Source organism: Mytilus galloprovincialis, chromosome 7 (assembly GCF_965363235.1).
Source record: "Mytilus galloprovincialis chromosome 7, xbMytGall1.hap1.1, whole genome shotgun sequence".
NCBI classification, from domain to species: domain Eukaryota; kingdom Metazoa; phylum Mollusca; class Bivalvia; order Mytilida; family Mytilidae; genus Mytilus; species Mytilus galloprovincialis.
Window position 1 is genome coordinate 17,834,143 of NC_134844.1, and position 136,406 is coordinate 17,970,548.

The 136,406-nt window shown below is 31.4% G+C and overlaps 3 protein-coding genes across 11 annotated transcripts in view; 2 read left to right on the forward strand and 1 right to left on the reverse strand.

Annotated features, from left to right (window-relative positions):
* LOC143084432 (uncharacterized) overlaps nt 1-2,299 on the forward strand; it is a 4,829-nt gene extending 2,530 nt beyond the window's left edge. Inside the window, exons 3-4 of the mRNA XM_076260799.1 lie at nt 1-64; nt 1,136-2,299. The exon at nt 1-64 is cut by the window's left edge and continues 143 nt beyond it. Coding sequence (XP_076116914.1) covers nt 1-64; nt 1,136-1,497 — 426 coding nt within the window. The 3' untranslated portion in view covers nt 1,498-2,299. The remainder of the gene's footprint in view (nt 65-1,135) is intronic.
* A 6,161-nt stretch (nt 2,300-8,460) lies between these two features.
* On the forward strand, nt 8,461-32,363 carry LOC143082444 (N-acetylated-alpha-linked acidic dipeptidase 2-like). Its single transcript, XM_076258098.1, has 18 exons — nt 8,461-8,703; nt 10,613-10,766; nt 11,143-11,250; nt 11,870-11,992; nt 12,554-12,737; nt 13,359-13,455; nt 14,586-14,672; nt 15,143-15,228; nt 17,687-17,806; nt 18,592-18,674; nt 19,500-19,563; nt 21,812-21,879; nt 22,305-22,369; nt 23,539-23,626; nt 26,015-26,264; nt 28,606-28,693; nt 29,525-29,617; nt 31,886-32,363. The coding sequence occupies exons 1-18, from the start codon at nt 8,486-8,488 to the stop codon at nt 32,064-32,066; spliced, it is 2,157 nt and encodes a 718-aa protein (XP_076114213.1). The 5' UTR covers nt 8,461-8,485; the 3' UTR covers nt 32,067-32,363.
* An 8,330-nt stretch (nt 32,364-40,693) lies between these two features.
* Nucleotides 40,694-118,916, reverse strand: LOC143082445 (myotubularin-related protein 13-like). 9 transcript variants are annotated; one of them, XM_076258099.1, is made up of 44 exons: nt 118,782-118,916; nt 102,902-102,987; nt 99,457-99,717; nt 98,863-98,965; nt 98,119-98,235; nt 97,630-97,762; nt 97,162-97,270; nt 96,500-96,613; nt 94,841-94,921; nt 86,830-86,943; nt 85,952-86,080; nt 85,480-85,578; nt 82,155-82,309; nt 81,682-81,847; nt 80,752-80,901; nt 80,048-80,116; nt 79,531-79,707; nt 78,572-78,685; nt 77,549-77,739; nt 76,329-76,495; nt 75,736-75,809; nt 75,189-75,384; nt 74,538-74,671; nt 73,411-73,583; nt 72,333-72,529; nt 71,890-72,085; nt 70,944-71,024; nt 69,989-70,098; nt 69,109-69,339; nt 66,681-66,704; nt 63,865-63,984; nt 60,062-60,106; nt 57,793-57,959; nt 55,792-55,965; nt 55,214-55,318; nt 54,579-54,764; nt 54,116-54,296; nt 53,494-53,618; nt 52,945-53,169; nt 52,129-52,426; nt 51,204-51,365; nt 49,286-49,446; nt 46,069-46,200; nt 40,694-45,442 (listed from the first exon to the last, which is right to left on the reverse strand). In XM_076258099.1, the coding sequence occupies exons 1-44, from the start codon at nt 118,834-118,836 to the stop codon at nt 45,353-45,355; spliced, it is 6,177 nt and encodes a 2,058-aa protein (XP_076114214.1). In that variant the 5' UTR covers nt 118,837-118,916; the 3' UTR covers nt 40,694-45,352. The 9 variants fall into 9 exon arrangements, with proteins under 9 accessions (XP_076114214.1, XP_076114215.1, XP_076114218.1 ...); XM_076258100.1 differs by lacking the exon at nt 66,681-66,704; XM_076258103.1 differs by lacking the exon at nt 63,865-63,984.
* Nucleotides 118,917-136,406: the final 17,490 nt, after the last annotated feature.

The window sequence follows — 136,406 nt, forward strand, 5'->3', positions numbered from 1 at the left end:
ACACATATTGCAGTCTACAGTTCGGATCCGACAATTATATCAACAGAATTACTCAGCAGTCAATGTATGCATGCCTCAGTATAAGTATAATATATATTTTTGAATAAGCAATTGAAATGACTTCACCTTTTCCCCCGTTTACTGCTTGTAAATGTAGATTTAAAAGAAATATTTTGTTGAAGGTCGTACTGTGACCTATAGTTGTTAATTTCTGTGTCATTTGTGTCTCCTGTGGAGAGTTGTATCTTGGCAATCATATTACATCTTCTTTCTTTATATATGTAATGCATTTGAAATAAATGAAACAATATTTACGTTTCAAACTAAACATTTACACTCAAATTGATTGTAGGTACACTTACTTTTTTTACCATCTTATAGTTATTATTGTTAGACCTTTTTTGTCACGCGAAAGGTAGATATGTTGAGTGTGAACTGAACCGACATAGACGCATATGTTTGATAGGACATACCTCGTATTGTCAAATTGTTTAGTTAAAATTCTGATGAAATATAAAAAAAAATGACAATCCGCAACTAGAGGTGCTTAAAAGTAGACTGATTTTTGTTATAATTTAGTTTAGGTATGTGAAGTTATGTCATATCAAATTGACACTTTGAACTTCATTTGATGTAAACAAAAACAAAAATAATAATAATAGTTATGCCAAAATCCGAGTTCTGTATTTTGCTTAAATAGATTGCACATTTTTATTCGTGTATATATTTGCCTGATATTGATCAATGGATTGGGTTTTGTTTTAAACTGTTTTTGGGGTCACACAGTGAAAGTTGGAAATGTAAATTAATAAACCATAATAATGGGAAAAAAATCATACTTTTGCCTACCATACATTTTTCGTAACTCAAGTTATCAGGTAGGAAATGTTACATTGATGTTATTTTAAAACCCTTCAAAGTATATGAATCAGCCTTACATTTTCCTAGCATTGCCTATTGATACAATAAATAAAAAATTATAAAGACATTTTCCATACGTTGTTTTGGCAGGTTTCGTTCACTTATAAAACATAATGATCAAAATCAATGGAGGTGCAATCTAACCATATTTGTTTGCTCCACTAGTAGAAGAAACTATTTTGACAGGAAATTTCAAAACATATTTATATTTCAGCTGCCACATCAAGCAGTGGAGTAATGACGACATCCAATGTTGTGAGTGGGACATCTTCGTCTACATGTTACTGTCCATGTTCTGCTACAGTTGCAAGTAGTTCTATTACAACAGAAGAATTAAAAGCAAAAATAGATAAAATACAGACAGAGCTAACAGTTGACAAAAAAGAGACGTCGTCGTATAAAAGAAGATTAACGAGCGCCCCCGATAACCGTGTTTCAGCTCAAAGCATTGGATATGTTGGTGTAGTGATATTGACGATTGTGATAGGACTACTTATTGTAATTGACATTCCTACGCTTGTTAAGGACACAAGAAACTTTTTTAAAAGGTGTTGTTCTTTGTGCAAAGGCAAATGATAAACTATTCATTTGGAAACAAATATTTTTTTTTCTACGACCAGTTTTGGCCAGAAAAATGTAAATACACCTTATTATGACCAACAAATGTTCAAAATTTGGGAGGGTGTCGTTTCTATCCTCTGTCAGGTTAAACCAAGAAGTGAAAATTGGTATTTGCTACTTCTGCACTAAACAGGCTGCATTAAAAAAACTGGTCGACTCGTAGTCAGATCACTGTTTACGGAAAGAGTGATATATCTTCCTGTGAACTGTGACCTTCACAACTAACATGTTAAACATTTGGTTCAGAATGTCGGTCTAATACATAACAGGGTTTATATTCATATACGGTTAATATGGTGTGTTATGATTGGTGTATAATATTTGCCATCGTCATCATCGTCAATGGTTAGGATTTGAGTCAATACGAGCACCGTTAATTGGTAGTTACGTAGTATTTTAGAATTATTCAAAATAAACTCAAAACATTCATAAAGTATTCGAAATAAAAAGGCGACTTCAGAAAGATCAAAATCAAATAGGACATTTCTATCTTCATTCTCTATTTAAATGTATGTACCGTTTATATAAAAAAAACAGATGCAATTTTATCTTTCATTACATTTACGCATGGCATCTAGAAATTATAAGATCATAAGATTATGTATATCCTGAACAGTTCATCCGTGATATATACACCATGTGACTTATTGTTATACCCTGTATTTAAAAAATGTATATGACATGTTATGCTTATGTAACAAATATTCATCACAAGTTTCTCTCTAATTTCATGTCAAATAAACATCAAAATGCTCTATATTTTATTGATACTTTATTGATATTTTTTTCATATCGTCATATCAAGTTAAGCTTATATGAGTGTCCTGTGTCTATAAAACAAATTATGTAACATTTTTGGGATATGATCATTTTTGTAGTAGACTAAACCATACGTTGAAATAGCCTACAGAGAAGTTGTGCGAAGAAAAATATGTGACCTTAACTGGACACATAGTTTCAATTCCAAAGTAAGAAGCGTAGTTGCTCTCTCTTGTGCTTGTATTTATAGTATGTTACTTGGTTTAATCCATCATGTTCTACTTTAGACAATGGCTGTACCAAGTCAGAAATATGACAGTTGTTGTCCATTCGTTTGATGTGTTTGAGCTTTTGGTTTTGCCGTTTGGAATTTTCCTCGTATATTAGTATTTTTATGATTTTACTTTTTTTTTTGTATCACAAGTAACACATCGCATTACATAAAGAGCTTTTTTTGTCAGTTTCGCTCTTTTATTGGTCGAAACTGCAGCAAAAATACCTGTCCTCTTAGCTAAATATATATCTATCAAAGAAGTTAAATTATCAGAAAGTTCAGTAGAAAAAAAATAATGTGAGTGATTGGTCGATTATAAAAGACCCTAAAGCGAATAATTTGAAACAATTCTATTAGAAAAACTAACGACCGAATTTATAACAAATTAAAATTAAATTAAAATTAAAATTTACGAAAAGAAAATATTACAGACATGAGCCAACGACAAACACTGATAACTTGGGAAAGGCTCATGAAGAATGTGGCGGGTTTAAACATGTTTGTGATCGTTCAACCTAACCTATTACAATGGTGTAATAGTACAACATAAGAAAAACTAGAAACACCAGTTAAAAAAGGCTTAACTCTTCAGATTAATACAAATATTAATACATCTGACAAAAACAAAGAGTTGACGTGGACGGGTACTGAAACATCCACACAAACAAAAAACACAAATTACACATCTGAGAGTACTCGCAGTTACAGACAACTGGTTCTAAACCGATAACAACATAACATAAATCAGAAATCTAAGACTAAAATACAATCAGTACACGTCAAACATCCAATAGAGTTAGTTTCAAGACGGCATTAACAGTCGGAGAAAAACATTAAATCTCGTATTATATGTGTAAGAAGATGAGTATAAGTGCCAATGAGAAAACTCTCCATCCAAGTCACAATTTATAAAACTAATTCATTATAGGTCAAAGAACGGTCTTCAACACGGAGTTTTGGCTTACACCGAACAGCAAGCTATGAAGGGCCCCAAAAATGACAAGTGTAAAACCATTCAAACGGGAAAACCAATGGTTTACTTTTATAAATTGTGTTATATATGGAGAGTTGTGTCATTTGCACTCATGCCACATCATTTCATATCTATTCAACCCCTAGAGTTTATGTTACTCGTTTTTGTTTTTTTAGACTTTTACAATTGATTATGTCTTAGTTTGTTTGCAATGATGGTAGTCTCTGTCCGAAGTCATGAGCCTGTAATTCAGTGCTTGGTAGTTGTTCGTTGTTGTATATCATATTTATTTTTCGCTTATTGTTTTCTATATACATCAATCAAGCCGATAGTTTTTTCGTAAGATTTGTTTCACATTTGTCGATTTTGTAGCTTGCGATGCGCTATGAGGTTTACTTGTATGCATAGTTGACGACCGAACGATGACCTGTAGTTGGTATTTGATAGTTGTCTCATTGGCAATCATACCACATCTTCTTAAATGTACATACTCTTGTATACTTTTTCCTTTCTACAAATTGCACCACTCCAATATTTACTTACTTTATCATTTGATAACATATATAACGGTTGTGGATGAATACTGCTTTTATTGTGTAAACACCATCGATGCTTTTGGGTTGGTTTTATGATATCATTAAACATTCTTAACAATTCGGATCAACGTGCATATGTTGTTATGTAACAAGTTAAACCGTATGTTCCCATGGTTATATTTCTTATTTGGATTTTCGCTTCATTTAATCTTCAACTTGAAGTTATATACCCGGGAGATTACGGAAGTCAGAAGTTTTGACATTGATAAAACAGAAACACAGAAACAAATCAGATAAAGAAATTGTTCATTAACTTTTTATGCCCCATTTATGGGCATTATGTTTCCTGGTCTGTGCGTTCGTTCGTTCGTCTGTCCCGCTTCAGGTTAAAGTTTTTGGTAGAGGTAGTTTTTGATGAAGTTGAAGTCCAATAAACTTGAAACTTAGTAAACATATTCCGTATGATATGACCTTTCTAATTTTAATGCCTAATTAGAGATTTTATCCCATTTTCACGGTCCACTGAACATAGAAAATGATAGTGCGGATGGGGCATCCGTGTACTTGGGACACATTCTTGTTTTAAACATACTTACGGACGTGTTTTATGAACAATTGCGTTAAGGTAAAATAATGTAAATATAATGAAAATAATTTAAAGGATAAAAGGAAAAGTATAGATAAACAGCTTTGTATAGGTATAAAAAGGTCGGCACTTCTACGGAATAAATATATAAATCAATAGAAACTATTTCGATTTCATGGGGATAGCGTTGATGCATAATAGCCCCTTTTAACAGCGTATGATTTGATTTAACACATTTTAATCAGTAATCAGCGATTGGAAACAATAAATGTACACATTAATGTCTTAATTTACATAAAAGTGTTATCATTTATCAGCAAAATATTCAGATTTTGGCAATTAAACAAGAAAAAGACAAGATGTTACAGAGGTTCATATTGTCATACAAAAGCTGTGATAAGGTATCAATTTGATGACAGAAAAATAGACACAATTAAGATTTCATTTCGAATCCATTACTATAAACCATCTTCTTTAAGTGATACTGAAACAGGAAGGATTGAGATAATGACACTTTTATTCTTTTATCAAAACTAATTGCTCATTTTAGAACAAGATAATTTATAAAATAAATATTCATTACTTCTATATATAAAAAAAATAGAAAGATGTGATATAATTGCCAATTGCCAATGAGAGAACTCACCACAAGAGACCAAAAATGACACAGAAATTAACAATTATAGGTCACTGTACGGCTATTAATAATGAGCAACGCCCATACCGCATAGTCAGCTATAAAAATGACAAATGTAAAACAACTCAACAGAGAAAACTAACGGCGTAATTTATGTAGAAAAAAATTAACGAAAAACAAATATTTAACATTAACAAACGACAGCCACTGAATTACAGGCTCCTGACTTGGGACAGGCACATGAAAGGGTGAAAAGTAGAAAAAAGCTTACCTCATCAGATGGATACTATTAGAAATATATCTAACAAAAACACAGAGTAGACGTGGTTGGGTACTTATACATCCCAACAACTGAAAGACACATAACAGATTTAAATTTACTTGCAGTCACTGACAGCTAGTTCTAAACTAGTAACAACTCATTAAAAAATATCCTGCATCTTAGACAAAATTATCAATCAGTTTTGCTCATTTTTAGTAATCTGTATCTTTTCATGAAATCTATCATAGCTATATAGCCACTTCAAAAATCAAATATGAACGGTAAAACTAGATACACCAATAAAACATCATAGCCAAAATTGGTAGTCGACTCCCAGTTGAAGTTCTTGCTCTTTAATGACCATTTTTACCAATATTTAAACAGTCTACAAAAAATGATCAACAAGATAAGATATTCTAATATTTATACTACCGATATTTAAGTTGACTCTATGTTGCAGTAATTACCCTTATAATTATGATAATGTGTGGATTTGGCTAAAGAAGGTAGAAAGAAACTGTACACAGAAAAAATATCAACCATAAAAGATAACAAAAAAAAGTTCGGTTTTTTATCAGTTTTATTCTAATCAACATGGTTCAGTATGCGCATAGACCTATGTGAGCGATACAGACTCTTTGGAGTCATAGTTTGTAATCTGTTCGAAAAGAAAGCAAGTGGTGAATCAGATTTTGCATGACGCACAGAAAAAAATCTTCCTGCAATGTGATTCTTCGCCTTCTTTCATTTTGAATTATTTAGTTTTATTATTCATTCTGATCTTTTCATTAAACAATTCCCAGCTGTTATCCTTATTATTAATTTAAGAGAAATCAATACATCTCCAATGTGGGTCCGAAAGACCACTAGAGTTACATGATGTTAAAAGTAATTTGAAACATAGTGTCTTAAAGAAATTCATATCCATATCAAATCGAAAATATATTCCCTGATCCCGTAAGGATCAATCCCCAAATCCCGAGCTTAAAAACACCCGATCCCGACGCCCCGAAAAAGGTCCTGCCTCCCTCTAATCTCTACCTTACTTTCATTTTTGCCAAATCACTATTTTCCCTTTCAACAAAATTTTTTTTGCCCCATTTATGAGCATTATAATTTCTAGTCTGTGCATCCGTGCGTTCGGTCGTCCGTCCGTCTGTCACGCTTCAGGTTAAAGTTTTTGGTCGAGGTAGTTTTAGATGAAGTTGAGCATGTTTTGCATACTTTAATATACATGCAAGTGGTATGATCCCTTAAATAGTAAACATTTAAAGAAAACAGTAGACGGAATCGGGGACTTTCTATACTACCATATAGAAAGTCCCCGACAGAATACAGAGAGTCTCTATATGTTAAAGTAGTATAATCGTAGTTTACATGTAGATAAACGCGAAAAATAATTGTCCTCTCTAAGGAGATAGATTAGTTGTGCTTCTTGCAATTCAAACACCATTATATGTATGAAACGCGAAAAATAATTGTCCTCTCTAAGGAGGTAGAATAGTTGTGATTTTTGCGATCTAAACACCATGATATGGAGAACGCTCTAAATGGCTTATTTATTTTTCATTTTTGTTATCTATCATACGATTGGTTGTACTTGTGTCACATGTTTTACTTATTTTAATATATATGCAACTGGTATGACCCCTTAAATAGTAAACATTTCAAAGAAAACAGTAGTCAGAATACAGAGAGTATCTATATATTAAAGTAGTATAATCGTGGTTTACATTTAGATAAAAGCGAAAAATAATTGTCCTCTATAAGGAGGTATAATAGTTGTGTTTCTTGCGATCTAAACACCATTATATGGAGAACGCTCTGATTGGCTTATTTATTTTTCATTTGTGTTAACTATCATACGATTGGTTGTATTTGTGCATGTTTCAAACCGGAAATCATATCTATGACTAAAAGTCAGTCTTATGACGGAATCATATCCGGACTCCTTTTTGTCGTTTTTCTCCCAAAATAACTCAATCTGAATAATCATAAGAATGGATGACAAATGCGACAATTTGTGTTACCTATAGGACACAGAGGCATGATGATTGATTTATTGTGGAAGGAAGAGAAGCGACACACAAAATGAGGTTTTCTCGTTTAATAGTATAGATAGCTCTGTACGTCACTAATGGTGTCACTTTCTACATTAACATTATTATATGTGCATTTTCAGAATTATGAATAATAAAGGTAATTTGGTAAACTTTATTGTACATCTATTTTATCCGCCTAAAAATCATTTACAAACTTAGTAATATAAAGTCTCGTAATTTAATTGTAAGCAAAAAAAAAAACTCCTCAGTTAAATACAATGTAACGTTTTTTGTCATTTTTCTGTTAATACTTTAAGGTCGTTTATTTGTTACCGCTATTGACACAGTTGAAAGTCAGTTTGCATACTCAAATTAGTATCTAGAAAGCTCTCGATATGCAACAGTTTAAATACAAGAAAAAAAAATTTAACTAAGATTCATGTATATATAAAACTTGTTGAAAATACATTTTCGTTTTCAGTGGATCATTTTTATCCTATATAATTGTAATTCATATAGGACTCAGATATTATGTGCTTATAAATGTGTTACATATTGTATCATTTGACAATTGAAAATAAGAAAACAAAATCATGGCGTTCCAAACTTTTATCCTTAATTTATGTAGACAATCGTCTTTTGAGCCATACATGAATGAAATTAGTGCTCCTTTTATAATATGTAGCCACATTAATGTCATTTCGTATTTTTTATGATACAAAACTAGAAGCAAAGCAATTCATTTACACACATTCCCTTGCCGGGCCTCATACTTATAGCATGCACACTGTTATAATATGTAATTAACAAACTGTTGATTATATACAACACTTTGAGTGGTGAAGTTTATTTGTAAACGCACGTGAAAGTAAAGATGACTTCCAGAGAATATAAGAAAGTTATATGGACAGCCTTGTTAATCTTGTTAGCGTTTATAATTGGCGTTTTGATAGGGTATTTTTCCCGAACAATTGTGTTTCAGCCGGATTCTAGGACAAAATTACTAGACAAACTCAATCGAGACGGGGACAATAGTATGACACAAAAGTTATTTGATACCATAGATACAGGACAGATAGACAGTAATTTAAGGTATGTTGTTTTAGTTTGTCAGAGCTATACAAGTAACACCTATTCTTTGATTTTAATAGAAGGACACGTTTACGAGACAAACACACACAAAAAACAACAAAACAAAACAAAACAAAAACAAACTAAAAAAAAACCAAAAAAACGTAAAAAAACATACTATTTTAACATCGACAACATTAACGGTACCAATATGCATATATACATATATAAGTCTGAAATTGCACCCAACAAATTTAAAATTATATTTTTCTGGTAGCAAATTTGTGTCCGTCCCTCAGCGGGATTTGAACTCACACCTTTGATACACTACAGCACCAATCGCTTAGCCTCATGTCCAGCGCTCTATACCGCTATATTAAAATATAAAATCAATAGTCGTATTGTTACCTAGTCGCGGAAGGCGCATCTAGAGATAGGCATAAGGCATGTGTTTTAAGCGTGTGTAGATGTTATATTATTATTTAAATTTGTACACAATGTATTCTTTATTATATCACTTCTCCGAACTCTTAAATTAAAGTGCTCTAAATACTTGTATCAAATAGTGTTGAATAAATTTAACACAGACTCCCAAAGATCTGCAAAAAGGACAGCCTTGGTTTAGTGGTTAGCGCATCGGACTACTAACACAAAGGTTTTTGGTTCTATCCTTGTTCTGGTTAGAAAATTTCAGGGACCGAATGTTCGGCTCTCCTTTGACACCATTTGCGAGTATGGTCTTGAGAAACGATGATAGTCCCCAAGAAGGGGACGATAAATAGCTAACCCGTCTTGAGAGAGAGCCATATCTCTTGCACGTAAAAGACACCCTTGTAGATTTCGAAAACGAGCAGACCTCAAAATGGAAAGGGATTAATATAAGTTGCAATAATTTGTTATCCAATCCACTATAAATAAATATGTTTTAACTAAAACTCAAGATCTATCATTATCAGCAAACAAAGTCAAAACACTCAGGCGCGCGGATCTGATCATTTTAAAAGGGGGAGGGATGTCTTAACCCCAGAAAACCATAAAATGTTCAAATAATAAAATATAAAGAAAAATTAGGGGGTCCCGAGTTATAAAAACCTATGACACAGTTCTTGATTTATAACATATGGAATAAAGTAGTTTGACTTTTAGCACTGATGTCACAACCTTTATATCTCGATCAGTGGGGCAAAACAATATGTCAAGAAAAGCATCGAACTATATTAAATCGGTTTAGCAGATGGAAATAAACAAAGGCACAACTAAAACAATAAAAATAATTCTCTACAAAAGTAAACATAATGTATACAGAGCAAATAGATGTAGTTCATCTGTTCTTTTGTGTCAAAAATGATTATTCGTTAAAAATGTCGACTAGTTTACACAATATTTTATTTTTTTTAAAAATTGCAAAAATGGCAAATATGCAACAGAAAAAAATAACTGCAAAACAAGTCAAAACAAGCATCCGGGTGCGGGAATTTTCGCTACATTGAAGACCTGTTGGTGACCTTCTGCTGTTGTTTTTTTCTATGGTCGGGTTGTTGTCTCTTTGACACATTCCCCATTTCCATTCTCAATTTTATAATATAAATATGTCTATCTATATTAGCCAGAACAGTATTATCTACAAAGTAGAATGACACCTATAAATATGTCTTTCATTTAGCCACAAGTGTATTTTCTATATAGTAGAATGAAATCACTAGTGTCTGCACGCTGAAGACCAAAACATCTAAAAGCCAAATACATAAAAACTTTCAAAATCACTTAAACTGAGAAGGAAAATAAAATTGTAAACAACGGATCGTCTAGAAACGGTTGGTATATGGCAAACAAAGTCACATGTTACAAATATTTGCATCTGCAATAATATAGTGTTTATTGATCCACATTCTACCAGACAAATGAATTTACATTTGCGTTATTGTTTCAGAATACTAACAGGAAAACCCCGGTTAGCTGGGACAGAGAACAATAGAGAGAGTGGTGATTTTGTTCATCGACAGTTTCTGCAGTATGGCTTGCAGTCTGAAATTATAGAATATAATGTTACTTTATCATACCCTGACAAAACTGCTGATAATTATGTAAGTGGAAATTAAGTTCTTCAAATACTTTCTCTTAGTATTTCCTTTGTTAAATGGTAGAAACATATATAGTTTTTGATTTGATCATATTCAACTTGCTATTTTCGTCGAAAACTAGACAATTAATGTCTCCGCTTACTCAATGTAGTATTTCTATAAAGTCGTATATTTTAGTTCCCCCAGAAATATTTGGTGTACAAGAATATTTAAAACGTGGAGATAACAAAACGCACAGATAAATTTCAAAAACTGTTCGGCACAAGACACAAGAAATATAAAACAGTAAAGGTAGCAGCCAATTACGTTATATAAAACATCAAAGGAAACTTCGCGTAAATTAAGTAACTTTTTTTTTTTTTTTACTTTTTCATTTTAGGTTTCTGTGATGGAGGAAGACGGTACAGAAACATTTAAAACAGTTGCTATTGTTGAAGGAGATGAAGTACAACCATTCAATGCATTCTCACCATCTGGAAATGTTATGGTAATCACAAACATTTGTTATTTGAACTTATTGCATTAGACAGCAAACACGTTAACTTTATTATAGTGAACAGCCTAAATAAGAGAACAAAACGAAAATGAAAAACAGAAACCGTTCCGAAAAACTGTTATAAGCTGTTTTTAGTTCAGGCACCGTTAATTCTGGTTAAATCAATCATTTATGTGTAAAGTAGTTTAATATGGTCTTCAATATTGGAAACAATAGTGCAATGTGCTGTATGTGACAATTTGTTTAGAAGTGTTTTCCAAAACTTAAGAGCATATACTGGTACGAAGACAGCCGTATTGAAACAAGAAAGATTATATTGAGAATGGAAAGATTTAATATGTATCAATGAGATAACAAGCCGAACAAAGAGTAGAAAGCAGCCGAAGGACGCAAATGGATGTGAAAAAAAAACGCTAATATAATACTTCGCTTTTTCGAAAATATTTACACTGACAAAAAGCCTAAACAAAAAATTACGAAAGCACTTTTACAAATAATTATTAATATTAGTAGAAAGTAAAAAAAAAATAGTCATTGATATCCACATACAATTTTTTTTATTAATTTAAGATGCAATCATTCCTATTAGTGTATTTGAATGTTGTTTCAGGGAGATTTAGTTTTTGTAAACTATGCTCGGGATTCAGATTTTCACAAACTTAAAGATATGAACATCAATGTTTCCGGTACTATTGTAATAGCAAAATATGGAAAAGGTTTCCGAGGTAATAAGGTAAATACATAATAAAAATCTTGTTATTCTACTCTACGATTTCTGCTTGTGGTTCCTAGGATAAACAATTCCCTAATGAAATCTTATTAGATTGATACCAGGTTATTTGAATTGTAAAAAGTACTTTACTTAATACAGACGTGGTAAAGCCAATTTCAAAACTTGTACAGATTTCACTGCTTTGTATACTCAGTTGTAAACTGCATGCACACAAGCTTGTGTTTGCTATTTAACATGTGTTCGAATCTCAATCAATCTTTGTTGCACGTATTGCTGGAAGTACTTACCATATTCACTCTCTTGCCTTACTCTATTTAGCGTTCGTGGTATCTGGATGGTTTTGCTCTTGTTTGAAAGATATTTACAGACTGCTGTAAACAAAAATCTTCATATCGTGACTGGTTATTAAGCACGAGACATTTCAATGTTAATCTTATATTCAATATCTAGCACGATTCCAGGGAGATGTAAGATTAATGTCTAAGAGGAACCAATCGACGGAAAAATGGAAGCAATGTCAAGGTTAACATACGCTCGTTTACAATAGCCTTTTTCTAACAGGTTGAGAATGCATATGGAGCAGGAGCTGTAGGTATAATACTATACTCAGATCCTGGTGATTATGCCCCTTCTGGTACAAATTCAACATATCCAGATACAGTGTTCCTACCAACAGACGGAGCACAGAGAGGAAACATTGTCCTTAATAAAGGGGACCAGAGTACACCTGGATATCCAGCTAATGGTGAGTAGGTTGGTGTGGATTTTATTCGTAAAAAGAAACAAAATTTACAAAAGCGAACGTTTTAATTTTATTCATGGAGCAAACAGATTTGATCCATTCAACACATTAAGTCGATCAATGGTGTTTCAATAATATTTCTATAAATTATGTTATTCCTTAGAAGAAATTATATGTAAACAATAGAACTAATACATAACTAAAATGTTACTACACAGTAGATATTTCAATTGATACATAATTCTTATGTTGTTCTGAGTTATTATTGCGTTTTCACTATCAACTTATCAATTTCAGCTTAGATTTGAAACGTTGACAGCAGCACCTCATTGCATCAACATTACATGTCTACCGTCGACTAATCAATTTCTGCCTAGATTTGAAATATTGACAACAGTGTCTCCTTTAATCAGCTTTAAATGTCTAACATGAAAGTTGTGAATATTGAGACCTATCAGATCAGAAATATAATGTCAATCTAAATTTATAAATAAGTCTACATTCTTGCCGTTATTGATCAGATCGAGAGAAAAAAATGAAAAATCTTTATAAAACTAATTTGGAATTTTAATTAAGTCATGTAAGTTGAGTTTGTCATTTGTAATTACTGTTTTTAATTTACAGAATATTCTTACAGATTAAGAGAACATGAACTAAATTCTCGTCTACCAAAGATTCCGTGTTTACCAATCAGTTATAGTAATGCGTATAGCCTGCTGAGGTATAAGTGTTTACTATTTAATGGCGTTAATGACAAAATTATGTGCTATATTTAATCTTTGCCAAAATATTAGGTGTAAATGACTTCACTGATTTGTCGTCTTTTATCACATTTAGTTTTTGGAATGTTGATTTTATTCTCTGTTGTCATTGATTTCTTTAGCATCAGTCATATAATTAAGATGTCTGTATATCAATTTCTAATGGCACTATTGTTATGCTATCAGTTTGATATTTCTTAACCCGGTTACTTTTCTTCTCGAATGCACTAAGCAAAATACTAATACAATGGTGCTGGAAAATGATAAAAAGTAATATAATTGTCATTGCTACTCGAATCATGGCCCTCAAATATTTTCTGTACGCGTAACATATTCAAAACAATATCAAACCTTTGTTAAGGAAGTTTACCCCACTATTTTTTTAATTTTTGTCAGATTTTCGGAATCCTCTGGTTTTATCCATGTATTGACATACAAAAATTTTGCCCACTAACCCCTACTTTTTTTCATATTTTTAATACATATAGTTCAAAAAGCAATATTTCAAAATCTTATAAAATCCATGTTATTTTTTTCATAGTTTTTTTTTAAACAAAAAAGGTGCCAATGTGAAATGTAAGAAAAATCTAGAGAGAATTATTTCCCGCCAAATTTTCGATGGCTTATATCTCAAAAACAAGCACACGGACCCTCCATTTTTTCTGCTTTTTGGGTTTCTTTATTTATATACTATCAATTTATAACACTCTTTTAAAAAGCTTGTTATTTTTAAACAGAGTAGCAAACCTCCTTACTCGCTCATATCGCATGCATTTTCTTCTGGTATGATACTAAGGATGGGTAGCCGATTTTGAAGTTGAATGAACTTGTATATATTACTACTTTCCACACACATTTTGACAGGAGTTTTTTCATAGAAAAACTTCTTTTTGATTTAAAAGGTGATGACTTGAAAAGTGAAAGCGCTTTCTGCAATTGTCAAATCCCTATTCCCAGTTTCGTATGCTTTGAGTAACAACTGTAGATATACCTGAGATTTCAATGCGCACAATATAATGTAAGGGTCAGTAAAACATTAAAAATGTATATAATTTCCTCTATATGTAATAATTTCAATGCTATGTTATAGTCTGATGACTGGTGAGCAAGTAGCAGACGAATGGAAAGGTGGCCTTAATATCACATACAGAATTGGTCCAGGGTTAACTTATAAAAGGTAAGCTATCTAATTTGATAACACTTTTCCAGTTACACTGTTTATAATGAATGTAATTTTGACCGATTTGTATATCTCATGAATCCATTTAGAAAATACAACTCATAAAACAAAAGCTGGTTGAATCTCAATAAAACAAAAAAAGGGGATATTCTTTGCGTTCATCAGACAATAATTGTCTTTCATACCACCAACACAATTCATATAAAAAAATATCATTATTTCTTGTTTTTAGAACAATATGTGTTTTCAAAATTAGTTGTTTAATGTAAATGTATAAAGTATATTTATTATGAATTTTTAAGTCATTCAGAGGGTATCAGGGCGATTTATATTGTACTAAATGAGTTTATCCTCTTAGTTTTCGATGCTTTATTTGTGAATGGTACTCATTTTAAAGGGACAGTCAAAATCCTGTTTGATTTTGTAATATATTCACGTTTTTTAAATTTGTATTTTTATTGTTCAAGGAAAATAAATCTTAGAGTTAGTAACAAACTTGAAAACAGACGTATATATAATGTTATTGGGAAGATTAAAGGTGAACTAGAACCGGGTAAGTACATTTAATACATCTTAATATTGTCGAAGTATATGCATGTAAGCTAATAATTTCATTAAACAAAAGCAATAGGCGATATGTCAATCATAATGAATATTAGAACCATAAGTATTTAAAACTAGTTTTGAAGTCTGAAATTAAAAATAAATTAACCACACATCCATATCATAAATGTATTATCCCCAAGGATACTGACAGATTTAAATGCCTATCATTGTATGTGATGAAATGTCTATCAATATACGGGATGAAGCCAATTTTTCGGGACATGTGTTTGACAATTCAAATACATATTGAAGGTCTAAGCTACAGTAGTCTTATAAAAAAAAATAACAATAATAAATCAAACAGACCATCGTTTTGCTTCTCGTTTATATTCGAAAGGAAATAAAAAGCGAAACAACAAAAGTACCGAACCCAAAGGAAAACACAAAACACAAAGTCCTGGTAGAAATGCTAATGCTTTTCTACCTCAGGAATAGTTTAACTTAGCTGTATAGCCAAAACTTCAAGAATTTGGTCCTCAATGCTCTTCAACTTCGTACTTTATTTAGCCTTTTAAACTTTATTGGATTCGAGCGTCACTGGTGAGTCTTTTGTAGACGAAATGCGCGTCTGACGTAAATATAAAAATAATAAATCCTGGTATCTATGATGAGTTTATTACAATGTTATTGGGAAGATTAAAGGTGAACTAGAACCGGGAAAGTTAAAAGTTGAAATCATCTCTTCGTAAATTTTACGGACGCCATCATGAGTTGGTTGACCATTATGGAATAACCGTTTCACAAATGATATCGGATATGTTCCTTACGTCGTAACTACAGTCCCATTCCCTTTCATAAATGTGACCTACCGAATTAGACTATTTACCGGATTTGTTATTTCATAAGGTAGCACTCCACAGTTAGGTGTGTAGTTTCGCATTTTGGCCCTGTGGATTTTTCAAATATAAGAGCTAGTGTGCAATAAAATTCATTTTTGGATAGCTGCGTATTAAAATAGCCTTCGTATTGGGTTTATTTGAACAATTGTTTACATTAATCTTCCTAATGATCAAATAAAAAATGGATGTTTTTTTGCCTCATTTTTTCGTAAAATCTAATCACAAAGTTCGTGCGACAAAAAGTTGGAATAAAACATTACAATAATTGCCGGACCAATGTATGGTATGGACATACAAATACGGACTGTCATACAGAAAACAGCCTATATCTAATTACATACATTGCATAATCTTGCCCCCCCCCCCCCCCCCCCCCCCCCCGTTTTGCAATATTATGTGGTAAATGAATGCAGAATGTTGCCATGGATACACACAAAAGGAATTATTTTTCACCCTTTTAACTTTTGAAAATCAAATCTATGGAAGACACTGATTACATACATATGCACATGTACAACACAAACAGTTAGGTTAATGCGTTGGAAAGCCAGGAATAGAGATGATAAAACATTTTGTGGCTCATTTTTAATTTTATTTTCTAACTGTGGAGTGCTACCTAAGCAACATGACGGGTGCCACATGTGAAGCAGAATCTGCTTACCCTTCCGGAGCACATGAGATCACCCCTTGTTTTTGGTGGGGTTCGTGTTGTTTATTCTTTAGTTTTCTATGTTGTGTTATGTTGTTATGTGTACTATTGTTTGTCTGTTTGTCTTTTTCATTTTTAGCCATGGCGTTGTCAGTTTATTGACGATTTGTGAGTTTGACTGTCCCTCTGGTCTCTCGTTTATTTTCAAATGACTAGCGTTTCGTTAACACTCATTAATGCAGCTCGAATTAAAACAATTGAAAAGTTAAATCGAATACATAGTTACAGAAAACGTGAGATGTGCGAAATACTGTTGATTAAAACCCTAAGTGTTGATGGAGATACTAATATTTATCAAAAGTACCAGGATTATAATTTAGTACGCCAGACGCGCGTTTCGTCTACATAAGACTCATCAGTGACGCTTATATCAAAATAGTTATAAAGCCAAACAAGTTCAAATTTGAAGAGCATTGAGGATCCAAAATTCTAAAAAGTTGTGCCAAATACGGCTAAGGTAATCTATTCCTGGGACAAGAAAATCCTTAGTTTTTTCAAAAAATTCAAAGTTTTGTTAACAGGAAATTTATAAAAATGACCACATAATTGATATTCCTGTCAATACCGAAGTGCTGACTAGTAGGCTGGTGATACCCTCGGGGACGAAGCGTCCACCAGCAGTGGCATCGACCCAGTGGTATAAATATTTATCAAAAGTACCAGGATTATAATTTAGTACGCTAGATAATATTTTATATACAGTATACACTAAATCCTTTTTTCAACTACGTAGTAGAAAAATGGAATAGTCAACAAATTGACCTTTGATCACCTCTGTCGTTAAAGAAAGTTGTTTATTATTTTAGTGTCATTTTATAAACTAAGATAGTAGTATTGTTGTTGTGCTTTACTTACAGATAGATATGTGATGGTCGGTAACCACCGAGATGCCTGGGTTTACGGTTCAATAGATCCTATATCGGGTACCATAGTTATGATGGAAACAGCCAGGGTTCTTGGACGGTTATTGAAAGAAGGTCATTTCTTATAATATTTTTTTTTTTAAATTTTAATATACATTGCCTACTAGGTATACTCAAATGGACTGCTACTTTTTGAACTTGGAACCCTCAATTCCCTCTTTAAACTCCTCTTTATCGATTTTCCTCAGATTTTCTAACCCGAATAATCCAGTCGTTATATATATTTCGATCACTACGATCGAGAAAAATAGTGGATAGAGGGCGCTGAATAACTCGAGTTACAGATTTTCGAAAGACATTTATCTCGTAAAGACACCATGTTATATCTCATTCTTTTAATGTGAAGATGTGACATATTAACTTCTTACAATAGGTAGCTAGCATTATAAATTTGATTGAAATAATATCTGACGATTAACGAAAGCATTAGCGTATGATGTCAACAAAATTTTACTGGATCAATTTATTTATTTGTTCCGGCACGTTACAACAAATTGGTTTCGTCTCTTCTTTTGATTTACAACACAATACAACAGTGAGAAAGTGAAGTTAACGAATCAATAAATATTACTTCATATCGACATAGGTTGCTGCTTATGATGAATAAGCATAGTTATGAAAAGGTATATAATGAAAAAGCATAATATGCACAAAAGTTCTTCACAAATTAAAATCTCTAAATATCGTAAACAGTATATATAATTGCTTTCCTTGTGTATTCGCAGTTTCTGGGTACATTTGCTATAATTTCTCATTTACGATAATATGCTGTATACAGTCTGCAATACTACCATATTTATTAGTGATTGACAGTTAATTGGTATTGTATTTATTGATAGGATGGAGACCACGACGGTCGGTGTTGTTTTGTAGTTGGGATGCCGAAGAATTTGGATTAGTAGGATCTTTTGAATGGATGGAGGTTCTTATAACCTTATAATATATTCATATAACCTTATAACCTTATAATATATTCATATAACCTTATAACCTTATAATATATTCATATTATATTTCCAACTCTGCATGCACTGCGCTTAATAATTAGATGCACTAAATAATGGAAAGAAGAAATACCAATGGAGTAATCGAAATCATCAAAAGTCAAGGATACAAAATGAACAAAGGAAAAACGACGAAAAGACAAACAACAGCCCAAAACATACACCGTGGTAGAATTCATAAGTTCTGAAGCTCTAGAGCTAACCTGTTTCTGTTCCACTAGTAGCATCGTATTGTTCTTATACATTGTATATCAAGATAAGTTTGTTACATCGATATACAAAGAGTTCTAAGTATCTGTTAAACTATCCATTTGTTCTAATTGTAAAAAATGTGGTATGATTGCAAATATGAAACTATCTAGAAGAGAACAAATGACGAAGATATAACCAACTAAAGGTCAACATACGGTTTAGATGATTTCCAGCAAAGTATTCAACATTCGATTTTTATTTTTTTTATTTTCCCATGTATTGTAATGTTAAACTTATATTTTTAGTTTTATTTACGATAATGTATCCATGAAGACTATGATCATTACTGCAACCATTACTGGTAACCCTGAATAAATTCCAAAACACTTACCAAAATATTTTCATTAAAAGTGTACAACGTTGGAAGCTGTCGCTGAATGTTCTTTGGTTGTTCTCCTCTGTATTTTATGACAGCGCAAAAAATATAAATGATTGCATAGTTGATTACATTGCAACATAATTAAACATTTAAAATTGGGACTATTTTACAGGATAACAGCAAGTGGTTGACACCCCAAGCTGTAGCCTATATAAATGTAGATAGCGCGGTGTCAGGTAATAATATATACTATATATCGTAGCCTATATAAATGTAGATAGCACGGTATCAGGTAATAATATATACTCTATATCGTAGCCTTTATAAATGTAGATAGCGCGGTATCAGGTAATACTATATACTATATATCGTAGCCTATTTAAATGTAGATAGCGCGGTATCAGGTAATAATATATACTCTATATCGTAGCCTATATAAATGTAGATAGTGCGGTATCAGGTAATAATATATAATATACATCGTAGCCTATATAAATGTAGATAGCGCGGTATCAGGTAATAATATTATACTCTATGTCGTAGCCTATATAAATGTAGATAGCGTGGTATCAGGTAATATTTTATACTACATATCGTAGCCTATATAAATGTAGATAGCGCGGTATCAGGTAATAATATCAGATTATTACATGGCATTTTTCATATTGCATGTATTATCAGCCCTAGGTTCAATATCAGCCCAAGAGCCGCATGGCTCGAGGGCTGATATTGACCGAGGGCTGATAATACATGCGATATGAAAAATGACATGTTATGATCTTTTTATCATATGCTTCATAATGGAGAAAAATAACAGATTCATATATTGATCCTTTTACGTGGTTCTAAATACAAAAAGAAGTTCAAAGATTGAAAAGTTCACGGACGTCGGACCCAAATTTAGTACATTCGATATCAAATCTTTCTACTATATGCCTCAACAGAGGAGAAATCAATTTTAATATGGACGACTCGACAAACCAAAAAAAAAACAAAACACAAAACAATATACATAATGAAAACTGTTTGGAAAAGTCAACCTTTTCAAAGTAACTTTCTAAATTATGTTTGAAACTTATAAAGAATGCATTTATTTAATAATTTGTTTGTTTGTTTTTTTATTTTTATTTTTTTTTTTTTTGTTATTATTTTACACAATATACTTTCAGTATCTAAATAATTGTTTTGTACACTATTTCGTAATGTTTTTCACTGAAAACGTAGCATTGAGGTGTATTTTCCGGAATTTGCCGAGTATCACTGGAATGCCATGTGATAACGTTACGGAAAGGCATGTGATAACAATCGAAGCATGTGATAAACTTTTCATATCAGCCCGCTAAGCACCAATTCGAAAAATATGGAATTTATGTCAATTTAATGCTATTATCATACGGTAAAATTTATATGTTATTTAGTCTAAGTATATGATAATATATACTCTATATCATATATAAATGTAGATAGCGCGGTATCAGGTAATATCATATACTATATATGGTAGTGCTCTTCGTCCATAACTTGTATTAGGCAGTTTTACATGTTCATATCTTACAATCTTGTTGTCTTGCACAGAGTCCTATTTTTCAGGCTATTACTTTTTAACAATCACATGATATATACCTTTAAGAATCGGTCTATTTCATTATACCAGTCATTCTAGGAACAAATTTTAATAGGGTTTCAGGTTCGATGAATTCATTTTATGAAGACGGAGTAAATATCCCGTAGTTTCAACTCTCTGGAACTTTTGGAATATACTGTGTTGTTCGCACATATTATAGTGCAAACATGCATTATGCAAAACAAATGTTCAGGCACAAATACACATAAAGTATAACGTTCTTATTAATTGTAATAGTTCTGTCTCTAGTCAGCATATTGTCCTATTTATCATTATATCAGAATTGAATACAGTTGTATTCAAACATTTGCAATTTTAAATTGCATTTTAGATAATGGGACTAGTTCTCAGTTATTTTTTTCCATCAGGTATTTTGTAGATGATCTTTTCGCCGTTTGTCTTTTTCCAGTGGTATTGTTGTTTTTTCGTCGACATCTGATTTTTTATTGCCTTTTGGGTTTGACTTTTTTTGTTTCAATATCCAAATTATATGGTATTATCGGTAAATGTGTGTATTGTTTCTGTATATGAGATTAAGGCTGTTGATGTAATTTATTTGTCAGACTTATCTATAATGTGTTGATACGCAAAATAAAATACGTTTCGTTCCATACTACCTAAGACCACACTGAATAGTGTATGGAATTTTGCTAATCATATAAGGACCGCCGGATATTGCCGATCGTCAACCATGGTATTGACACAAGTTGTCTTTCAACCATTTTAAAGTTGCGTAAAGTATGATATTGCATTACAACATATTGCATATTAAAAATATTAAACACTATATATCGATATATCAAAAATTTGCGTACTGAAAAACTCGAACGTAATTTTAATGTCATATTTTCAACGTGTAGGGAATGACACAATTCATTTGAAAACAGTTCCACTGCTTCAAAAGGTGTTTGAGGATGCAGCAAATAAGGTAAATTTTCAAACATTTATCTAAAATCATTTTTATCTAACCTAAAAGTGATTCAAAGGGAATCAAAATAAGGCTATCTGATATTTTATTGCAAATGCACAAAAGTTATTCCTTTTTCACATTTTCACATGTATTTTAAACTATCAAATGTGTGAGCAGCCAGCAAAAAATATGTTGAGACTAATCTTAATGCAAGTTTTGATGAATGTTTATTGTTTCTAGTGATATTTTTTTCAAAATGAATCTTCCTGTATGTATGTACATGAACAGCAATAATACACAAAATGTTACAAAAACTAACCCATTTAGCTTGATGTCCTATAGTTGAAACCATGAAACAAGCGACAAAGAGTACAGTTATGTTTAATAGAGTCAAAATATTGCATACATAACTGAAGTTTATTGGTAGCACTATTCATTCGCAGGTACCCGACCCTTATGGAAAATACAATAATGCATATGAAGCTTGGAGAAATCACCCTAGGTTCAGGTTTGTACATTCACATATATTTGTCCAATACATTTGTTTTTACGTTTTATATCATGTTTTATTAATATCTGATGTATCCCAATACTAACAAATATTAAACACCATTTTCAACAAACCCAAAAAGTAAAAGAAAAAATAGAAGAAGACACATCTTTGGTCATACACAAATTTTAGGGCAGAGGAAAAGTTATTACACCTGTAACAGCACAAATAACTATCGATACTTCTTAGTAACTTGTTCATTTTTCGTAAGGTTCGATAAAAAACTTAGATATTGCTGTCTGTCGGCTCTTCATTTATTAACGAGATATAAATATATCAAAACTCAAATTAATAGAAAGAACTGGAACGCAAAAAGCAAAAACAAATAAAAATGACGAAAGAAAAAAATACCCCTAAAAATATTATCATATTTCAAGTTGAAGATTACGCAACTGAAAAAACTTCTATAATGAACGATGGTGAAGTCTGACAGGTAACCATTTCCTGATTGATAACTTGAAGTGACTTCTTTCTTTGACGGTCTTTGATACGTTGTCAATAACATTATGTGTTGGCATTTTGACACAGGCATTTGTGCATAAATTATGACAAGATTCAGTGAGATTGAGTATGTTTTCAATTGTGATATATGTAAATCAAGTAGAAATACCTTATTATGTTAAAGGCTTAATAAAAATATGTAGACATACATTAAATTTCCATGGTCCATTTGTCATTGCCACAATCTGGTCTATATTTCAATGCTTACAAAATCATTAATGGCAACTAAAAACAGCGTTTATTAGTCATGCGCAACACGTCGACTTTACCTTGTTTACGTGGTTTGCTTTTAATCTGGAGTACCAGTCTTTTTCCTTGTTTTCATATACCTTATGTTAGCTATGTGTAGTGCGAGTAATGTATTGTAAATTGCTGTTTGTCTTTCAGAAATTGTTTCGGTTACTATTGTCTATTGTGTTGTTTGCTCTTTTCCAACTTTTGTATTGTATACCTTTCTCTACCGCATTCCATTTTATTTTTATTTTTTGGATAACAATACCAAAAATTTCCAAACCATTAACTATCTCAAAACAAAGTTACGGAAGTGTACAGTCATGTTTTTCTTAAATTTGACTTAAGAGTTTTGTTGTTTGTTTATTTTTTTTTTATTTTTTTGTTATTTAAAGAGTGTACAAAATGGGTGGTGGAAGTGATCACGTTCCTTTCCTCGCAGGACTTGGGATACCATCTATGTACCCAAAGTATTCGTATTTGGTATGTATCTTATACGTTCTCTTATCAATTTTATTATATACCCAGTCATAACATAGTTAAAGACATTCAAGCTCAAATTAAGCTATTCGCAGATGACACTTCATTATATTATGGTTGACAATCCAACAGAAACAGCTACAATTTTAAATGACGATCTAGATAAGATTTATAATTGGTAAAAAAAAATGGCTTGTGAATTTTAATGCCCAAAAAACTAAAGGTATGATAATTTCAAAAAAAATAAATAGACCCTTTCATCCTCCATTAAATATTAATACCCAAGAGCTACAAACAGTAAGTAAACACAAACATATAGGTGTCTTTTTTTCTAACAACGGATCCTGGAACGACAATATTGAATATATGGTTTCTAAATCTTACAAAAGAATAAATATAATGAGAAAAATAAAAAAAATTTCTTGATAGATTTTCACTGGAAAAAGTTTACATATCATTTGTTCGCCCAATTATTGAATATGCCGATGTCGTTTGGGACTCCCAAAATTATAATTTGATTGCTAAACTTGAAAATATTCAGCTTGACGCAGCGCGTATCATCACGGGGGGGGGGGTACTAAACTTACCAGTATAAACAATTAATATGTTGAAACTCGATGGGAAAAATTATCTGAAAGACGACGCAATCATAGACTAATTCATTATCACAAAATTTTAAAAAATAAAACTCCATATTTGCCTGATTCAGTAGGAAGTAGGCATGATCATAATACAAGAAAGAAATAATATTACACAAGTCAACACACGGACCCGTTTATATTCTGAATATTTCATCCCTGCAACCACCAAACTATGGAACACTCTTAACTTAAACATAAGAAAATGTGAATCTCTATCATTATTAAAAAAACAAATTAGTAACCAAAATAGTAAGGTCCCAACGTATTATTATATAGGACATCGTTTTGGTCAAATTCTTCATGTGCGCTTAAGAATGGATTCAAGTTCATTGAATTCTGACCTTTTCGTTCGTAATTTAGTAGACTCTCCAAATCATCGTTGTGGTGATGTAGAAACAAATACTCACTTCCTGTTATCTTGTCCTATATACACTAATTTAAGACATGAACTATTAGATTCTATTTCAGTTCTTCCTGTCCAAATAAACACAAAAACTTTGCTTTTTGGATCAACGGTACTCTCAGATGAGCAAAATAGTATTTTATTTAGTTTGGTGCAAAATATATTATTAAAAGCAAACGTTTTAACCCTTGATGTTAATGCTTCATCACTCAATAGAAACCCAAGCATTTCACACTGTATACATTACAATAATTCATGTTTATTTATTATTATTTTTATTTTATTTTTCTCTTCTTTTTTTCACCTTTTTCATATTCATATATTTATTACAGAGCATGCCAGTATTAATATTTATGTATTGTTCAATAAGTGTATTGTAAAGGAGACCGATTTGTAAAGGCAAATTGCTTGTTTTTGAATCCTTAATATTATTTCAACGTATATTATCGTTTAATGTTGATTTATCTGAATACATATTGTTTAAACTAACATAGTTTGAAAAAAATTATAACACAAATACCGTATTCAAGGTAAACCTAAAAAAGGGAGTCCATAGACCTGACACAATCAAACGTTATCAACCAACGGAAGTAGTATTCATTATGATATTTTCTGAGTATTTTATTCTCTTGAATTTTATTGGCTTAAAGATGACATTTTTATCGTATCGTCAAATTAAAAGAGGGACGAAAGATACCAAAGGGACAGTCAAACTCATAAATCTAAAACAAACTGACAACGCCATGAATAAAAATGAAAATGACAAACAAACAACAGCACACACGACACAACATAGAAAACTAAAGAATAAACAACACGAACCCCACCAAAAAACTAGGGGTGATCTCAGGTGCTCCGGAAGGGTAAGCAGATCCTGCTCCACATGCGGCACCCGTCGTGTTGCTTATGTGATAACAAATCCGGTAAATAGTCTAATTCGTGTTTCAACATGCCAATATCTTTCCTCGACTTATAAACGGTTTCGTATTTGTCATAATCAATAAGATGGTGCCAAAAAGCGGAACAAATCCTTCTTACATCCCGAAACACTCAAATTTTCCATGGGATTTAGTATGGGTTCGATCATTTTTTTAATCGACGAAGTACTGTTTTGTGACAATTGGTCATCCGTTTTCTACTATCTTTTTTTACATAGCGTTTCTGTTTTATATTGATGCCGACTTTAACTGCCTTTTCATTATCCTCCTTTTTTAACGTGACTGATGAAATATTGAATAACCGATTCCCATCTTACGGGCATTGACAATTTAATTTTCGTCTATACTATCCGTTTTATATTTTTCCTTTTTGATCTTTATCCTCCTTCAGACATGTAATATGTTTCAGAAAGATATATGGGGTTCTACATCAACACCACTTTATCATACCCGTTATGAGAACTATCATGCATTTAAAATGATCGATCCAGAACTGAAGTTTTCAAAAACGATGACGTCAATTATATCTGAGAGTATTAGGAACATAGCAGATTCCCGAATCATTCCCTTTGACATTGATAGATATACTGAATATATTTCCAACGGAGTGGAAGAGTTATTGAACCATTATGGACAAGTAATTGGACCAAAGATGGAAGGTATTAGAGATATTAGTTAACCTTAATGTTTGTTTTGTTTTGTCAAGTTCTATTAGTGATGCCACATTATGTTTCTATTGTAGAATCGTGTCAGTTTTAAAAACATATTGATAAATAAAAACCATACAACTTTCTATCAAATATCATAAAAAATATTAATAAAAAGCTGTGCCAGGCAACTTCGTTCACTTGAAGTTGTTCCTTTGAGTTATTTCAAATGTATATAAATGTGATCCTATATATCTGTTCTACTACATTGGCTTCACGTCGTCATTGAAACTTCTTCGGCGACCGTCATAACATTGATTGCAGTGCCAACTATTGAAGCAAAGAGCCTGAATTCCTTAATTCGCGAACCAATGACACATCGTCACCAATTTAAAAAAGACTTTGTCTTTCATGTTTTGTTTTTTACTTATTAAGAATAATAGTAAAACAGGTAAAATATATTAATTCGCGAACCATTGACATGCTGTGACCAATTTAGAAAAACTTTGTCTTTCATGTTTTGTTGTTTTTTTTTTTATTTATTAAGAATGATTATAGTAAAACAGGTAAAATATACAGAAGGGATATTCCAAAGTATAATTCGAAAACAAACTGACAATTACGTTACTCTATGTGGCAATTTTGTCATCGCACTACCTTATATCAGGCATACTACCTGTTTCATATTGATCACTTAAACATATTCATAAGGATCCACTTGATTTAGGACTTTCAGTTTTGAATTTCCCTTGGAGTTCAGTATTTTTGTGATTTTACTTCTTATTTTTTGTTGAATGTTTAAAGTGTATATCTATGATAGATTGACAGATTCAATTGATATTCGTAGGAGCTGTTACGAAAATTTAAAGTCGCAAAATGTGGCTCTGTTTAGGTTTTCTGCTAGTATATAATGGTTATGAAGGATTACTACAGAGACGTGCAAAAAGTATTCGGTCACAATGGCGTCATGTTTACGTTTCAAAACGAAAGTTGTAAAGTTCATGCTTGCACTGTAAATAAATCAACCAATGAAATACAACAAAAATAAAAACTTACCTCTAATACTTTGTTAAGTGTCCTTTTAGCCTGATTACATTTAATATCCTTTTCGGACTCGACTTGTATAAACACTGAATATAGGCAGGGGTAATACTGACCCAAATACGGTGGATTTCTTTGAATAATTCATTTTTAGATTTAATCATCCCAGTACGTGTTTGAAGTCTTTTTACATGTAACCAAACGTTTTCGATTATATTCAAGTCGGGGGACTGTGCAGGCCAGCTCATACCGGTTATTCCGTTCCGAGCTACAAACTCTTGGTGGACCGTGCACGATGGACAGGGGCGTTGTCATCCTGGAATAAATAATTTCCTCTCGGAAAATGTCGAGCTATCACTGGCCACAGATGTTCATCAAGTATTTCTTGATATTTGACAGTATTAATATTGCCTTCTACAGTAGTAAGTGTACCGACGCCATTCCAGCAAATACAACCCCAAATCATGACTTGATATTTAGTTTGTGAAGTCCGCGGTTGCACAAGGTCCGGTCTCCACCCCTCGTCTCTTTTTCGCCATACGTACACACGTTCATCATGTCTAATCATGATTTTACTTTCATCAGAGAAAATAACCTTTTTCCAGTTGTTGTTAACCGTCCATCTCCTTTTTTCTCCGCACCATGCAAGTCTTTTTTTCCGATTGACTTCCCGGATCACTTTTTTTTTTCTTATTTACACACCTGTGAAACCCCTTGTTTATGTAAATGGTGCTGGATGGTACGTTTAGACACGGGAACACAATTTGCCTCATTAAACTTGTTTGTTATGTCACATAAAGAGCTCCTTCGACTTGTCTTTACAATGCGTTCAAGCTTGCGGTAGTCGCGTGGTTTTACAAACAATGGTCGGCCACTTTTGGGTTTATTCTCCACAGAACCCGTGTCTAAAATTTTTCGAACATTGTCAATAACTGTTGGCTTAGGAATTCTAAGTATGTCAGCGATTTTTTGGCGAGAAAATCCATTCTGGAACATTTCCATAATCATGTTTTGACATCTGTTGACAGTTCCTGACCTTTTCTACCCATCTTGTTAAATTATTTGTTTTAACGAAACTACAATGGCAGACGACAACAAACGTCACATGACGGTAGCCCAATATGTGATGCACAACGCTAAAAGACTAGTATAGTAATACTCAGTGACGTGATTGACGTGGGGCAAGGCCATTTAAAAGTCAGACACCTGTACAAAAATAAACACGACGCCATTGTGACCGAATACTTTTTGCACGTCTCTGTACATCTGCTGTACAAATACCATAGAGTTTTTTTTAATTTTTTTTTTGCAGAGTGGATACATAAATCTGTAAACGCCTTTCATGAATCAGCTGCTCGTTTAAAATCTATCATCGCAGCAATACACAATGACAATGATGAGTAAGTTCTTTACTCTATATATTTGAATAAGAATTGAAAAAGAGGTAAGGAGGTTGGAGGGAACATATAAGCAATATATTAGCAAAAAATATCGTTATGCAAATGTCAGATTTTATTTAATTCAGCAGTTTTTTGTGATTTGGTACAAAAACGTTTGCAGTTTTAGCATTAAAAGCCATGTAGTTCAAAGCTGGGGAGAAATGCACATCCAACTTGTTTCAGACAAGAACGGAGCGTAGGTGAATGTAAAAGGTCACTTAGCAATACAATATTTTCATAAATCCACAGCAAACTATATCACAGTCAGAGCTCACACTTTCAGAAGAGAAAAGTGAACCGTATTTATAATTTCTGACGCACAAAAATGCAAATGAAAAGAAAACAGAAGAGATAATACCAAGAGGGAATCAAACACCACAAGTTAGAGACATTATCTAAAAATGAACGAACAATAGACAGTAGTCACAAAATAAAGACTAGACAGAAACTGAAGATGGAGCAACACGAAACTGAGATCAAGTTTGATACTACAGAATAGTAATTTTAATTCTGTGCAACTAAGATGATATTTTAAAAAAAAATAAGTTAAACTCAAAGCATGTTAATGAAAAATTTTTTATTGCATACGAAGTGTTTCAAATTGCCTTTATTCTAGCTGTTCTTCGTACTTAAATACGATATGCCAATGCCATATGGTAAGCCAATTTGTGTATGACGTCATCTACTTGTATGCATCCTACTTCTCGATGGTCTATTTAATCGATTATTTTACAAATACAATGTATCATTTTTATGCACCTTACATTAGAATTTGTTTTTAATTTTTCACAGTCCTTTGTACGCTAGACAAGTTAATGACAAGTTGTTATGGTTAGAACGTACTTTTTTGATTGATGAAGGATTGCCAGGAAATTCAATGTACAAGTAAGTAAATCAAAGAGAAAAAAAATTACCCGAATAATATCGATAAACAATCTGAAATGAAATAAATATTAGTGAATCCTACGGATTTTAGATTTCATTTATCCCTAGGGATTTCAAAAAAGAGAAACAAACGAATATTAATAAAATTTATATGTTTATTTTAGTGTTCGCGATAACTAAACTCAGATGTTAATTTCAGATAAGACACGATGGTATAAATATTAAATACAATAATAATAGAGGTTTATTGAATACAATTTCGCTATTAATTGTCATATCGTATTACAAGTAGTATAAACACATTTGACATGCATGCTGAGTTGTCATAATTCAAGCATTAAATGACAAACTCGTCAAAGACACGAAATATGAAAACGAAACCACACAAAAAACTCGTGTTATGTCTGCATCAGACTTGTCGAGTGGCGCTCAAATCCATAACGAAACTGAAGAGCAGCGAAACAACTAACTTTAAAAGGTTGTACGAAGACAAAGTAAGACAAATCAAATCTTGTTTCAAAAAAACAAACAAAAATGTAACCAGCATGTATAAAGATAATTCTTTCAATAAAATATACACAAAATGGCTTGTTGTTTAGGTATAATTCGAAAAGGTTCCGCGGAACACTGTGTCTCGTCTGCAATTATTGCTGTTATCCTTTAATTTTGCCATTTGATTAGGGAATTTCCGTTTTGAATTTTCCTCAGAGTTCAGAATTTTTGTGATTGTACTTTTTTCATAACGTTTATTGACAACCAAACACTAAATCCATGTATTCCTTATCAATAAACAAAAAATCATTTTGTTTTAGATGCAATTTGTCTATACTGAGAAAGCTTCTGTCTACGAAACTTATCATTCCTAAGATGTTTATAAAATAATGTAGATCCTGGTAGTATGTGATCACAAAAATACTGAACTTAGAGGAAAATCAATTCGGAAAGTCCATAATCACATGGCAAAATTAAAATACAAAACGCATCAAAAACGAATGAACAAGAACTGTCATATTTCTAACTTGGTACAGGCATTTTCAATTGTAGAAAATGGTGGATTAAACCTGGTTTTATAGCGCTAACCCTCTCACTTCGATGACAGTCTCATCAAATTCCGTTATATTTACAATGATGCGTTAACTAAACAGACACAATAAATAAAATAGTCAAAATGTGGCAACAGCAGTCATCATCGTGTAACAATTTTAAAAGGAACAATTTAACAGAACACAAAAACATCTATCTACAAACACATTCATTGATTTGCGTGTCTGACGTCAGAAAATTTTATACGTCACATATATTTGTCGTTCAATGTACATACAAACAATTTTAAAAATTTCAGATATGCAATGTTAGCATACAGGGTTAATCCATTCATTTAAATATGACAAAATAAAGAATTTAAGAAACTGAAATGAATTTAAGGAATTTGTTTGCGATTTTATCTCAAATTAAAAAAAGGTTATGTCCCAAGTCAGGAAGATGGTCATTGTTATATATTGTTCGTTTCTCTTTGTGTTGCATTTTAACGTTGAGTCGTTTGTGTTTTCTCTTATTTTTGAGATATTGAGATAAGACGTGGCACGGTACTTGTCTATCCCAAATTCATGTATTTGGTTTTCATGTTACATTTGTTATTCTCGTGGTGTTTTGTCTGATGATTGGTCTGTTTCTGTGTGTGTTGCGTTTCGATGTTGTGTCGTTGTTCTCCTCTTATATTTAATGCGTTTCGCTCGGTTTTGGTTTGTTACCCCGATTTTGTTTTTTGTCCATGGATTTATGAGTTTTGAACAGCGGTATACTACTGTTGCCTTTATTTAAAAATCAAAAGTATGTAAGAATAAATTTCAGAAATAGACCGAGATTGAAAATAGTCCAAAAGTTATATATAGAATTTATAAGAATCCACAAATAGCTAATTCCACTACGCAAATGAATGATTTTGACGTTTATGGTTCAACGCATTTTGTTACCTGCAAACAAATCCATTCATTTAAATATGACAAAATAAAGAATTTAAGAAACTGAAATGAATTTAAGGAATTTGTTTGCGATTTTATCTCAAATTAAAAAAAGGTTATGTCCCAAGTATCAAATATTCTGATAAGACAACAGAATGTATGATCGTTCGGTCTCGCTTTCTTGAATTTCGTTGGAGGAAATACAAAACAATGAAAGCTCAATATGTCAAATCGTAATTTCTTAATATAGCGCGATGAAATTAAAAACTTGTTTTGTACTAACTCCAATTTCATTTTTTTTTTCCAGACATTTATTACATTCCCCTGATACAGCAAACTATTATGGTGGTGTGTCATTTCCTGGTTTAGGTGGAATTACTCAATGTATGGACATTCAAAATACCACCGAGTGTCATGCGGAAATTCATAAACACGTAGCAAAGATAATACAACGTATCTTTGATGCTGCTAAAACTTTAAACAGTTAGACATACAATGTTTTGGTAAAATACTTAATTGTCTGATATCAAATTTGAACATAGATATGAAAAAGATATATATATATATTTTTTTAATCTTCATCATTGTTCACAATCATGCCACTCTTTGGCTTTCGGCGATAGGGAGTGCCTATTTACATTGTATTCAAACCCTATAAAATGTCCGTTTTGGTATAACTTTGAAAAGTCTATAAAACTGAAGCTACTTTTAAGTTAGTTCATTTTGTTGAAACTTGTTACGTATTGTAATTGTTGTACTTGAACGAATAAAAATTGTACCACAAAGTGTATTTGAGGAGTTGCTATGTGCATTATACTTTAAAGATTTATTTTCAAACTTATAAAACAGAAATTAATTAACTTTACGCCAGTGACATTAAAAAACACTTCTAATTTCTTTTATTTCAGTACGCCATAAATATATGTAACATAATATAAAACACTTCAAATAAAGGCTTGTGCTTGATGATGTAAGGCTATTATTATTTTATGCAATCAATGAAAAGTTTTCGCAGCTTGAACATGAACAAAATACATTTATTAGTTAATCAAAAATGAACAATCTTTGTATCTTTGGTGTTTTATCCAATTTAACCGAAGCATACACATAATCTGTTATTGTAACTTCTAACTTTTTTTATGTTGTCCAAAATGAACTTTGCATTAATAAAGAAAAAACTTAATTTATATTACAAGATACGCTGGCATGAACACCATCATTTTCAGGATATTGTTTTGTATTCATCACAAAGATATACTTCGATTATCAATATATAAAAACAAAATGCAAGGTTCATTTAAAGTGTACATGTACAAATTGGAACTAACTAAATATAGCTCTAAGTATAAATAAAGTTTAAATATGAAATACAAAAAAGTTTGTTTAATGTAAAGAACTCCTGATCGATCGTAACCCAGTATGATTTGTAAACACACGGTTAATAACTGTGCTGAGTTACGTCAATGATGCGAAAGCCCACAAAGCACAACGAATCCAAAAATAAATACACCCAGAGTTCAGCATATGGTCATTCAAGGTTGACAAACATTAGATCCATGGACTTAATCTTAAATTACCAACATTCAAATTCAAACCGTTCTTGCAAACAAAGCTGTTAATTCTTTTTTTCTGATATATAAATCATGCCTTATAACAATCATATAAATAAAAGGTATGGATTTACGAGATTTGAAAATCAGTCAGCTACGTTTGTTTTTAACACATGTGAACATTGGTTTTTGTTTTCTATTGTATGTCCCCAGTCATTGAAAGTCGTTATTCGTGCAATACTCTCTTTCATTGAAATTATGTAATAGTCCTCTATACATTTCAAATGCTTATAATTGTTGGAAATTTTATACATATATATATATAAACGTATGCTATCGATATTTATAGATTATCGTTAGTTATCTGAACGAAATTATTTTTCTAGCTTCAGCCGGTACGGTGAAAGTCAGGAGAGCAATCGAGTTGAGATTACCAATGATAATCTGTAAATCGCAATTTTACCTATGACGACGTTATTAATTTCATTGATAACGACACGTTTGCCCTTAGTTTCTAGCGATAATTGTTCTTATCACTCTACTGTGCTTAAAAAGGAAGTTACCCGTCAGTAACATCAAAGGATAACAGTGTATACTAGAAATACGCATGTCACATCAAATAACTTCCATCTGGGAAAACTAAAACCAACAGTTTAGAAACCCACGAATATATAAAAAAATAAGAATATACCAATTAAAACGATTCTCAACACTCAAAATTGTCCTTAATATCAAATGGACTTGAAGGGATTACAAAATTGATGAGGCAAAACTATATTTTAATCTGAAAAAGAGGTAAACGTCTACTCGAATCTTGCCAAATAGCATTTACTCATAGGTTGAAAGTGCCCTCGGAAAATGAAAACTGAAGTCAAGATATTTGAATTTTTCAAAGAGATGCAGTTTACAGAAACATGCATTTCTTTTTCAATCCTACATTAGATGAGATATTGATACAAACTGATTAGAATCAACGTCAACTATAACAAGTCAGTGAAGTATGAAAATTGGACAAACTGGCATTTTTTGTTGGGAAGCTGCTCAGCTCATTACGATAGAATGCTTTCATAAAAATGTTCTAAAGTTGATAAACTTCTCGAATCAATAAAAAAAAATACGTTAAGTAGAAAGATGACACTGATTAGATAGCTGACATTTCAATCCACAATGCAACAGTATTACTTTTTTCTTTTTTTTAATTTTGAAACTTTGATCCTTATAGCAAGCATTGTAATACAATTCATTATTATACATATACTTTGTATGGAATAAAGGCAACAGTAGTAAACTGCTGTCAAGGCCGTAACTTCCCTTGAGGCAAGTGAGGCAATTGCCTCACTAAAATTTCGACACTGATTATTTTTTTTATACATATATATAAATATAATAGTCATTTGTTGTTCTGTCTCAACCGTAATTTCTATAACTTGTCATCATTCCTTTTTAACTATTCTTCCTGGATATAACTCAGCATCTCAACGGGTGATGTTTCTCGATTACATTAACCTAGTAACGATAATCATCATGGATCTTTACTTAAAAACAGGCTCTTGCAGAAAAAGGAAAAGCGACACTGAAGGTAAAGAAGGAATAATTCAAGTAAACTAGTTTTTTTGGGAACAGAGTTTGAGTATTGCATATAACTTCATTATGATAAGTAGACTGACAAATCAAGTACTGGTCTTCGGAAGGGGGCAGTCCTGTCTACGTAATCATTTCACGAACTTTAATTTTTCTCTTTACAGATAAATAAAATATTAATAATATGAAACATGACTGCATGCATGGATTAGCTTTTATCCATGTTTCTTTAACCTTAAAAATTGAAAGAATATTCCATATTCCAATTTGATATTAATGAGGAATGGCAGAACCTTTAACACCGGATTTTGTCTTTACTTATTCGGGACTACGGAATTTCGTTTCTTTATATTCGGGGTTTCGGAATCGGACACCCCCAACCCCTAACCCAAAAATTTATAGATTCTGTAACTAAAATACCACCAACTATTTTCAGAAATAATTTGAAATTACGGAACTACATGTAAACGTCAAAAACTCAATTCCAATTCCCCTGTACCCATATCATATATACTTACTCTATAGATAGAATCATATACATGTATCTTATCTCATTCTATCCCTAGTTTGTCTACTCTTTGTCAGCGTAAAAGCGAGTTTAATATTTTGTAACTGCGACTGTATGATGGTGCTTACAGGAAAGCTTAATTCCCTTTTGCAAACAAAACTGTTTCTACCGATGCTGCTACCGAATTGCTGATGGAGAAGGAATTGGAAGAAGACATTGATCATTGTGTTGATGATAATGTGCTACCTTTAGAAACACAGACTGCCCCGAAACGACTGAAAACTTGGAAAAGAGCATGCATGAGTGGCGAGAGATTGTGCGGTCTTGCCATGCTCCATGTTCATCGCGATAAGGATATCAGTAGACCAAATTATGATTCTGAAACGATTTGACTGAACCAGCCTTAGACAAATTGGCAAACTCTATTGAATCGATATTTGTTTTATGTTCTGGCAGCAGACTCAAATCAGTGATATTTGGATGATTATCTTACATATAAATTTAAATAAAGTTGTTAAAAATTTGGTGTGAGTAGTTAAAAGTCTTAAAATATGAAAAATTTATATAAAAAGTGTCCAAATTCAAAACATTATCAAACTCTCTAAAAATGCCTAAAATGCAGGATTTTCCACCATTCATTGCATACCCTCCAAAAAAAATTTTCGCCTCACTTCGCTCGGCTCAAGTATTTTGCCTCACTAAAATAAGATGCCTAGTTACGGCCTTGGCTGTTCAATAGTCATATCTCAGAGAAATAAAAACAAATCCGGGTAAAAACTAAAACCATGGAAACATATCAACTATAGGAGGAAAACAACTGAACAACAAATACACTGAACTACAACAAAAGCAAACGCCAACATACATAGAAACGGCCTGTAAATAACAACTACAATATTCCTGACATGTTACAGGACTTTTAAGAACAAGGAATAATTGCACCTGGTTTTATAGCTAGCCAAACTTCCCGCTTATATGGTAATGTTTGAAATACCTTTAACATTACGTGACAGGAATACAAACAAAAAATGCAAGAACACTCTGCAAAGAGAAATACATTTATAATTGATTGATTGATTGTTGGTTGCTTTACGCCGCATTAGTACAAAAAGGCTATATCGCGGCGAGAGGTAATTTGAATATATTTTACAATTTAAAGCATATTTTAGAATAAAACAAAAGGTCCTTCAACATGTTCAATAAACTAAAATTCTCGACTAAAGCAAATTAATTATTCACAAATAAAAATCAACAGTAAGATATGAAATACATTTATAAGTTCTTTAATATTACCGCAGAATTAAAACGGACATCTCCCATTAATCTACGACAACACACAAGTCACCACAAACGAAATATAAACTGCGCGTCATAAGAATGGATCAACGTCACAAAAAGTGACGTATTTTTTGTAGGACGTTTATCTTATCACAGATTAATTTCTAAAACATAAAATAGATTTGATTTATTTCTAGACCGTACAATAATATTAAATTATAATTGAGTTTGTAATGGTAGTATTTTATGTATTTTCTAACCATGACAAGAATATCAAAGGGAAATTAGTGTTTGTTACAGTGTTATTATTTGTATTTTCCAACCGTAATATTTAGAATGAAAGTAGGGGATGTGTCAAAAAGACCACAACCGAACCAAAGGGCAGAAATCAGCCAAAAGCCGGCAATGATTCTTCAACACAGCGAGAATATCCCGCACCTGCAATCGGGCTTCAGCTGGACCATAAATAATGTATACTAGTTCAGTGAAATAGAAAGCTCCAAATCATATCAATGAACTAAAATGAAAAAGAGCAAACAAGACTTTCTAGCACGGTTTTGCTTCTAAATAATACCAAGCCCATGTAGTTGTTTAATACTTGAAATCATATAAATCATATATAACTTAAAACAATAACCAACAATTCGCTAAGTACTTTGAGAGAATCTGTACTCCGATAAGGCAAGAGAAATTGTGTAATTTTTACGGCAAAATGATAATAGAATCAAAATGTTTTCGTTAAATACTATTTCTTGATCTGGAGAGAATACTTCTGTCATCAAAACATTTCTTAACCTCCATGATGATTAGATTTGATTTTTTATTTTTGTGTTGTAACGCCACTTATAGGCACTGCATTTAGGCTATTTCGTGGCGGCCAGTTTTTATTTATGGATGAAGCCGGCGTGCCAGGAGAATACCACCGACCTTCGATAGGAAAACTGACAATCCTAGTCAATTAAGATCGGAGCCGAATGCACCTGCACGAGCGGGGTTCGAACTCACAACCTCAGTGTTGACTGGCTAGTGATTACAGTAGTAACTACTTAGACCACTCTGTCACCGAGGCCCCACATGATGATTGGATAAAGTTATTGCTTTCTATTTCACTGATGTACCCATATTTTGACTATTTTATTTATTGTGTCTGTTTAGTTTAGGCATCAATGTAAATATAACGGAATTTGATGAGTCTCTCATCGAAGTGAGAGGGTTAGCGCTATAAAACCAGGTTTAATCCACCATTTTCTACATTTGAAAATGCCTGTACCAAGTCAGGAATATGACAGTTCTTGTCCATTCGTTTTTGATGCGTTTTGCTATTTGATTTTGCCATGTGATTATGGACTTTCCGAATTGATTTTCCTCTAAGTTCAGTATTTTTGTGATCTTACTTTTTATTGGTGTGAAACAAAATTGACCTAAGACTGCATGTCAATGTTAAAAACAAGGTAAGTTACGTCAATCAGTTAAATATTTCCAAAACTTTCCATCAAACATGATCTTTGTCATAAAGAAATCTCTGCAAAATTTTCTAAAATATACATACTGTCTATAAGTGTAATCGCCAAAATTAGGTTCCTTTAACAGATAAATATGGAAACAAAGAACAACAATTTGCTCTAGGCTGTGTTGATCATGAAGAAGCATAAGTTTTGTAAAATTTCATGAAGGTTTAACAAAGTTGAGGTCAAAAACTTTAGAATTGGGATATATTCAAATGTTAACTGTATCCTCTATCAGTAAACTCTTGTGGAGAGTTGTTTCAACGGCAAACATATCATATTTTCTTTTTTTATTTTAAGTCGAAAGCAGTTTACCCATGTTCAAATCCCATTAATTGACAAATCAAGGTAACCAAAAGAAGAGAAGCAAAACTAACCAGAGGGACAATCAAATTCATAAACAGACAATAAACACACAACGCCTAAAAAAAACAATAGTACACAAAACACAACATAAAAAAATTAAGAAACTCATATGCATGCATCGAATGTCATGAAAAATTACACTATGTAAAAGTTTCACAATCGGCAAGATTACACAATGTGTAAGATCACAGATTAGACGAGTAGACTGGTATCAAGTATCGAAGAGTATAGTGAGTTGAAACACTGACAAATCGCCAAAAAAAAAAAGAAAACAAATTGTTATGCTAATTTGGCTTTGGACAATATTTTGGAAAAGAACTGTAGGATTTTTTTTAACATTCCATGTAGGTTTTTGGCGAATGTGCTGGTGTTAAAAACACTTCAACCACAAGCATAGATGTCTCATTTTAAACAAATTTTGTGACGCCACCAAAAAGTGTAGAATCGCCATTGTTCGTTCCTGTGACAAAAAGTCTCAGGCTCGACAATGAAAGAAGTTATGGTTCGAAATCCTCTTAATTTTTCGTGCCCGCGGAAAGTGTAAAAAGTGTAAAATATCAAGATCATATGAGTTTGTTTTTATACTAATTAATATAATAACACAATGTTGACTGTTGTATCTATTATTTTTACCTACTATGTCTGTTTGTTTTGTTCACACATACTGTCAATATAACTGAATTTGATGCGACGGTCATACAATAGAAAACTTCTTGTCAATATAACTGAATTTGATGCGACGGTCATACAATAGATAAATATTAGCATGGCAATATGTATTATTGTATTGTTCGTTTGTATATTTCTCGGTCCTGAATGTTCTTGCGTTTATTTGTACTGCAATCCCGTCATGTAATGTTGTCCTTTTAGGGTTATATAATTTATTTAACATTGCCATACAAGCGCGAGGTTGGTCTAGCCACAAAATCAGTTTTTTTTCGTAAAATGTCTTGTACCAAGTCAGGAAAATGGTAGTTGTTATCTCATAGTTCATTTCTGTGTGTGTGTGTGTGTGTGTGTTACATTGTTGTTTGGTTTTTTGTTGCACTTTAGTGTTTCTGTTGTTTCATTGTTTTCCTCAGTTTTGGTTTTTAACCAAGATTTGTTTTCTCTCAATCGATTTATGACTTTCAAACCGCAGTTTACTACTGTTGCTTTTATTCAGAGAGGTTAAGCAAGCTACAAAATCAGGTTTATTCCACCATTTTCTACATAAAAATTATCTGTACCAATTTAGGAATATGAGTTTTTATCCGTTTGTTTGATGATTTTCAGTATTTGATTTTGCCATGTGATTAGGGACTTTTCGAGTTCAGTATAATTGTGATCTTATTTTTTACTTACCTTTTCTAGAATTAATATGACAAAAAGTCCTTTTTATGTATTTGCCCTTCCATAATTCAGGTCTATGATGTACATTATTTCATTGTTTTCATACGATAATTTTTCAAATAATTGGAGATAGCCCAAAACAAGACAGAATTACATTTTGAAATCCCTATGATGATTTTCCCCAAAAAAGAGTACTCCAACTTATTGACTTTTACTCTTTTCTTTCTTATGATATATTTGCCTTTTTTCCCTTTTTCTGAAATAATAATAGTCAAATCTTTTAATTTATTGATAGTGCCATTTCCTATCATGGCATTTTAACCAAGTATATATTGACATGTCGGTTGATGGTGTGCATTGCAGGAGGCACGTAAACTGTCAAAGCACATAACCTTATTTCTTTTTTCAGTCCATGCTGTTTCTTCATTTATGCATCTTCATATGTTTTTACGAGTTTGCAAAATTACTGCTGTCTCCCATTATCTTAAGAAAGTTTGCATATGTACTGTCAAAAGTATCCCATTAATCCAATCTTCTTCTGATGGGTACAGTCGGCTGTTCTTATGTATGAATCAATATTTACTTAGCCATAGCCGATTGGAAAACAAATGTTAAAAAAAATGCTTCATGTAGAGAAAGTGTCGTTACAACAGCTATTATAAGGTTTTCATGCAATTAAACAGATTTTCAAATAGCAATTAAAATTCTTAAATTTTCCACAGCTACTTGATGTTAGTTTAACGACAATCAAAAGTAAAGTAAATATTTCTTAAAGCATACATAGTTCTGCATCAATTATTGACTGTTTTGTATAGCCAATTTTATTTTACCATTGAATTATATCAAAATAAGCACAATGTGTAATAATCCCATAATGGAAGTATATTATCATTTTAACACAATCTCACAGGGCAAGGAGTAGTAGGCAAATATTTTAAATATTTTCATTTTAACACAAGCTCATATATAGGACATGCAGAAGTAGGCAAAATAAACACATTTTTGTAATTCCTTTATTATGCTTTTTCTAAAAACCAATAAACAACATATTTGTCACTCATTGGTTGAGACTACATAAAAATTGACCAATCAGACATCACACTGCAAATTGCATACAATAACAAAACTTTTGCCAAGTATTCAGTTTGTTTTATTACTATTGCTCAGTTGCATGAATTTATTTACTAATGCATAAGGCTCAATATATTGGTATCATCTTCCTAAGACATACACATAAACAACACAGTGTAACTATATACACTTTTCAAGTCAAGATTGATTTTTATGAGCATGAATAGGAGTAGTGAAATTTGTGCAATCTACAAAACTGTATAATAACAAATCAATTAATGCCTTGCTATGTTTTAATTTCATTTCTAAATTTAATTTCCTTGATTTATTATTATTTTTGTTTATTTTTTTAAAAAATATGGGGTAACAAGTACTTTAAAATTAAGGTTCCAATCTATGTTTAACAACAGCACAAGTAAGTGTTTCTAATAATTTTTCCATGGATAAGAATCCATATACTAAAGCAATCACTCTAAAAATAATTTAATGTATAAATAATTCATGACTATAAAAACTGGGAAATATTATCAAAACAAACTGAAAACTTTACAAAGCAACAACACAGTAACCATGGATTTAACAAATAAAATAAATAATAATGAACATACATTTATATGGAGATACAGAAAGTTAAAATTTGTTTTTACAAGAAACAATGGCAACATAGAATTACAAAGTTTCTTTAATCACCTTTGTTAATATACATCGTCTTGATATCCACTTAAAATCTCCAATCCCTTATCGAAAAATCCAATGGGAATGAATATAATTTGATCTGTTATTATAAGCAAAACATTTTAACTACACCATTTCGGTATTATTATTTGTGATGCCCTTGTACAGATTGTTCCAGAGTGAACACCTGATTACCCCATACTGAATGGTTAAAACTGGTTTAAAACACTTGTGTCAAAAAGGACAATTTTCAAGTTTTCTATAATATGAAATGAGGTAGGTTCATCATAAACTATTATTTAGATTCTGTTTAAATTTATATAAGTTGGTTGTGTAAGAATGAAAATTATATATGAATGCAAATTGTAATACAATGAATGTTAATTTTGTTTTACATAAATGGTAATGTATAATATGAAAGATGATTGAACTAAGATGTTGTCATGGATAATTATTTTTTCAGATCTTGACATTTGAAGTAAATGTACACTGAAATGTAAAATTTGACATGTTTTTTTTTTTTTCTGACAGCATCACCACTTTTTCCTTTACTTACTAAAGAAATGATGATTCAGCACTTTGCAAAAAGATTTAAAAACTTTTTTTTTTTAATTTGGTGTTTGAACTAATTTCCTGAGAGGTCACTCTATTTTCTATTGCAAGTTGTAGAAAATATATTCACTGAAAGTATGAAATATGACCAATATTCAAATATCCTATTGCTACAACTATAAATTCTTATTGCACAGAGATGTAAGCATATAAATAAGAGAAAATGATGTTTTTACAAAATTTATGAAAAGTATTTATGGTTAAGCCATGTGAGAGTGGCCGAAATGGCAGGTTATCAAACATAATTATGAAAACGGACTATAAAAGAACTCAATCAAGTACACAAGGTTCTAGTTGGCTGCAGAATCGTAGAAAACTATATCAATGTTCAATTTATAGAAATCATTAACATGTTTCTTCTTTGGCTGGTTGGTTGGTTCATTGGTTTGATTGAACTATATGTGACTTTTACATTAGATAAAAAAGGAAATTAAGATCAGAATTTGATTTCAGTAGATGCAGACCAATTATATGCATAGCAAACAACAATAACAGACAATGGTCCCCAAATTGGTGATAACAGTCCATACTAAAGTAATGTAAAGGTTGAAATAAAGTAAAGGTAAGCAAAATATCTTCAAATGTAATCAGACTTATTCCCTAAAACTATCTGTCTGTCTTATTGTGGTGATTTAATTAATAAAGTGTAATCTGCTTATGGCTAGAAAGTTCAATTTTTGGTACAATGTCTGAAATTTGTTTCTAAAACACATAAATATTAGAAGGTGGAGACTTGAACTAAATCATCTATTTAAAATTCTATTGAAGAACAAATAACAACAAAATTTGCATGGCATAGCATCACATCAACCCATTTTGAAGTCAAGAACAAATTTCATAAATAAGTACTTTTCCCATTATATTCACATTCAAAGCAATGCAAAAATTCTTACTAATACAGTTAAGGGACAAACTGGTGACTATGTTATCAACTTAGTTAATCCACATGTTCAACAAAATGAATACTTAAAGTGAATATTCTATTATTACACAATTTAACAGATTATCTTAAAGTCAAATCCAAAGAAACCTCAGATTTTTGTAACATTTAATTCCTGATTTTGTTACATCGAAAGAGGTAGAATTATAAGCCACAAGATTGTAGTTCTCAACTCAAGCCTACACAAAAGCGAAAAAAAAAAGTGATGGAGCGAAATTTCACAAAAACAGAAATAAATATATGAACTAAAATCAGAGGTTTCTGATAACAGTGATGACCCTGTGAAAAGATATACAAATTTTTTTATAATTATCGACATATATTTGTTTGAAAAAATGCAAGAAGCAAAATATTTTCTACACTAAAATTGGCACAGTGTTTAAATTCCCTATATGGTGCATCTTGACAAATACATTTCACCAAGCATTAAAACAATTATGTATATCTATTTACCTAATGAAATATGTATTCTTTTTCATTAATTACCCAGTGTGTATGACTTTGAAAAACATAAAACAGATGAACATTTATTCTTATTTGTTAAGCTCCTGAAATAAACCACCACCGTCAACATGAACTAGTGTGTACCTATCATAGTAAACTATTATAGAAGATTCTATGATTAGATCTAGTATTCTGATTACTATAATTGCTTTGTCTTTCTTTGTTTCAATGTCATTATTGCATATTTTCTAAAGCAAAACATGTGTTTCCTAATGAAGACACAAGTACAAATCTCATTTATCTTTCTTAAAAGCTTTCTACAAAACGGATGAGAACTAAGTAACAGCATAAATCATTACAATATGACCCATGTTGTTCGGTATAAAATAAATTGGCAAGCAACATAAACAACATACAATGTCAGAGATCAAATTACTGCAGTATTCAAGGTAAATAAATATATAACAGTTAGATTAGTAATCTTCATGTCAGGAAAAAAGCCTTACTGTATGCTCAGTGTTTAAACTCCAACACTTATACTGAAAGCAAAGGGTTGGTTCCATGTTGTGATGAATAGAGATGGCAGAAGATAAGTTAAATGAATTTCAATTAGTCAATCAGCCATTTTTTTTATCAATTCTATCACATTTTTTTAAATTTTTTTCTTTTCTTTTCTTTCCCTTTTTTTTTCTTTTCTTTTTTTTTTCTTTTCCTTTTCTCTTATCATTTTAATAACTGTAACATACATTTTTATTCCTTTTGTGAACATATATTGTCTAAAACTGTTATTTTTTTTTTTTATTTTTATATTCACTAAAGAAATACACAAAAAAAATCCATCCTTTGCCATCTTAATCCATTTAACATGAATCTTAATAAATTGGAGTGATGCAAGTAAAATTTCTATGCATTCATGATATATGTCACTCAATCAGAAGGGGGGCTTTGGGTCTATAAATCCTGTCTAAGGTGTATTCTTGGAGTTAATGTATGGGAGAAGAAGGGGCTTGTAGTCACTTCATTTTTTACCTTACAATTCCAGTTCTAATATTTTATTTTGTCAAATACTTTATTCCACTGTCTTCTAAAAAAATCACTATCAAACATAGCCTTAAGTGACATCTGACCCTTTAATATCATTGCATCAGTAGCAGCTTTAATAAAATTGCTTAGATAAAAGGATACATATTAGATCAACCCAAAGAAACAAACTAAAAAAAAACAACAACAAATACAAAGTTGTCATGCATTTGAACAACTTAAAAAATATAGTTTGCATAATTGTTTATTCCATGTTTTAATGTTAAAACATTACCATGAGATTAAACCTCATTAAAATGTATAAAAACACATATTCCAAAGCAGACCATTGTATCCTATTCTGGCACATACAAGAATGTATAAATAGATATGATGAAATTGTATTAAGTAAAATGTATTATATATAAATAACACATTTCCACATTTCTATGCTAAGACATCTGACTCAATGTAGGAACTAAAATCTCAATAAACTTTGGCTGGAACTAAAAACAAGGCTAATTTCCCACATGTACAAGTCTTGGATGAGCACTAAGTCTGGTTTATGGTGTATGAATATTCAACAGGACATGAAAAGCACAAGCTCTGGTTCTGTATCACATGATAGAGCTCCTTAATCACATGATAAAGCTTCTTGATCACATGATAATGTTTGTCTGATGTACAATCTAATGATATCACATCTGTCATGTGAACATGTTGAGTTGTAAAAAAGAAGCTGAAACGGTCCTTTAGTGACAAATCTTCTTTAAAAAGTCAGAAGTTACCCACTAACATACATTACATTACAGTAAAATCTAGATTTTCTATTTTCACTGTAAAAATTTTATCATAATTAAAAAAGATATGAGACACCTAAGATGATTTATTTTCATATAAAACTATGTATTTTGTCTATCCAGTCCTGTGCTGTTTTTGCATCACTAGCATAGAAATGGTACATCCTTTTGCTGGTTTTCAACTGAAACATCAAAAAAAATAACATATCAATTATACTATTTATCTTTCTTAAACTGGTCCTTCAATGTTTCCTCTGGTTATAGAAAATATACGGACAACTAAAGTATTCATTCATGAGATCATTTTTGGCAATGTTTGCTTATCTCTAGAAACAACAAACAGGAGCAAACCATTGAACTGTTCCCTTATCTTATCTTTTTGTATGAGTAGAACTTATTGAGTCCTTTGTTAACATTGTTTTAACCCTCACAATGATATTTTTGTAATGAGTATAGTGTAAACCAAAACCCTATAGTAGTTGATGTGTGTAACGTATGATGAAGTTCATATTTGCAATCATATAATGCTACAAATTGATTACTGGTAAAGAGAATAAGACAAGTAATTTAAAATCGCTAGCTAAAGATGAATAAGTTTGTGTTGAAATATGATTTATTTTCACCATGTGCAAGCACAAGATGTCTTTTGCACAGTTTTTGGTGGGATTCATGTTGCTTAGTCTTAAGTTTTCTATTAAGTGTCTTTTGTAATATTATTTGTCTCTTTGTCTTTTTTAGCCATGGCCTTGACAGTTTATCTAAGATCTATGACTGTCCCTATCTTTCGCCCCTCTTTTATCAACCTTACCTCAAAAGCTGCATTTTCATCAGATTTCTTGAGTGGCCCCTGAACATTTTTTATAGGATGGACTGCCTGTACATCAAATAAGTCAATGTAACCTTTACAAGTAGGGTCGTCTTTGTAATCATAATATCTCATCTGAAAACAATGATCAATACAAATGTACTATAAATAAAAGGTGAAGAGCAGTGTCACAGCAACCCAACAATACAACTAAGCAATGATATCTAGAGATAAACATCCAGTCTTCAACAAAAGACAAATGTTTATTAGTATGTTATGTTTACATGTAGTTGTATAGGCTTGACAAACTAAATATTGAAGTCTGATGTACATGTAAGTCATTAGAGATATCAAACACTATAGTAAGGTGGCTGAGGTGTCTTCCTCTATTTTGGATTTTCAAAAGCAGATAACAATCTGTCCAGATCTTTAATGAAATGTGCAAATTTAGAGAGTACTATGTAACTCATGTGAAGGATTTTTTCATGTTAATACAGAAAATTATGTGTTTTGTCATCTTTTTTGTGTTTGTTTTTGTTTTTATTAACTTTACCACATAAGGAGGTAACTCAGATACAGTAATTTTATATCCTACCGTAGTCTAAAATCGTTCATCTTGTCAGTTCGTTAGGTGTTTGTGTTTGAACTTAACACACGGGGAAACTCCGCATTGACGTCACTACGCTACTTCCGGCGTTGAAAAACAGTGCAGAATACGTTTTTTCTGCACTTTTGAATAAAAAAAACATTTCTTAAGGTAAGTTTTCATTGTTGTTCTCAATTATTGCCAAAAAATGCCAATTATCTAATGCCCGTTTCAATCCCGACTTCCGAATGTCTAAAAACATTCTAGAACTTCACAAAATCCCACTTCCGGCCTCCATTGCTTTGTGTACATTCCTTTCAGCATCATCAATCTTGTGGCAGGCAATACAGGTCAAGAAAATCGTATTTTTAGGAATTTTAAAATGACATGCTCCTTACGTCTTTCGCGATTTTCCCGCGAAAAAAGCCCAACCAAAATGAAAGGAAAACTATATGAAAAAACGATGTCCATGCCATAATTTTGTACAGGAATATAGAGTTGGTTAATAAAAAACAATTTACATTTGATCAGTGTTCTCCCCAGGATTTTTGGATAGCGCTGTGGTAATCGCGTAATTTTCGACAATGCTCAGTAACTTTATCGCGGCACGCAGTTTGTTTGTAATTGTTTTGTTATGTGTTTTTATTATATTATGCTGTTGATGTTTCCTCTTGTTATGATGTCCTCATCATGCTCATGAAAGTTACAGTGTACCCCTTAATGAGGCTTTGTTTGTTAATGTTATTGTCTGGATAAAGAAGAAGAGTATTTTTTTCTCCATTGTAAATTCATATATTAAATCCTCATACTATCTATGTATAAAACTGGAGAAGTCTTTTTCCATGATGGGTCTACACCAGACATGCCTGTGTGAAGATTTCTTAGCACTATCAGGTAATGTTGCAGAACATGTAAGGACCAACAATAAAGTCATTGTCAGCTTCTGTTTCAGTGTTTGGTTTTGTAACCAACTGTAGCAGTGTACTGTTAACCTTACGACGTTTGACAGGAATTAACATTTTTTTGCATGAAGATTTCTCATTTTTATGACCTTAACGTTTTATAATATTTAAATGGCCTCATCCAAGCTTGACATTGAGACAGTAAAATTTCTCAAGTCGTATCAGCTTGGGTTTGTTTTTCTAATCATATGCTCTCAAATGGCTAAACAATTATAAGTTCGAATAGGGGATAATGAATACTTAAAAGACTTGCTCATTTTCGGGGTTCGTATGGATAGTAAACCCGGCAAATAATTTGTAACAGACCCCTGTGTTTGATCGTTTTTAAAATCCTCGTTTGTTCAAAGTTTGTAAAACAAGTTTGTGAGTGACGTCGGGAAATGCGGTCAATTCATTTCATCTCATTTCATTCATATATGCCTCTATATATTCTTTAAATTAAAAAAATAGATGTCAATGTTGAAATCTTTGTTTATTTTGATCTTTCAAAAACGCCATTTTGTAAAATTTATTAGACTGGTCCCGCGGAGTTACTTTAATACAACGGAAATAATTCTTTCAAAAATCGTAAACCAGTCGATCACGTGATCCGAAGTGAAAAATAAGCGGGAAATTTGAAAAAAATTGAAAAATACGAAAAAAAAATATAGCGACGCGTTTGCGTGGGATAGCGCTGCGGTCAGTGCAATAGGACAGCGGGGAATTGCAATAGCGCTGTGCTAAAACAGCCTGGGGAGAACACTGTTTATTTTTCATAGAATTTTCTTTTTATTCATTATAAAAAAGATCGATATTCTGACCATCATGACTGTAGGTAAATATTCATACAAAATTCCCTTGATGTCAAAAGGGATGGCAAAAAAAGAGTTTTCCTGTTGAATAAAACCCAAAATTATTGCAAACTATTTTGAAGCAATATCCCACAAAGAAATAACGTAATTGCCGTAGACTGAAAAATCCCCTTATTGACAGTAGAGCAATTTGATTGGGTATAACGAATTGACATCACGTGATTTTGACGCCATTGAAATTTGAATGTAAACAAACAAGGTCAGAAGGTTCAGAATGGGACAGCATCATACAGTTAGTTACTGACAAACAATTATGAGTTACCAAGCTTGACAATGCATGGTAATAAAAAATGAAAGCTAAGTCTACAGAAAAAATAAGAAAAAAATAGCCTTAGGATAACGACTTACCAACACACCTGGATAATAAAATGTGTGGTGAATGTATGTATTTTATTGTGTGGCAATAAAAGAGTTTGGTTTTCTTTTTCTTATCTGAAAGAATATCATTTGAGCTATCTTTTCATATTCTATCTTTAAATTCTATGTTTTTTTTGGATTTTTTTTATCACACAAAATTGGGTTTTCCATTCATTATCTAAACAAAATATGACAATTGCACAACCCATAACATGAAAAAAAGCCTGGTGGCCTATACTTTTATTATATTTTTGGAAAAGGCACATGATTATAATTTAGACCTTCCCCCAATCTATCTTAAAAGATCTATGGTTTTTTTTTTCAAATTTTCAACCATATCAAGCTCAGCTGAAATATAAGATTACTGGCTCCATAGAAGCCAATAAAAGCTTCACAAAATGAGAGGGGTTGATTTTTAAAGACTTAAATGCCAAAAATGTCACTACAAGCTGTCAAAATCTCACCTGGTGTTTAGTTGAATCAAGAACAAACCACCTCTGTTTCCAGCCTTTTAGAAGTGCCCCCTTTTTGTATAGGTACCCCTCTAATGTTCTATGTTCAGTATTGGTATTTGTTGGTGTAAAGTTCTCATAACTTGGATGAGCTCCTGTTAAAGTTCCTAAAGCTGGATATGAAAACAAAAGATATAATTAACATCCATTGAAGTTAGCTTGCTGCATTAGACTTAACATTCAATACACAAAATATGATTTCAAATTACGAAAAGAATTAAGTCACAATTAAGGCTAATAAGACACTCACAAATTTTATTCAGTACCATGGTGTTATTTAAACTTCTAATAAAAATAATTTAGCCAGTCAACTCTTGTTGGCATTTTGGGACTTTTAGACTACTTTCATATACCCTAACATTTAAAGGAGAATCAGTGGTTTAGTGAATTAAAGTTTATTTACTGTATCATTAGTCTGTCAATACTGAGGTTATGAGTCTGAACAACCTTGTGGCAAGTGTCAGTTCAACTTCAATCTTGATTGACAAGGATTGTCAGTTTTCTACCGAAAGTCAGTGGTTCTCTGGGTACTCTGGGTTCAATCCCCAATAAAAACTGACCACCATCATATTGCAAATTGTGCTGAAAGGGTCGTTGAACACCAACTAGAGGCTGTTTCGCTCACCTTGGTCTATGTGAATATTAAACAAAGGACACAGATGGATTCATGACAAAATTGTGTTTTGGTGATGGTGATGTGTTTGAAGTTCTTACTTTACTGAATGTTCTTGCTACTTACAATTATCTCTATCTATAATGAACTTTGCCCATTAGTAACAGAGGAAAATATTTTGTAAAAATTTACAAGAATTTACCAAAATAAATGAAAATTGTTAAAAATTGACTATAGAGGGCAGCTGGTTGTCCAATTCATCTGAAAATTTAAGGGCAGATAGATAATGACTTGATCTACAATTAACTCCTGTCAGATTTGCTCTAAATGCTTTGGTTTCAGAGTTATAAGTCAAAATCTACATTTTACCCCATATGTTCTATTTTTAGCCATGGCAGCCATCTTGGTTGGCTGGCTGGGGTACCGCACACATTTTTAAACTAGATACCCCAATGATGATTGTGGCCAAGTTTGGTTAAATTTGGCCCAGTAGTTTCAGGGGAGAATATTTTTGTAAAAGATTACAAAAATTTATGAAAAATTGGTAAAAAATGACTATAAATGGCAATACCTCCTTAAGGGGTCAACTGACCATTTTGGTCATATTGACTTATTTGTAGATCTTACTTTGCTAAACATTATTGCTGTTTACAGTTTGTCCCTATCTACATGTATAATAGTTTTCAAGATAATAACCAAAAACAACAAAATTTCTTTAAAATTACCAATTCAGGGGCAGCAACCCAACAACCAGTTGTTTGATTCATCTGAAAATTTCAGACCAGATAGATCTCCGTTTGATAAACAATTTTATCTCGTGTCAGATTTGCTCTAAATGCTTTGGTTTCAGAGTTATAAGCAAAAATCTACATTTTACCCCTATGTTCTATTAATTATTAGTCATGGTGGCCATCTTGGTTGGTTGACCGGGTCACCAGACACATTTTTTAAACTAGATACCCCAATGATGATTGTGGCCAAGTTTGGTTAAATTTGGCCCAGTAGTTTCAGAGGAGAAGATTTTTGTAAAAGTTAACGACAACGGACGCCAAGTGATGAGAAAAGCTCACTTGGCCCTTTTGGCCAGGTGAGCTAAAAATCAATCTATTCATCCCTAACAATTAAAAAATGATCTTATTTAACTAACATATCAAGCTGATAAATAACTCCAGCTGTTTGAAAATTCCTTTCCCCCTTTTTTTCTACATTTGAACTACTATTACTAGATTCAGCTACTATTTTTAGCTTAGTACTTACACATTCCTCCTGATGCAGAGCTGCTTTCTGAGCCTCCAGCTCGAGATACATTAGAACTACTATTACTAGATTCAGCTACTATTTTTAACTTTGTACAGTTCTTTGGGACATGAGACATACACTTTTCATGGCAATTATATCCACAGTCAGCACAATGCATACCTGTAAGATTAACATTCAAAATATATTTATTAAAACTTTTCTTTTTCACAGCATTTCATAGATATCCTTCAGTTCTTAATGTTAGCCTTACAAAACCAGCACAGAGCTAACTAAAAGAGGTAATAAACAGCAAATATATGGTTTTTAATATTTTTATAAAAGGCAAAATAAACATTTGTGTTTTATAAGTTCTGTAAATATCCTGAATACAGGAGACTATTTAACAGGATTTAATTATTAGCTTTAATTGGCTTCAACTCACTTTTGGTAGATGCAAGTAGTCATAGATCACTACTTTGTGTCGTTTGTCTTCTTCTTAGTTGCTTTTTTGTGCTCTGAGCATTAAGCCATTTCCAACTAATTTTAACAGTTTGTTCTTGAGTTGTTTGATGTTATACCACTGTTCAAGGTAAGGGGAGGTAACAAATATATTAAACCACACCCCATTCTTCATGTACTTGTACATAGTCAGGTGGCTGTAATCTAGTGGTATCTAGGATTGCTGTCTGTCATAATTGTTTTTTGTTTGTTTGTTTTTGTTTTCAGCTAAGTTCAGGCTTCATTTTTCTATCTTAAATTGCTTCATATTTGACATGTGGAGGTTTTCACAGCTAACATTACAGTATGTGTATGTTCATTTTTGACTATTGTACATTGACCTATAGCTGACTACACCCTCACCCTTGGTTTGAATAGTTGCCCAACTGTCACTCATCTTACCATATTTCCTTATTGTTAAAATTATTAAGGTTAAAGAACTCACCCGTCTTAAGAAATCCCCATAACACCTGAGAACAATAATCACAATAAGCAGGTGTAGTGTATGTAAACTTCTCAAAACGATGCGGCTGACTAAATCTTTTTGCTGCTTCACCGAGCATTTTTCCTTTCACTAGAATTTCTAAAGTCGAACGTTTATGAATTGATCTACCATGTGATCTGAGAACTGATAATGAGACATCTTGTCTCGTAGAGTCACGTGCTGGTCCTTCTAATTTATCCCAGATTATTTTCCATTTCTGTTGCAGGTGCCCTAAATCTGTTTGCACTCTATGTACTTCCTACAAGCAAATCGAAATATGACTTTATAATACTCATATCAAAAATATCTACAATCAGAAATTGACATGTGTCATGTATTATATCTCTAACAGAAAATATTCAACACATGTTCTAATTCAGAAATGATGAACATATGTCTAAATTAAATAGAAAAGCTTTCCTAGTTTATCAAAATTTGATGATCAAAGATGGCCAGACAATGTACTACTTATCAGCAAAGAAAACAATCATGAGTATATAATCTTGAGCCTCCATCTGGTGTAAACATCTATTCATCATTGAAGTCTATACTGTGACAATGATATTTTTCTATGGAATATATTGTTTGGTTGCTGTCTTATTGATATTAACCACGTAACTCTTACTATTAAAACTGTATATGCAAATAACTATGACAAATTCCCTCATTTTTTCACTGATTATACTGTGCTTTGATTTTTTTTTTACATTTTACTATTTTAATAGGTTGTACAGTTTAACATATATTGTAATTTTACTTTAACAGATTATACAATACCTGTAACAAAACTTTGAAAGATTCTGGTTGTTGAATTTGAACATTGTCGAAACATATATTGACAACTCGACTAGAACTTGGATTGCCTTCTACAGTTACATCTTCATTCAAGGCCAGCTCTTTCTGAGCTGTCTCAATCTCATAGGGAGGACCATGGGCCAAATCTTCATCAATGTAATAGTCCCAGATCTTCATGTTTGCTAAATTTGAATATGGTCTCAAAACCTAAAAAATATTTAAAACAGAAATTTTTTTTCAAAGAATTTTGAAAATCAAAATATTTTCTCATAAATACTTCATCAGTTTTGCCAAAGTCTGAGTACAAGCATAGCTAAAATCTGTATTTCTTTAATGATGTGTTTGTTGTTCACTTTTACCCATGAAATCCACAAAAATATATAGTATCCAATGAATAACAGTGAATACACAGCAACATACTTTCTTTTAGTAATATTGTATACATCAAAGGACTTGAAATGATCTATGACCCATTTTGTGATGTATAGCATTTACTTATCTAGCATTAAACAATATTTAAGTTATACAAACCATTTCTTGATCATGAAGGCTATACATAAAGTTACAAAACACTGTAGATCGTCTGTGATGTTTCTCGATATAATCCCATACTGACATCCCTGGGTTAGACTGGTGCTGGTGTCTGTACAGGAACCCTGAAAAAATATTATTGGTCCATTATCAGTAACTTTAAAATCTAATGAACCTAAGTTAATACGGCATTAAAAATTATTTACCCAGAGGACACCATGCCTCACTCACACTTTCTTATTTCCATGTTCAGCAAACTGTTCAAACTGGGTATAAAACATTATTTGGCATGTATAGTAAACTTAATAATGGACATATCAACACAAGGTCAAACATTACAACATCAATTGATAAGGCCAGTTAAAAGCGTTAGATTTGACAAGTATATTTGACATTACAAAGCTATGATTAGCATTTTTATTTAAGGTTAGTTGATTGATTCAGGCACAGGGAAGACATATAATGCCATATGATATTTTCTAAACTCCAAATTTATTGTGTGTGCAATTTAAAAAGCATTATTTTTGTATGTAGGTTTTATAGTGATAGGATTAAGAAAAATATTCCCTTTAACATTGTATAAAGATAACATAGACAATCTAGTGTAACATATAAACCATACCATCTTCATCAGTGTCGTCAAACTTAGATGCTTTCTTTTCGTCCAGGATCCAACCACTTTCAAATCTTTCATATTCATTGTCCATCATGAATGTCCTGAATCTGTTTGACACATAATGATAGGCCAGGAACTTCAGAAAGAACTGGTTGTACTCAAATGACAATGGAAACTGATTGTGTATCTGTTTAAAAACAAAACAAAAGTTTATTCAAATTTTATGTAACTTCCAAATAATTGTGCATGCTATATGATATTTTGCTATGAGAATTTTGTACACAGAGTTCCAGGTTTGAAATTTATAGGTAAAAGACATCTTGCAGTGAGAATATTAGAACAAAAGATTGTGTGTATTTTTTCTTTTAAATGATTATCAATTTTCAATATTAAGGAACAAAATTATCATTACAGTCCTTGGATGATATCATACCTCATATTTTTACCCAGAAATGTTATAATATCTAACCTGATGGACAACATCAAGAAACTGTAAAAACAGTGGTGCAAATCCACTGGCTTGATTGGCTGCTGTCTGGTTACTACGGTGAGTAAATCTGTGACCAAATGACAACCATTCCTTTTCAACAAGACACTTGAAACCTTCTATTGTTCTGTAGAAAGGATCCAACAGTATTTGTGCTGCAGAAACCACCTTTTGAAAAGATAAAGAATGGTCCAAATATAAATATAATTGAAATCAATATTCAAATTACATTTGTACTATGAAATCATTTATTTTTACAGATGACAAACATTTGTATTCAGGGTTACATCAGAGTCTGCATACAAACCTCCAGAAAATTTGCATTTCACTCAATATAATTTGTGACTCATCGACATGAAATCTGATTACAAATTTGTATTCCACAAATTATAATGAATCCATAGAAATTGTACATATTTACTGAAGTGTTTGTATGTTAAGAGTGACATTTTCAATGTACATACAAAAAGTTGTGCATATTTATAGTAGTTCTTTTTTTAAATATTTAAATCTGACTGTTGTTTTGATATATCTAAGCTAAGCAGGATATACTTCCATAGACAAATACTAACAGACATGTGTTGTTGGTTTCTTAACATTATGTTTTTCTGCCTCACCTGAGTAGTGATATCCCAACCATCTTCCAGACAGATCATTACAGAGGATCCCTGTACATCTAACAGATCAACTGTGGCACCAGCTAACTGCATTATATTCTGTACCTACAAACAATAAAGTAATACACCACAACATGCTTAATTCATACTAGACATAGACTAAAACCGTCTAGAGTTCACATCTTGATGATTTGGTGCAAAAAAAAAGTCATCATAGACACCAGGCTAATAATTATGTAAGGAAGTCAGAGATTAGTCTTCAAAAGACTTATTAGTGAAAAAGGCCAGAAAAATACCAGAAATACCAGAAAAAGGCCAAGTAAAATAACAAGCTGAAGAATATTGAGGAACCTTATCCATAACATTACACAGTTTTTACAGACTTAACTCCCCAAAAAAATCCTCACAAATAGGAATTTCATTCTTTTTTAGAAATCAGCCTGTTTTGGGTATTAATTTTGGATATTACTAAACTTATGTATAGAATCACATGCAACAAGCATTCAGGTATATCTACAGTTTTGGAAAGACTTACATACAACAACCATTAGTTCCTCTAGACTTTTCTATAGTCTTACCTGTAACAACCATTCAGATTCCTCTACAGTTTTGTAGAATGTGGCATCAGCTGACGGAGTAGTGCTAGGTACACATGCCCTACTTAACTTCTTGAAGCTTGCCTTCACATGTCTCACTTCATAGAAGTCTACAGGTATAAAATCACATTTGGGAAAAGACTCCATCTTTATTCCCTGTAATATAATAAAGTATAACAAGAATGTATCCATAGTACACGGATGCCCCACTCGCATTATCATTTTACATGTTCACTGGACCGTGCAATTGGGGTCAATACTTTAATTTGGCATTAAAATTAGAAAGATCATATCATAGTTAACATGTGTACTAAGTTTCAAGTTGATTGGACTTCAACTTCATCAAAAACTACCTTGACCAAAAACTTTAACCTGAGCTTCACACTATCTTCTTCTTTGTTCAGTGGACCATGAAATTGGGGTCAATACTTTAATTTGACATTAAAATTAGAAGGATCATATCATAGGGAACATGTGTACTAAGTTTCAAATTGATTGGACTTCAACTTCATCAAAAACTACCTCGACCAAAAACTTTAACCTGAAGCGGGACGAACGAACGGACGAAGGAGGCACAGACCAGAAAACATAATGCCCCTCTACTATCGTAGGTGGGGCATAAAAATGAAATGGATTGACAGATCTTATAAAAATTCAGATTACTCATACTATTAGTTCTAAGGCAGGAAAGTTTCCACTGATTTTCTTCCAAAACTGATAACTTAAATATGAATATGTCACAAATATATGTTTAGCATAAGATTACTTCCCTTTTGTAACCAAAGAGCATGATTCTTCTCTACAAATTGATATCGTCACCACTGGAATTCAAACCCTGTTCGCCTCTGTTACAGTCAGTGTGTTAACCCACTGAGCCAAAGAATCAATTCCCTAGCTCAGTTGATTAAGACTGGCTTTATATGTTCTACCTGTACTAAGGGGAAGTAACCCTGCTACACTATTCCCCCACCACAAGAGTCATCATATCTTTATATATGACTCTTAACAAGACAAACCCTGGCTGATACACTATTTCCCCACCAAAAGAGTCATCATATCTTTATATATGACTCTTAACAACACAAACCCTGGCTATACTCCAGATCACCATAGTGGATTTTTACCTTGGGTGCAAAATGTAACCAAAGAGCATGATTCTTCTCTACAAATTGATATCGTCACCACTGGGATTTGAACCCTGGTCGCCTGTGTGACAGTCAGTGCGTTAACCCATTGAGCCAAAGAATCAATTCCCTAGCTCAGTTGATTAAGACAAGCTTTACATGTTCTACCTGTACTAAGGGGAAGCAACCCCGCTACACTACATACAGAAAACAAGAATGTGTCCATAGTACACGGATGCCCCACTCGCATTATCATTTTCTATGTTCAGCCGACCGTGAAATTGGGGTCAAAAATCTAATTTGGCATTTAAGTTAGAAAGATCATATCATAAGAAACATGTGTACTAAGTTTCAAGTTGATTGGACTTCAACTTACTGTAATCAAACACTACCTTGACCAAAAACTTTAACCTGAACGGACGCACAGACGAACGGACGGACGAACGGATGGACGAAAGCACGAACGGAGGCACAGACCAGAAAACATAATGCCCCTCTACTATCGTAGGTGGGGCATAAAAATATATAATTTTCATGTTCAGGGAATCGTAAAATTGTGGTCAAAATTGTAATTAAGATTATAATTTTAAAGGTTACATCATTATTAACATGTGTACTAACTTAAGTACACAGTTGAAGTTGATGTGACTGTGACGACAACTTCAGGGTAAACTAACTTAACCAAAAACTTATGCCTTATACGAAACAAACACAAACTAAAATATATAGTGTCCTACTACTATCATAAGCATAGCATAAAAGGTAGCTTTATGAAAATTCTCAATGATACTAAAAAAACATAATCTGAGAAAGATGAATGCACCAATGATAACTAGTCTTATCAATTAGGAAAAATTACCTTCATCTGAGCCTTCTCTCCCAGTACATACAGAGACACTCTCTTGAAACCTTGAACTGAGTTGTTAATGATGTCACCTTGAGTTATTGATATACCAGACGACATAGATGAACGTGATGGGTCAGTTGTTTTCGTTTTTTCCTTGATACTGCCAATTCTTCCGAAAGCTGAAACAAAATAAAGTACATATTAGTTTAAGAATAACAGTCACCACATGATGTCAAACTGGCCAATTGAACTGACAATAGTACATATATTTTTAAAACACATCTATGATCAGTACAACACCATAGTAAATGTATAATAAGTTTAATTATAAATATACCTAAAAAATAAATTATACTGTTTAAATTAAGAAATTATAAAAAGAGAATTTAAAAGATATCATTCCTGAAATTTAATCTTACAAAAATAGTTTTAAAAAATCTTTGTTTTTATATTTCTCATGAATATAACCCACATTTTAAAGAATTGAATTCATCTTGTAATGTATATGAAGATGTTGAAAAAGCATCCATTATTGCTGTTTTCAGAAGTACCATATTTCAACTATCTATCCCCAATCACTATCTATGGGCACTATGTTTCCTGTACATGCCAAACTTCCATACTTGTTAGTGTCATTACAAGTTATATCAACATCAATCATAATACTAACTTGACAATTGTACAGTTGGGCTGCTATACTGTTGTTAGTAATGGTATATTCCATCATTTATAATCAGTACTGGTTTAGTTTGAAAATTTTGTGTCTTCATATACCACAATTTAAATCTGTTTTTATCATTACATATTATATCAAAATCAGTGCAGATATCATGTGTCTGGTAAAAATTCAAAAATAATGTTGCAATTAAAACAAAGCACAAGGTTCACTTTTGGAATAAAATAGCCTAAAATATCAATTTTATCATAAAACACCAAAAAGTTCACAAATTGGTTTGTAAATGGGTCTATTTCAAAAGTCTTAATGCTCAATAAATTAGTTCTTTTCATAAAAGTGCATAATTCTCTCCAAATTAGGCCCATTTTGGACATTTTGTTAAATTATGATGATTTTGGGCAATTTTAAGACCTAAAAGCTTTAGAAAAAATTTGGCCGCCACCTACGATCCAAAATCTTTGCAACCAAAAGATTCCAAATGTGATAATACAAATTATCAATATATATATATATATATATATATACACAGTATCTCTTTTTGGATCGTGGATGGCGGCCAAGGTTAATTATGCCAAAAACAATTAAAGTTTTGTACAAAATTGACCAAAATTGACCTAAAATACAAATAATGTATATGTAAGGGGTCATAGCTTCAAAAATTTTAAACGAAGGTGCCAAAAAAGTATATTTTAGTCTTAACAGTATTTTCACAAGTATTTCTATATGAAATTTGTAATTGTTTGGCCTGATTTAAAAACCATTAAAAATTTAGGGACAATTTTAACCCTTCGTGAACCTTCGTGAACCTTCTCCTTCCCTATTACCTATTTATCTTTTATTACATAATTTACAGTGGCACAACAGAAGATCAAACTCATTGTAGGCTGTTAACCATCTATGACATAGTACTTGAACTCATGTGATATTTGTTTGTTATAATGTTTCGCTACAAAGTTCTTTTTAAATAATTAAGCCTGGGTTTTAAAGATTTTTTACATTGCTATATATCATAACATTTCACAAGGAGATGCTGTGGTTTGAATTGCAATGGTTTCTGATACTGTGTATATAATGGTAAAGAGGTGTAATAAGCTCTGGTTTTTAATAAGTTGTGAAATATACTACAATTATGTCTGAAGCATTGTTAATATCTTATTCTTATCTTTAGCTATGAAAATCGAATTTGAACATAAATATTTATTGTTGTCTATGAAATGATGTGTTATTAAATAAAAAAGTAGATAATAAATTGCAGAAACAAGATCATTTCTACTTTGAAAATGATTCAGATTGAGTTATGTGATATTTTCATGTTTTCATCTAAACAAAAGTTTTTTACTTATTAATTGCATTACTAAAAATTTACAAACACAAATAATTCAATAAATAAAATCAATTATTTAATTAGTAAAATCAATTAGTCAATTATAATTGCTAAAAAATTTGAAACTACAATGAATTATTTGCTGCACACGCAGTACACTGTTAAAACATATATCTAAGCATGACACACAAAGATCGGCCGCCATTTTATATGGGCAGATAACTCTGCAGAGAAAATCTAAGTCACTTCAGTGCATGCAGCAATATATGTTAAGCATATACTTTGCCATGAGCCTCTCGATCTGGTTCTCCTAGGCAATGTTAAAACTGAAATATATATATTATATATGGTATACTTAAGTGAAATATAAATAACTAGGCCTGAATGTTATAAAAATTATGGCTGAAAAAGCAAAATATATGTAATAGCTATCCTTCAACCAACCATTATATTATATTTGTTATAGATATATGGTAAAAAAAAAAAATGAAGATAATTTGGATTTTTAGGCCATTGTATATGGATTTATATTCTGAAAAAAAAAACAACATACAAATAATGTCATCTAAACATTTGATAAATACTGTGTGTAAAACCTTTACCTGATATATTTGTATTTTGGACATGCAAAAATTAAAAGAGTAAATAAGAGAGACATTGTAAGAACCTTGGAGCCATCAGCTCCCACCATACATAATAGAAACAGTGGCTCATGCTGCATTTAGAGGACTTCACCCTATGTCATCATATACACATTTATTAGGTATTTGGTCACGTCACCTTCTGCTAAAGCAAACTATTGAATGACAAGAGTGCACACGCTGAAATGTCTCGCCTTCTATACTAATCATTGATATTATGTTGATAGTCCTAAGTATAAAGCTAAGCTTTATAACAACTGTACCATAAACTTAACATTAACCAAGATAACTAAACAAAGACCAATGAACCTTGAAAATGAGGTCAAGGTCAGATGAACCATGCCAGGCAGACATGTACAGCTAACAATGCTTCTATACAACATATATAGTTGACCTATTACTTATCGTTTAAGAAAAATAGACCAAAACACAAAAACTTAACACTGTGCAATGAACCATGAAAATGAGGTCACGGTCAAATAAAACCTGCGCGACTGACATAAAGATCATAAAATATTTCCATACACCAAATATAGTTGACCTATGGCATATAGTATTAGATAAAAAGACCAAAACTCAAAAACTTAACTTTGACCACTGAACCATGAAAATGAGGTCAAGGTCACATGACATCTGCCCGCTAGACATGTACACCTTACAATCATTCCATACAACAAATATAGTAGACCTATTGCATATAGTATGAGAATAACAGACCAAAACACAAAAATCTAACTATAACCACTGAACCATGAAAATGAGGTCAAGGTTAGATGACACCTGCCAGTTGGACATGTACACCTTACAGTCCTTCCATACACCGAATATATTAGCCCTATTGCTTATAGTATCTGAGATATGGACTTGACCACCAAAACTTAACCTTGTTCACTGATCCATGAAATGAGGTCGAGGTCAAGTAAAAACTGTCTGACAGACATGAGGACCTTGCAAGGTACGCACATATCAAATATAGTTATCCTATTACTTATAATAAGAGAGAATTCAACATTACAAAAAATTTGAACTTTTTTTTCAAGTGGTCACTGAACCATGAAAATGAGGTCAAGGACATTGGACATGTGACTGACGGAAACTTCGTAACATGAGGCATCTATATACAAAGTATGAAGCATCCAGTTCTTCCACCTTCTAAAATATAAAGCTTTTAAGAAGTTAGCTAACACCGCCGCCGTAGCCGCCGCCGCCGTAGCCGCTGCCGCCGCCGGATCACTATCCCTATGTCGAGCTTTCTGCAACAAAAGTTGCAGGCTCGACAAAAATGTAACTGCAATTTTTTAATTGAACTTTTGCAAGTTTGAACAAAGAAATCTGAATATGCATCAATCAAAAATTAATAAATCAACTTGGGTTGATGTAGTCCATTATTTTTATGATGACAAATTAATGTGTAAAGCTATTCCGAATGCATAATAAATGTACATTCAAAATTAGCTAAAATGCAGCATTTAGTTTATGATTTGAAAAGTATGAGCAGGAAGTAAAATAGGAGTTAATATATATATACAACAAGAGTGCACACGCTGAAATGTCTCGCCTTCTATACTAATCATTGATATTATGTTGATAGTCCTAAGTATAAAGCTAAGCTTTATAACAACTGTACCATAAACTTAACATTAACCAAGATAACTAAACAAAGACCAATGAACCTTGAAAATGAGGTCAAGGTCAGATGAACCATGCCAGGCAGACATGTACAGCTAACAATGCTTCTATACAACATATATAGTTGACCTATTACTTATCGTTTAAGAAAAATAGACCAAAACACAAAAACTTAACACTGTGCAATGAACCGTGAAAATGAGGTCACGGTCAAATAAAACCTGCGCGACTGACATAAAGATCATAAAATATTTCCATACACCAAATATAGTTGACCTATGGCATATAGTATTAGATAAAGACCAAAACTCAAAAACTTAACTTTGACCACTGAACCATGAAAATGAGGTCAAGGTCACATGACATCTGCCCGCTAGACATGTACACCTTACAATCATTCCATACAACAAATATAGTAGACCTATTGCATATAGTATGAGAATAACAGACTAAAACACATAAATCTAACTATAACCACTGAACCATGAAAATGAGGTCAAGGTCAGATGACACCTGCCAGGTGGACATGTACACCTTACAGTCCTTCCATACACCGAATATATTAGCCCTATTGCTTATAGTATCTGAGATATGGACTTGACCACCAAAACTTAACCTTGTTCACTGATCCATGAAATGAGGTCGAGGTCAAGTGAAAACTGTCTGACAGACATGAGGACCTTGCAAGGTACGCACATATCAAATATAGTTATCCTATTACTTATAATAAGAGAGAATTCAACATTACAAAAAATTTGAACTTTTTTTTCAAGTGGTCACTGAACCATGAAAATGAGGTCAAGGACATTGGACATGTGACTGACGGAAACTTCGTAACATGAGGCATCTATATACAAAGTATGAAGCATCCAGTTCTTCCACCTTCTAAAATATAAAGCTTTTAAGAAGTTAGCTAACACCGCCGCCGTAGCCGCCGCCGTAGCCGCCGCCGCCGCCGGATCACTATCCCTATGTCGAGCTTTCTGCAACAAAAGTTGCAGGCTCGACAATAAACATCACCAAATATATAGAAGGAGGAACAAGATGTTAAATATGATATCATATACAGTATATTTACATAAATTGATCACTGTAATGAAAAACCAGTGAAAATGATTAAATATAGACCTATGCTAATATACGACTTTCAACTATGACAATTTAGAAAAAAAATATATTTGTCAGGACATGGTGATACAGTAAATTTGCATATGAACTAAAATAAAGCCAGCTTCATTCCCACTTTAAGCAAAAAGTGCAATGATTATAAAGGTATATACCCAAGTCTTCCATGCATTTTGAAAATAAAAGCAGTCAAACCTTCTTCCCTTACATTGCTTGTATATGTGTTCCATAACCAATTTTGAAGGATTTACATAATAACCTATAATATGAAGGCTTTAAACAGGAAATTAACAAAACTTGAAAACGAGAATTAAATATAATGAAAATAATAAAGTATATTAACAGAAAGGAAGAAATAAAATTTTACCACAGACCACAAAATAAAATAAATTATAAAATAAAATATGAAATTACTTGTAAATTTTAATTCTTAACCTTTAAATGGACTGAAACTTACTTCTAAAACAAGTTTTTTTTTAATTTTAAATACAACTTTTAAAGAAATGACATTATAACCCTTCACAAGATAAAAGAGAGATAAAGTTAGTTTGACTGCAGGCTGATGATGATCTGAGATGTTAACATAAGATTGCTAATTATTAAGGCTAAATCAGGACAGCTTATGGAGAAGTTCCCAATACAATGTGAGAGCATGCCGCAACCCAAGATTATCACACGCAGCAACATACTTGAACTTCTCCATGACCCACTAGCACGAAACGCATTGGCAGCCCGTGTTAGCATCGTACTTCCTCGAGGGGATGATCTCAGTTGCACTTCATCAATAGAGTCAAGGGAATCGCGACTTGCTAGAGAAGCAAAAATATGAACAACACATAAGTAAGAAATAACTGTTTTCTTTTCCAAATTTGAATAAATAAATTTGGTGTATTTACTGTCTTCTGATTGGTTAAAATTATTAGTTTTATTTTCAATGTTGTCAATTTTGATGGCGACTCGCCCACTCTGACGTTGAGTATTCATACGCCAACATGTGTGTACGTTGTTTTTGTTAATATAAAAAGTTCTTTGAGCCTTATTTTTGATAGAAATTTATTTATAATGAATGGCAATAATTTATTTTGATTTTATTGAACCATAAAACTAATTTTTGACTCTTCACATTTTACATAATCCGCTTCGCGGATTATTCAATGTGAAGAGTCAAAAAATAGTTTTATGGTTCAATAAATTCAAAATAGATAATAGCCATTCATTAAATAAAAAGAGATGTGGTGAAATTTAATAAGACAGAAACCAAACGAAACAATTTTTTTTTTTTAATAACATTTTTCCCTATTTAGAAGAGTTATTTCTATTTCCAATGTATAAGCAGTAAACTTGTTTCCAACAATGATGTTTGTTTTCCATGTAACAATTCCAGTTGAATAAACCAATTTGAAGCAAAAAGCTTTAAATATAAAAAAAATCCATTGATAGGAGAAATTTTACAAAGTATAAAGAAATATTAAAATGAAAAACCAATAATTTCCGCATAAAAATGAGTTTATTACATGTTTAATTTACTGAATATACATTGGAAAGATTAAATAATGAACTGCCTCAATTTTTGAATGAAACATAAATTATATTTCTTTGAACCTGAGACAGGTGATTCTAATTAAAAGTTTCATTTATTAATTGTAACATTTCACAATTTTCACACATAACATCACAACACACCATATTTGTCAGTTGATATCATACAATTTCTCCTTAATTTAAAATCTTGATAAACACCATTTACTTTTTATAAAGCTAAGAGAAACAACTGTTTGTCCTATTAATCAGTCTCATACATTAAAGTATTCATTAACCCAACACCCTTTGATAATTTAAATAAAATTTGCATATTCCTCAGGTATCTCAGCTCTAGATTTTACACTTACTACCCCAGCAACTGACAATTACAGTATTACTCCTTTGTTTATTCCATTGTAAATGATTCATTACTAAAAATAGGATTCCCTTGACAATTTCCATGGTCTGTGAATTCATTTATTTTTTGTGGTTACCAATTTCTTGTGTTGAGGAAAAATGGTATTTTCTTCAATATTCAAAATTGAAGTTTTTACATAGGCTACATAAAAGCATACAGAAAATCTGAACTTCAATAGACTTTTTAATTTTGGTTTTGATTTTCTTGCAAAATCCACAAAAAAATGGTATCCCCTGAAATATAATGAATCCACATTATGTCATATAATTTGATCATCCTGAATATTCATCAGATATTTCACACTGGACATCAGGCAACCAACAATCATATACTTCTTTTTTATTTTTACATTCAAATGGAACAAACACATGCTTATACCAATCAAGCTCTGTTTACTTCTTTTCAATATTGAACACATACAAATTCAAGCATAAACAAACTTTTATCCTTAGAATTAATCTTGAGATGAACATAAAATTAGGAAATATCTCCTTACATAACTTTGATCTTAATAGAAGATCAAAATCAAAAACAAGAAAAAACACTCACATATAACTTTACTAACATGTTTGACTCTTGTAATCACAAAATTGAATCTGTGTGAAAACAAACCACTTCAGTATATATATATATATATATATATATATCTGTTTTTTCCTTTGTCATTATTAGTGACAAAGGGACAAAAATCTTCCCTTATTCAATTTACATATATACAACTTGAAGTAAGGCACTTTTGTAATAATATAGCAACTTCTATAAGCAGTCTAAGCATTTCTCCATCTTATTCACATAATTAATGAGTATAGGACAAGCATTCAAAAAAAGCCCTTTATATAGTCCCATCAGTGTGCTTCAATTATGTTTTAGTAAGATCATTTTAAAGCACCTATCCTATGCAAAAGACTTATACTGTTGATGATCTTGAAATTATTTTTTTTTACCAAAAATCTTTAGTAGACTTTCATGAGGTCCATACAAGCATTTGTTTGTCTTTTCTTATTCAAAAGGCAATTTCATTTGTAGACAATCTTCCTGATTCGAATTAAGGTATGCAAATATTTCAGTATTATAAGAATTTTTAAATACATATAAAATGATGAAATGTTTTTAATTTAAATAACTTCTTGATATCTTTTTTTTGTTAAGAAATCTAAATACAAACTTGTAGCCTATCAAATAAGCATTTTGTTCTAATTTATAATTTTCCTAAAATAGCAGCAAGAAATTGTGCTCTAGAATTCAGGACTCTTTCAATGATGACCGCAGTTTTGTATGAACATTTATATACTTCACTATAATGTAGATATAAAACTCACAATGTCTTATAATGCTGATACATAAGTTTTCAGTTAACATGTAAATAAGAAGATGTGGTACACTTTTAATAAGATTTATAGAAGTATCTTGAAATATCAAAATATAACACTGAAATGTTTATAAAAGAAATTTAAAGAAGAATTTCATACAAATTTGAACCTAAAATTGTCATCACCGAGAGAGCACCTTATTAAGTGTAATTGAATATGATTGGATGCAGGGTTTATATGTCATCGTTTTACTTACTGCTATATTCATAGTCATAATCATCTGAGAAATAAATGACAATGTCAAATATGTGTGCAAAATATCAATACTTAAGTTATATTCAAGCCAAAATTAATCAGTAGCACTAAAAAAGTGTTCCATCAAATTAGGTGTTCTTCAAGATTTGTAATTAAAAAATTTAATCAGCCACCTTTGAACAAATTGCACAATAATATAAAATTTTGTCATAAAGATTTATTATGAAAGCATTTACACACAAAAATAAGCAGTTCTTTTTCTCTTTTACTGGGATTTTAAAACAACATTTTTCTGTACATTTTTAAAAAATTGTTAAAAAAAATTTCACTTGTTTATTTTTTTTGTATTTTGCACACAGTGCTAAACCATGCTAAAAAAAAAGAGAAAGCTAAAAAAAATAATAATAAAACCGAACCCACAGATGAAATAAAAATAAATGCTAAGTCAAAAATAGGTGCAAATTAGAAGATAAACATTTTGAACATCAACTCAACAAAGCTAAAAAGTGAAACAGTGACAATGTTCAAGTTATTCCTACACATTTAAGACATCATATCATTTTATCTAATACTGTGGATACATTATTATTATTCATGATATACCAATTAAAGTGGATTATGTGGATAAAAACAAACCATAAATATAAATGGTCAACAAATAACAAATTTATAGAGATTTATATGCAGAATTTGGTAAAACCATGAAATGAAATTATCCATGACAATTGGTGCCCACATAAAACAAGAGGCTCTCAAGAGCCTGAATCGCTCACCTGGTAAACAATGCCTTCGGCCATGTTTTTTGACGAAATAGAAAATAAAACACAAACTTTATTTTATACACCCTACTGATCATTCAAATGAAGTTTGGTTGAATTTGGTTGAGTAGTTTTAGAGGAGAAGATTTTTTAAAGTTAGCAAATATAATGAACAAATTGTGAAAAATTGTCATTAAAGGACAATAACCCCTTAAGGGGTCAATTGACAATTTTGGTCATATTAACTTATTTGTAGATCTTACTTTGCTGATCATTTTTGCTGTTTACAGTTTATCTTTATCTATAATGATATTCAAGATAATGACCAAAAACTGCAAAATTTCCTTAAAATTACCAATTAAGTGGAAGCAACCCAACAATGGTTTGTTTGATTCATCTGAAAATTTCAGGGCTGATAGATCTTGACCTAATGAACATTTTTACCCCATGTCAGATTTGCTCTAAATGCTTTCGTTTTTGAGATATAAGCCAAAAACTGCATTTGACCCCTATGTTCTATTTAAAGTAAGGGCGGCCATGTTTTTTGACGGATCAAAAATCAAAGCACACACTTTGTGCAGGATAATCTAATGAACTATCATGCTAAGTTTCATCCAAATCCATTCAGTAGTTTCAGAGGAGAAGATTTTTAAAAGTTAGCAAATATGATGAACAAATTGTGAAAAATTGTCATTAAAGGACATTTACCCCTTAAGGGGTCAATTGACAATTTTGGTCATATTAACCTATTTGTAGATCTTACTTTGCTGATCATTTTTGCTGTTTACAGTTTATCTTTATCTATAATGATATTCAAGATAATGACCAAAAACTGCAAAATTTCCTTAAAATTACCAGTTAAGTGGCAGCAACCCAACAATGGTTTGTTTGATTCATCTGAAAATTTCAGGGCTGATAGATCTTGACCTAATGAACATTTTTACCCCATGTCAGATTTGCTCTAAATGCTTCCGTTTTTGAGATATAAGCCAAAAACTGCATTTGACCCCTATGTTCTATTTTAAGTAACGGCGGCCATGTTTTTTGACGGATCAAAAATCGAAGCACACACTTTGTGCAGGATAATCTAAGGAACAATCATTCTAAGTTTCATTCAAATCTATTCAGTAGTTTCAGAGGAGAAGATGTTTGAAAAATTGTTAACGACGACAACGACGACGGACGCCAAGTGATGAGAAAAGCTCACATGGCCTTTTAGGCCAGGTGAGCTAATAAAGGAATCCACAGTATACAGCTCTTTTGAAATTAAAAACAAATTAGGTTTCAAAATTATTTTCTGTCAATGTTTGACCAGTAACCGTGAGATCTAAAACTGAGCATATAAAGTAGGGGGAAATATATTAGTAAACCAGAAATTAGGTTTGAATTTTATAAATATTACCAACACTACTAATGAAATTAAAATTTAGATAAGTTTTGACATCTTAAAAACTATATCAAAATATAACCAAAGACAATCTGTTTGAAAAACTCACAAAATTTATATTATTTCAAAAACATTTGATATTAAACTTCAAAGTTAGATCTTTGGTTAATTTTTTTCTGATTATAATTGTATTTAGTACGAGTACACCTTGTTCCTTATTTATAATTAGACACAATCCTAATAGATTCAACACTTCCGTGTTTATTTTTATATGTAAATCTTACATGATTGAGATTTGGGTTTAGTAGCTCTCTGCAAACTGCCAGTCTTTAAAGCTCTTCTGTTCATATCAGGGGTCTCTGGGACGTTGATTCCTGCCATCATTAGTGAGTCTAAACTCGTTAGCGAGTCACTACATGATCCACGATATCTCTCACTGTTTGGAGTAGCTGACACAAGACTGGAGAAATATCTCTCCTGTTCAATACTAGAAGATGTTTCACTTCCCGCTGTTCCTGTATGGATACACAAAATTACTTTAATGTTAAATACTTGATTGTTATAAATAAATCATTTACTCAAATAGATTAAAACATTATCTAATCCTCAAAATCAATATATCTATGAGCTACTTAAACTGAGGAAAACCCTAAATAATGAACAAAATTATCAAAGATGTTTACAATCCAATATATTATATCTACTTCAATATTTTAAAGAAGAAATTGAAACCTTACTTGCCATCCTGGGAATATTACTGTCATCATTTACATAACAAAAATCAAAGTGCTTGTGAGCAGAGATGGGAAATCAAATTGATTGTGAGCACTGATTGGTAAAGATTGCATTCATTTTGCAGTGGGAAATAAAAATCAAAGCATAGCATAGTAATAAAACTTTCAAAGGCATTACTATAAATTGGAAATATCATCATTGTAGTAGGGTTCAACTACAATTATGGACAAAGGAAGGTGTTTCAATCTTTAATATTGCTTAAACAATGGCATCAATAATATTTTTGGAACAAACACTAGAAAATTGATAAATATCAAGCCAGCCAAATAAAGGTTTTGACTGAATGAATGCAATTTTAGACTTCACAAAATAGAGGAAGTAATGATGTGTTATTCCTATTTCTGCTGTGTGGAATCCACACACCCTTACCTGATGGTGTGTCATGCTTTAACATTCCCATCAAACCTCTACTGTGGAAACCACTGGCTCTGATGAGTAAAGCTTTCGTCCTAGGATGCCTCCAAGTTATTACTGGGAATCTAAAACACAGGAAAACAATTGTCTAATTATTCAGAAACACTAGTTTTAAATATTGTGGTTTCATTTTTTATTAACTTTCTGTAAATCATACATAATATTTTGATTTCTGTATACATGTATATTCAAATAAACACATGTAATTTCGTGATTTTGAAACTATATCGGACTAAAAATATTCCAATTCAAGATATGATGGACCAAGTTTATTTTGCTTCATGTATATTTTTTCATATATTGGTATACCCTTGTGCTAGGGTTCATCAAATCCATAAATGACTTTTGTAAGATTTCTTACAATATAAAATGTTATTTTGCTCAGGCTAATCTTCATATGACTTACTACTTTAGTGAGAAGTTTCTTTAAAATTCATCTAACAGTTTAGGAAGAGGTGTGTTTGAAAGATCAACATTTATCTGCAAGTTTAATCTCCCCTTCAAAATGTTTGATCAAAATTATTCATCCTCAAACACAGCTTCAGATGTTGTTCATGGGGGAAATTCATCAAAATAATATGAGGGTTTTGAAGGAGTTGTACTAACTGTCAGTGTCATCTGGTGAAAAACATATATAAATGAATAAAAATCTGTCGTTCCCTGAATCTGACTTGGATTATCTTGTTTTGTGTACATCTTAAAATAGTGTTTAAGTCTTTGTGCGAAGTTTCATTTGGATCCATTCAACAGTTTAGACTTTACAAAAGTACTTTCATGGTCTGACAGCGTAATTTCTTTCTTTTGGTATAATGATTTAAATTTCAAATGAACAAACTTGATTTTGTGACAAATTGAAACTGGAATATTTTTTTTATTTGATACAAGATTTTCCACAGTTATGATACACTACCTATATTGTCTGTGAGTGCGAGCTAGTTTCTTTATGCTGTCATCTGTAACACTTAGAGGTACCACTATCAAAGCTGGGTAACTGAAAAATCAAATGTAACATTATCACATCTTATCGCACCACGGGTAAATTATCACGTTGTGATTGGTTTAACGCCGTCATGTGGTGCCCCCTATGAGACCGTAAGGGGGTAGTAAATTTCATAGGGGGTTTATGACACGTTAATGGTGACGTCATCTATCAATGTTGTTGTGTTATATTGTTTATTTTTCAACAAAACGCAGCAGAAAAAGTCTAGCGTACAATAAATTCATTATACGGTTAACTACTGACCCCTTACGGATCCAGCCTCACCCCTTATGGATTTTACTAACCCTCTATGGATCAGTAGGGGGTCAGTAGCGAACCATGCAACTTATAATAGATAGCTTTAACCAAAACTTGATTCATGATTACATATTTTTTAATCAATCACTTTCAAATTGTTCAATAATGAATTTTATTTCTGTATTATTTTTTTTATATATTTTATAATTCTTTCTTAAATTCCTTCATCATATCCATGGTGGCAATTTTATCAGTTTTCAAGAATTTCCTAAGCTTATGAAATATTTGTAATACATGCATTATCAAAGATGGAATTGGTTAACTCATATTATTGTAGATTCCCTAGTGGCTTATTTTTTGAAGCTCACTATTGCGATTTTTTAGAAATGTGAAGAATGCAATAATGCCAGGTTCACAGTTATAACAGTTCACATTCATAATTCAATTTCACTAATTACTTTTCCTAGAGGTCATGGATTTGCAATATGAAAGCCCTTATCAATTTCTGAATTGATAGAACTTTGAAGGACCATTTCTATTTGTAATTAGTGGATCAGTGAGTGGGGGGAGGGGGGGGGGTCTGCATATCACAGACTTCAAACTGTTGAACAAATGATACCTTCTACAAACTGCAAAGTTAGCATTGACAGTAGATATTCTAAACTGTTCAGACTTGGGTTCCTGTCCATGATGTGATGAAGACAGACTATTAAGACCAAGTCTCTCGTAATCATGGTAACCTGGTCTCTGTAATAATTTCTCTATAGTTTTAGGATCAGTTGTCCACGATAAAGCATATTCTGACTCATCTACAACTGTAAAAAAAATGTTTATGTCCCCAGATAATTATGAATAAAGAAATTAGAACAAGGTGAAAATCTAAGTATCCTATGAATTTTAGTTTAAGTTTCCAAGTGACATAAAAAAAAAGTTTATTAGTGTTTTATTTTGTCAAAAAATAAAAAAAATCTAAAACTATTTTCAATACACATGTGCACTTTAGGGAATGCCATTAATGTTTTCACTAAGGATTCTTTTACAATATCGAAGATCTTCACTTACTAGACAAGTCATCAAACATTTCACTAGTTGGTCGTTCTGAGTCGCTGTCTGACCCTGCCGAGGATGACCTTGGTGACATACTTCGTCTCTGCATAGATGGTGGTGGCTGAAGCACATATTTCTGTTTTCTGGCAGATTGTTTTGGTTTTATTCCAGCTTTTCTGGCTGTCTTCATCCATGTTTTCTTTGCAAAGTTCCTAACAAACAGTAAAATTTGTACATTTTAGAAAAGCATTTTACATGTTTCTCATTGTTTGACATATTTATAGATCATCGTTGATCATCTCAACGAGATTGATATTCTCGCTTGAGCCAGGACGGCGAAAGCAAGAAAATCAATCAAGTTGAGATGATCTATGATAATCTGTTTATTGCTATTTTACCTATGACGACGTTGTCAATCTCATGTCAATTTCATTAGCAACGCCATGTGCCTGCTTAGTTTCTAGCGATAAGTTTCCATCTCGCTTGAGTAGCATTATATGAAAATTATCACAAAAAAAGATCAAAGGAAAAATGCACAAAATAGCGATAATTCACTTTATCACAAATAATTATAATTTATTTTCTAGGCTTGGTTTGTGTTTTACAAATGTTTTAATACTTTTTTCTATATTTTTTTTATCATAAAATATTCTTCTAGTTGCTGTATACATCTCAACAACAGAAAGTCACATTTTAATGATTTATATTACATTGACACATCTTCCAAGCTTTTTCAGATATGGACCAATATAGCTCATTAAAACAAATCTACGCTTTTTATATAGATTAGACCATTGGTTTTCCTGTTTGCATGGTTTTACACTAGTAATTTTTGGGACCCTTTATAGCTTGCTGTTCAGTGTGAGCCAAGGCTCTGTGTTGAACTGTACTTTGACCTATAATTGTTTACTTTAAGATATAGTATTATAATTGTTTACTTTAAGATATAGTATGAGTGCCAATGTGTCAACTCTCCATCACAATTTGTTAAAGTAAACAATTATAGGTCAAAGAACAAATTGTGACTTGGATGGAGAGTTGACACATTGGCACTCATACTACATCTTATATCTATATGTGTAAAATAGCTTACTTCAATGAAGCATTTTTCTCCTTATGTTTGACCATAGTTGGCTGCATGATAACTTGTCCAGTGAATGCAAAAGCATGGAACACTGATGCAGGGTTCCTATATTTGTTCGCCAACTTTCTAAAGGTGTCAACATCCTCTGGTATAACTTCTTCATCAAACGCCAACCTCATCAACTGGAAAATAAAGGCAAATCTAAATTAACAGGTTAATAAAATAAATGTGTCCATGGCAGACAGATGATACACCCCATGCATATAATGATATAAAGGATAAAACTATGACATAAATGTGTCATTAAAAGATGGAGGTATATATAGACATAGGTAAACCTGTATACCCTACCAATCCTGTCAGTTTAAGGAATTATCAATGGTGCAAGAATTTGGTTTCTAATCCTATTCAATTCAATTAAACCTGTTTGTGTGAATCAGATATATTATATCTTACATAAATTATTTTTAAAAGTCTACAGTGGCGTAGAAACCAAAACTACTTTTTCTTTTCTTCAAAAATCCGTGTTACTGTTAGTTTAAACATATTTATTTATAGTGGATTGGGAACAAGTTTTGCAACTTATATCAATTAAATATTCCGTTCCACTTTGCGGGTGTGAGTGCTGCCTTGTAGCAGCATAAGCCTGCTCTTTTTCGAAAATCTACAAGGGTGTGTCAAGGTGCAAGAGATTTTGCTCTCTCTTAACAAGGTTCAGCCATTTATCCTCCCCTTCCGACTGACTATCATCGTTTCCTCAAGACCATACTCGCCAATGGTGTCAAGGGAGAGCCGAAAATTTAGTCCCTGAAATTTTCATCCCGGAACCTTTGTGTTAGTAGTCCGATGCACTAACCACTACACCGCGGCTCTCTCAGTGTTAAGTAATGACTCAATTAGATAACTCAACTGTTAATCTTAGGACAATCATCACTCATAGAACTGATGAATCTTTAGGGGATTGATTTGGTACGGAATAAAATAAACGGAATCTTAAAAATGTGAACCTTTATCCAACACATTTATTGATATTGTAACAAAGACAAACATCTACATCATTACATACATACTTTTTTGCACTTTTCACATTCATTTGCATGCTAACAGACAACAGGTCATCAAAATAATAATCTTACCTGGAATATATTAGCTCTGATTTGAATTCCCTCCTTAGGTAGTTGATCTATATGTGGAGTATAACCTAGTTTAATTTGTTTTTCCTTTGTCATAGTAGATACAGGAAAATATCTCACAACCACTTGTTCACAAGCTGAAAAAAAATTAAACATCCATTATCAAAGTTTAGAGATTACATATTAATGGCATCAAAAGATAATTACAATTTTTGATCATTTCTTGTCAATATTTAACTTAAATTTAAAATAAAACAAGCATTTTAATATTCATAGATCAAAAATGGCTTTAAAGATAAATGTGTAGATCACTACTTAACACTCACATTAAAATTATCAAATATTCATACCAAAGGACAATGATTGACTCCTCAGATTACTCCTTTAACTTCTGTGTATACGAAATATTCTGTTTAATACATAATTTAAAATCTTATCAGAAATCTTATATGATCAATGCATCCAGATTCCAGGTTTCTTCTTATTTCTACATCTAGAAGAAATTACCAACAGGATCACATGGTATTCCTTTGAATATGATTCTATAGTTTGTAAGGAATACTGTCCAATCAAAACTTACAAACAGAATCACATGGTATTACTTTGATTATGATTATATAGTTTAGTAAGGTATATTGTCCAATCAAAACTTACCAACAGGATCACATGGTATTCCTTTGAATATGATTCTATAGTTTGTAAGGAACACTGCTCCCTCTGCTGGTAACAGAGCAGGACCACCCAGGTTCCCTCCTGTTCCTTCTTCCCTGCCATCAGGTAGCAGGTATACTCTCAGACCATCCATCACTACTTCTTCTCCTTGTAATAATGTAGGCTTCAATATCTTTGGCTGAAATGTAAGACATTTTTTATGTTTCTATCTCATTGAGGTCGAATATCAATTAAAGCATTTATGAGAAATTGTGCTTTCACAGCACATTGACAGATGGACAGACAGGGTAATTCCTATATACCACACTTCCTCTCCAAAAACCAACTTTGGTTGTCAGGGTAAAATTAATGAAACTTTGATCTGAAAACATTTTTTCTATAAAAGCAGATAAATTAGCTAGATGAGTATTCAATAAAAAACATAGGAAATGTTTCAAAAAACAAGATCCTAGTATCTAATTTTCACTATTGGGTTGCTGTCTGGACTTCTTTATACTCTATTCCCTCATGGTCATATTAGGCTATTTACCTTTTGTATGGGAGGTAATCTCTTACTCTCTCTGTGTACTGCCTCTAAAGTTTCAACATGCATGGCTACCACACCTAAAATACAGGAAAACACATCAGAAATAAATGCAGTCATCATTTACCCATTTTTAGAAACTCATAAAATCCATATACTATTTATCCATCATTCTGACTTGTTTGGGAGTAAATTTTCATCACAGACGTGAACAATATCTTATCTAAACATAATACAACCAAAAATTATTAAATTGTCCACTAAATACTTTTTACTTTTTTCTATATGTACACCTTTCTGAATGAACCTTTCACTTATCATGTCAACATTTTGATTACCCTATACTTCCTTCACTGTGATTTCTTTACACCTAGTCTGGAGGACATAAATATAATCAGGGAAACATGTGGATCAAAAAAGTATGCAGTATAAGTAGTGTTGTCAAATTAGTGGCTTTTCATTTCTTGGACACTTGCAGAGAATCAACTAATCTTAAATTGGGCTCAGCCTCATTCTATTCCTATTTCACAGATTAACTGACAAAATCTGGTATGCCACAAATACTTAACACAGCTTCTGTATCTATCATTACAACTTACCAGGCACCATGGTATGTAGTGCTTTGATGTGATCCTGTGTTACTTTACTGTCATTACAGACTTTTTCTACAAATCTGGTTACAAACTTGATCACACCTGCCCCTGTGTCTGATATTTCTGTTTCATCAAAGCCACTCTCTGCATCCACACTATCACTCTCAGCAATGCTAAAATTAATATTTAATTAAATTGTTATGAATTTGCATTCAAACTCAAAATTCAGATAAGTTTTCTGCCTAAAACATATAGTAATATATATCTCATCAATTTTCATTTTGCCAAGTTTTGTTTAAGCTTTGTAATTTCATTCTAATCTAAAACATTATCCAAACCTATAACTGCAAAAACTACAAAAAGGCTATTTTATCAGTAAAACACATATTTTCAAAATGCTCTTGTTCACTGTCTTGATATCATATAGAAGGTTTTTGTCAAAGTTTTGTAAGTTCCATATAAGTTTGAGAAATTCACTGATCTAAATCAAAACTTTAACTACAGACTGAACCTGAACCATAGACAGTCAGGGGCATTACTTAAACAAGTATTTTTTTTTTTAATTACTTATTAAGTTAATTTATGTTTTAAAAAAATACAAAATTACTCAATTGAGTTATTTTAAATTTCAATAGAAGCATGGACTAAATGGAGTTTTCATGAATTTTTACAGCATTTTATATCATAAAATGCAGAATTTATTAGATTTAAGAGGAGTATAGAGATAAAGGGTTACTTTAAAAATAATGACAAAAATATTACTTGAATAAGTTATTTTATACATCTTTGAAAGAATTAGTAATAGAACATAAGTAATTGTTTTGGGTTACAAATTATAAATAACTTCAAGTCTTAATTAATTCACAAGTTTCTATCTATTTATATCTGTCTACCTTTTTTTAAAGATTTTTGAGGAAAATGATATTTTAATAGTCACAAGAGACCAATCTTTGACCCAAAAGCGTGGATATGAACGATACGTGCGTCAGAAAGGCAATTAGTGTTTCAGAAAGATTAGATTTTATATTGCATGTGAAAATTTGTTAAAGCTAGTAAATTCTGTGTAATTGGACACCTATAAAAATAATATTTAGAAAAGTAATTTATATAAGTAATATTTAAAATAGCCTCGTTTTCAATATTACTTGTATAGGTAATTTTAAATGTTACTTGTTTAAGTAATGCCCCTGACTGATAGAGGCCTACAGACTATTTATGATACAAACCTTGCTGTTATGTTACTGTTGCTATTACTCTCCCAATCTGTGTAAGTTTTTAGACTTGTCTTGGTGTCCAGTGGGACCCTCATATATACCATACGATTAGCATAATGTATGGCTTGACTGTAAACTGTTGATTCTTCATTGTTTATCATCTCTTCCTTCTTTTCCTTTGTCAGACTTGGCCATACTCGTAACTGAAAGTTATAAAATCAAGATTTCTATTTTTATTTTCAAATATAAGTGAATCCATGCAGCAAAAAATTCTACACAAATCAGAAAAGAAGAAACTTTATTAACTTTTGATTTTTTCAAAAATTTTACTTTAGCTCAAACTAATGATAAATATATATAGTCAATTTTCACTGTTCATAAAGATAAAAGCGATATGCTTTTTAATACATTTAAGTCAGAAATTTTTGTTAAAATAAAAACTAGTCAATAATAATTAAAATTGTGGTTTATAAAATTAAACTGTTTCAGACAAAACATTGTAGGTAACTGTTACCTAGCTCAGCAAAGATTTAAGAAAAACAATTTAATCTTTACATGTATATAATTACATCAGATATATGTTTCATTATAATACGTTATTCTGATTAGTTACACTGCAATCTTGCGTTATTCCTTTAATAGTCAATTTCATTACACAATGAAATTTATCATTCATGATGACACAAGGTCCCACAATAAAGTGCACAGGTAATTTTAAAATTAAATAAAAACTTGATAAAAATCGTGTTTTCATGATCCTAGCTAAAAAATGTAATTATTTGTATTGAATGCTTCATTTTGTAACTTCATAGGGTTGTAAAAGCTTTGACCGTGCACACATTTTTAGAATGATGTGCGGAATACAAAATGTACTTCAGTCAATGCTTTTACACCCCAATTAAGTTACAAAAAGAAGCATTTAATTCTTAAATGAATATAAGATGTCAGGTATAGGTTACCACAAGGCTTTTAAAGATTAGCCAAGACTTTTAGGTAAATCATAAAAGGCCCATGTTTAACCAACTACAGACTTACCTGTTCAGCTGCTATTTCTAGTGCACCAATCTCTCTAGGTCTAATCCCTGATCTTCTTTTTGTATCTGGTGTTGTAGATTGTGTTTTATTCCACACTATCCCTAGCTCATTTGGCTGAAAACAAACATGGTACTGTTTATGTATAAATCAATTTCTTATCCATAAACTAAGTATTATATTATAGGATATCTTTAAGATGTACAAGTACGATCCTTGGGAATACACCAATCTTGTGTTATTTTGTATGAATGAGTTACACAGGTTGACCTAAGTCAAATAGTGCAATTTAGTCAATGAATAATCAGTTCTTACTGAGACCTGACCTACGCATTGTGACGTAGGAAAGTGCATGAATTTGAAAATTGTCTATGTTATGCTTTTTTAGGAAATATTACATAACTGGTTTTACTTCTTATGCAAGATAATTTTCTCTGCCCTTTATACTATGCTCTTTATTAGAAACATTAAATGATTGGACTTGTATAAGGTCTAAAACAAGATTTTTTACCCCCTACTAATTGCAATAATCTTATTCTTCAATACTGCAAAGCAACTAATTTTCTAAATTAATTTATTTTTACGACTTTCATGAGTATAAAAATAATGACAATATCAATCATAGTGTACTGTAAACCAACTTATTTTCGCGGATACTTTATATCGCATTTTACGATTTCGCGTCTTTTTAATTTCGTGAATTTCTTATCTACTTGGTAAGTAAAGATCCAAGTCAAAACATATTTCCGACAATTTATATTTGCATTATTTTTCTACTCGCGAATGTCGCGAAAATAATTCGCTCGCGAAAATAAGTTGGTTTACAGTATATGTAAAACTGGGATTTTCCTTATTCATCTACATGAAGTAAATTTGAGAATCGAGAAATTGGCTAGAAAGGGATAAACACAAAATAAAGAATAAGCGAAAATGATTTGTTTTACAGTATATAGCTGACTTACATGAGTTGAAGGACTACATGCTCCATCCTTAACTTCTTCATAATGAGGGGCGTACAGCTGTCTGATTTGTTTTTGTACATCCTGGTAGAATGCAGCCTCCCAGAACTGTAGAGTGGCCCAAACAGCATGTTCTTGAACACAAGTATAGGCAAATTGTATCACTCCAGTGCATAATTTCTGGTAAAAAAAAGTTAAATATCATAAAATATTTTCACACACAATCATTCTGTCATCACTGTTTAGTCTAATAAAATATAATAAAGAAACTGCATACACATTATTAGTATATGCGTGTATGGTTCTGGGGTATTAAGCAGCTTCCAATAAAATGAAATGTTGCCTGTACATCTACCCCTGTCCAATACATCTTTGTTTCACACTATTTCATTTTTTATAAACTTTGAAATCCAAACTTTCTAAAGAAATATTAAATAATCAAAATAAATAAAAACATACTATAAAATCAGAATTTCTCAAGACATAATGAATACTCCACATAAATTAATACAATACTTACCCTACAGAAGGAAGTGGCCAGAGGTAATATAGCTGCTGCCACACCATTCTCATCCATATTAGAATCATTCTGTAATAAATCAATGTTAAGTGGTTACTCTCTAACTTTATAATACACAAAGAGTGTTAGTGTATAATGTTCCATGAAATAACAGCAAACTTTTTAAATGAAAGTTTGGTTAATAAAACTATTACTTTTTTTCCAACATTTGCAAAGTATTTTACAGTTACTGGTTCATTAACTTTTACCAGGATTTCCTTTTTATTCATTTCAAATGGAAGAAGACACTCTCTTTTTACCACTAACAAGCACAACATTAAGCACATTAAGTTTTTTGTCTATCAGTTCATAGACATATTTTGATTTGGTTAAGAATATTCTACTGATACATATTGAATTATTATTCAAATTTGGCCAAAATATATCTCAAACATGCACTGTAAACCATATTGGTTTTTCTGATCGTAATGCTTATACCAGAATAAAACCCAAAAGGAAGCCAAAACTATTTAAAAAATCATATTCAACAGGAACCTATCTTTAAAGCAGTTAAGTACCATGAACCTTAAATCAATCAGTCATTTTGCTATAATAGCCTACCTGTAAAGCACAGTTAAGAAACTTGACCACCAGATCAAACTGTTGATGTTCTAACATAGCCCTATTACTACGTATATGGTAGCTAAGTTCTTGTGTTAACTTACCTGTAAAGCACAGTTAAGTAACTTGACCACCAGATCAAACTGTTGGTGTTCTAACATAGCCCTATTACTACGTATATGGTAGCTAAGTTCTTGTGTTAAGGCAATTCTAGCTACTCTACTCTTAAGTGCCCTCAAAACTGCTGGAAATATCTGTAATGTAAAATTATATTAATTATGGCTACAATCTCTGTTACAAATCTTACTTAAAACTGTCACATCTATGTAATTTTTATCATTAATTTCTATAGCTTTTGATTGTCAATATTTAAAACTTAGTCCAAACTATTTACCAAAATTTTGCTATAATATATGATATATAATATATATAATATATTCTCTATTTTCATTCTCAATTTTATTTATTCATAGCCATCACTTTTTGTAAGGCCAAATAAAAAAGTATGTGTGGTTACAGTTACATCTGAAAAAAAGTTAGGGTAGGTAGGTAGAGATTTTTCTTTATTTTATGTTGTTTTTTTTACATTGAGTCTATGGGAGCAACATTCTGACTTTAACAGTGCTTAATGAAAAATGACAATAAAATCTTTAGAGTAGGCTATTTTTAAGCCCAAAAAGTAGGGACGGTAGGTTACTGGAACCACACATATATTTTTATTTGGCCTAAGATGAAAATAATATTGTTCATATGTGTTCTTCTTTTGATCATGTGTTAACTTCTTTTCTTTAATTTTTAGGGTGAAAATAAAATTACAGCAACTAAATTGTAAAAGATAATTTACCATTATAAAAGATAATTTACATTGTAATATGTAATTTACAATGTAATAGATATTTTACAATGTAATAGATAATTTACATTGTAATAAATGATTTACATTGTTACAGATAATTTAAATTGTTATAGATAAAGATTATAATTTACATGGTAATAGATAATTAACATAGTAACATATAAATATAAAAACTTACAATTCTACCATCTGAGATCTTATTTTCAAATATAAAATTAACACAATTCCTGAGGACTTCGAGCCGTCTGGCATTGTTATCTACCATCCTCTGTCTCTCTGTCAGCGTGGCTGAGGGTGGACCTATAGGTACTATCCGTAACTGATGTGGTCTCATATTGCTAAATCTGTTAAAAACAAGAAAATTGTTCTGAACGAAATACTTCATTAGCTAAATGATCCTTATATCTTTATTGCTAAGTTTGAAAAAACTTAATTATTATGAATTACCAACACAAAATAACAGCACAATTTGTCACCATAAATACAAAGTTCAAAGCTTATCAATAGTGAGGTTAACTTTATACAGTTTAAATACATCTCTCATTTTAAAACAAATATACTTCTTATGAAATTGGCAATTAAATTTATCAAAGTAGCTTGCAGACTTTCTAATTCAAAAGTTGATATTGGTAATGTAATATAATTCCTTACTTAGATTTAAGATTGTTTTTAGCAATGCCCTCATCAATAACTTCTTGAACATGTAACCAGTCTAAATATGGGAACTGTGGTTGATGAATTCTCTTGTAGGCTTCCTCTGTTGGTTTTGGCACTTTCTGGACGTATGGTTGAGGATTTGGATATTCCTGCAAACATTTAAAACAATATTTTACTATATTTTAAAATCTTTAATTTTGCTAATAAGTTCAATATGTATGAAATGCTTGAAGACAGGCACCTGAGATAAAACTTATATTTTGGGACTATAATGAATAATTTCAACAAACTCAACAGGTGTTTGAAAAATATTTTTACACTTCCTTAAGTAACCCAGTCACCAAATACCTATTTCAAGTTCTATATTTGCTTAATTAATTCAGTCCTCACACTTTTTAAGATCATTTGTTAGTTTTATACCATGGATTTGTTATGAATTTGAAATCAAAAGAAGATTTTTTTATTTTTGTAGTGTCTTATTTACAACAAAATATATATTCTTTATACTGGTTAAGTAATATACAACAAATTGTATAATGTTGTGATCTTTTTTTCAATTTAAAGGATTTCTTTAAATTTCAATTATATGTTACAATCCAAAGTTCACTTAAAGGTGAGCATAAGACTGTAAGGCATCCAATTATCTAAAGTTTTGACCACTTTCAATTTTCACATGAATAAGTATCTGACATACAAGTACTTCCAATTGTATGTAGCTGTCTTCAACCAAGTCTTTAATGTTTTTCTGATCATACATACCAGTAATTTATAAAATACTCACATTTGTATGTAGCTGTCTACAACCAAGTCTTTAATGTTTTTCTGATTATACATACCAGTAATTTAATGAATACTCACATTTGTATGTAGCTGTCTACAACCAAGTCTTTAATGTTTTTCTGATCATACATACCAGTAATTTAATAAATACTCACATTTGTATTTAGCTGTCTACAACCAAGTCTTTAATGTTTTTCTGATCATACATACCAGTAATTTAATGAATACTCACATTTGTATGTAGCTGTCTTCAACCAAGTCTTTAATGTTTTTCTGATCATACATACCAGTAATTTATAAAATACTCACATTTGTATGTAGCTGTCTACAACCAAGTCTTTAATGTTTTTCTGATCATACATACCAGTAATTTAATAAATACTCACATTTGTATGTAGCTGTCTACAACCAAGTCTTTAATGTTTTTCTGATCATACATACCAGTAATTTAATAAATACTCACATTTGTATGTAGCTGTCTACAACCAAGTCTTTAATGTTTTTCTGATTATACATACCAGTAATTTAATAAATACTCACATTTGTATGTAGCTGTCTTCAACCAAGTCTTTAATGTTTTTCTGATCATACATACCAGTAATTTAATAAATACTCACATTTGTATGTAGCTGTCTACAACCAAGTCTTTTAATGTTTTTCTGATTATACATACCAGTAATTTAATAAATACTCACATTTGTATGTAGCTGTCTACAACCAAGTCTTTAATGTTTTTCTGATCATACATACCAGTAATTTAATAAATACTCACATTTGTATGTAGCTGTCTACAACCAAGTCTTTAATGTTTTTCTGATCATACATACCAGTAATTTAATAAATACTCACATTTGTATGTAGCTGTCTACAACCAAGTCTTTAATGTTTTTCTGATCATACATACCAGTAATTTAATAAATACTCACATTTGTATGTAGCTGTCTTCAACCAAGTCTTTAATGTTTTTCTGATTATACATACCAGTAATTTAATGAATACTCACATTTGTATGTAGCTGTCTTCAACCAAGTCTTTAATGTTTTTCTGATTATACATACCAGTAATTTAATAAATACTCACATTTGTATGTAGCTGTCTTCAACCAAGTCTTTAATGTTTTTCTGACTATACATACCAGTAATTTAATAAATACTCACATTTGTATGTAGCTGTCTACAACCAAGTCTTTAATGTTTTTCTGATCATACATACCAGTAATTTAATAAATACTCACATTTGTATGTAGCTGTCTACAACGAAGTCTTTAATGTTTTTCTGATTATACATACCAGTAATTTAATAAATACTCACATTTGTATGTAGCTGTCTACAACCAAGTCTTGAATGTTTTTCTGATCATACATACCAGTAATTTAATAAATACTCACATTTGTATGTAGCTGTCTACAACCAATTCTTGAATGTTTTTCTGATCATACATACCAGTAATTTAATAAATACTCACATTTGTATGTAGCTGTCTACAACCAAGTCTTTAATGTTTTTCTGATCATACATACCAGTAATTTAATAAATACTCACATTTGTATGTAGCTGTCTTCAACCAAGTCTTTAATGTTTTTCTGATCATACATACCAGTAATTTAATAAATACTCACATTTGTATGTAGCTGTCTACAACCAAGTCTTTAATGTTTTTCTGATCATACATACCAGTAATTTAATAAATACTCACATTTGTATGTAGCTGTCTACAACCAAGTCTTTAATGTTTTTCTGATCATACATACCAGTAATTTAATAAATACTCACATTTGTATGTAGCTGTCTACAACCAAGTCTTTAATGTTTTTCTGATCATACATACCAGTAATTTAATAAATACTCACATTTGTATGTAGCTGTCTACAACCAAGTCTTTAATGTTTTTCTGATTATACATACCAGTAATTTAATAAATACTCACATTTGTATGTAGCTGTCTACAACTAAGTCTTTAATGTTTTTCTGATCATACATACCAGTAATTTAATAAATACTCACATTTGTATGTAGCTGTCTACAACTAAGTCTTTAATGTTTTTCTGATCATACATACCAGTAATTTAATAAATACTCACATTTGTATGTAGCTGTCTACAACCAAGTCTTTAATGTTTTTCTGATTATACATACCAGTAATTTAATAAATACTCACATTTGTTTGTAGCTGTCTACAACCAAGTCTTTAATGTTTTTCTGATCATACATACCAGTAATTTAATAAATACTCACATTTGTATGTAGCTGTCTACAACCAAGTCTTTAATGTTTTTCTGATCATACATACCAGTAATTTAATAAATACTCACATTTGTATGTAGCTGTCTACAACCAAGTCTTTAATGTTTTTCTGATTATACATACCAGTAATTTAATAAATACTCACATTTGTATGTAGCTGTCTACAACCAAGTCTTTAATGTTTTTCTGATCATACATACCAGTAATTTAATAAATACTCACATTTGTATGTAGCTGTCTACAACTAAGTCTTTAATGTTTTTCTGATCATACATACCAGTAATTTAATACTTACATTTGTATACAGCTGTTTTGCTAAATCTTTAATGTTTTCTAACATTTTGTTTGGATCAGATCTTTCTTCTGTTAATAAATCTTGTATATTTGCATAGATCTAAAATTAAAATTTTATTCTATTAAAACAAATTTAGGTGTCGAATTTAGTCTTACAATTTTAACTTATATTTCAAATACATCAATTACATGAAGTATTCCTTGTTTTGACTACTTACATCTTTAAACAAGATTAAAGCTTAACATAATGGTGAGAAAAGCTATTTTTTCTGTTCGCAAATGGTCAAATGGTCGCTTTTTTTTTCTGAGAAATTTATAATAAAATTGAGAATGGAAATGGGGAATATGTCAAAGAGGCAACAACCCGATCAAAGAGAAGATAACAGCCGAAGGCCACCATTGGGTCTTCAAAGCAGCACGAAAATCCAGCATCCGGAGGTTGGCCTCAGCTAGCTCTCTTTCAAAGTACTTACCTCGTCAAAAATATCACAGACACGATATGGTGGACCTCTTTCTTGCACAAATCCACCAAAAGCCATACAATCTAAAACTCGTACTAGAAAATCATCTTCTATAAAACCTCGGTTACTCAGGAAATTGGCCTGAAAGGAAAATATAGGTTAATGATCAAATTTTCCAAAAAATCATTTCTACAAAATCACAAAAGCCGCATTTAAGGATGTTTGCTCCTCCATATTTTGATTTTTTGCCAGATTTTCGGAATTCTCTGGTTTTATCCATGTATTGTCATTAAAAAATTTTGCCCACTAACCCCTACTTTTCTTTTCATAATTTTATTACATAAAGTTTAAAAAGTCATATTTCAAAATTTTATAAAATTCTTGTTATTTTTTCTTACTTTGAAACAAATAAGGTGCCAATGTTGAATATATGAAAAACCTAGAGAGAATTAATTCCCGCCAAATTTTCAATGGCTTATATCTCAAAAACGAGCACACGAACCCTCATTTTTTTTCTACTTTCTTAGTTTCTTTATTTATATACTATCAATTCAAAATAGTCTTTTAAAAAGCTCGTTATTTTTTAACAGAGTAGCGAACATCCTTAAGAAAATTTATATAATAAGGAGCATATAGAATTTGTTTTTATTACAGAACAGAAATTCTTTTTTTTTTTTTTTTTTACATCTAAACTTGTGTTTGGCAAAAAGATAACATCTGGTAAGACATTTTACTATTTGCTCAGTAAAGAACCTTTTGCAATAATTGGCCTGTGGTATAAATGGGGTTGTAAATGGAAATTTATCATTGATGTCAGAGTAAATTTAGTTCAGCTGTACCCATTTAAATATGAAATGAATATGACTTTTCATAATTGATTATTAACTGACTTTATGAAAAGTGATGAATGGTTCCGGATGTATTCTGATCACAGTGAGACATGTTCTGTACCCCGTCAATAATTCAGCAAATAGACGAATAAATACTGCACGAATTTCCTTGTCCTGAAAATAAAAAAAATATTATAAAATACATTTAACATCTTAATAAATCAAAGCGCTGTAAGCGCTGAAGGCAGTTAACCAATCAAAGTGATGGAAATCACTCATGGAAAGATTAGAAGAGTAGTTTGAATAATTTCATATTAAGGTATGGTGGGGGAAAATGAACATTAATAAAGCACTATTGCTGAAAATTGCATTAAAAGGAGGTCTTTAGAAGGAAAAGTGCTTATCCAGTATGAGGATAAAATGAGCTCAAATTAAATCATATGGTTCTCTTAATTTGCACAATTTTATTAAAACTGCAGTTTATATCTTATCCAAATAGTGTTGCCTATTCTGAACATATTGCAAACAAACAAAAAATTGCAAATCAAAAATTCTTCTACTGCCTTTTTATCAATTTTTAAGGCATTTTTCAGCACAGAGCATTGAAAATGTACTTTTTCAACATAATACTTAAAAAACTTATTTGATTGAAATGTGGATTCTTTCTTGATTGCAAACATATATATTTACTTCTAATAAAAATTCAAATGACTAAAATAGACATTATGATTGATGGGGAATAAACTAATTAACAATGGTTTGTTATAATTAAAAGTTTTAAAATTTTAAAACTGTTTCAAGCAAAATCCTGATAAAAAAAATAAGTGAACTAATCTAGATTGTTGAATTACTACAGATGATTATTGAAAATTTATTAAGTAAATTATAGGCCTTACTTGAATAACATTTATATTAATATTTCATTTTTTTTTTAAAGATCTTGTTAATCCATCTATCATTTATCTTTCAGACATAATTTACACAATCACTTTATGTAATGTAGATCAAAAGAAATAGGCAATAAATAAATCTATCATCCTTATATATATCAAATATCTAAAATATACATTTGTGTATTCAATTATAAGGTCAAATATTTGTATATTGAATTGTATATTGATGGGTATGTATAATTATGTAAGACAGAGGTTGAAAGGTAATGTGGTCAATTTGATTGACAGTTTAGGAGGTGGGGCATTGTAATTAAAGGTCTACCTTGTCTCTGATTGTTTGTTGATAATTACAGTTGTCATTCATACTAGTACTGTATCAATACCCAATTACCTAATCAAAATGTTTAAAAAAAAAGCCTGCACATCAACACACCTTAATGACATACATTCTTGAATAAACTGCTCTAAAAATATACCCATTTTGTCAGTTTATATGTGTATTATGTGCACATACATGAGAACTATAGCGAACTATATTTCAGTGTGTTTACATTTAGTAATAGTAGCTAACCTGTCATGTTGTTAGGGAGGCCAGTGCCTAAGTAAAGATTTAGAACAAGTTCTAATCTTTCCAAAAACCAAGGCAAACATAGTTATGAAAACTGTGGTGCTTCAACATTAAACATTCATATAATAGTACATTTATGTTTATCTAATGAATTAATTATTAAGGCAAATAATTTATATGTTATCAAGGTTTGAAAAGCAATGCATATATCAAATGACAATGTATATTTTTTATGGTGAGTCTGCAGTGGTACAAGTTCGCAATGATTGCAGTTGTTCTACTTGGTAGTTAACATTGGTTTAAGTTGACTGCTAGTAGACCAAGTTGACTTAGTATGAACATGTACAGTAATAGTATGAATGGACTGGTTTCCCTGGAAAGAAAACTGAGTTTGTGTTCTATAGTACAAAAGTTTTGAGACACGAATCAGACAAATGTTCACTACTACAGGGATCAAAGTTGAGGTCTGACTGACCTGCCCATAGTTAATGTAAATGATTGGTTATTTTGTCCCATACATGAATATATATGGTTAAGGGGTGGGGATCTCATCGGTTTCCAAGTTCTAAAACAGGAGGGGGTAGGGTGACCCCAGGGACTCCCCCTATATTTCATTTAATTAGTTATATTAGCCCATACACGAATACATATTTTTTCGGTGTGGGGATCTCGACCGTTTCCAAGTTCTCAAACAGGAGGGGTGGGGTGACCACAGGGGACTTCCCCTATATTTCATTTGATTTGTCATATTGTCCAATACATGAGTATATATGGTTTAGGGGGTGAGGATCTTGACCATTTCCAAGTTCTCAAACAGGAGGGTGTACGGTAACCCCAGGGACTCCCGCTATATTTCATTTGAATTGTTATATTGTCCCATACATGAATATATATGGTTAAGGGGTGGGTATCTCAACGGTTTTCAAATTCTCAAACAGGAGGGGTGGGGTGACCCAAGGGACTTCCTCTATATTTCATCTGATTTGTTATATTGTCCCATACATGAATATATATTGTTTAGGGGTGGGGATCTCAACCGTTTTTAAATTATAAAACAGGAGGGCAGGGGTGACCCCCAGTGACCATCCCTATATTTCTTTTGATTTTTCATATTGTCATAAACATGTATATGGTTAAGGGGTGGGGATCTCGACCGTTTCAAAGTTCTCAAACAGGAGGGGGTGGGGTGACTCCAGGGACTCCCCTATATTTTATTTGATTTATTATATTGTCCTATACTTGAATATATGGTTAAGGGATCTTGACCGTTTCAAAGTTATCAAACAGGAGGGGTAGAGTGGCCCAAAGGACGCCACCTATATATCACATGATTTGCTTACATGCAGGTATTATATAATATTGTTGCATTATTTGTGAAAATAAAGTAAGAAACTTTCAGCTACTTTAATTGACCCTTCAAAATTGCAGTAATATGTTTTTACTTTAAAAGCATCTCACATGCATTATCATCATTTATCACTGATAAAGAAAATTTATACTGTGACCATGAACATATATATTGTTAGATACGCATCTGGATAACTCGAACTAAAACAAAATCGACCTATAACAAAATCGGACTATAACAAACTCGGACTATAACAAACTCGGCCTACCATTATTTATATGCAGAAATATATTGAACAAACTCGGACTACGATTGTGTTTAATCCTTGGTGTTTATGATTAGTATATAAACAAAGAGAAATTTGATTGACAGTGAATGGTTTCTTAACAATTTCACTAATCTGTAAATTAATTCTTTATTAATGGATTCAGCAATTGAAAAGTATAATTATATTCAAATGGTCACATCAAACAGATACAATGTATTTAGAAAGGCAAGCCGAGGCAAACATTTATTATACATATATCTAAAAATAGATAAAATTGAAACAACAACAGAGACTTCTTTGATCTCACCAAATACTTCTATAAAATAACATGAAAAAAAATATGAAGGCTGAAAGAAGTACTTCTAAGACCAGCAGAAGTTCAGGGTTTTGTAGCCAACTTTGAGCAAGGTAAATATTATATTAATAAGTTTCAACATAAAATCTATTCTGAATTTAACCATTATTTTGAATACCAATTTTGAATATCCTGATGGATATCAAAACCATTTATAACTATTGTATTAATTATACAGTAATAAGATAATAAAAAAATGACTGCTTGTATTTTAGAGTAATCCTCACACTAAAAATTGAGAAAACACACGATGATAATGGAATAACATGTATGTTACATCAACTTTGTTAATGCCTATTATTATTTATATTTCACATGTGTAATACAAACAACCGGTTTTATGTATCCCTCATTTCTTTTTATATGACATGATTATATTTATAATGTTAAAGCTTTCTCGTGCATATTTATATTAAATAGTATTACATTGTACAGATAAATCACACCAAGAGTTCACCAAACAATGTATGATCAGAAACCAGAAAAACTTCAATTTACTGAATCGTCTTATAATAACACAAGATTTGTAATAAAAAAAAATTAAAAAAAAAACTGAAGTTCAGTTATAGACAATACAAGACAAGACATATTTATTTGGATATTTAGTTCCCAATTTCATGTAATAATAGGTAGTTTTGTCCTGACTTGGGTGATTAGATAGGTGTCAACAGTACATGTGCCAGTTGTTTGTTTCACCTTTGGTGATTAAAAAGGTGTCAACGATACACGACCCCCATACACGTGGCATGATGTCATAATCAATTATAGTCCAGTCAAACTAAGATTTAACCTCAAACTAATTGCAACAGAAAATGTTTTAGTTCTAATCTATAGCATTATGTCCTTTATATATACAGAAAAAAGTCCCATAAAATCTTACTTGAGAAAAACTTAAAATCTGCATTTTTAATTTCCTATGAAAATTAACATTGAAAGGGGAGATAACTCTTGCAAAAATGAGTCTTTTTTGGTCAGTTTTTGGTTGTTTTTACTTGAAATTATGTAAAATATGATACTTTGATGGGGTTATAAGTTTGTATTTGACTAAATTATGTAATCTTCTGATCATGAAATGTACAAAACCGAAGTGTTATGGGTAGTTTTATTTTTTTCCTGCATTTTTTCATTAAAGAAATTGCAAATTTGAAGCTATGTAACCATTTTGAAAAAATAATGTAAAAATTTGGTAATGTTTATATATGTTTATCATATTTTTGCAGCAACTTACTTATCTAAAGAAACTTTAAACCACAAAAAGAAGAATACATGCTTAATTATTTTTATTAAATTTTAGATTCTTTACCTTGATATGTTGAAAAATTCAATAAATGGTTACAGCTAATGTATTATGAAATCTAGATTGTAGCTTGACAAAATATATGAAAACACCTTTAGAGTTGTTTGTTATACTCTAAACACCTCTACAAAATTAAGAATCAATACATTCTGATGAATGAAAGCGGTAAACTTATAATTTTGTATCAATTTTTATTGATATTTCTGTCTTTTTTGCAAGGTTCAACCCGCCATTTTTTTCTTTAAAAATGTCCTGTACCAAGTCAGGAATATGGCCATTGTTATATTATAGTTCGTTTCTGTATATGTTACATTTTAACGTTGCGTCGTTTGTTTTCTCTTATTTTTGAGTGTAAATTCACATTGCGATAAGACGTGTCACGGTACTTGTCTATCCCAAATTCATGTATTTGGTTTTGATGTTATATTTGTTATTCTCGTGGGATTTTGTCTGTTGCTTGGTCCGTTTCTGTGTGTGTTACATTGTAGTGTTGTGTCGTTGTTCTCCTCTTATATTTAATGCGTTTCCCTCAGTTTTAGTTTGTTACCCCCATTTTGTTTTTTGTCCATGGATTTATGAGTTTGAACATCGGTATACTACTGTTGCCTTTATTTATCTCCCTTTTCAATGCAAATCTCCATAGGAATTTTAAATGGTGATTTTTTTAGTCTTCCTCAAGTTAGATTTTATGGGACTTTTTTCTGTGTATATTTGGGGTATAATGCTAAAGATTAAAACTTAAAAATCTTCTGTTGCAATTACTTTCGGGTTAGGGTAAAATTTATGCTAGATTGACTGGACTATTAAGATATGCATATAACAAAAATTTATTCTGAGAGGGACATTATTCAGTACAAATAATAAAACTGAAAAGACAAATCAATGGTGAATTTTCAATATATCAATATTAAAAAGAAGTTTTTTGTACTTTTATTTTTATATACGGTATATCTTGTTAACATATTTTTTTTTTTATCCCCTTCAAAAATGTTCAAAAATAAATTATTTAATTAATTGTAGATAAAAATTCATTTTAAATTAAGAATTAAAAATTAATTTCCAATAACAACAGCAACCAACATTCTTCTAGTAGTCCGAGTTTATTATAGTCAGATTTTGGGAGGCCGATTATGTTATAGGTCGAGTTTGTTATAGTCTGATTTTGTTATAGGCCGAGATATCATGGATTCGTTAGATATACTGTTCCCTGCTGTCACATTGTATTGTATTTTGACATTAAAATTTGTCAAATAGTAATTTTGAGTTTCTGTATAAAATATTTTCTGCTTTTTCTTTCTTTTACATATATCTTTTGGTTTTCAATTCTAGTGTTTATATTCATTTACCATGCATAGATGTATTTTGTCACCTTCCTGGATTTTTTTGTAGATGATCGCCAAAACCGGGAATTACTCTTATCCGCTTCCGGAATCCGATGCTATATTGTAAAATTTTGTCTTCACGACAGACATTGTTATTGTGTTTACAATGTTGTATTTGTCAATCAGATACGATTTTACTCGAATTTACACATTATTTGTCGGCGATTTTCTGTATAAAGCTAGTGGTTGAACAAAATGAACATCGCTGTCATGAATAATAATGATGAAAATAAGTTTTAATATCGTTTATTTGGAGACTTTGGTGAAAAGGTTTGCAAAGTTATTTCTTATTTTCTTGCAAGTGAAAGGTGACTCCGTCAGGCGTAGCTAGAAACCAAGTCGAAAATCCGTTTGCAAAAGTGGATGGTCGCGGACCTCGGACCACCGCTAATTTGCACCCCTGCCTCCAAATTGAAAAGATCATAATTTCGTCTTTTAATTTGAAATTGCTGCCAACAGCATGAACAGTTGAACTTATTATATAATAGACTAATGACGTAGTTGTACTACGTATTGATGACAAACAATATTCCTACGACTTTTGCCATTTGGGAAATCTAAACTACTTGTCTTAAGAGATTTTCGGCGATTAAATATTTCATACAATTGTTCTTTGACATCTTAGCCAAAAGCACAGGTCAAAATAAACTACACAAGGATTCCTAATGAGCACTACTTCCTATGTGTAACTTTTGGATGATTCGACGATCATTTAAGGTTTTTCTGGTTATATTTTTTGTAATCCAGAATAAAAAGTATTTAAAAAGTGTTCAATTAGTTATATATAACATAGTGGCCAGCTAGATAATAACAATGGCAAGTATATCAGCATTTATTGGGTAGAACACAAATCTAGGGTGCTCACATAATGCAGCTTAACTGAATAATAAAAACTAGATGTGTCAAAGCGACACGAATGGCCCCGTCCCAAAAAGTTGAAAAATCTGCAATTTCAATATAAACACATGTGGACACAAACATGATGGTAGTCTCACACATCAATAATCAGCTCAAAATCTGGAAGGGAATAGAGAAAAAATCCGTATAACTGTGATTTTCAATAATTTATCAAAGTTCAAAGCCCGTAATTTCAGCGAAAATAAGTGGAGCGGAAGGAAACTTACACTTGACCTATAACTCATCATGGTTAACTCACATACCAAAAATTAGCCCAATATCTGAAGGCGTTTAGAAAAAAAGTCTGTATAATTGTGATTTTCAACAATTTCTCAAAGTCCAAAGCCCGTAATTTCAGCAATAATTAGTGGATCGTAACGAAACTTAAACTTGATCTGTAACTTATCATGGTTAACTCACATACCAAAAATCAGCCAAATATCTGGAGGCGTTTAGAAAAAAACTCCGTATAATGGTTTGTTGCGTAATGACGGAAAGACGGAAAGACGGATTTTCAGAATTTCGGACAAGGGTAAAACTATATGGCACCGACAACTTCGTTGCGGGGCCATAAAAAACATGTATTCCTATTTTTTATAATGATATTGAAACAAATACATGCTAGCTCTGTTGTTTTTGCCATTGCAATGTTTTTCACTGAGTAGGACTGAATAGAAATTTTTGGTTAATTTAACTTTTAGAAAATCCTTCTGATAATTGAATCTGAAAAAATACCCAAGTCTAATCCTTAATCTTTGCATTAAAACCTTAATATGGATATTCTTTTATTAGAACATACAGAGAGTCGATGTTTTGAAGATAGGTTATTCCGGTAAAGATCATAAGCAAAATTGAATTTTGCAAATTTTGCATATATTTTTTTTCTGATCTTGTTTTTCCTATTTTGGTTTATTCGTACATAAACTCATGCAAGAGTTTTAAGCATTAATGGACTGCATTTAAAGTGACCTTTTAAAATTTAAAATTGAACATTTTTCTGGACAATAATTCTGTCTTGATCTTTTTATTGTACAACAAACTTTCCTAAAGCTATAATCCATACCTTCATGTCGCTACTGATCTGTTTCTTGGGAGGGGATGGAGGGAACGCCTTATCAGCATTAAATAAATCCATGTTTAAAATCTGAAATCAAATATATATATATGTGTTATACAGTAGTGAAAAAGCTTAAATAATCTGTAATATTAATAGTTTACAAGGAGACTCCATCATCCCTCAATAACACAAAAGCATATACATGTAAGACATGAAGTACTAAAAAAGAAAAAAAAATGAACTTAAAGATTTTGATATATACTTCATAAGAAAGACATAGACACATATTTTAAGGTAAATATGTAATATAATTAGATCCCACTATAATAGACTGCAAAAATACCTGAAACATGCAAGATATGTATCATTTGATACTTACCAAAAATTTACAAACAGACACTATAATTCTTATAGTCTTTTTTTATCATGATGCATATTTTTTTTTAACATGTATACAAATAAAGAGCTCAAACTTTTATAATAAAGCATCTGAAAGGACAAACTTGGAAAGATAAAGTTGTGTTTATTTTCATTTCAGCAAGACAATAGATTAAGCTGTTTATGACAAGCTTTAGAGATGAAATAATTGGACAGTAAAGTTTGATTTCCTTCTGGTTTTACAGACTTTACATGGCAAATACTGATTTGAGAAAACTGCAGACTTTTAAAAAAGAAATATGCATTATACCACATTCATCAAAAGCTTTATAATATCAAAAATTTCAACTTCAAATTAACATTCATTTCAAGCACACATAGACTTCTAAAAAAGACCATTCAAAGACACTAGACTAAAAGACAGCAGATTGTTTTAAAATTCACATAAAGCTGAGAAATGTTTCAAAATCTTGTTTTAAATTCAAAAAAAAAAAAATCATATTGTAAGGCACAGAAATGATTTGACATGCTGATTTTTTGTTAATTGGGTGCCTTTTATTCTTTAAAACATTTATTAAAACAATAATTACCTCAGTTTCTGGTATACAATTATCAACAGCAGAAACCTGTTTATCGTTTTCAAATAAATTATTCTTGATATGTCTTGGGTGGAATTACATATGTGAATAGTGAATATATTTTTTTTTCAAGGCCAAATCTATGTGCATTGTGTTTTGCTTTTACGTATAAAGTAGATTCTTTAAAATAAGGGGAAAAACCTAAAACAAAAATTAAAAGACCAAAATATAATCGATTAAACATGCATCTCTAAAAATCTTTTTCCTACTTATACAAAATATGAGAAGTAAACAAAAAAATTCCAAGAAATTCTAAAAATTAAAGACGACATACACAGGGAATTGGTGAATGGAATATCTTGAACAGTTTATTGCTAAAGGTTGCCTGTTATTTATTTTCATAGTATGATGCAAATTGAAATTTAAATTTTAATATATAAACTATAGATACAAAAGTTTCCAAGTTAATGGGTCATGGTGGAAGGGGCTAGGTCATATAACTTCTACAAAGTTTAACAATATTTGCGACAAAAGAAACAGCAAGCCCAGTCTTTGTTGAGGTGAGATTTAAACTAGATAATCCCCAGCTAATAAGCCAAAAAAGTTCACAGAAAAATAGATTTATGTAAAACATTTTAATAACAAGAGACTTAAGTTATAAGTCAACTGAATACTGGAGACTTGAGGTTAACATTTAATAAAACCTTACCAAATGAAGTGATTTCTTGGTCCGAGTGAGTATTGGTTCAGGTATCATAGGAATATTTACACATTCAGGAATCTTAATACTTCCTCCATCTAAATCCACAATGATCACGTCCAACTAAAAAGTACAATGGGAATAAATATGTGTATATGATCTATATCAACAATGATCACGTCCAACTGAAAAGTAACGGGAATAAATACATGTACTTTAGATTCAGAAATGTTGCTATATTTTTATTTTAATAGTATTATTTGTATGCAGGATTTAAGGACATTGTAATAATTAAACTGAAAACTTCGAGTCCCGAGAACACCTCTATTACCTTGACTATTGGGATAAGTCAATATTTATTGACTTCCTACTTATGTTTACTAATTATATGCTCTTTCTGAAGGTCATCTTTTCCTAGGTCTTACGCACCTCCATCCCATTCTTTCAGGCAATCAGATGGTCCCTTTGAGTGTAGACTCCTTAAGGAAGGAATAGGCTCAGTAAGATAAATAAACTGCCCATTTACTCCATTGACCTCCAATCTAATCGTAACTCCCATGAAAACTGTGAAATGCAGGTCAAATTTCATTAACCAATATTTAAATTAGTTCAGGTGGTGGAGTTATCTACCTTGGGAACTCTATAACACAATCTATAGTTTATAAACTTACAAATTCAGCAGTTTCATCAGCTAATGAAGAGTGTATGCCTGCCATGAATGGTGTTGGTGAACTTAATACTTCCACAAGATGAGCTGGGAGTATTGGTATATATACATAACTGAAACAAAAACAATTGGTTAATTCAACTGAACATAAATTTCATCATTTTTTTTTCTCAATGCCTCCTCCAGTTACAACTATTTTTTGCGATTGGCATTGCTCAATGCAAAACAAACGTCTGTTGTCATAACTAACTTGACAATCTTACATTTGATGATATCCCTTTTTGGACTATAGTAATGATTGTTTTATTTCACTTATGAAAATTTACTTGACAATATCCATAAGAAGTGTTTTGCAATTGTGATTAGAATTTCATATGTGCACACACCAAAACAGCACCAACTTAGATAATAAATTATATTTAATAAATTTTTATTTTGGTCTTTGATATTAATTCCCTGTACTGATATTTACCTAAATCTGAGAGGATAATGAAGTACTACTATTGCTTGACAAGAATCGGTTAGTCGTGAAAAACTCTGGGAATGAAACAATATTTTGTGGTCAGTCAAAGCAGCACAAAATAACACCAATGTATTCTGTATCCCTGTAATTAGAAAATAAAATTACAAATTACTAGAGGGTAGCTTTATTTAAAATGTAATCAGGATATTCAATAAAATTGCAATTTTCTCATACTTTTTTTTTTACAAGTCTTATGATTGAAACAATCTTGATTAAATCTTTTCTATTATATAATACATTTCTGTTGTCACATACGATATGGGCAAAAGTTTGAATTGTTTCAAGCAAATTTGATGTGGTATATATCATAGTGAGGAACCAGTGGTAAAAAAATTCTACACTCCATATAAATCTTACTTACTGTATTTCCTCATTTATATAAAATTTTTAAATATGTCATATCCTGATAAATTCCAAGTTTATCATAAAAGATTTTACCTAATTGTTGAAATAACAAGGCTACACAATTTCTAGATGAAGGTAAACCACTATTGAGTTTAGGTTGTAAAGCTTGTCTGTCTCCTGCACCTATTGAAAATCTTATCTGTGGTCCACCTGGAAAAACAGAATTATAAACAGTCAATATTATTCATCTCATCTTTCAAGTATTTTCTTACTGACTGAAAGAATTAATAATGTAATGTAATTTTATATTACTTCTGTGATTTTTTTTTTAACCTGAATTCCTAGTATTTTATTTTTGCAATTTTTTTAATTTGTTGATGTGTACATACAAGAGATGATAGAAGATTTGACATATTTACAAGGCTAAACATTGGTGTTATTTTCCTTTCACAAAAGACGTGCTCACAAATTTCTAATGTTAGGAGATATCTTTCAAAACCCCAATTTTAGAAGTCATCACAGATATTCGATCAAATGTGTGAGCAAAGCATCCTTCATTTTGGGTAGCCAAAAGTCTGTAGTCCAGTGGTTGTCATTTGTTGTTATCTACCATAAGTATTTTTCATTTATTGTTGGTAGTTGTTTTTTTCTATTATGAATTATTTTACATCTTGTTTTCTGAGGTCTTGTAGAGGGCCATATCTGTAATTGGTCACATCTTTTTTTCTAACGTCTTCAATGGATACTTGTCTCATTGGCAATCTCTCTTATTTTCAAAAGAGATATTGTAAAGAATGTAATAATAAAATATTTCAGCAATTTCTGCCTTAAACACACCTGGGGGAGGGACATAAACACTGCCTATAATGTTCCCCACCAAAACCTCCAGCTGAGCATCAAGTCTGTCTACATATGCTGTGTATATGATTCCAAGGCAGTTCTGAAAAGACATTTATAAAATATGTTTTACAAAAAATAAGTTGATTTTAATTGAAAGAACTTTCATATTACTGGTAGCTAAACTTTTTAACGCTTTTATTCTAATGTAAATATAATTATTAAAATTTTAAAAACTAGCACAAGCCATGTAAGCCATGATAAGGAAAACTCTAATAAAGAATTTCCAAGACTATTATTCATGACATGTCTATTCTTTCTTATGAACCTAATATGATTTTTTGGGGGGTTATTTGGAGGAAAGGGGGTTATAAAGAATATAAACTTGTTGCTATTGGTTGATTTTTTTCATTTTGTTGAATTCTAAGAAGAGGCTGACTGCTGATTAATAACTTATATCTGAACCCATTACATGTACCTTATGTTTTAAAACTGACTGTGAGTTATAAATTACAGCAATCAATTTCCTTCAAAAAATGTATTAATTTATTTTTTATAAAGCATCATGTACAAGTTTATATTGAGAAACCTCACCCTGAATGTTTCAAAGTAATCCAATCTTGATATTAGAACGAGACATTTTGTTGAGAACATTAGAGATTGTTGTGTTATTGCATTTTCTGTTTCATCTGCGTCTCCATCTTCATCTGGTCGGGGGAGTGTTACGGAGACAGACTCGGAGAATGACAGGCACGCACAGTAATGGCGGTCTGCATCCATGTCTGTCAGGACAGCGATAAAGAACTCTGGTGGACATCTTTGTGGTGACAGCTTCCATCCTGATGGCTGACAAAACTACAATATAAAACACATTGTTATATTTATAAATACATTCATGTGTAAATATAGAGTCCTGTTTACATTATTACATAAACTAGATCACTGTCACAAAACACATTGTATTATGCTTATAAATACATGGCATATATAAAAGATTTGTTGCATATATTCTAAGATAATTCATATCACTGCTACAAAAATACAAAACATATTTTTACATAACTCATTTTATATAGTTATACAATGTTTTTGAAGGGGTGTTAAAATGCCAGGACTACGCAGAAGGTCTCTTACAGTCATATTTTAAAATATAAACTTTTTATAATTTATAAGTCCTTGATAATTTGATGTAGAATGCTTCATTTCTTGACTTGATTTAACATACATCAAATAATCTGCTGTCACATATAAACAATATTCATGTAACAAATTTGGTGATTTTTTCTTGTACACATATATATAGAAACTAGAATATATGATCTTTCTAGTGCCAAAACCATAAAACCAAATGTGACCTGATTTTAATGTGTCATGATAAATTGTTATAATCTAAAATGATTTCATGTCAAGTGGTACTCTAGTTATCATCAGGAAGTCTAAAAACAATCTCAATTTTTTAAGACATCAAGGGTCACAACTCTTGAAAGGTAAATGCCAACGAAATGTAACCTTATAAACCTGTATTTTAACTTTTTTAAAACATTGAGATATTTTTAAAGATGACTAAGGGGTACAACTCTAAAATGGAAAATGTTGAGAAGACAATTGTATGGTCCTGCAGATGGTATCATGTTCATATATGTCAAAAGATATGGTCAAGCTGTACTTTAAATATCATCCTCAAACCCTCAATCTAATCCAAATGTTTCAGGTAATTTTATGGTCAATAAATAAGACTGCATTAAAATTTCAAATGGTTTGGTCATGATGTAATTTTTTATCACCATGAAACCAAAACTATCTTCCTCCCTATTTTTGAGGTAGGGATATAAAACAAATACTGTATCCATTTATCTGTCTCTATTTTTATACAATATATCATTTCATATAATTCACTTGTTAAGAATTCTACATTATATTTTCCCCTTAAATAAATCCATAGATAAGCTAGATATTTTATCAGTAAAAGGTACCTTTCAAATTATATAAAAAGTGACCACATACAATGACATGGATTGGTTCATCCATGAGTTTTCCATTAATCAGTTCTTTATTTAGGTAAAGCATGGATATTATTTATCTGATAAGTAACTAAATCAAATTATAGATACACTTGAATCATACTTTAAAATCTCCTTCCATACTTTAAAATATCCTTATGTAAGTACCTAGATAAATGATAGATATGTGGGAAGACTATGTGCTAAATTTGTACATGATTGAAGAAATAAGGATACTGTTTTTTTTAAATACACTAAAAAAGAGTTTATATTTTATACAAAAATGAAATGTCTTTATTTATGAATAACCAACTACAGTCTTGGACTCTTGGTGCATATTCTTATGTTTTTGAGCAATAATATTTTAAGTAATTCAAATAAATTTCAACCTTAGAGTAACAGAAGATTGTATCCTTTCAAACAATGAATATGACAAGGACTTTAAGGAAATGATTTGTCTTAGTATTCAAGTTTTGACAACTTCTTTTACAATAACCAGCATCATTATCACTTTAACTTTTAGTGCTGTTTCCCAGTCACTTAAAACGAGGGTGCAGTTAAAGCCTTATTTAGTGAACAATGAGAAGTATTACCAAATCCTATAAGGTTTTTTGTTCAAAGTCCTTAATGTAAGCTTAAGACTATCAAGATATTATGAAGATTTTACATAAGAAATGGACCATAATAAAATGACCAAATGTTTACCCGTATATCTGAAATTTGTATTTATTCATTAAGTCAATGGAAACATCTTCATCTGCAGTAGGGAGAGAAGAATGTAGTAATTATGTGTGACAGGTGTTGTTTATATACATTTATAGACAGCTATGGTAAAGTGGTTAAGTTGGTTTTTATAGATCCCACTCTTTATTTCAAATTTAATCATATTTCATATATTTACACAGATAATTCAACCACAGTATAAACAACCATCATTGGAAATCAACAAAAGTCTAAATTAAGAATAATCTTAACTTCATTCGAAAAAGACCAACACATATATATTTGATTTTCAAATTGTACAACTATCCCAAAATGCTTTTAAAAAATGTATAATTTGACTTCAAAAATACGTATTGTGTTCATTTTCCTAAACATATTCATACAATCTTTACCAAAATAATCCTCCATGGAACCTAAACAACCATTTAAAATTGGCAGAACGTTTGTAACAGACAATTTTAACTGAGCACCTGTAAACTGTAGGTATGTAAACTCTGAATGGCGGACAGCCATATTTCTTCTCAAGCAATTAGTGATAATTACCATCATTACATTGTTAGGGTGAAGAGGGGTGGTACATACACACATAGTTTTATCAAAATGCAAGATTATGGTGTGAAGGGTGAGAACAATGTGAGATGCCTCAATCACTCATCAGTAGACAGTTAAAGTGAGTTCTCTCAGAGGCAGATCCAGGAGGGGGATGATCTGTATGGTTTTCTGATTTTATATTGCAGACTTCCCCCTCGACTTACGTATACTTAGATGAGTACATGGATTTTTGAGTAAGGAGGCAGGGGAATACCCAGTTCCTGTGTGTATTAAAATTAAAAATACCATGTCCTATGTTAATTTAAAGCATTCCAAGTACAGATTACATAAGTTGAATGTTTAAAATCATTATTGGTCTTGATATTTTGTAATTTGTACTCGCAGTACTATGCCATGTGTGCATGGAAATATTCACTGGTGTATTGTACTCATACATATTTACAAAGATTGCATTGTACTCACAAGTTCTATACCTTGTAAATTGTCAATCTTCTCAATATGTCAATGTACTCAGTCACTGACCATTTCTATACCATGTGTAACTGGACCGTCATACTTGTATGTCATTGTACCGTACTCACCAATTCTACCTGTGTTAATTGCCAATCTATCTACTTCGTACATCATTGTACCTACCAGTTTTCTACCTTGTGTAAATGTACAATCCATCAAGTATGTTAATTTTCTTACCAGTTCTATACCCTGTGTAAATGGACAGTCATCCCATTCTTTCTCAGGAAATCTCTGTATGTCAATGTACTTACCAGTTCTATACCCTGTGTAAATGGACAGTCATCCCATTCTTTCTCAGGAAATCTCTGTATAATCTTTCCTACACTTTGTCCACCTCCTACAAATATAAATACAATGTTAGAAGCAATTTAATGTATAATTGTCATGTAGCTAGAGACTCTTAAAGCTGGTGTTGCTCACCTATATGTGCATCTTCAACAATGGACACTCTCAAACATTGTGGACTAGAATCTAGTCACTAGATATAATTCATGAAAAAAAATATCTTTTAACCCTTTAAATTTTTCATGTCTCAGTTTTTCTCTCCATCTTCTACAGTTTTATTCCAAAAACACACAATGAAAAATAAATTGTCATGTAAGGGCAATAACTCATATTTAAAAGAAGTCTACTGGCAATTTCATCAATGCTGACCTATTTCTTGTATTTGCAGACCTTGTTTTTCTGATCATTTCTGTTTTTAAAACTTTCTTTCTAATATCTATTATATATACTAGTATATATATATAGTTTTCAAGACACCAGGCAAAAAACACAAAAAATCAGAAAAACCGGTCTTTTAAGGACAATAACTCATTTATGAAGTAGACTGAAGATTTTGGTCAAGTTGACTGATTTTGTAGACTTAATCTGATACACAAATTTAATAATACTTTTAGATATTTGGATGATATTTTGGCTCTCAATAATGACGACTTCAGTATGTATACTAAAGAAATTTATCCTGTTGAACTTACTTTAAATAGCTAATACTAACAATGACCACTGCCCTTTCCTCGATCTTGATATCTATATCATAAACAGAAAGCTTAATACTAAAATTTATGATATAAGAGATGATTTTTCATTTCCTATCTTTAATTATCCATTTTTAGATGGTGACGTTCCCTTGTCACCATCTTACGGTGCTTATATATCTCAACTTGTACGATTCGCTCGTGTATGTAACAATGTTTTAGATTTTAACGAGAGAAATTTATGTATTACTGAAAAATTATTACACCAGGGTTTTCGATATCACAAACTAGTCAAAGCATTTACTAAATTTTATCATCGGTATAAGGACATCATTCATAAATATAGCTCAACATGCAGACTTCTTATACGTTCAGGTATTTCACATCCAATATTTTATGGAAATATTCTTTATAAAGCACAAAAAGTCAGTATTCACCTCAAAAGCTAACAAAACCTTTAAATAGACTTATTAAGAAGGGATATAGTTACGATACTGTTCTCAGGTCATTAAAGATTGCATATTTTGGCGTTAATATTGATTCACTTATAGGGTCTTTGTATCGGAACTAAACACATTTATTTCAAAACCAGTTGTTGGCATGACACAGGTTATGTTCTTCTCATATATGTTATGATGGTATAATACTAAACCCCTCACGGGGAGGATTGTGCCTGATATTCATATGATGAAGACATAATTTTTCAATTAGTTTAATTGAAGTCTGGAGCTGGCATGTCAGTTAACTGCTAGTAGTCTGATGTTATTTATGTATTATTGTCATTTTGTTTATTTTCTTTGGTTAAATCTTCTGACATCAGACTTGGACTTCTCTTGAACTGAATTTTAATGTGTGTATTGTTATGCGTTTACTTTTCTGCATTGGCTAGAGGTATAAGGGGAGGGTTGAGATCTCACAAACATGTTTAACCCCGCCGCATTTTTGCGCCTGTCTCAAGTCAGGAGCCTCTGGCCTTTGTTATTCTTGTATTATTTTAACTTTTAGTTTCTTGTTTACAATTTGAAGTTTAGTATGGCATTCATTATCACTGAACTAGCATATATTTCTTATGGGGCCAGCTGAAGAATGCCTCCGGGTGCGGGAATTTCTCGTTGCATTGAAGACCTGTTGGTGACCTTCTGCTGTTGTCTGCTCTATGGTCGGGTTGTTTTCTCTTTGGCACATTCCCCATTTCCATTCTCAATTTTAATCTGGCTGACCCTTTTTACCCATTTAAACTTCTAACTGGCTATTAATTAACAAAGTTAAGGGGTGAGGAAAAAAGTTAGTTTTGGGCCAGGTGAGCAGAAACCAACATACATGTTGTTAGAAATAGAGTGCAACAAGCAAGTTGTGATATTTGTAAATATTATTTTTGTAGAATAACATAATTCTATAATGACAGATATTTACATAAATAGTAAAATACACTGAATAACTTGAACTTTAAACAACATGTAAAATGCACTCTGCATCAATGTTGACTAGAACTGTCTTTTCTAAATTTGGCTTCATAAAAATTTAATTTTATTAGAAATACCAAAATGGTATTAATCAAAACCTTGAAAAACAAATTTAATCTAAATTCCAGATGAGGAAAAGAGGCAGAAATTTGCAACTTATAAACATAATAAACAGAGAATATCCTATTTATATAGCTTGTTATCATAACATAAGTTGATAAATAGTACATGTACATGTATATAGTTTCAATGGGCATATTCAGAAGTAAAATACAAACGGGTATAAATCTTCACTGTGGATTCATTTATTTTTCGTGGGTTTTGTGGATTGAGAACAAATTGTATTTTTGTTTATACTTTTTGTGGTTTTGCCAAAGTGTGCATACAAACCTATAGCAAATTCACATTTTGTTGAACATTTAAAATTATGGTTGACCTTTACCCTATAAATCCACGAAAAATTCACTGTGTGCACCCGATATTCAAAGAAAATAGTTTAAATGTTCATCCATGTGAAGTCAGATCTTACTTTGTTTAATTGTTAAATAATCAATGTAATCAATACGTAATCACTTGTATGAAATTGAACTTAATTGTACTGCTCAAATTATTGGGCGTCATAATTGACAATAAAAAACTTTGTATTTGTATTTGTATTTGTAATAGTCTCAATTACTTAAGTGATTATACAATTTTGTATATGTTTAAAATGTATTCACAAATGCATGTACTTCAAAAGTCAGGAAAACTTCAATATTAATTTTCAATTACTCCACTGACAGGCCTGACAGGCATTAGTAGAAACCTCTTAGAATACTACTTCTAAACTTGATGAAAAATGCATAGCTAAGTTCTTCACCCTATACATTAATCAGTTGATCAGTCGACTGTCTATACACCACTTCCATTTCTAATTAGTTAAAACTTCTCACCCTGAAGGATATTTGATGCTTAATTATCGTAGCATTCTTTAAATATCACAAATTCTATCACAATATTAGAATGGAACTAGTCCAGATTATATGTTAATCATATTCAAATCAGTCATTCAAATTCACAGATGTGTATATTTCCTATATATTACTCATACTATACATGTAGGTCATACATGTATGTAACTAAATCTTCTGATGATTTTCAATAAAAAAAACTTTTTTTACTTCACACCAGTTAACGAAAAACTGTACTAGCCCTACATGTGTGTTCTATCAGACATAGCAAGTTCTAAGTTAAAGTATGTTAAACAGAGGATGTTTTATTTTGGCTTTTAACTTTTTTTTTTAGTTTCCAAAAAATCGGTGCAAAATTGTTATTAAACACCTCTTTCCATTTTCCGTATGTGCAACCCCTAACTAAGTCTCATTTTTTTTCTGGGTCTGTTTTGCAACAAGATTATCCAAGACCTAAACTAATTTCAAAACAAAAAGACATACTATACATTTGAATGACCATTTAGCAAACCTGTGGTTTTTAATGAACAAAAAGTTAACTATGGTATATGTGTTGTATAGATCTAAAGATCCAAAACATTGTAGAATTTGTAGGTAATGATTTTACCCAGAAACTGTTTAGATTAGTAACAACTATTCCTTTAAAATATAATTCCCAGTATTTTATAAAATTGTTGTCCTGTGATACTGATAGGACTTGATCATAAACGCAACCTCATGCCCATTATTTGTTGATGTAGTTAATAAACAGGAAGTATAAGAGTAAGGGATTTGGAAATATTTCATATTTAGTAGTAAACATTTGTATGGCATACTGTAAAACATGGTATGGTATGATGGTATGGTATGTGTTATGGTATGATGGTATGGTACGAATACCATCATACCATGGTATGCATGAATGGTACCATGGTATGGTATGATGGTATGGTACAAATTACTATACCATGGTACAAATTATTATACCATGGTATGGTTTTTCAAAAGAGAAAATTTTGAAAAGTTAATAAACCTACTCTTAAACAGGATTTTATTAATTATCTGTTTTCTTTTCTTTCTTTTTTGACTTATTCCAAAACAAACTTTTGTTTTCAAAGAGAAACAGGAACAAGAATATTTGTTGAAAAAACAATGTAAACAAAATATTCATTGGTTCATTTTTTCCAAGACATTTAGAATCAAAACAATTAATTTAGAAAAGAATTGCCCACACACATTTAAAAGCTGAGTCAGTTCTTTAGTTAGGATATTGACATATATTAAGTAAGTTTAAAACTTCATGAAGTTGTTAGCAAAAATTAAAATTGATAAAACCTTGATTTATTCTTATACTTTCCTTGCCACCTAGTAAAACTATCATGCTGAAGAAAAAAAAGCCAAAGTGTGGTCGGTGATTAGATGTAGTTATAGTAAGAATGTTATCTGCTGTGACTGCAAGTTTTGTTCAATTAAAGGACTTTTTTATTTCAAACTAGCAAATTTGGCATCAAACTGAGAACCAAGTCCTCATTTTTAGGCCTCTTCTACCAGGCCACACTTTTCAATTATTTTTCAAATTGCAAATTGAAACGGTTCTTTATTTTTCACAACTTCATTCAGGTGCTCTGTGTCAATGTAACTTATCAAACTTTCTATATCATCAGTTAATTGTTTTTATCTTGGGACTGACCAGGGATTTAGCTGGTTGAGGAGTGGCCACTCCTGTTAACTTTGGGATAAACTATAAGTAAGAGACAGAAATGAACTACATTGGTTAGAGGTATAGGGCGAGGGTTGAGATCTCACAAAACATGCTTAACACTGCCACATTTGTTGCACCTGTACCAAGTCTGGAACCTCTGCTCTAGTCTTGTTTTTTAAATTTTGGTTCATTTATATGTTTCGGAGTTTATTGTCACGTTTATTTTATATTAACTAGTACACATTTTTGTTCAGAAAACGGCCATTAAACTTCTACCCCCCCTTTTTTAAGTTAAATTATTGCTCCCTTAGGAGCCAGCTTCAGCCCGTCTTCTGGTGCAAGATTTTTTCGCTCTGTAAAAGGCTCTTTTTTTTTTTTTTTGCCTGGGGCTTCTTCTCTGGTCAGGTTGTTGTTTCTTTGACACATTCCCCATTTCCATTTTAAATTTTATGAAGAATTTACTATACTCAAAGACAGTTACATATATGCTGCTTTTGTTACTCCTTTGAGGAAGCACAGTACAGAAAGAAATGGACAGCAAATTTAATGTGATTATTGTGAATCTTAAAATTCTTGTAAACAACAGGTACATGTAAGATCAGTTCTCCGAGACAAATTATGGTTAAAAACACTTTAATTAAGTGTCTAGTGACATATTACAGGAATCCCATTTTCATATAAACAGTTAACAACATTACAAATTTTAACAGAACAGATAACAGCCAGTAGGTTGAAAACAGTAAATAGTTTAATTTTGTCTCAAATAACAGTTAAAAACACAAAGGCAAAAACAGGTATTGCCCCCTCTCTTATAGGTCATTATGTTGATCATTTTCTTATACTTATGATACTTATAGTTCAAAATCAGTCTACATATTTAAAGGATACTACATCGTTCATTAATATCATTGAGAAATTAGAACCTATGGCAAATAGCCTTTTGGTTTCGTATAATATAATACAGATGTTTACTAATCTTCCTCAAACGTCCTGTTAAACGAGCCCATGGCAGTTTTGACAAATCAAGCTCCCCTGTTAATGTATTAAAACATTGTTGAGAATCATTTTAGAAAACAATGCATTTGATTTCGATGGAAAAATTTATAAGCAAATAATAGTTGCGGCAATTGGAGCAGTCCCTTCACGGGAAATCTGTGATATACTTAATCATGTTAATATATTCGAAATAATGAATCAAATACTTTCTGCATTACATAATATTCTATCATGGCAGATATAGGGACAATATGTATTCATAATATTTGATCGAACATCAGATGAAATAATAGATTTTTTTTTCGTTTAGCAAATTATTATAACTCTTTATTAAAGCTCAAATGAAAAAGTATCGTTCTTAGATGTTGATGTAATTTAAGGTCAAATATTTACAACACATGGCAATTATAATTGACCTTGAAATACATTTTAAAGAAATCTATTAGTATCTGAATCTGCACAGAAATAGCTGTCACTCTCAGCATGTATTGAAAAAAATGAAATAAAGTTGTTTAATAAAATCTCACATAATAAAAAAAAAAAGACTCATTCCTTGGTTGAAATTGTGTATTAACTTCCATAATGCACATTACTTTTACATATAAATGAAGAAAACAAAATACACTCTACAATATATGGTATATATCTATCAACTAACATAGTATTATATTAGTGACAGTTTAATTTGAAAGTATGGTGTTTCTAATCCACACAGGAGATGCATTCACCTTTTATTCACATTTTTAGTGGAATTTCTTGGCCATAGATGTAGACAGAATATGCAACTGTTTAAAGTGTTATATTTCAAAACAATATAAAAGTTGACCATTGACAGAAGGTTATGCAATACAACTTTAACTACATTATCTAGATTATAATCAAAAGATATGCAGTACTTCCCAAAATTTCAAAGAATAATTGATAGCAATTTGCAACGTTTCAGAACAGGACATTATATTTATCTTATCTTAACTTAATAATTATCTGAGATGTTTAAATTGAGTTTTCTCTTGTTTTCTGTTCACAGCTTTATACATGTAAGTGATAGTCTATCTGGTTTGTCTACATCTATTTTGTAAAATATTATTTTCATAAATAAAACAGATACATAATGTCAACAAATTAAAAAAAAATCATATTTCATATTACCTAAATTAATTTTTCAAAATTTCCTACTTCAAAAAATCATACCATGCTTCATACCATCAAGTTATACCATGGTATAATAATTTGTACCATGGTATAGGAATTCGTACCATGGTATAGGAATTTGTACCATACCATCATACCATACCATAGTACCATTCATACATACCATGGTATGATGGTATTTGTACCATACCATCATACCATAACACATACCATACCATTGTACCATACCATGTTTTACAGTATGCCCATTTGTATATAGGTTATATCAGCTGGGTTATATAATGAAAAGTTGTTTTTATAAATTATATTGCTTGCATTTATTGTTATTGTCAGTCAATTGACACAAATACTGTTTTAACGACTTTTTCGATTTAATTAAGTAGAAATATACTGCTACAAATGATGCTTTCTAAATCTTAAATGCATTTTTCATTTTTGTGACAGCTATTTTGTTTTCAATTTTCACAATAACAAATAGCACCATATAATTAAAAAATTTACAGTTTCTGGATCTGTAAACAAAAATCAAAACAATAAGACATGTAAACAGAATGCACAGAATCAGAACTGCTACAAAATTGCTCTACAATCATTGAATCAAAGATATCTTAACTACATTCCTACAATAACATGAAAGAATTGTTCCATATGGAAAATATATTCTCTAGAAATAATTAACATGTTAGAAGAAGGAAGATTAATTGTAAACAAACAGCATGAAACAATCCATGAGATAAACAATTCATTAATTATACTGTAGGAATTAGTTCTTCCTCTAATCACACTTTAGAAAGTTGATACATTTCTGGAAGAAGACTCTACTTAGAAATCCAAATAAAATGGTACTTCATTAGTTATTGGGGTCATAAAAAATGGAATTGTCACTTTCTGATTGCTTTTTCCCATTCAAATGTCTTTTTTCTCATTGTTTTAATTGTTTCAATTTCAATTTATAAATGTTTCAACAGCTAATAATAGCAGTGAGTTATAATGTGAAACCTTGAAATTTGAGGTCTTTAATGCCTACAACAATGAGAACAAATTTATATTTATACTGAAACACCATGAACTTCATGGAAAAGTGACTAGCAATGTAAACTGAGGAGATCTTGAAATTTCTCTTTTTCCCTTGTGGTCTTTAAAACAAATCTGTTGATCCAAAATATTATATATATTTATCAAAGTTAAACACTTTAAAAATTATGTTCATGTATTATAACCTTCCTTCCCCCTTTTCTTATTTCCCAACAAAGTATGTTTTTATTTGTTACTACAAGATTGACATAATAACCAAATCCATTAATATAAATCTAACCCAAGATCTAATCTTAGAAGAGGATCTATAACATCAAATATCTCAACATCAAATCATGACAAATTGTATTTGTCTTAAGAATAAAACAATACATTAGTATCAAGTCTTATTCAATATTTGTATTTATTCAAGTGTGTTATATATTTTATATATCCAATGATAGTTCAGTAATTGTAGATAAGATATAACCAAGTGTTTTTCCTACAAAGATTAACGTTTTATCTTATCCAGTAATTGTGTTAAGTTGCTACCAGAATGGTTTTACATTTACATTCTGCCAACACAGTACTGATAGCTTTTTGGAATTCTTTCTCAAACTATTTCTTACATAACGTATCTTTTCTGTTCTGTAATACATCTTAAAGCATCTGCTATTTCATTTAACAGAAACAAATATTCTGACCTCAATGCATTTCTGGAGGAAAGATGAAAACAACATCAGTTGATACATTCTCAACATCAACATATATATATGCACTTGTATAAACATTTGTATATGAAAACAGTAAACTAAGGGCAAAAATGAATTCTTCGTGTATATTGCAAACTATAAAACTTGATCATCTAAAGATAAAGTTTGCCTAAATCGTGGCAAGTTTGTTCTGTCAATCTTGATACTATCTATGTACATGAACTTGCATCTAATGAGATTGATTGTTTATTGTCCAATGGCAAATATTTAATGCATATTCATGACAAAAAGTAAATTCAACAATTAATACATGTATGTAGGTGAACTAGTCTAAATGAAGAGTGGGAAATTAGGACTTTTGAAGAGTTGTCTCATTGGCATATATACCACATCTTCTTAAATTTTAAGATTTGAAAGTTCTTCCAGCTATTGTTAACATTGAAATGTTAATTAGGAAATAAACAGCTGTTTTGTAATTACTTTCATGAAAAAGTGACACAAAACGACACTTTTATTTTCAAAATTTCAACAGTTTTTTCTACATTTAAAAAAATAATTGAAAACATGCATCCGCCTTGCCAAACTATTTCATAATTACTTCATGCCTTCAATTAATGCTTCAATATACATGTAAGTAAAGATATAACATGTGTTTTCCAGAAGTAATTAAAGAATAAAACACATCAATGGAAGTGCGGAGATAATTAGAAACAAACCATTGGATTACGTAAGCATGTGCAACAATAGGAAGTACTTTGTAATTTTCTGCTATAATTTACCATACTGGGTGGGCAGTCTACATACCTAACCGTATAGACTACAGAACTATTAATTCTATTGGGACTACAGAAGTTTTATTTCTTATGGGACTTCAGAACTTTTAATTCTATTGGGACTAGAGAACAATTATTTCATAACTTCCATAAGTTTATTGACAAGTCCCATCCTAGAATTGATCTGTAATATAATAATTCACACAGAAAGTATATGGAACTGACAAGTCAATTATAGGATTGTAAAATGATCTCTTTTATAAACTAGATCTTTACAATATAAAATAGATGATAATTGGTAAATCCCTGGAGTGTTCTGTTCTATTATTTCTCATCTGGGACAAAGATTATCCCAATTCAATTTATTGTGGACAAACAAAAAAATAATTTATAAATGTATCTTACTACAAAGGCCATTGTACAAGTGACTGAAGAGACAATATTGATCCCATCAGTTGACATACTTCATATTTATAATTTGTTAATGTCCATTAGACAGGATGCTTGAACAGCTTCAATTCCAAGATGAGTCCTGTCACAACAAAGAAAAGGGGTGTTTGTTTAATGTCTAGTCGCAAATATACTCGAGCAAATATATCATGCAGGAGCGTTCATCAAAACATTTCTGCATCTATTTAAATCATTATTTCATGGAAATAAGGTGATATATGATTTCTATGACTATATTAGTTTAAATATTGGTAAAAAAAATATGTCTTTTTATTTCAGCCTGGCTATTTATGAAATTTTATATATCTTTTACTTCCGTTGACCAAACTTGTTTGGACCTTTTTATTCTAACTACCATTTCCCTAACCGGATGTTTAGTTTCATATATATATATGTCATAGGGTAATTGTAATGCATCCTGGTATCACTAGAGACATGATGTAACTGATGTAGGTAATCATCTATATCACTGACCCTGAGCATAAATATGAGGAAGTAATTTACTAACCTATAACCACCTCCCTCACCTTGGAATCATTATGTCATTAATCTCTCATAGTTCACTGTGATCACAGCTGTTACAGATACACATATCATTAACCCCCATTATATATACATATTTCATTACATGGATCCCGCAGCATGTACAATGTATCATCCTTACAGAGACATTTCAAATATATTGCCATTTATTGGTCCAATCATTTGTAGTTTTCTTTGAATTTGACAGTCAAATACTTCAGTAGATTAGAAATAGCTGATGAAGTGTTCAAATCAAATATTAATTGCACTCTGGAGGATACACTAACTAAGACTTGTGAAGACCTTATTTGCAATGCATGTATTTCTGGATACATTCAGTTTATTCCAATGAAGATTTTAGATTTGTAATTTGAGTTTTTCCACTTTTTAAATAACACATATGCCAGGATTTTTTTTAGAAAATTCTTTGTGACCAAACATTCAGTATTTCATAAAAAAGACTCTTTAAATCTATCATGTCTACATGTATATGCCTTTTGAATGCTAAGTAATCTTCACAGGAAAAGGCAATCCAACTAACTGCAAGTATTATGATATTCATCCTATAGTCTGCCGAGGAGAAATGTTGCAAGTTAAAATTTTATGAAAAGAGGCCTGAGCCTTTAAATTTATTTTTGAAATGAAGAAATTTGTGAAACCAAATGAAAATTAGATGATTTACAGTGCAAGAATCCCTGAATGCCAAGTAAAATATTAATTCATTGAATCAAATTTTATCAACCAAAACTCAAACAATTCATTGACAGAGATGTCTGATGGACAATTAGTGGCATTAACGGCTTATTATCCCTTTAAAAAGTGTATTTGTCACATGATGATACTTTTTTTCTGCAGTTATAGTACTAATACCTGCAATTTCCTAGTTTCACAATTAAATTAAATCTAAATCTCTTCCAAGAAGAATATATATTTAAACATGTATCTGAAGTTAACTGTACATGATCCAAACAAGAAATTATTCATTGAACCAATTTAGTACAGTTTATCAATTCAAACAGACTTGCAACTTCCTTATCTTTCAATTTTATTTAATTGGACTGAAATTTCTACATAATTGTACCAGTAACCTACAATTAACTGTACATTTGATATGACATTGATTCTACATCTTAACCCCAGGTTATCATCAAATATCTCCATTCATAAAGCTACTTCAACTTCAAACCGTGGTTAAATTGTTAAGTTATCATTTCCTCATAGTTGATTAGTTCCTTTGTTCACGGGATGGCAATTACTGCATACTTTAATATACAAATTTGGGAGAGTGTAATATTGGAATACATTTTTTGTGTACTAAATATAAATTTGTCATTGAAGTCTGATTATTCCTTTCTATTTTGATCAATTTAAGAAGAGTCAACAACTTACAAGCCACAAAAGTTTTTGAATACACATGTATATTATATAACCATTAAATCAAAGCTGAATATATGCTGACAAGAAAGGCCAACATTTTTTACTTGTACATGTGGTTAAAGTATGATGATGGAAGTGTTTAAGACCTTAACTGGATTTACATCCCTCGCACGGTCGGATTTGAAGGGAACAAAATACTAGGACATATTTATAGTATCTTGAAAAGAACATACTTCAGAAGCAATTTTATGCTCTAACAGAACTGTATAATATATATTGAGGGTTAAAAAAGTTTCAGCTATCACAAAAGCAAAGATGGCCATGGACATCACCAAAGAGTCACATACATGAAAGCAAAAGTAAAATAAACAAAAATCAATTACATGCTTGAAAATTACCTATTGAAAATGTGTTTAAAAATCCTGAAAACTTTCAAAATATATGAATAAGAAGATGTGGTGTTATTGTCAACGAGACAACCCTACAACAGAGACCAATTGACACAGAAGTAAAGCAACAATTACCCCAAATATTGATACAATTTCTGTATACAAAAAATGGATTTTCCTGTGTGTTCCAAATGATTAATAATACAAGAACAAATTTTTAATAAAGTAAATTTGGAATGTGTGACATTGATTTTCAAAATAAATAGACATGTGATAAGAATAACCAATGTCAAGTGACAGAAATCAATCCTAATAAAACCAGATGTTACATTAAATACCTTTCATAGTAGTACATGATTCCTTTTATATAGTAATAAATTAAATTTATAACTCTAAGATACTGATGTATTTTAACATTAACAGCTTGAACTTTCACTTGGAAACTCTATATAAAGATATAAATTTATTTCTTGTTATGAATGTTTATCATCCAGTAACAAATACACATGTATTACATGCAAGTTCTGGATTCTACCATAAGTATTCATTATTAGATGTGAATATTCCTTGCTTTGAAAAGACAAACCCACTGAGTTGATTGGATTTTTAAATTATACTAGCACAGAAGGTAACATTATGAAAGAAAACATGTTAGTTTAATGTACCCTTATGACCCTATAACTTATAAGCTACATGTACCCGTCCACATTATTCTGGCTCAAGACTTCATCAGACTTTCCTCTTCCTCTTAAATGTTAAGTAATTGGGTAATGCAGAACATATGTATCTATAAAATTTGGACTGACCCAGTGGAAAAAAGAAGTTAGAAACAATAATATTCTGCACTCTCAGCCAGAACTCTACCTGTAGATAATAGTGAACTGACCCAACCAAGAGCAAAACCAATGTTGTCTGCAATCCCTGGCATCACTCTACCACTATGGACTGACCCAGTGGAGTAAAGAACTAAAGTACATTTGTAAATGATCGTAGTCGAGTCTAAGCAATCACTCAACCACTAGTCATAAGTGGACTGACACAGTGGAGAATAGAACTAAATTAAATGATCTGCTGCACATATAGTCGAGTCTAAGCAATCTTTCTACCACTAGTCATAAGTGGACTGCCACAGTGAAGAGTAGAACTAACTATCTACTGAATTCATGTCCATTACTATACCAATACTTGGCAATAGTCAACAGTAGACCGACTTATGCTCTACTCATCCCCTAGCCAACACTCAACAACTAGACAACAGTGGACTGACCTACATGTAGCAGAGAATACATTTTGTACTGCAGTCTCACCCAGCACTCTACACTATGATTCAACAGTGGAATGACCCAGCAGAGAATCAAACCAATTATTAACTGTGCACAGTCTCCTCCATTACTCTATCAATAGTCAACAGTGGGCCAACTCAGTGAAGAGCAGAACTTATGCTGTCACGGAATAGAAGTTCCAAAAAGAAATATCCACAGGAATAAATATTACAGTATATGTTCATAACAGAATAAATGGTATAGAATATATATTTGTTCCAACAGGAATACTCAATAGATATTATGACAATGTTTATAACAGAGTTTCCATTGGAACTTCTGTTAGGCGGAACAAATATACATTGACAGTCCTACATGTATGGTTATTGTATGACAGATCAGGGTGATAATGAAAATCTGTTAGGACTCATCATTTACAAACCTGGTATATGATCAACACTGAAATATGTTGGATAAGCTGAACACACATATCATCACTCTATAGCAAAAGTTTAAATGAAATTTGAATTTAATGTCATTTCATTGCTCTATTGGGTCATGAGATGGAGACTAAAAATTTAAATGATATACATAATATTGCAATAAAATATCTTCATCATGCTGTTTGACTTACCATGGCCAAAAGTGACGAGTCCCTAAACTTGCCTTTAAGAATCCTTAGGGAGAAGCTCAAAACCCTGACAGATAAAAAGGTATTCTTTACTGGTGCATTTCACAATGTTTGCTTATTGTTTACTAACTGAATAAGTTGGGTTTTTTTTCAATTCTATAGGAGTTGGTGTTTCCTACAGGAATTGTTGTCAGGATAGTGTTAACATTCCTGACCCCATCTTCTTCAATCATGTATATTCTTTATTGCATACATTTTGTATATAAAATAATTTCTTCGATCCTAAGTACAATGAAGTAGTGATAAGCATGAAAACATTACAAAACCGAAATGGTAATGGAATTTCACTTAGAACTCCCTCTCATGGAAGGAGAAGTGGCCTCCTCCTTTTCCAAAATCCTACATTAGGACCTGCTTTGATACAGATTGTTTGCACATTCTGACCCAAATTTTTTATAATAACAGACTTGATAACATCAATATCTACTGTCTTTAATGAATAATGGATAATGAGTTTTCATAAGATTATGGTGCCGTTCGCCCTAATTCATGTTCATAATTCGCCCAGCGTCCATTCGCCCTATTATTTTATATTAATATTGCATTGTTGTGTAATTGCAGAATATTCATTATTAGAACAGAGTATGTTAAAAAATCGCCAATATAGGTGTATTGCTGCAACCACATAATTAATTTCCTTTAAAGGCTTTGATCTGCATAGACCCCCTCCCCCCTTTGCATAGTAGAATACTGGAATACATTGTAGGCTTTATGACTTTTCACTTATCTTTTTTGATTTTTGTTAACAATTCTAATTTGCAGTATAATAATAAAGAACGTACTCTGTCTCATTGAATCCTTTTCGTGTTTCAAAAATCTTTGTGATATCTTTTACTGTTTGATTTTGAATTGGATTTAGAAATTGAATTTTCCCATAGAGTTTGAGGTAAAAGCCAGAGAATCTCACCTCCTAGAAATATACAATATATGTTTGTTGTCGGGAAATATAAAATTTATTTGTATGAGCTTTAGGACGAAAAGCGAGGCTCTGCCGATCTTTTCTCCTGTTTCGAAGCAAGTACACTTGAAACTAAATAGTTATTAAAATTAAAATTATTTGTCTCTTATTTCTCAAAGAAATCGACATCGTTGAAACGCAGACTGCGAAGAAGACCCCAAAATGAACTGGTTAGGAAACAGAAATATTCATATTACCGTTTGCTCAACGTGGAAGTGAGGTAACCAGGAGACTTTATTTGTAAAAGTACAAATAAAGCAAAAATTTATCTGTTATTTGTACAATAGTTAGCTAATTGCAGGATAAATTTAAAGTGCTATGATGTTCAAAATATGTGACAGCTATTTAAAGATCATTTAAATTTGGTACCATATTCCCTGTAGACCAATGAGTTTCATTTATGAATGAGATATGATGGTAGATCAGAATGCAATTGTGATGTATTGACTTTGGAAAATGGAAATGTGCAGGAAAAATGCATGAAAGTGAAAGTCCTCAAAACTAAATCCATATTTTTTTGTAGATGGTAGTTTGAAATAATGCTTGTAATTGTATGGGATGTGTAACAAACAATTCAAATGTAAAATAAGAACCATTAATATGCGTATTTTAGTAATATCTACCAGATTTCTGTCGTACATTACTGGTTATATTTATACCGATATATTCTATATATAAACATTTCGTTGCAGACGCATTTTGTCAGTGTCAGAGGTGTGCTAATACACCTTATTCTGGTCGTTATATATTTTCTATCACTTACTATCTTTCTCGTGGTCGTATCCTACTAATACAAAGTAGTCGGCCAATCGAGACATTGCATAAAATACCACAAAGTTTCACTTTTCGGTTGCATTCCCATCACACTGTCGCCATCTTGTGTACATATTCCTAAAATGCACTTCCGGGACATCCCAGTGTAAGGGGAACCACTCGTTTCTTTAAAATTAGAGTTTGGCGGGATTTTTTTTTATTACTTTCAACTTTCAAGATACATGTATATAGATATTATACTATCAGATAACATGAGTTTAGTATTTGCTTTGCTTAAATTTAAAAAAAAATGGTACATGGCAATTCAAACTGTTTTGTTTTGTTTGCTTATAAAGAAAATATTATATTAATGACTCAGAACATTTGTATATCGTCTAAGAGCTGATATCATATATACAAATACAAATACAAATATTTTATTAGCATAAACTCATCAACAATAAATGGTTAAGGTTTATGTACCCTTCTGTAGCCATTTTTGTACGAACTTTTCAAACTTCAATTGTATCAAAACTACAGATATAATGAATAATAGAGATAGGCCATTTTGTACATATTCCAAGGGGAAACTTGATGCAAAGCATTATTTTTTACTGTTCCATTGCATTTAATAGAAAAAGAGGACTTTGTGACAAATAAATCAAGATTTTTATAGAAAATCCACAGCCTTTATCCTTGTACTCTCATATTTGGCAATTTGATGACTGATAGATATAGGATTATATGCAGTGCTAGCATTGATTTCCTTAAAACAAGTTTATAAATGTAGTTATTGGTTAAGACAAGTATAAATATGGCCAAAATCAAGTACACCTTTTAGGGTGCGCTCGACTTTAGTGACTCAGCACGAGGTGTTTGGAATTTACAGGTTACTTAGAACTTTTTGTAAAAAATAAACACTAGCACATCATAGAAAATCAAGTGTCCTGAGTAATTTATGTTTCAAATTTTATAACAAAAATCTCTGTATTAAAGGCATACACTTTAACATAATTAAAGGTATTGATGATATAAGATATATACTGTTCATAGAATGACATGAATACACTGAATCAGAGACATTTATAATACACATAATTTTATAATTATGCTTATGTTGGTTGGTAGTTTAACATAAATAAAACACCAATGAATAATTTCAGTTATGCTGATCAGTAATATTATATATATGGTATATTAAAACCAGAGACATAACATTAATTATTATATATTTCTCTGAATTAACCGGCCATGCATTATCTATTTGTGAAGACATTTTATATTTTATTTAATATCATTTTAAAAAATTTTTAGAACAAAATATATGAAGATTTACAATGTTCCCAAAATTTATTCATGTGGTAATCTATTACAATTGTTTGATGAATTTGATCTTAGGGAGCTACCATTTGATTTTTATGGGGGGGGGGGGGGGGGGGTGAAAAATTTTGTCCTGCATTTTTTTTTAGCTGTAATCTCTGTCCTGCCTTTTTATTTTTCACTTTAATCGGTCCTGCCTTTTCTTTTTTTAGTTTATCCTGACTTTTTTTACCTAAATTGTCGTCCTGACTTTTTTTTTTTGCAAGTGTCACATCCTGCCTTTTTTTTTACTCAAAACTCCTGTCCTGCCTATTTTTTCCAAATTTCATCCTAGCCCCCCCCCCCCCCCCCCCCCCCCCCATATAAATCAAATGGTAGCTCCCTTAGACATATGGTTTGTAATGATTTAAATTTTGATAATGAGACAATATCAAAGTATATGCATGAAAATTACGATACGGCTGAAGCGAAAATTTAACACTTTAAAAAAATGTTCTGCGGGTGTTAAGATTTAATTTGTCGTCAGTCTTTGTGTATGACTGATGAAAAGTGTATCTTAATGGTCTAAATGTAAGTTTGCTAATGCTTTCAGAATAATAATTGGATAGTAATACAGATGTAGTCGGCAAGTAATATATTTGTTGTAAATGAAGTTATGCCTTTCAAGGAAGTTATGCGAAAGTCAAAATAGTTGGAAAATGTCTGAAATTAATTTGTTAAAACAATTCTCAGAAGTGATTTATTGTTTTATCCGGCATTCAATCTGAGACTATTACTAATTCGTAAAAGTTCCAGATTTGATTAAGAATGTCATCGAGTACAATTAGTTATATCTAAATTTTAACTTGGCAACATTTAATACTATAAACATGGTAAATATATATCTTAACATTGTATCCTGTTTAAAAATTATATGTTGTATATATTTTGTTTCGTGTTTATACGCAAATTTGAAGATCTTATTTCGATTGTTGGGCTTATTTGAGACGAATTATATAATTAGTCTCAAATTTAGCCTTTCAAAATGTATATATGATTCATCTCAAATTTAGCATCACAATCAACGTTTTGGGCAAAGATTAAGACGAATTAGATATATTTATCCTGCAATTGGGTGTCCTACTATATAAATAAACTCATCATAGATACCAGGACTAAATTTAGTATATACGCCAGACGCGCGTTTCGTCTACAAAAGACTCATCAGTGACGCTCGAATCCAAAAAAGTTAAAAAGGCCAAATAAAGTACGAAGTTGAAGAGCATTGAGAACCAAAATTCCTAAAAGTTTTGCCAAATACAGCTAAGGTAATCTATGCCTGAGGTAGAAAAGCCTTAGTATTTCCAAAAATTCAAAAATGTGTAAACAGTAAATTTATAAATATAACCATATCAATGACAATTCATGTCAGCACAAAGTGCTGACTACTGGGCTTGTGATACCCTCGGGGAAATAAATCTCCACCAGCAGTGGCATCGACCCAGTGGTTGTAAATAAACTCATCATAGATACCAGGACTAAATTTAGTATATACGCCAGACGCGCGTTTCGTCTACAAAAGACTCATCAGTGACGCTCGAATCCAAAAAAGTTAAAAAGGCCAAATAAAGTACGAAGTTGAAGAGCATTGAGAACAAAAATTCCTAAAAGTTTTGCCAAATACAGCTAAGGTAATCTATGCCTGAGATAGAAAAGCCTTAGTATTTCCAAAAATTCAAAAATGTGTAAACAGTAAATTTATAAATATAACCATATCAATGACAATTCGTGTCAGCACAAAGTGCTGACTACTGGCCTTGTGATACCCTCGGGGAAATAAACCTCCACCAGCAGTGTCATCGACCCAGTGGTTGTAAATAAACTCATCATAGATCACGGGGGGGGGGGGGGTAACTTCGATATTTTTTTGGTAAGGGTGTGCCATTTTTGCCTCAAAAAACGTACCCATTTTAATATAACATTCACTGAAATTCAGTACCTATAGTTATATAAATATTTAAGAAAGAATGACCTATACTTATATACAATATTTAAAATATGACCCATTGCTTCTATAAGCACTAACTCAGCATCACTCATAATTCATAAATATACCAGCTACCCTTAAATTTTTATATATGAATTGACATCGTTTGGTGCACATATATTTTATCGTTATATATTGACCATTAATAATGTAAGATTCTCAATAGCATATTTATATATGATATGACAATGTAGATCATACCCCAAATCAATATACAGTTATCAAACGTAAATGCATTTTAATATAGGATGTCATTAAAAAGGAGGGTCATTTTTATATAAAATCTCGCAAAATTATGACCCATATTTTTGGCACATCCCCGTATACCCAATAATAGGAAGTTACCCCCCCCCCCCCCCCCCCGTGTCATAGATACCAGGACTAAATTTAGTATATACGCCAGACGCGCGTTTCGTCTACAAAAGACTCATCGCTCGAATCCAAACAAGTTGCTTTCTTTAAAAAAAGAAAAGCAATACATGAACCCACAACTGCTGACTGCGGTCAACAACATTAGTTGATTTTATTTGCTTTTGATTTGAACAAATTCACTGTGAATGAGATATTGATCAATATTAATGAGTTTTGTTGTCACATCATTATTGAAAATATGTAAAAGTGGGTAGATTATTGGACATGTGAATGAATTTACTTAATTTTTACTTTGTGTTTCATGTACAAATTGCTGATCTATTGCAATTCCCAATTTCTGCAAACTCTAAGTGACTAAGGGAAATTTTATTGACTCTGCAACATACGTCTAATCCTCAGGTTGCTTTTTTTGTGGTTAATTTATTTTGACTTTTAAAAATTGATATCGATTTAATTTGTTTCCTGGAAGTTTTTAATTATCCTGCATAATTATTTGAGGCTGTCTGTGACAATCATACACACTTTATTTGTAATGTAATCAATGAGGACATATAAGATAAATAAATGTTAAAGTTCTGGACCTCAGATTTGAATATGGTTTAGGTTATTTGTCAAAATACCTTGATATATGACTTATAATATCTACTATATAAGAATTGTTCTGTGATATACCTTCAAGAAAAAAGTAAACCAAATAAATATAGAAAAGAAGTTTGGTGTGATTTTCGATGAGATTCTTTCACAAGAGACCTTATAACACAAAAATTAACAGCTATAAATTTTCAAACAGCCTTCATAAAAAAAAACCATAGCCCCTACCACAGTCAGCTACAATAGGCCTTGAAATAAGAAATGTAAACAATACAAACGAAAAAAGGAACGACCTGATTAATGTACCCAAAAAGAAACGAAAAATCTATCATGCAACACAGCAACAACCATTGAATTACAGGCAGATACTATAAATTTAATAAAAAGGAACATGATTTAGGACTACCAAAACTAATATATTTATTTATGATATAAATTTTGAAATACAAATATTCTTTTTCATTTGCATTATCTCCAATTAGTTAAGATAAATTGTATTCCGAAATATAACATATATTAGATATAGTAAAGTTATTGTCAAAGATCGGTATAATAATTTACACTTGTTTTATAAACGTATTATGATACAAATATATATATATATATATATATACAACTCGTCTAAACATCAACCCAACAATGTTAGATCTGTAAATTTGCTTTCGCAAATTTTTGGTTCTTCCCTCGCCGGGCTACTGTGATATCGTGACACCAAATCGCCTGCACTGCAGCCGTCCCGCTATATAATATATAAAACTTACAAAAGAACATCACAAATACGAAATTTAAATATGAGTTTATGATATAAAAATGTTTTAATAAAAAAATGATGAATTAACACTTTTAAAGAATACATCGATAAATATTTCCCTTTTGGAACCTTATTTCATGTTATAGAAGTGACCAAAGTATCTGGGATGTACACGTCCGTAATTATCCACTAATTTTATTTCAATACAATAAACAAAGGCGATGTCTTCAAAGGGTTATTTGTTGATATACAATATTGACACATCTTGCTTTCATATTCACACTTGCACCCAAAAAAGACCGGTCGGCTCTCTACGATCTTTCTTTCAATTAAATAAAGTTCGATTCCATATGGATTTTTACTTTACACTTAAACGGTTTGTTATGAAGAAAAACAATGCAAACTATTCTCATAATTGCAACATATTTCAAAGATGCAAATATTTGAAGATTAGACTTTAACTGTTATTTAAAAATAAATATAAAAAATAATTGAAATTAAATAAAAATAAATTCATATTCAAAATTCTTTTTCGAAATTTCTAATAACTACCATCAATAAACAAAAACAAAATTCAAGTTTTTAATAATTCCTCTATCATTTCATCTAAATTGTCTTCAAGTCTTTCTTTCTTTTTTATGGATATATTACATAACAATTACTTTTAAAACCTTACTAAAACTGTATGAATTAAATATAACGTAGAAAAATAATTATTGTTGATCAACATTTTTTTAAGATGCAAGAATTTATAAGTCTTATAGGTATTAAATATTTATTTCAATTACAAATGAATATTGAAAATACTTTAAAATTCTTAAGAGTGTGGTAATTAAAGGGTTATTTACGCGTAACGTGTTTTGCCATTTTTATTTCACATGCAACCGTGAAAAAGGTCCATTATTCATCATTTTCGTGAAATCGAAAAAAAAGATAAATTAATGTGCAAGACATTTTTATTTATTCGTTCATCGTGAATAACAATTTTATTTAGCGTTCTTCCGTGCATATACCCTCTTTACGCCCCTCTCATAATTGCAAATATTCTGACTTCAATTATTGTTAGTTTCTATAAAAACATAAATACAGTTTATAGTTTCTATATATTTCTTTAACAGCTTTGAAACTAACTTAATTTTTAAAATCATATTATCTTTCTGTTTTCCGATTTAAATATATAAATATTTAAACCAAAATGTTCTCTCCCAAGTCATTGATAAAATTATCAATACACTATATCACGTGGTTAAATCTTCACGCATGTTATCCTGCCACTGAACAATGCCGTGTTATAATTGACCTAGATACACACGGTGACATCCCATTAGTCCGACAACCATTATTCCGACAGCCCAATACATCGACAGCCCACTATTCCGACAACCCATTACTCCGACTGCCCAATATTCCGACAACCCATTACTCCGACAGCCCATTATTCCGACAATGTATCTGTCTTGTGGGTATGGGTAAATTTTCTCTAAAAAGACCAACTCTGTTCTCTTTAATATTTGGGGTTGTCCGTTTTGATTCCACTTATTCTTTTCATGCGGGATATTTGTTTCATTATATTGGAGTTGATACACATGCGTATTGCAACTGCTCAGTCCTCTTTCGTTTTACGTGTCTGGGTAATTTATTTGTCTTTATATTTCCTCGTTTGTGTGTCCACTGTCAGTCTGAGCTGTTCTAGTTCGCTGTTGTTTTTATTTTTTGTGTCTTGATCTACCTTCTTTCGCTAGATCTTCGGTTTCCCCCTTTCACGTATCAGGGGAGTTAGGTTTCACCACAATTAACTACATTAATAAATATATCGGAGTTGGATTACACTACCCGCCCTCTTTGGTCGCAACACTTTCTATCCCTTGTGTCATTCATCTGAGTTTTATTCAAATTGATTTTATCGCAGAAATAAGGGACAAATGTGGCGTCAGTCAAAATGAGAAAACAGAGACAAATACATACCCAGATCCTAAAAATAAGATGACAAATAGGATGAAATATGTGTTCAGAAAATATGATCAATTCCAATTATGAATACGGTATCATGTTTGGGAATGTGAATCCACGAAGTACGGAGACAGTACGAGTCACTTCCAATAACGTTCGATCGGCCATGAGAGATGACACTCAAAATATTTATAGGGATACCAATTTTATATTCCGAGCTTATTTAAAATCTAGAAAAATATGCCTCTTTTATAATGGTTGGGGGAGGTGCAGGATTGATGATTTACAACAAAACTTATTACGAAAAACAAATATGACGGACATGAATATTTCGGTAACTTCTATCTAAATATTCATAAGGAAAAGTGATATCGGGAAAATGACTGTATATGACATAGAAATATACAGTAAATGCAATTTGACTGCTGAAATAGAGCGAGTGCAGTATAAAAGCCAATAACAACTAGTAAACAATCTAAAACAATGTGTGAAATTCTTGTCCTGCTTGTATCTTTGTCAAATTATCTAATTGTAATAACTTAGTACATTGTGTGTTTTGTTTCAAGAAGAAAAATATTTGATATCATTGATTTTAAGAAAGGTAGTTCTTATGTTAATTAATGCTCATGCACTCATTACATTAGGAATTGAAAATGCCAGATACTCAAATTGCAAAAAATCGTATTGTACAGCTGATAAAGTTGAGGATGAGCGTCATTTTTCAATCGAATTAATTTGAGGGATGAACTCTTCCAGCATATTTCTAGCACTTGTCAGAACTTTAAAAAGTTAGATAAACATGATTAATCAAGAAAACTTTACTATTATCGGAAAAAATGATGATTTAATTGTTAGTTCTTTTAAACTATGTAGTACAGGTCTTGATACTGACTGTTGTTTGATATCAATGTGTTAGGTGTTTTTTTCCCCTATTTTGTTTTGGTTCCGATTGTGACTGTGGCTTATGGTGAAATAAAGATAACTATATCATATTAGTATTGTAATGTCTTAATGTTATACCAATCATTTTATACCGTCGCTTCGAAAAAGTGGGGAGTATACTGTTTTGCCTCTGTCTGTCCGTCCGTCCATCCGTCAGTCCGTCCGTCTGTCCCATGAATATTTTCGTTGCATCTTTTTTAATGAACAACATTACAAGAATTTCTGAAATGGTTTCAGGGTTAATTGAAGTCGGCTTTATCGTGTGATGCGTTTTCAGATTCATAACTCAACAACTATCTGTTTACCGAAAACTTTTCACATGAGAGCTAAGTTGAAAATTATCATCATATTTTTCTCAGAAACTACAACACAATGATTTCTGAAATTTGGTTTCAAGGTTTATATAAGTCAATTATACTGTGTGATACTTTTTCAGATTCACAACTGAACAACTTCCTGTTTACCGAAATATTTGGGCGGGGGTATCATCAGTAGCTCGCACCATCACTGGTTGGTCTTGATTTATATGCTCTTTATAGACCCTATATTTTGGAAAATAAATCTCTTTTCTGTTCTGTTCTATATACAGATTTCGAATTGAGTATAGAGAAAGTACTCGAACTAGCTTAGTCTTATGTAATATATACGGAGTTATTTATTAAAATATGTTATTACATAAACGTAATAATTCAGACAGACAAATGTTATGTTACTCAGATACCCTTATACTTGACTTGATAAGTGTCGGCATTATGGGTTGTCGGAGTATTGGGCTGTCGGAGCAATGGGTTGTCGGACTAGTGGGTTGTCGGACTAATGGGCTGTCGGATTAATGGTGTGTAACCGATACACACAGTATATTCAGAGGTCACTTCAAAACAAATATAATAGCGTTGTTGTTAAAATCATATTATCTTTCTGTTTTCCGATTTAAATAAATAAAAATATTTAAACCAAAATGTTATCTCCCAAGTCATTGATAAAATTATTAATACACTATATTACGTGGTTAATTCTTCACGCATGTTATCCTGCCACTGAACAATGCCGTGTTATAATTGACCTAGATACACACAGAATATTCAGAGATCGCTTCAAAACAAATATAATAGCGTTGTTGTTTTATAGAAACTTTCACACCGCTTATTATCAAAACATATATGTTTTGTGAAAAGGCAAATAAGTTTATATATTCAAACTAAGTCAGATTAGCGTAGCCAAAGCATAGATTTATACCTGTATAAATAATCGACAACATTCGAGACGTTCCGAGAATTTTATTCCGACTTCCGGTCGAGAGATATCGAGTGGCCCATAGACACTAGCCTGGGATCCGGCCCAATCTAGCTGCGCGTCGTAAGGGCCAGGTGGGGAACAAATACCATGTGATCGATTCAGTGCCAGTTGACTCTGAATCTAAAGTGAGGCTGAATAAATATTTGCATAAATTTTGATATTTGATGTAAAGCAGCACAATTGGAATCCAATTGACACCTTGGACATGTGAAATCTTAAACTTTTAACTTTCTCACCAGGCGATTGCTGATAAGAATTAACCCTTTTCTGCTTACTAATTATCATCATACTACTAATTAGATATGATAACACTATACATCAATTCATAAAGAAAAATAATTACAGTCTAATTTTTACTAATTGATGTTAAACAAGAATTGATTGGATACAGATGTAAAACAAACATTGAGGACAAAATTAGTATTAACCAATCATTGACAGGCAGTACATTGATACACGCCTGGCTATACTGACAGGATTAGCCAGGACACCAGGCTACATAGACACATCCAAAAGTCACCAATATATAAGCATGAACCCCTCAGGGGGTTCATGCAAAAAGTTAAAAAGGCCAAATAAAGTACAGATACAGCCCTACAGATATCGCTATGCTGTATCTGTATACTATACAGATATCGCTTTAAAGCTCCGCCCACTGCCGGACTGAGTATTGTTTGAACCTGTGTGACCTCAGAATGTGTATTCCAGTTGCATTCAAATGACGATGACAATTGTCGATTCTCAAAACTTGAATGTGTATGATTGTGTTACAAAATCAACCATGTAAATTTCAGCATGCATGTTTAGTGAATGTCAAGTCTGAAGCGTAGGACAACTCGTACACTTCTGTTTCAAATTGGACAATGTTTTGTTATTTGTTTTTACTGTTGAAATTAGTTGTTATGTTAAAATAGATAATTATTCACCTTGAGCGATGCATTATTGTTGACCTTTCGAGATTCTTGTTTGCAAACCCGTCTTCAGCGTAATGTGTGATTTTGATATTACTACGCGGGCCTCAAGGGGTTACAAATAGAAAATAAATGCTAAATATGTTAGTTTTTGTGTCTTTCAAAACACAAACAATATACAGAATTAATTGCAAGATAAAGACAATAACTGTTTAGTGTCTTTAAATATCAGCTGTATTTGTACTCGGCTCGAAACAGGTATAGTAGATCGCTAAAAGCTCGCATACACCTTGTTTCATGGCCTCGTACAAATACAGCTGATATTTACAGACACTAAACAGTTATTGTCTATTTACATTGTCTGGTTAAATTTCACAAGTTCTATAATTTTATAATATATTTAATTCGTCTCATATTTAGCCCAACAATGTTATAATAGTATGGTGTGTGCTACAAAGTGCAATGCCCATTCAAGAATTGATTAAGATATCCATCCATGTTATAACATTATATTTATACCATTACAACCAACAAACTAGAAGCATCTACCATACCAACACGACTTAATTGAGTTTCAACATCTTGATGTCAATTTTTGATTTTACTTTCCTCCAGAAAAATTTCAAAAATGAGAAAGAAAATTAAAACTGAAGGCATATTTAAGTATACTTGAAAAAGTAGTTTGAAAAATAACGAGATTTCCGTATGCTATTTCATTTTATTATACTTCACGTTAAAATGCCATATTTTGATTGGCTTATACGAGGGTGTTAACTTACTCTATCACATGGCTGAGCGGGTGACATTTTTTTTTAATGTTACCCTCTCGTCAAGACCAATCAGAATTCGATAATTTAAAGGACAATGAATCGAATTTACATCAAGTAATTATATGCAATGCTTAAGTTCTACGTTTTGGTTCAATTTTTGTTATTTGACCTTTAAAATGAAAATAATAAAACATCTTGCTTGGCTTTTGTTGTTTTTTTCTAATACCCATAACGTTGTTATGTGAACGTGATGTCAAAGAAAATACGTTTAAAATAAAAGTAATCTGTAAACGACAATAATGATAGGACATTCAGTATAATAAATTAAATAACATAGCTGAGAGGGTGATAGAGCAGATTGGCACCCCTGGAAAAAGCATTGTCAACTTTGGCTTCGTCGCGGTTGACAATGTTTTCTCGGGGTACCAATCTGCTCTATCACCCTCTCAGCTATGTGTTATTTATATAATGTTACAAGGCCATTCCGGGGAGTTGCAAATCTCTTGTATTCAATGTCATTAATTGGGACAATTTTCTACAGGAGACAAAATGACACAGAAATAACTATTATAGGTCACCGTACGTCCTTCAACAATTAACAAAACCCATACCGCATAGACCCCGAAATGAAAAATGTTAAACAATTCAAAAGAGAAAATTAAAGGCTTAATTTATGTACAGAATATGAACGAAAAACAAAAATGTAACGCAACAACAACCGAGAACCATGCATAAACTAGTCTTTTTTGCATCAAACATGAAACTTTTGTTTGATAAAATTGTGGGGAAGTTTGTGTGTAAAAAAAATCAAAACGGCCAACAGAAATCAAAATAATCTTCAAAATAAAATTGAGAATGGAAATGGGGAATGTGTCAAAGAGACAACAACCGGACCATAGAACAGACAACAGCAGAGGGTCACCAATAGGCCTTCAATGCAGCGAGAAATTCCCGCAGCCGGAGGCGCAAAAATGCGTCGGGATTAAACATGTTTTTTGAGATCTCAACCCTCCCCTATACCTTTAGCCAATGACGTAGAATAGTAAACGCATAATAATACGCACAGTAAAATTCAGTAAAAAGCATCAAAATATTTTTTTTACGCTCCAGAAATAGTTAATTCCACTATATTTTCATATATTTTATTTCAAAGGTTAATGTTAGGTTATTTGATAGAAGTTTAGGAACCATTTAAAAGCACTGAAAGATAAGTTGTAGAATACTTACTTGAGACCGATATGAAACGGTATTTTACTGGGTTTTTTTTTGTGTATAGTTTTGGTAACCAATACATAGAAGGGATCTTCAAATGTTCAGAAGAGGCCTGAAGTTGTGATGTGGTTATGATATGTTTGTTTACTATATGGCCCTCTGTAGAGCTTGAATATAGATGTATTTACAGTATTCCACCACCACAGTTTTGGCTGATTTGACGGCCGATACACACACAAACCGCTTTGAAAGTTTGTTTCTCATTCTAGAAGTAGGTGACCGGTAAGTAGGTGTATCATTGAAAACAAATGCTACGTTTTGAGGACTTTTTTTCGACAGTTGAGCAATCTTATAGGAAGCAATTGTGTTCCTCTTCTTTCTGGCTTGTTCCTTTGCTCATAAATAAGCAGACGTCATGCTGGAGTATCTCTGGAAGAATGAAATGAAGCTAAGATTATCTTCATATTTCCGCTATATACGAATGGTGTTCGCTGAGTATAGCTAAATTATTTCGCTGAAATATTGTGACTATATTAAACGCATCTTTCCCGTCGAACTTTGATACTTTTACTTCAACAGATACAGTTAATTCTACCTCATATATTGACTTACATCTATAAATTGATAATGAGGGTCGGTTGAGAATAAAACTTTAGGACAATAGAGATAATTTCAGCATTCCAATTTTCAACTTTCTTTTTTTTATATAGCCAAATTCCGGCAGCGCCAGTCTTTACAGTTATAAATGTCTCTTTGTTAATTCACGATTTTAAGGCTTGCGTTTTTATCTTAATTTTCTTGAAAAGGGATTAACGTTGATGCTTACAAAGTAAAATAAGGCTATTGGACCAAAGGTTCCAAGTCTTAAAGTTAAAGTCATCCTGCCGAAAGATTTAGGCCCTAATTAACTAGCCGAGCGTTATGAGATTCAATACCTTGTGTCAGAGATAAACACGGATATGCTTTAGGGACGACATCAAAAGATCAATGTAAGATAAAAAACTTAATTCGAATAGTTTGGGGGTGGGGGTGGGGGGGGGGGGTGAACTGCTGCAAGATTTGGTTATCCGACATTGTTTTTTACATATATCCATATGGGTCAATCAATTTTTCCCAAATTAAGTTAATAGGGGGGTAGGGGGTCAGTGAAAAAACTATTTGAATTAAGTTTTTTTATCCTTTATTGAACTTTTGATGTCGTCCCTTAAATGTCACATTCACAATCATGCCATAGGTTCCTCTATTGATACATCACCACATTAAATTTGTTAACGGATTTGTACTTGAGCAACACGACAGTTGCCAATGGGGATTAGGATCTGTCAATACTTTCGGATAACCTGTGATCGTTTCTCTATTTTTTTGTTGTTGTTTTATTCTGCGAAGTTTCTTCAACCTATGAAATTGTATTGTCCCTTTGGTATCTTCCTCCCTCATTTCCAAGTTTTTAACACCCCAAGGAAAGTTATTAACGCGATTAACATAAGCTTAGTCACAACATTTTGAAACGAGGTACACAACGATTGTATCTAGCACAAGTAAATTGTAGAAGTTCCGAGACATGCTGAACATTTACTGGATGTCGACTCAAATTCAAATGCACAGGGTTTACAATAATGGCTAGACGATTGCTTTACTGCTGATTTCATGGTAACTTTATTTATTCATGAACTCCATCTTATCTCCGCAATTTTTAACTCATTTCATCTAACAAAAAAAATGACAAAGGAGACAAGTGAAAAGAAGATACATCACCAAAATTTTCTTGTTATACACTGATTTTTTATATGTCCTAATTTCATGTTTAAAAACAGATTTAAATGTCCAAAAACCACTGTAAATTTCTGGAATGCCTTCAAGACTCTTTCAAAACAAAATGATTGGACAGGATCTAACTCAAAACGTAACAGTTAACGGTTTGCCTCACGTTTTTACGTACATCTAGAAATTTACAATGAGGATCGGCTGAGAACAAAAATTGACGATTTAAGAGATGATTTCAGCTTCACAATTGTACCATTCCAGCATCATCTACACTGGATTATATACTTTTCCTATTGATATTATACACAATAGCTTGTGTTTCCTATAAAATAAAATCCTTGATAGAGAGCAGTCTGGTTAAAATCAAATCTTTCAGCGCTCCCGTTTCTAATGTGCGACATATCAGAAATGGGAGCGCTGAGAGGTTTAATTTCATCAGACTGGATAAAGAGTTGCTGCTATCAAACCAATGGTACAAGTGGTGAAGTAGAACTAGGTCTTTCTCATTAAATATTATGGAAGCGATCACGAGTTGGTTGATCGTTATTGAATATCCGTTTCATAGATATATGGCGGATATGTTCCAATAATCGCAACAATATTCCAGTCTTCGAATGTTACATCTCCAAATTAGACTATCACTGAATGGGTACGTACATTTCGACTACACGACAGATGCAACATGTGAAGCAGGATCTGTTTCTTATCCCACAGCACATGTGATCAGTCCGGGTTTTATTTGTGTACACTTGTTGCTCTTACGTTAGTTTTCTTTGTTGTTATGCATACTGTTGTTTTGGGCGTTATTTTGTCATGGGCTGAGGTGTTTATATTCGACTTATGCGTTTGAATAACACTTTGGTATATTCAACCCTTTTTTATTCACGTTAAAAAGAGCTAAGGAAATTCTATCAATTATAACCTGTTATACTTTTTTTTAATCTTTAATTTGTTAAACTTTATATCTCGTCTTTTTAGATTGTAAATTGAAAGAGAACCTAAGGTCCAGATTTTCAATCAAGTCAGCAATATTGGTGAGGAATGCAGATATAACAATGTTGATTTTCATTTAAACGAACAGATTAATAAGATTCAAACTTATAAATATTAATAATATCACAAGCTTAGATACTTTTTGCTTGATCTTTAATGTTTCTATATTGGCAATTTGAGGGGAGATAGCTCTGGAATTTGAATAGTTCATTTTCTGAAGGAATCTAAATGCAATTTTGCTATTTTTACATTTAAGCCGGAACAAACGTATGGTGACACTATATTTTCTTTTAATATTCTTGTAACCAGGTTGGGCGTCATCTGTAACCAGGTTGTTTTTGTCGTGCAATAAAATAAACACCTCAGGATCGATGGATTCGAAGAAATGACCCTGCAATACAAGATCATACAAATAATCAGTACAAAGAAAGATAACTCTATTTATTTTAGGTAAAAACTACGATATTGTCCTCATCATAAATAAAACATCTTAACATTTAACATATTGTTGTCTACCAAATATTCTTATGATAGTCATTTACAGGTCATTCCATTCAAATTAATAACAACATTGAATTACCAAAGACGCATTGAAACAACATCTGAAACACAAATTTAGTAACACTTTTAAATATTTGGATGATATATTATATCTCAATAATGACGAATTCAGTTTGCACGGGACCTCTGTGGCCAAGTTGTCTATGTAGTTATACTACTCTAATAAATGTCTAACCAGTCAACACTGAGGTGATGAGTTCGAACCTCGCTCTTGCGGGCGCAATCGATCCCAATCTTAATCAAGGCTAGGACTGTCAGTTTTCCTATCGAAGGTCGGCGGTTTTCACCGGGCACTCCGACTTCTTCCACCAATAAATACTGGCCACCACGAAATAGCCCAAAAGTGGGATTAAACCACCAACAATAAATCAATCAATCAGTTTGCACACTAAAGAGAGTTGTCCTGCTGTATTGACTTTAAATAAAGGATTTTCCGCTGTGTTGAAGACCCCAATTTTCTGCACTTTGATCGGGTTATTTTCTCTTTAACACATTCCACATTTCCATTCTCAATAAATTCTATCTGTTGTAGATGAACACGCGGCATCCAAATGTTTAAACTTGACGTGTTACAAATCCACAGATACAAAGACAAACCTGTTTGCGATTAAATAAAGTTTGGTGTTCATAGACATATCTAGTAGATGTATAAACTGTATATGGTGAACATACTGAGAGTCTGACTAAAGAAAATTCCTACAAACGCAAGTGGGTAGTAGGGGCTCGTGATTTTAACTAGACTGACATTCTGGCCGGGTAATCAAATGCTGAGTAGTTTATCTTTCTGTGGAGAAAAGGATATGAATGTGTACTATATATATAGCGTACTTGGTACTGGACATTTGAAGAAAACATGGTGGATTGAACCTGGTTTTATGGCTTGCCTAACCTCCTGCTTCACATAAGAATGTCAAAAAACATCGCTTAAATGGCAACACTACGTGACAGAAATACAACACAAACACATAAAATAACACTCATCACAGACAAACGAACAAACATGTAAAATATGACAAGCTCAAACATAATAGTTCAATGTAATTAAAATATAGATCTCTGATTTCGTTATATGTAGTATAACGAAATCAGAGGTCTATATGCTAATTATATTTATAAAATTTAAAACTGTTATAATTTGTAGTATATGTTCTTAAAATATATAATGGTAAATCACTTTCTAAAGATTAGTTTCAAAAGCAGTAGTGGTCTTTATCACAATTTAAGATCTACAAGGTTGATTACAAGGGTCTTTAATATTCATATACTCTAGTTATAATTTTAACTTAGAATTAATTTTCTATATCACGTAATATTTGTTTACTAGTAAGTATATATATATCATAAGTAGTATAATACTTGTTACATTCCCATAACTGACAGCCACTCGCAATTGTTAAGCACCAAGAACTTTAAAAATGATTGTTCATTTTTTTTCCAGAAGTTGGTCTCTTTTAACATGCAATGACTAGATCCAGTCTTTGCCAATTCGTTCTTATGTCTCATCTGAGACACTATTATAAGGTTGTTCCTAGAACAGTCAACTAAGAATTCAAGAAGGTCCTCGTCAGAATTAAATATACTAGTACTACGGGGCGCCGAATGGCACTCTTGTGGTTTTGTACAAAATTCAATTCTGTAAAATCATTTTTGTCTTACAAAACTATGTGATACAGACTTGTTTTATGAGAACTTCAATTTTGTGATGACAAAATTCATTTTTGTCAAATAGGTATGCAAATATAAACTTATTTGTATACAAAATTGACTTTTGTGACAAAAATGAATTTTGTGACAAAAATGAATTTTGTGACAAAAATGAATTTTGTGACAAATGTGAATTTTGTGACAAAAATGAATTACTTTTGTGTTAAGTTTTCACTTCTGTTTAACAAAACTCAATTTTGTCTACACAAAAATAAACACAAAATTGAATTTTGTCATGACAAAAATGAATTTTGTCTACAAAAATAAACTTTGTGTCACAAAAATGAATTTTGTGTCACAAAAATAAATTTTGTGTCACAAAAGTCAATTTTGTGTCACAAAAGTCAATTTTGTGAACACAAAATTGAATGTTGTCAAAACAAAAATGAATTTTGTGTTTACTTTTGTGACACAAAATTGACTTTTGTCAATTCTTCTTTTTTGATTCTTCTTTTTAATCAGCAATATTTCT

Bases quoted from the DNA above. Each gene is read 5' to 3' on its own strand.
- LOC143082444 (XM_076258098.1), top strand. From the start codon at position 8,486: ATGACTTCCAGAGAATATAAGAAAGTTATATGGACAGCCTTGTTAATC. The intron at 8,704-10,612 runs GTATGTTGTTTT...TTATTGTTTCAG, and splicing joins CAGATAGACAGTAATTTAAG to AATACTAACAGGAAAACCCC. The intron at 19,564-21,811 runs GTAATAATATAT...TTCAACGTGTAG, and splicing joins TGTAGATAGCGCGGTGTCAG to GGAATGACACAATTCATTTG.
- LOC143082445 (XM_076258099.1), bottom strand. From the start codon at position 118,836: ATGTCTCGATTGGCCGACTACTTTGTATTAGTAGGATACGACCACGAG. The intron at 85,579-85,951 runs GTAAGTACTTTG...TTTTAATTTTAG, and splicing joins TCTGTGATATTTTTGACGAG to ATCTATGCAAATATACAAGA. The intron at 66,705-69,108 runs GTAAGATTTACA...TTTATTTCTCAG, and splicing joins TAAACCCAAATCTCAATCAT to ATGATTATGACTATGAATAT.